General features: G+C 43.1%; 2 protein-coding genes, 1 long non-coding RNA gene and 1 other non-coding gene across 6 annotated transcripts; 3 read left to right on the plus strand and 1 right to left on the minus strand.

Annotated features, from left to right (window-relative positions):
- Nucleotides 1-6,942: 6,942 nt before the first annotated feature.
- Nucleotides 6,943-36,011, plus strand: TAF1A (TATA-box binding protein associated factor, RNA polymerase I subunit A). Of its 3 annotated transcripts, none has more exons than XM_014562167.2 (11): nt 6,943-7,084; nt 8,207-8,388; nt 12,186-12,355; nt 16,351-16,464; nt 19,329-19,527; nt 24,583-24,713; nt 25,980-26,138; nt 30,691-30,757; nt 31,481-31,604; nt 33,091-33,245; nt 35,474-36,011. In XM_014562167.2, the coding sequence occupies exons 2-11, from the start codon at nt 8,268-8,270 to the stop codon at nt 35,584-35,586; spliced, it is 1,353 nt and encodes a 450-aa protein (XP_014417653.1). In that variant the 5' UTR covers nt 6,943-7,084; nt 8,207-8,267; the 3' UTR covers nt 35,587-36,011. The 3 variants fall into 3 exon arrangements, with proteins under 3 accessions (XP_014417653.1, XP_014417654.1, XP_006188204.1); XM_014562168.2 differs by having other exon boundaries at nt 8,256-8,388; XM_006188142.3 differs by having other exon boundaries at nt 8,266-8,388.
- A 5,837-nt stretch (nt 36,012-41,848) lies between these two features.
- Nucleotides 41,849-61,235, plus strand: HHIPL2 (HHIP like 2). The gene is made up of 9 exons (XM_006188185.2): nt 41,849-42,245; nt 44,708-45,360; nt 46,239-46,382; nt 46,620-46,951; nt 47,899-48,025; nt 53,233-53,378; nt 56,923-57,004; nt 59,578-59,660; nt 60,353-61,235. The coding sequence occupies exons 1-9, from the start codon at nt 41,925-41,927 to the stop codon at nt 60,778-60,780; spliced, it is 2,316 nt and encodes a 771-aa protein (XP_006188247.1). The 5' UTR covers nt 41,849-41,924; the 3' UTR covers nt 60,781-61,235.
- Nucleotides 61,236-64,252: 3,017 nt separating this feature from the next.
- Nucleotides 64,253-64,325, minus strand: TRNAT-UGU. Its single transcript has one exon. It is a non-coding gene; the product is annotated as a tRNA-Thr (tRNA).
- A 15,886-nt stretch (nt 64,326-80,211) lies between these two features.
- LOC116659318 lies at nt 80,212-82,432 on the plus strand. Its single transcript, XR_004314634.1, has 2 exons — nt 80,212-80,361; nt 82,267-82,432. It is a non-coding gene; the product is annotated as an uncharacterized LOC116659318 (long non-coding RNA).
- The last annotated feature ends 61,747 nt before the right edge of the window (nt 82,433-144,179 follow it).

Here is a 144,179-nt window from a genome sequence, read left to right on the forward strand (position 1 = left end):
TATTTAAAAGAATACAAAATATCCAGCACCTAACAAGGTAAATTCACAATGTATGGAATACAGTAAAAAAAAAAAAATTAGAAACCATGCAAAGAAGCAGGAAAATACAATGCACAATGAAAGAAAAATCAATCAATAGGAATGTTCCAAAATGACACATATGATAGAATTATTACACAAGGACATCAATGCAGTTATATTTCATATGTTCAAGATACTGAGCGTGTAAAAGAGAAACACAGAGGGTATAAAAATGATCCAAATCAAACTTAGGAGAAATCAATGCCTGACATGAAAAATACACTGGACTGGATGGACAGCAGATGAGACACTGCAGAAGAAAACATTAGTGAACTTGAAATATAGCTATATGAACTCTCCAAAATGAAACACAGAAAACAGACTAAAAGAAATGAACAAAGTATCAGCATGGACACCTTGAATCAGCCCAATATATATGTAATGGGGGTCCCTGAAGGAGGTGGGAGGCAGAAAACATATTTGAAGAAACAATGAATGAAAACATTCCAAATATGATGAAAACTCACAGATCCAAGAAGCTTGACAAACCCCAACCACATGAAACATGAATAAAATGACATCAGTGCACATCAAATTGCTTAAAACTGATGGTAATGAAAAGAAAAATTGAAAATCACCTAGAAAAAACACACTATGTACATAGGAGTAAAGATAAATTTCTCATTGGAAACATGCAAGCCAGAAGACAGAAGATCAATATATTCAAAGTGCTGGGGGAAAATATGACATTCTGGAGTTGTAGACTAAGTGAAAATATTTTTCAAAGATCAAGTGAAGTCTTTTCAACACATGGTGCTGGGACAATTGGATAGCTATGTGCAAAGGAATGAAATTGAACCCCATCTTAGCCACATACAAAAATTAACTCAAAATGGGTCATAGTCCTAAATGTGAGGTCTAAAAGTACAAAAATCTTTGAAGAAAACAAGGAAAAATCTTGGAGTAGGCAATGATGTCTTAGGTATGACACTAAAAGCACAAGCAACCAAAGAAAAAACAGATGCACTGAACTTCATCAAATTTAAAATCTCTGTGCTTCAAAGAACCTAATCAAGATAATGAAAAGACAACCACACAAGGGGGAAGAAAATACTTACCATTCATATATCTGATAAGGAACTTGCACCTAGAGTCTACAATAAACTCTGTAAGTTCAATAATAAAAGACAAATAACCCAATTTAAAAACAATCTGGCAATTCCTCAAGAGATTAAACATAGAGTTACCATATAACCCAGCAATTCCACTCCTAGGAATATAACCAAGATTAATGAAAACATATATCCACACAAAACCTTGTACACAAATATGGATAGAATCATTATTCATAACAGCCAAAAATGGAAGCAACCCAAATGCAAATCTCCATCCAACTAATGAATTAGTAAGTAAAATATTGTATATCAATACATTGGCAAAAAAGAAAAAAAGGTGGGGAAATAAAGTACTGATACATGCTATGACAGGAATGATCCTTGAAAACTTCAGTGAAAAAAAAAGCTACAGAAGCCCACATACTGTATGGTTCCATTTATATGAAATAGCGAGGCTACACAAACCTAGAGAGACAGAAAGTAGATTATTTGTTGCTAGGACCGGCAGAGATGGGGAAGTTGAGGAAGGGGTGACAGATAAAGGGTACAAGATTTCTCTTTGAGGGTGGTGGAAATGTTCTAAAATTGATTGTGTGATGCACAACTCTGCAATTACACTAAAAACTTGAATTGTTCACTTCAAATGAGTGAATTGTATACTTACGTGAATTTTATGTTAATAATACTATAAAAAAAAAAAGATTCCCATACCAAAAAGCAAATTTCAAACTAAAAGGATTCATCATTACCATATCTACACTGCAAGAAATGGTGAAGCCTTTTGGCAGGGGGAAAAAAAAACATGAAAATCTGAATCTACACAAAAGAATGAAAAATACAAGAAATGTATGTATGTGGGCAAACATTTAAAAAAATACATAAAATATAAAATGATTTTTCTTTTTAAAAAAATCTCTTTAAAAGATAATTAACTGTTTAAAGCATAAATAATAAAACTGTACTGTGCTGTTTATAACATATGTACAAGTGAAATGTATGACTACAGTAACATAAAAGGAGGAGAATAATGGAAGTATACTGTTGTAAAGACCTAAAACCATAGGCAAGTGATAAAATATCACATGAAGGTATACTGTAATAGGTTAAAGATGCATATTGTGAACTCTATAACAACAACAACAACAACAACAAAGCCACAAAGAGTTACAGCTAGTAAGCCAACAAAGGAGATGACACATTCTCAATTAATCCAAAGGAAGGCAGGAAAAGAGGAAAGGACAACAAAGAACAGATGAGACAAATAGAAAGCAAATAGCAAGACCATAGATCTAAACCTAATCTTATCAATAATCACATTAAATTTAAATGGTCTAAACACCCACATTGAAAGGCATAGATTTTCAGATTCAATTTTTAAAAAGCAAGACTCAACTATACGCTTACCACAAGAAACCCACATTTAAATATAAAGGCATGAATAGGTTAAATGTAAAAAAAAAAAAGATGAATCAAACTAAGGCTAATCAAAAGGAAGCTGGAGTAGCCATATTATCAGACAAAGCAGATTTCACAACAAAGAATATTACCAGGAGTAAAGGAAGTGATTTTATAATCTTAAAGAAGTCCACTCATCAAGGGGATGTAACAATTTTCATTGTTTACCTGAATAAGAAAGCTTCAAAACAGAACTTAAGGGAGAACTGCACAAATCCACAATTTTAGTTGGAGATTTCAGTAAAGAGTAGTGGGAGATAAACTTGGGTGGCGAGGGTAGGTCAGATTATGAAAGATTATTGATCAGCACAAGAATTTAGACTTAAGAGTGAAAAACAGAAAGCCATCAGACTTTAAGGAATCAAACAGCTACAGTGGAATTTAAGCATGTATCCTGTTCTGAAAGCCAAGGAGAATGAAGATTTGTGTTGGGTGTGACCAGTAGAGTTAAATCCTTCCCTTACAATTAAAAAGCCATGTCAAAGTCATGTCAAAGTGTATGTTTTCTTCTGAGTGAGTCATACAAGGCAAGGTCTTCTATCAGCAGGTATTATTTGTCTAGTCCTGGCAAATATTATTCCAGTTTCTACTAAACAAGGAAACTCAAACATCTGAAATCGTCAGTAGTACATAGGCTTATATAGAAGTTCCTGTTTCCGGTTCTGCCTAATTTACCTTGGCACTATTTTTCACAGAAGTCAAATATTTGGTGCTTTGAACAAATACAGAACAAATTCCAGGGTGGGGCTTATACAACACAATTTCCACCATGTAGACTGTTTAGCTATATCTATTTACAGTTTTCAGATAGGAATTACTTCCTTACTAGAACAAGAGCAGAGGCAGATAATGTAGTCAAAAGCACTAAACTAGGTATCAGAAGTCTAATTGTGCGACCCTAGGCAAGTTGCTAACTTTTCTGAGTCTCAGATTCCTTGTCTGTAACATTGGGGCTAAAGGTAAACCTTCATACTGTTTCTATAAGAAGCAATGGGATAGCATATTAAAATGTTGCCCATTTATGTTGTTTAAATAAACAGCCAAATCCCAGACTCCTACAGACAATAGGGGTGGTTGATGGTACAAGAGTCTCAGCAAACCACTGACTTCATCACAAAGGAGATATTTTTTGATAGTACCTGCCCTGGAAACTGTTCCCTTCTTTTTTTGAAAAAATATTTCATTTATTTATTATTGCATTTAATTATTTTTCATTTTGGTGGGGGGAGGTTTTTATTTATTTTTATCTCGAAACATCCAATTTTTTGTTTGTAATCAGAAGTTGAGATTTTTATCACTTTGTTATTATTTATATCTTATAATTGTCTTAAACACATTTACTAGTCTTGACAAACATAAGGAAACCAAGAATGACATTTAAATGGGTAATAAAACAATTTGCACAAGAGCCCTTATCCTTTTAGGTTGAATTGTAGGGAAAAGTTGCAGTTAAGTAAGGAACCAGAGCATGTTACTTGTTTAGGCAAATGTTTCTCACTAGAGCTCTGTTGGCATTTGGGGGGGGGGGGGACATTCCTACCAGTTGCAGGATATACAACAACCCTAGCCCTGGCCATGAAATTTTAGTACCATCCTTAGTCATGATAAAATAAAAACTGCCCCCATGCATTTCCAAACTCTCCTGGGTAGAAATGGTACCAACTTCCCAGATGAGATGTACTGCTTGAGATCGTTTAACAAAGCACCTGTGACTATAAATATTCCTATTCCATAGTTTCTCTTATCAGCTAAAAGAGAAGAGTTTTAACATCAACCTTGAAAAAAAATCCCTGTAGATCCAAGTAACTTTGCTTTATAGGGTTTTTTTTTTTTTGTCATTAAAGCTAATACTAACTTACTAAGTACATCACACTTCTGAATTTGTATTTTCCCTCCTCTTAGAAGGGTCTTATATTGCTCTACTTCCACATTCCCACATTTGTTCTCTCTTTTGCACTATCTTATCTTAAATTTAGATCTGAATGAATTATATGGCTTTTTTTGGTGTTTAATAGTCAAACTGTGCATATATTTTGAAATTATTTGGAATGGATAGAGAGGGATTTTCCCCCCTTTATTCTTAACAAAAGACCATGTTTCTCAATTAAAACTTAGGGGACTATAGGTTGAGATGCAGTATGTAGAATCATTAGGATAATAATTATAATTAAATAAATATACATCATCTTTATGATGATTGATCCCATTTACCCATTCTAACCAGGCTTCTCCACAACAGAACAGCAAAAACTCTGCAGCATTAACACCTACCAGTTGTATGTTAAAGTACCCAGGATAAGCAATATAGAGTGAGTGACTATCATAGTGATTGAGACGTATGATGGTATCAGTAATTATTTTTTAGTAAATATCTTTTTAGACACAAAAATCATCACTAAAAAGATCACGTATCTTTAAAATTGTATGTATGTATGCATATATGTATCCAAACTAAATCTAAATCTCTGTTGTGAACATAAACATTAATTGGTACATTAAGTGGTACTCTAGAGAAACTGTTGGCCAATGATAGTCCACAGGTCAAATCCAGCCTGTGAAAACCTGGTGAAGTTCATCTTAATGAGATGTAAGAAATGACTTCTCTAGAGAATTTTCAGGTAGATCTGATCTTTCCAATTTTCTAGAGTGTCTGAAGCTTGTTCTTTATTAGATTGCAGGAACTCTAATAAAGCATTCATGGGAGCAACTGAAGCGTTGTGGGAATAATATTCTCTAAATAACAGTTTGCAGTTCTTAAAAAATGTAATTCATCATATTAAGTTGCTCTTTAGCACAATGCAATCTTTCTGTTCCTTAAGATGTTTTCTCCTAGATTGGAGTCTAGAAGCCTTCTGTATGCTTTGCTTTGTTTTACATTTGCATTTTTGTCATGCTTTCTTTTTTAAAATCTTATTTATGCTCTTGGGTGTGATATAGTATAGTTTTCTTTTTACTCTCTTCTCCCCAACACATTTTCTACCAGAATTACACCATGGAAAAGGGAAGAAGTAGGTAGAGCATATAAGGATATTAATTCTTAACTTTCTCTGTTTTATCTAATGTTGCCAAGTGTTGACTGAGAACATTAAGGTAAATCAGAAATTTCTTCCCCATTTTTGTGGGAGCATGAATTTCTAGCCAGATTATATCCAATCTAGGTTGGTTTGGGTGAAATTATACCTCACGGCAAAGGAAAAAATATAGCCAGACCAAAATCTTTACACTAGAAACGTGTGGCTGTGTTATTCTGTGTGTGCATTCCTCCTGGACCACAATGTCATTTTGGTCAACCTTACCTGCGGAGTTAGTGCACTGACTTGAGTGAGGCCAAGGATTTACGACCCAAAGAACAGCAGGAGAATTCTTCTCACAAGCCCATAGCTACTACGTAGTGTTTATGAAGACAACATAGTACTAAGTATTTCAGCATTTTAAGGAATCCCTCTACAAATTCTCCCTAGACCCTTTAATCACCTCTACAATACTGTGATTCTGCTCAAATGGTTCACTTTCAGGGCAGGGGCCACTCAAAAGATTCCTGTGGAAGCCTATGCCATTATTTGTGCAGCCTTAGTTATGAACAAAATACTTGTAATGACTTTAAAGCTGCCTCAGTTTAACTTTCACTACTTAGTCCTAGTTCTATTCTCTGATGCTACGAAAAGTCTGACCCTTCTTTCACACACATCAGCCCTCCAAATTTTGGAGATACTGTGTTCCCACGAGTCTCTGCTTTTCCAGGGTCATCACCCCTAGAGCCCCTCAATTTCCCCTCATTTCACATTTAACCATCTTACTTTCGGCCCTTATTTCGTAAGTTCGTCAACGTTCCCCATGAAAAGTGACCCCAGACAGGTCCACAGAACCACCCCGCTAAGGAGAAAAGTATTCTTGCCGAAATTTGGGCGGGACAGCCAGAGTCCCTTAAATTCAAAGCTAAACCTTTAATAAAAGAGAAAAGACTTCAAGGAAGCAATTAAAAGGCTAGACAAAGATTTATCTTGTCAGGACCGCGAGCCAAGCCTCTGAGGCTTGCGCCCTGCGCCCGCGAGCCAAGCAGTAAGGTAAAGGTCCTCTTACAGTGAATTACTAGGGCAAAGTGACATTCTGCTCTTTTGACTGCCACCCTAATCCAGCCTTCCTTCCCTTGCACTAGTCTCCCTTTGCAATTAAAGTCTCCCACTTTTCGGCTGAGACAGAATACGAGAGAAACCTGGGTCCAATTTGATGAGAAGGCGGCAGTCCGCGGCCACTTCCGGGTCACTTCCGGGGTCGAGGCGCCTCCACCACCCAATCGGGAGTTAGGGGCGGGGCCACGCCTGCGCGCCGGCTGAACGCCTGCGTCTGCGCGCCGGGGGAAAGCCAGAGGGAGGTTTTGCGCAAGTTCTCTCCAAGCGTTCGCTGGCGGACTCCGCTTCCGAGAGTTTGGTCACGCTGGTCTGGAGTCCGGAGAGTGGAGTTTAGTGTCACTGAAGAGCTCCGGCTTTTGGCGGGTAAGTCCAGCGTTTGTCGTCCATCAGTCATTGCCTGCGTCCCAGTGGAACGGGCAGGGCTGTGCTAGGATTCACCCGTGTTCTTCTCATATTTTCTGCTGATGCTCTGAAACCTCGAGTTCTGAGCGCGAGGCTGGAGAAGCAGCTTTGGTTACCGTGACAACTGCACGGCACCAGTTCAGTCTTGGGAGATTTGGGGAAGGAAGGTTGGGGGCTTCTTCTGGAATGACTCCTTTAAATACGTGTGAGTTGGGTTCAGATTCAGGTGTTATTTCAAACCCAGACTCCTAACCACAGAACTTGATTTTGAAAGGTTTACTCGGGCTGTAATGTGGAGAAGGCACATTTGAGGCAGGGTAACGAGTTAGAAAGCGAACGCAGTAATCCAGACACAGTTTGAAAGTGTCCCGAGCTAGGGGAGTGGTGTAGAGTGGCGGAGAGGAAGATGGGAGAATTACTAGCAGGCAGTACCAGCAGAACCTAATAATCAGTTGGATGTATGAAAGAAGAGAGAGGGGCCCTGAGCATCTTGATGATTAAGTCCAAACTCACCTTGGCACAGGGCTGTTTTTGTAGATTATTTTCCCTCTATCAGTTCTGCCTTGCGTCCCCCTCCTCCACACACACCCCAAACTCTGTTCATTCCAACCGTGTTTGCTGTTCTAGTTCCTAGAATATTTTCCTCACCTTTTCTGTGACATTGGGCCAGAATACATAATTGCACTGAGCCCTTCGGTTTTTTTCAGCATGAAAATGGATGAAAATAATAGTACTTACCTCTGGATTTCTGTAATGATTAAGTTAGATACTGTATAGGCCTGGTGTATGGAAAGGGCCCAATAAATGTTAACTACCGTTATTCTTATTATTGTACTTAACGCTGTTTTGGTATTATACATCATTTGCTGTTTATTCCTCTAGATGAGTTTTTTAAATTGAAGCATTAGTATTTTTATATCTTTTTGAAATATATTAGTCATTGTAGTTCTCTTTTTTAATGAGTCATTCATTTCAGCTACTGCTGACATAATTAAATTTGTTTTCTTTAAAGGAACTACTAGGTACAATTAATTTTGTTGATCTTTGATATTCATTGGATAAAAGATGACTTTTCCTTTATAGCTCGGAAGCCTGTGGATTAAGATGTACAGAAAGTAACTGATATTCTCAGTTTGGAATAGGTATGAGTGATTTCAGTGAAGAATTAGTAAGGCCCACGACAGAAGATGAACAGGGGGAAACGTGTGTGCTCTCTGGTACAGGAATGTGCTTTCCTTGGCTCCAAAAGCATATAGAAACTGTGGGTAAGTAAAATAACATGCAACCATTTCAGCTTTAATGAAAGGAGATGATAAGATTCAATATGGGTACAAAAATGGATAACCAAGCTGGTTTAAGTTTCAAGATAAGACTATATGAGGGTTTTTTTTTTTTAGACTGTTAATAAAAAAGAAATCACAAAACATAGATTCTTTTTTCCTTATAGAATTATTTTCCTTTTAATTAATAACAGTCGTATTATGGTAGATATACTTTTTTTTTTTTTACAGTAATCCTAAGTATTTACTGTATCCCTGACATTGGCTGAATATTGGGGATACACAGTTGAAGAAGTTATGGTCTCTGCCATTGAAGAGTACATACCAGAAGTTTCTGTTGAATTGCATTGAAATAATTTTTAATGGATCTATAATAGATTTCAAAAAAGGGTATTTTCTCCTATTTTCATGTAATATAGAAATAAGCAAGCTTTTCTATGGGATAAATTCCCCGTAAGAATATATAAAAGGAGCAGTTACCTGTATGCTGGCGTGTTGGGTGGAATAGGCCTGGGAATACATTGAACCAGCACTTTTCTAATTGACTGTAAATATATCTTTCTTAGCCTGGCCTCCCTTCCCCTTGACTGAGATTCCCTAACTCCTAGAATTTAGCTCCTGTTTCTTTATCTTTCAATCTAAATGTCATCTCATTTAATTATCTCAGTAAATTAATCCTTGGTAAATCTGTGTGCTAGGCATTTTAAAGATGAGGGAACTGAATTTTGAAGTTAAAACTCAAAATGCTGCTATCAGGAGTCAAACTCAGGTCTATCTGACCTCAAAGCCTACATTGAGATAGATACATATATGAAAAGGGATACTATATGTAAAGTGCCTAGCATAGAGCCTCATGCATAGTGAATGTTGAAAAAATAACAATTTATTTTCTCTTTCCTCGTTTTATTTTTGCTGGATCAGCGTACATAGTTTGAGCCAGGTTTGAATGGATGGCACTTCAGAGGGAGTGCTCCTTTACCCTTGTAGGGAACTAGTAATCTAGAGTTCCTGCTGGTTACAGCATAGCTGGGCATGTTTCTGTCACCAGTGTTCTATAGAGAGCTTGAGTCAGTCCACAGACAAGTAGATTTAAAACCAGAATTGACATGCTTAGAAATGTTTCGTATGTTACGGATAGCCTGTTAAACTCCAAATACTTTACGTCTGCAATGAGAATATTGTTGCAGGTAATATTGACATTATAATTGGTATAAGTGGTAATTAACCATAATAGGAAAACACAGTTGCCTAACAATTATTTATTTTTTATTCTCTTAGATTTCTTTTGGCATTTTGAAGGGTGTGCCCCCTAGAGCAGAAAATTTGAAGGCAGGCACCAATCTGGAATAAAGCTGTTATGTTGAATACCCAGAATAATGCTTGGAGCATGGTAGAGCTCAAAAAAGTATTTCATAGGTGGACAAGTTTCCAGATTCTTTCAAGAGCATTAGAAATTAAGTCGATGATAACTGGTTCATTATTGTAACTCATTCTATCAAAATTTATTTTCCTTGACAGTTGTTCTTAAAGTTGATCAGCAACCGGTAAAATTATCTTTTGCTCTCAAAAGAATGAAATGAGAGCTATTCCTGAGGTAATTAGGCTCAGTTGGAAGACAGGAGGGGAATTTTCTAAGGATTTATATATAGTAGTCTAAAGTCAATTTCCAGTCTGAGCTGTGAAAACTAGAAGGGTAGAAGGGAGTTTGGCCTTCAAGTGAATGAATGAGGTTTTAGGGAAGAGGTATTTTGTCAGTTTCCTGGACTAGCTGCCTGGTGCTGCTGATCCTGGGAACAGATCTTATCAAACGCAGCTTCTAATTCAGAGAGGTGGGTGGCGCGTAGTATTCTGCATTTCTAGTAAGTTCCTGGTGATACTAAGGATGCTGGCTATAGGACCGCAGTGAGTTGCAAGCACCAGGATCCCAGGTGATTTGTATGTATAATTAGAAAAATTTGAGAAGCAGCACTGGTCAATGCAATAGTCGTCCACCCTTTTTTTTTTACCCCTGAAAAATTAGGTATTATCATGCAGACTCTTAAGGTGCCATCTAAAAATGGTATCCTAAGTTTGTTAGTTGCAAAAGGCATAATTTTCAACATATATTGACACTTTTAATTGAAATTATTATGTGACTTTTAAAAATATATTTGGTGGAATCTAAATAGTGTAGTAATGTGATACCTTTCACTAGCCATTTAGTATTTATGGAAGAGCTTTTAATAGATAGGAATTTTACATTGTTCCTTTCTTTTATACGTTTATTCTTGCCATAAACTATGTATCTACATTTGATTATTTTTTAACCATAATATCCTGTAAGGTTAAAACCTTAAGTATTAAAAGTATTAAAATTTCTTCTGGATTGAGACATCTTTATTATTGATAGTTGTACACAGCTGTTCAAAATAACGTAAGTATTAAAGTTTTTGTTAAATTTTAAATACTAAAAGTAAATTTTTATTGCTTATTTGTCTTGGTAGATAAGGTTTCCACTTTTTTCCATTTCTTATATCTATGAATGATATTATGTATTTCTAAAATGAGAAAAGATTTAGCTTCAATTCTATTATATTTTTTGTTTGTTAGTTTTGTTTTTTAATGGAGGTACTGGGGATTGAACCTAGGACCTTGTGCATGCTAAACACCACTGAGCTATACCCTCCTCCCTATTGTATTTTGTTTTAATTGGTAGGAATTCTGAGAGACTTTAGTCACATAAGTAAGTAGCTGGCAATGGATGGAGTTTAATTATAGCAATGTATCATGTCTTTGAATTCCTTCTGAATTGTTTATGAAAAAATTACATAGTGGTCTGTTACAAAAGTTACTAGGTTCTTCTACAGTTTTGATAAGTGATGAATTGGAAATCACCTGACTTTCAAATGGATGTGTTAGATTCGTTCTCTTTCTCAACACTAAGTACCTGTATTTTCACCTTAAAGTAATGTAGAATGATTTTGTCATGAAGTCTTGACATAGGCACCATTTTCTAGCAGATCAGTTTTAGGAAAGAGTATGTCAGAAAGTTGAAGATCTGCTAGCTGATTGCTGTAAAACTGACTTTGTGTGGTACCTTTAGTCTCTGTGTACTCCCTAGGGTGAGGGTACCCAGCTGGAAGACTGCGGGCCTGGGCCTGTAGGGATCTCGTAGTGGTGTGGGAAGGGAAGAAGAGGTGGGAATACGCCACCTGTTACTCATAACGGGGTTTTAACTAAGCCCACATATTCTTAACATGAGGATTGTCAATACTTTGGAGATAAATAAATGCTAGTGTCTACAGTTGTTATAGTCTCATTTGCCTTTACTGTCATTGCCTTACTGGGAACTCTGTCCATAAAAAATAAAAGCTCACCTTTGGTGTTCTCAGAACATTGGTAGGTAAAAAAGACCAAGCTTCCCTAGGATGACCCTCGTGATTCTTACCCATTCTAAATACCCGGGACTGTGTTTGGGGGCGTCTTTGAGAGAGTCTTCCCAGATTGTTTAGTGCAAGGATGAAAAGACAGTTGAATCAGATTTGAAGGATCTGATGACCTTGGTAGCCCTAGAACATCCAATTAGACATCTCCTAATTAAACATTTGTTTCATTTGCTACAACTAGTTAAAATGGCATGGAAGAGTTTGTTTCAAGTGTTGCCAGCTTTGATAATTGGGCTGAGCTGGATTAAGTTATACCTCCTGCTCTGCTTGTGAAAACTATGCTTATCAGAAGTAAGCTTCTGGAATTGTTGAACTGGGGTCTCTGTGAGTCAAGACTCTTCTCTTTAACCTTTATAGCAACTGGAGGAAAGAGGGAGAAGGATTTTGCTCAGACAACAAGTGCTTGTTTAAGTTTTATCCAAGAAGCTCTGCTGAAGCACCAGTGGCAGCAAGCTGCGGAATACATGCACAGTTACTTGCAGATCTTGGAAGATTCAGATAGCAACAAAAGGCAGGGCGCGCCCGAGGTAAGTAAAGTGTGAGTCTGCTGGAAGAAGTGACAGAATCCTGGGAGATTCTGCCTCTTGAGCTCCACCCAGGATAGCTTTTGCTGTTCTCAAATTGATTTTACCAAAAGCTGCTAAAAGTAGTTTGGGGTGGAGAGTTGGTATCAGGACACTTTTTGCACATTTCTTTTTTCTATTATCATTTTAAAAGAGACTAAAAATAGTTTGGAGGGGAGGAAGGTATAGCTCAGTGGTAAACTGCCTGCTTAGCATGCACAAGGTCCTGGGTTCAATCCCCAGTACCTCTGTCAAATAAATAAACCTAATTACCTCCTCTCTCCAAAAAAAATAGTTTGAATTCTCAGATTTCCCAATATTTAATCATTCATTTAAATAATTCTTTCCCCTTGTCATAATTTTCCCCCACTGTAGAGTATTTCCCGTCTTCATACAAACATGTTGTTATTTCTTCCACTTTACACCATCTTTTTATTTTATTATTATTATTATTTTTATTTTTAATGGAGGTACTGAGAATTGAACCCAGGACCTCACGCATGCTAAGCATGTGCTCTACCACTGAGCTGTTACCCTCCCTCCCTTAATGACATCTCTTGACCCCCTACTTCTTCCACAGACTGATCCTCATTTTTCCACTCTCCCTTTCAGGAAAATTCCTAGAAAGTGTTGTATTCACCTGTTTGTTCCAAGCCCTCACCAGTTAGGCTCCCCCCACAACCACCACCATTTCTACTAAAGTGCTTTGTCAAGATCAGCAGTGATCTCTGCTGAATCCAGTGGCTGATGGTCAGTGCTCGGCTAACTTAGTCTGTCAGCAGTTTTAAACGTGGTAGGTCACTCCCTCCTGTGTGATCACCGCACTCTCTGTTTTTCCTCCTCCCTCACTGGCTATTTCTCGGCCGTCTTTGATGGCTCCTCTTCTGCTTGGCCCTTTGACGTGGGAAGACCTGAGAAATCCAGTGCTTAGTCGTTGTCTTTATCTGAACTCACTCTTGACGATCCCATTCAGTTTCATAGCCTTAAATTCAGTCTCTGTGCCGATGATCGCCAACTGTCTCTGTGGCCCTGACATCTCTCTTCAAGTCCTCATTCCTACGTCCAGCTCTGCTCAGCGTCACCTCTTGGTATTGCGTATCAACTAGTATGAAATGTGACGTCATACTGACATATCTAAAATGGGTCTTCTGATATTCCCTGTCCAGCCCAATTTCCCTCATCTCAGGTGGTGCTGCTTTATGTACTTAATCGTGAGAGCCAAACTCTGGAGTCATTTTTCTTTTCTATCCCATATCCAAGCCATCAGAAAATCCTGCTGGCTCTACTTTGAAAGTATGCTCCCTGCAGTCTGAGTATATCTCACCACCTCCATTGCTGTGCTTTGATTCAAGCCACTGTCATCTCACTTAGATGACTGCTTGCCCTTCTCTGCCCCTAAGTCTATTTTGAGCATAATAACCAGACTGATACCTTTAAAAAAAATAATTTTATTCAGATACAGTTGACACACCATACAACTCACCCATTTACATTGTACAATTCAGTGTTTTTTCATATATTCACAGGGATCGTGCCACCATTACCACAGTCTGAATTTAGAACATTTTTGTCCCCACCCAAAAAAAGAAACCCTGTACCCACTTGTAGTGACTCCTTTCCATCCCCTAGACTCTGGCAATCACCAGTTTCTATTCCAGACATTTCATAAAAGTGAAATGCAATAAACGGCCTTTTGTGAATGAATTCTTTCACTGAACATAATGTTTTCAAGGTTTATCCATTTTGTAACGTGTTAGTACTTCATTCTTTTTTATTCTGTATTTTCAAACTAATATTCCAGCGTATGGCTATCTCTCATTTTATGTATCCATTCATCAGCTTTTACACATGGTGTTGTTTTTACTTTTTGGTTATTATGAATAACGCTGCTATGAACATTCATGTATAAGTTTTTGTATGGGTGTTTGTAATTTCTTTTGGGTATATACCTAGGAGTGGAATTGCTGAGGCATATGGTAAATATATTTAATTTCTTAAGGAACTGCTAGACTGCTTTCCAAAGTGACTGCACCGTTTTGCATTCCCACCAGCAATGTGTGAGGGTTCCAGTTTCCCTACATCCTTGCCAGCATTGTTATTGTCTGTCTTTTTGATCATAGCCATCCTAGTGGTTGTGAAGTGGTGTCTCAATTGTGGTTTTGATTTGCATTTTCCTAATGATTAATGATGCAGCACAGTCCATTTAAAACATAAGTCACATCATGTCAGTCCTCTGCTGAAAACACTGCAGTGGCTTCCCATTTCATTCAGAGTAAGAGCCAAAGTCCTTGTCTTTCCCTGCAAGTTCTCCATGCTCTGCTCACTCCCTTTCCCCCTTTGACCTCATCTGCTATTACTCTCCAAGTTACTTTTTCTTCTCCAGCTTTATTGGTCTCCATGCTCTTTCTTAAACAGCCAGCCTTACTCCTTCCTGATTGCCTTTGCTATTTTACTGGAAAAGGTCTTTCTTCAGCTATCACTATGGCCACCCTCCTTCAAGTCACACTTTCATGACTGTTCAGAATCCCAACTGCACACCAGCCCCCCTTCACTTTCCGCGTGGCAGTCCTGATTCCCTTATCCTGCTTTATCCCCCCCCAATAATATTTGCCAATTTAATTATTCTTTTTCTTGGTTTATTGTCAGTCTCTCTACAACAGAACGTGAATTCCACAAGGGCAGGGATCTGGAGCAGTGCCTGGCATATATTGTTAAATTTGTTCTGTAAAAGACAGTTTATCCACACAGAACTTCACATGACTGTCTCAAGTAGCTTTGACTAATGGAGTAACCACTGTATCAGTTAGGCATCTTAATAGAGCCCAACAATATGAAAGAAAAAAATTAACCATTGATTAAATAGTTTACGGACTTTAAGTTATGTAGATCTGTAAAACACTGGACAAGTTGCAGTCTCTTTTTGTCCAGAGTTTGTTTTTTTAAAATGAAAGAATTAGATCACTGGTTCCCAGACACTTAATTTGGGCTCTGTTTGTATCACATAGGGGTTTTGTTGAAAATACAGATTCTTGTGCTCCACCCCAGATCTACTGAATCAATCAGAGTTGACATCCCTAGAATATTTATTTTTAACTGGTGTCCAAGGTAATTCTTACATACAACTAGATTTAAGAACTAGTATGATAGGATAATCTGCACATTTTTTTTTAAGCTTCCAAATAGTGCAGTTTGGTGTTCTATGTATGAAATCTTGTTCTCATTTCTGACTTGGAAAGATGAATATTATGATGATAGCAAACAACTAATGTGTACTTGATCGATTTTCAGAGAAAGAACTAATTTAAAATTCACTTAAATTTACTTGAAAGTCAATATTATTGAAGTACTTTAAATTGGAGTAAGAGAAATAAGAGATTCATTCCCATGAAAAAGAAGATCTCCAAATTCTGTCACCAAAGTTTTGGTGCTCTGGGAAGAAAATAGTTTTATTAAGCTTTGTCCATAGCTGACGAGAATTCTTAAATTGGAGTTCTGAATATAGACCAGCTACAGTCTGTAGTCATAGAGCTTGTTGGCATCTTGGGAAACATCGAGTCCGGAGCTCTCATTTGGTAGATAACAAAGATGAGGCCGAGAGTGGTGAAAAAGCCAATAATAATAGAATCTGAGTTTTCTGACTTGAATATTCTTCATCCTATGGCAGCTAAAATTCTATTCCTTAATATGTATCTTAACTGCCTACCTTCTTTAGAATACTAGCTTAAAAATGACACTATTATATTTACCTGGTATTTTAACTTAATCAACAGAAGGATCTTTTTTATCACATAAAACATTAGTTTCACTGGGTGAAGTACAGTACATTGTTGGCAGTTGTGGTATCCAGAAGAAGGAATTATAAGTTGTTTTTAATGTTGTAATCAGAAAAAAATTAACTTTCTTAGACAGTGGCTAAGGTGAAGATTTTACATTTTTGTTAGTAATTTCTGTTTTGACAGATTATTTGGAGGCTTGGAAGTGAAATTTTGTATTATCACCCCAAAAGCAGTCTGGAGACTTTCAATACCTTTGCAGACCGGATGAAAAATATTGGTGTCATGAATTACTTGAAGGTGAGATCGTAGGCTTTGTGAACTTACATTTGCAGTGCTCACTTTTTAAAATTGCGTGTCTCAGTGATAAGGCAGGTAAACAAGGGGGAAGGAGGTAAGACACTTGGATGAATGAGAGAAGCTGAAAGAAAGCAAAGCCTAAAATACTTATTTACCCTCTGGTTCCTGTTTTGTTTTATTTTTACTTTTCCTATTTTCCAAATATTTGAAAATTATTGTAAGATATATATAACATAGAACGTGGCATTATAACCATTTGTAAGTGTGTAATTCAATGATATTAATTACAATCACGGTGTTGTGCAACTATCACCAGTATTTCCAAAACTTTTCCATCACCCCAAACAGAAACTCTGGACCCATTAAGCAATAACTCCCCAGTCCCTCCTCCTCCCAGCCGCTGGGCACCTCTGGCCTGTTTTCTGTCTCTACAAGTTTGCCCATTCTAGATATTTCATAAAAGTGAAATCATAGTATCTGTCCTTTTTATGTTTTGGGTATTTCACTTAGCATAATGTTTTCAGGATGTATCCATGTTGTGGCATGTGTCAGACTTCATCTCTTTATGGCTGAATAATATTCTCTTGTACATATCTGTCACATTTTGTTTATCCTTTCATCTCTTGTTTGGTTGTTTCCACCTTTTGGCTATTGTGAATAAAAATGCAATGAACATTGATGTACAACTATCTGTTTGAGTCCCTGCTTTCATTTCTTTTGAATATATACCTGGGAATAGAATTGCTGGGTCATGTTTTATGTCACGTGTGTGTGTGTGTATATATATATATATATATATATATGTATATGCATATTGTATATATGTATGTAATATTTATAAGCATACAATTCTTTTTTTTTTTTTGGTGGGGTGAGGTAATTAGATTTATTTATTTATTTATTTTTTAGAGGAGGTACCAGGGGTCGAACCTAGGACCTTGTACATGCTAAGTGTGTGCTCTACCCCTGAGCTATACTTCATATAATTCTTTTTTATTGAAGTTTAGTTGATTTACAATGTTGTGTTAGTTTCTAGTGTACAGCATAGGGATTCAGTTATCCATGTATATTCTTTTTCATATTCTTTTCCATTATAGGTAATTGCAAGCTTTTGGCTGTAGTTCCCTGTGCTGGACAGCAGGACCTTGCTGTTAAACACAGATAATTCCATGTGTAACTTTTTTAGGACTCTCCAAACTGTTTTCCACAGTGGCTCTACTGTTTTACATTGCCACTGCTTTCTAATTATGAAAAAGGATTTTTCCTAGTTTAGGATTCTTTTCAGATTTTATTAATTAATTTAGGAGAAATCTTTTGTTTCTTCTTATGTGCCCGATTCTCCCTCATGTTCCCATTTCCTGGTAGACCACGTACGTGGTAAGTAGAAACGAAGTGGAAGCAGCATAAGGAAGAACTTTCTAAGTGAACAATCGGGAAAAGGAGTGGCCTGCCTTGGTGTTGTGGGCTCCCCCTTCTGTCCGTTCAGGGAGAAACTGGATAGCCATTTGATTGGGGGAGGGGAGGTAGAGTTTTTACTAAATTATTGGTTAGATCCTTTTAAGCTCATACAGTCTACTTAGTTGAAGTAAAGTAACCTGAGAGACACCTTATTTCGTACTCCAGAGTCTGAGGGTGGTGATTAGGATGGGCAATAAAACATTTTTTTTTTGTTAATAATTTTAAAAACACTGATTGCTGGTCTCCAGACAACGTGCTGGACATGGAACTTGTGGTAGAGGAAGACAGACGTGTTAATGGAATAAGTGGAGATGGGTGCCATGGAAGAAATGGGATGTGTAGGGAGAAGACCAAGTAGAAAACGGTCAGCTCTCTGGAACTGGTAAGGGCTGGGATTGAATGAGCAGGGGAGTCAGGAAAGGAAAAGAAATGATGCTTGAGATGAGTCTGGAATGGTGGTGGGTATTCACTCTGCTTACTGGGGGAGAGTGTAGTCTGGCGTGGCAGGGGATAATAAAGAACTTGATAGCTCTGTGCCTAATGCTTTAGGTACTCTAAGAATCACTTGGGTGGAAGCCAGGGGAAGGAAGCTGAGCTCTGTGTGCCATGTGTAAGGAGCTTAGATTTTTATTCTGTAGGCAGTGCAACTGTTGAAGGATTTACACAAATGACTAACAAGATCTCTTTGGCAATCACATGGAAGATGGGTTGTAGAGGGCAGGATTGGAGATAACAGTTGAGAAATGATTGCAATAGTTTAAGGTGAAAGCTTGAACTCCGACTCCCCTCGCGTGATTAACTGCACCTGCCGTTAGTATCCTTAATGCCCCGCCCCATAACGCTCGTTCTTTGTGTAATCTTACTGCTTCTCCTGTACCAGGGATACACTTTACATGTGAACCAGTGTCATTCTTCAGCACCCCTTACTAAGATGTCTTCTCTGAGTTTATATAACATGTATAAAATAATTTATTGGTTGCATACTGTAGGCCAAACGAGCCATTAGGTGATATGCAGATATTTCATTAATCCCTGTAATGCCCTTTAAAGGGGTTAATAATAATTATTCTGTATAAAAGATGAGACTCACAAAGGGTGAGAGCAACTTACTCAGGTTTATGTAGCTTTAAAGGTAGCATTTGAGCCTGGACTCTGTCGTCAAAGACCCTGATCTTTTCACACTGCTTTCTGTTTCAAGTTTATACAATTTAGCTCTCGTTTACATGATAATTTTTTCAAGTGTCTTTTTGCTAGATGGAAATTTTTGATAACAGGGACAATGTTGTTCCGTCATTTGTGTTTTCCCAAGGTCTTGGCCCCGCATATGTCATACATTTCCTGAGCTTTTTGACTAATGTTTCTCTAGTGACCTGTGTGACGGTGGGCTTTTCTCATCATTGTGGCAGATCTCCTTACAGCATGCATTATACCTTCTGCACCATGGGTTGCTTGAGGACGCGAACAGAAATCTCAGCCAGGCGGAGACGTGGAGATACGGTGAAAAGTCCTCTTCCAAGGAAGTGTTAATCAACCTTATTCAGGCCTATAAAGGGCTTTTGCAGTATTATACTTGGTCTAAAAAGAAGATGGAATTGTCTCAGCTTGGTGAGTGAATACGAGTGAACTTTTCTTATGGTGGTTAAGACTGAGTCAGAGGGACAAAAGGAATCTTAAGGAGTAATCTGATGCCCCTACCTCCATGCCTGGCTTTATCCAGACATTTCTGTTGCTGTAAAATTCTTGATCATCTTGTAGATTTCTGATATTTAAAAAAACTTTTCAGACATAAATTAGGTGGTTCACAGATTAAGTTCATGACCATTTTAGATTCATTGCTTTTTTTAAACATGATTTCCAGGAAAGGTTACATATTTTCTTCAGCAGGCATTATTACATATAATAAGCACTTCTTCCTGTGTGTTTAGAGTGGAGTTTAGTTTGTTTCATAACTTTGTCTCTTAGAAAAATATGTTTAAAGAATAGAGCAAGATTAAGTTGTTTCATTTCTGTACAAAGGTCATAACAGACAATTTTCTTGATTTACTGACCCCCCTCAAAATTGACCAGGTGTTCTTACTCCTCAAACTGACTTCCCCTTCTCTTACATTCTGTGGTGACGTCATCCTCACCTGTCCCTAAATGTGTGTTCCTTGGAGCTGTATGATTCTCTGCACTTTTCTTTCCCTCGTGTAGTTTTACAACTTCTCTAGGATCAAGTCCTTTCTATTTTCACGTCCTCTACCCAAATCTCAGTCTGACATTTATCACGTCATTTTTGTGAGGCAGTGTTTCCTTATTATTTCTTATGTGATAGTAGTATTTCCTTGGTCACTGGGCACATGGGTTCACTAATCTCGAAATTCCCTTCCTGCTTCCTGTCTGTGATCTCCCCCGAAACACTTCTGAAATGCTGTCTTCATCATGATACTCTTGTAAGACCTTTGTGCGCCCTCTTCCTCTAAAACGCCACCTGCCCTTCAAGACTCAGACCCCTCATTCTTTTACCTCCAACCTAACGTACCAGCTGCATATTCAGCCTGTGTCATTTGGCTCTTCACCTCTTGCTTTGTAATTTTTCTGAGTGTTCTCACATGTATTTTATGTTGTATCTCCTCGCCTAGACGCATTGGTTTTTTGAGGTCACACATCTGTCCTCTATTTCTTCTGTTAACTTTGCCGTAATGCCTGCTGTAATGTTTCTTTTTTAAAAGGCTTGCTGATACTGATTTAGGTAAGTTTTAACATCAATATTTACTTTTCTTCTTACATGTTGTTAAGTAGAACTCAAGCCGATATTTGAGATGAAAGCAGTTGGAACATGGCCTTTACACCATCACTCCTGTGAAGATGATTCAGTCGCTTCTGCAGCTGGCACTGTTCTGTAGCAGCGAGAGTGAAGGCGGGACAATACATTGAGCTCTTTAGATGATCTTTAACCTCATATGTCTATTTAAGGAGAAAAATAGCTCGGACCGGTTCTGTATAGCCAGATTCCTAAGAACATGACACATGACTGTATGCTCAGAGTTGTCTTGGGATTTTTTCCTTGCTGCCGTGGCCTGTGCTGGTTGGGCTTGATGCACTTGGTGACTAGAAACCCTCTTCCATGTAAATTCAAACCCAACTTAATATTTACTTAGGGATCTGCCTTTTTTTCCTTTAAAATTTATTTTCGATATTCATACCTACTTTCCTGTTACCACTTCATTTCCAAGTTCATATTGATCCTTATTCAGTTGATCCACTAGGAAGAGAATAAATACCAAGCCCTATTTTTCAGTGGGGGAGAGGGTGTGGTGAAAAAGCAGCATTGGTACCAAAAAGTGTTCTGTGCTTCTGTTAGCTGTTGCTTTTGAAAGACTGTGTAACTTTCCTATTAAACCTTTAAGATTGTGAAATATAACATATACTGAAAAAGTCTTATGAAACAAATGTATGACAGATTGAATATGTGAAACAAACATCCATATAACTGCCACCCAGGCTGAGGAGCACAGCATTGCTGTCCCCCTAAAAATTCCCCTGTGTTCCTTTCTGATCACACTTCCTCTCATTCTGTCTCAAGAAAACCACTGTCCAACTTCATTGGTAATTACCCCCTTGCTTTTAAAGGACTTTTACCACTCAAGTATGCATCTGTAAACAATGTAATTTATACCTGAGTGTCAGATTGGATTTATACAGTATATATCCTTTGGGGCCTTGCATATTTTGTTCAACATTTAATGTGTGTCTGTATAGTTGAATTAGCTCTCGTTCACTCTTATTGCTGTAAAACTTACTATATGATATTCATGCAAGTTATTCCTTTTATATATTAATGGCCATTTAAGTTGTTAATAGTTTTGGGCTATTATAAATAACGCTGCTTTGAAATTCTTGGGCATGTGTAACGGTACACATACGCGTGTATTTCTAGGACTAGAATTGTCATAGAGTATGTGTATCTTCAATTTAGCATATAGTAGGCTGACCTCTTTCCAAAGTGGTTACCAATTTATATTCCACTAGTTGTCTGATTAGGGCTTTCTTTTGTCTGTCTTCTCCTCATTGTTTGTTATTGTCAGATTTTTCATGTCACCCAGTTTATTGGGTGTGGTAATCTTTCATTTTTTTTATAAGAACTTTATTGAGAATTGAGATATGAGTCTTATTACAATTCACCCACTTAAAGTGTGCAATTCAGTGCTTTGTAGTATATTCACAGAGTTGTGCATCCATTGCCATAATCAATTTTAGAACATTTTCATCACCCCAAAAAGAAAGTCACCCTTGATTCTCCCCAGTCCCTCCAGTCCTAGGCAGCCACTAATCTACTTTCTGTCTTGAGAGAGCTGTCTATTCTAGGATAATCCATACAAATGGAGTCCTGAAATATGTGGTCTTTTGTTACTGACTTCTTTCACTTAGCCTAGTGTTCTAAAGGTTCACCTTGGTTGTAGCATGTAATGGCACTTCATTCCTTTTTGTTGCTGAATTACATTCCACTGTATGGATATACCACATTTGTGTATCCATTCATCAGTTGATGGACATTTGGGTGGTTTCGACTTTTTGGCTATTTTGAATAATGTTTCTGTGAACTTTTGAAGGACCACCAGACCGGTTTTCAAAGCAGCTGTGCCATTTTCCATTCCCACCAGCAGTGTATGAGGGTACTGATTTCTCCATATCCTTGCCAACACTTGCTGTTATCTATCTTTGATAACAGTGTCCTAGTGAGTGTGAAGTAGTATCTTACTGTGGTTTTGCTTTGCATTGTTGAGCTTCTTTTCATGTATTTAATGGACCATTTATGTATCTTCGTTGGAAAACTGCATTCAGATCCTTTTCTCTTATTTTAATTGAATTAGTTTTTATTATTGAGTTATAAGAGTTCTTTATAAATTCTAGGTGTGAGACCCTTATTAAATAGATGGGGGATTTACAAATATTTTCTTCTGTTCTGTAGGTTATCTTTTTCACTTTCTTAATGGTGTTTTTTGAGTCTCAAAAGTTTTTAATTTTGATGAAATTCAATTATCTGTTTTTTCTTTTGTTGCTTTTGCTTTTGGCAAAGGCAAGAAATCATTGCCTACTGCAAGATCACAAAGATATAGACTTATGTTTTCTTCTAAGAGTTATATAGCTTTACTCTTACATTTTGGTTTTTTGATTCATTTTGAGTTAGTTTTTGTATATCATGTGAGATAGGTAGGACTTGAGCTCAGCTTTGTTATTTTGTGGATATTCAGTTGTTCCAGCATGTTTCTTGAAAAGGCTATTATTTTCCCACTGAATTTTCCCACTGAATTGTTTTGATAAGGTACCCTTATCAAAAATCACTTGCTCATATATGAAGTTTTATTTATGGGCACTAAATTCTCTCCCATTGATCTATGTCTGTCTACAATTATGGCCATATCACGCAGTCTTGGTTACTGTAGTCTTGTAGTAACCTTTGAAGTCATAGTGTGAATCCTCCAAATTTGTTCTTTTTAGAGACTGTTTTGGGTATTCTTGGTCCCTTGCATTTCCATATGGATTATAGGATCAGCTGGTCAATTTATGCAAAAAAGCGAGCTGAGATTTTGGTAGGAAGTTCATTAAAGCTATAGATTAGTAAGTCTCCCAACCCAGGAACATGAGATGTCTTTCCATTTATTTAGGTCTGCTTTAATTTCTTTGAACAATATTGCTTTTCAGAGTACAATTTTATGTCTCTTTTGTTAAATTTGTACCCAAGTAGTTTATTGTTTTTGATGCTATTGTAAATGGCACTATTTTCCTAATTTCATTTTCGGATTGTTGATTGGAAATGTAGGCATAAAATCTGTTATTGTGTGTTGATTTTATATTCTGCAACTGTCAATTCATTTATTAGTTCTAATAAGTTTTTGGTGGATTCTTAGGATTTTTTATGTACAAGATCATCTAAAGATCTGTAAATAGAGATAGTTTTACTTACTCTTTTCCAGTCTGGACATTGTTTGAATTATTTTCTTGCCGATTGCCTGGCTAGAACCTCCGTGACAGTGTTGAATAGAAGTGGCCAGAGAGGGCCTCTCTCTTGCATTCAGTCTTTCACCATTAATTCTAATGTTAGTTGTGGGCTTTTCATAAGATTCCCTTTATCAGGCTGAAGAAGTTCCTCCCATTCCTAGATGTTGAGTGTTTTATCATAAAGGGTTGAATTTTGTCAGATGCTTTTTCTGCAGCAGTTGAGGTCGTTAAGAGGTTTTTGTCATTAATATTATTCTATTGATTTGGAGTATTAATTGATTTAAGGTGTTAAACAACCTTGCATTCCTGGAATAAACCCCACTTAGGCATGGTGTAAAATCCTTTTCATATGGTGCTAGATTCAATTTCAGAGTATTTTGTTGAGGATTTTTGCATCTATATTTATAAGGGATATTGGTCCACGATTTTCCTATGTTGTCTTTGTCTGGTTTTGGTATCAGGGTAATACCAACCTCATAGAATACGTTGAGAAGTGCTCTTTTCTGCTCTTTTTTGGGAGAGAGAGTTTGTAAAGAATTAGTACTATTCTTTAAATGTTTGTTAGAATTCACCAGTGAAACCATCAGGGTCTGAGCTTCTTTGTCGATAGTTTATCGATTACTGATTCAGAAGTCCTCAATACGGAATGACTTTGAAAAATCTTTTGTCTTTGGGCAGATGAAGATGATTATGCTTATAATACAGCATCCCAGAATATGCTCAACCACAGCTGGAAGACATCTATAAACCTTTGTGCACTGATTCAAATTCCTGGAGTTTGGGACCCTTTTGTGAAGAGTTATGTAGAGGTAAATAGACTTTTCATGAAGTTTTACTAGTTTCATTCTGTTGTAAGCTTAATCCTTACTGATTAGAAGGCAATTAATGGAGAAAATTGTTTAAAAAATAAAAAAGGAATATGATGCCTTTTTGATCTGAATAATTTTTGTTTTACCAATTTACAGTATATTTTATTTTACCAGTATACTATAAATATTTGTTTTTTTTTCACCTGGATAACATGTCTTGGCCAAATACAGTCGTCCCTCAGTATCTGTGGATGCTCAAGTCCCTTGTATAAAATGGTGTGGTATTTGCATATAACCTCTGCACATCCTCCTGTATACTTTAAATCATCTTTACAATGTAATACAGTGTAAATGCTATGTAAATAGTTGTCTGCACAGCAAGCATATTCAAATTTTGCATTTTGGAACTCACTGGAAATTTTTTTCCCAAATATTTTCAATTTGTGGTTGGTTGAACCCTAGGATGCGGCAACCAGGGATGCAGGGCCCACAGATGATGCAGGGCGCCTGACTGTATTTACAAAATTATTAACAAAATAGCTGTAAATGTCAATTTTATGTTCTTATTGAGCTTAAAAGAAAAAGATCTTTTATGATTTGGTGGAATATAGAGGCGAAAGGGACAAAAATCTGGAGCTAGGTCACAATATCTGAGATAAAGTATGGCTTTTGGAAGTTCTTAAAGATGTCCTGTTATCTCAGTCATTGTGAAAGGACAGAGGCCCTAGAACTGGGCACTAGGAATAAATCATCGAAATAATTTGCTTTTTGAAAGTATTATTAGTGCTAAAGTGATAATTGTGTTGTCAGAAGATAGTCTCTGAAACTATATGTCAGTGAATCTGGAAATTCCTGTGTCAGGATGAGAAGGAATGAAAAGGAAGGGGTTATAATTCCTGTGCACCCCTTGTGTGGCTGGAGTTATGTAGGGCACTGAGGTTAGTTGCATCATATAGTCTTTTTTCAGTCGTTAGTGTTCCCTACTTTAAAGGCTTTATTTCTTGTAGGAACAGTTCTTAACATTCAAGTTTTTGCATTTTTCAGGAACAAAATATGATAAGGAAAAAAATGGGAAACAGTGTAGGCCTTTGTTGTCTGTTCCATAGAGGTTGTGACATCTGCTGGTGAAAGCGACAGCCGGTGTCACTGTTGTTCCCCGTACAGTAAATACTGCTTCCCAGTTGTATGAGTTTTCTGTGCTCCTCAGGAAAGTTGTGCAGCTATCTTACAGAATTTAACTAAGATGCTATGACTTACTGTGTATAGATGCTGGAGTTCTACGGGGATCAAGATGGAGCCCGAGAGGTGCTCACCAATTACGCCTATGATGAGAAGTTCCCATCCAATCCAAATGCTCATATCTACTTGTATGGCTTCCTAAAGAGAGAGAGGGCACCAAGAGAGAAACTGATAAGTGTGCTTAAGGTATAGAATTTTTATTTCAGTGTTTCAACAGGGTTGGGATCTACTTTGGAACATTCTTAGGTCATTGCTTTCCAGCTTTCATGTTCTAGCACCCAGAGAAAATGACAGTGTAGGTGTGGTACTCTGAGGGGAGGAGAGGAGGCTGCAGGCTCCAGGTAGACTCCCTCCACTACCATGCCCCCATCCTCTGCCCAAGTGAGACATATTTCAGAAACCCTTTGCCTCCCTGGTTGGAAAGCTCTGCATTGCTATTTTTAGAAAATCACCTTTATTGAAATTTAATTTACATATAATAAAACACTTATTTTAAGTGCATACTTGGATACATTTTAACAAATATATACATCATGTAACCAGCGTAATAATCAAGATGCTGAACACTTCTATCACCCTAAAAAGTCCCTCGTTTCCCTTTACAGCCAACCTACCCACATGCTCCTGGCCCCGGCGGTCACTGATCTGCTTTCTGTCACTATAGATTAGTTTGATCTCTTCCAGAATTTCATATAAGTGAAATCCTACCGTGTGGACTTTTTTTGGTCTGGATTTTCTTGCTCAGCAGAATGTTTTTGAGATTCATCCATGTTATTGTATCAGTAATTTGTTCCCTATTACTGTATTCCATTTTTAAACATTCACTTCTGATGGTTATTTTCACTTTTTGGCTATTATGACTGCCACTGTAAACATTCATGTACAAGTCTTTGTGTGCACATATATTTTCATTTTTCTTGGGTAGCTACCTAAGAGAAGAATTGCTGGAAGATGTATGTTAAACTTAAGAAACTGCCCAGCTGTCTTCTGAGGTGACTGTACCGTTGACATGCCCACCATCAATGTATGTATCCACATCCTCAGTAACATTTGGTATTCAGTCCTTTGAATTATAGCCATTCTAGTGGGTGTGTAGTGGTGTCTCATGTGGTTTTAATTTCCATTTCCCTAATGACAAATGATGTTGAACATCTTTTAATATGCCTATTAGGCATATTAGGCACATAGGTTATTCCTATGTCTTCTTTTGTGAAGTGTCTGTTGAAATACTTTGTCTATTTTTTGAAGGCTTATTTGTCTTCTCATTAGTTTGGAAGTTTTCTGCATAGTCTGATTACAAGTCCTTTGTCAGGTATGTGGATTGTAAATACTTTCTCCCTGTCTGTGGCTTGCCTTTTTGTTTTCTTAACAGTATCTTCCAAAGAGCAGAAATTTCTAACTTTGATTTAAGTACAATTTTTTCATTTTTCTTTTACAGCTAGTACTTTTTGTCTAAGAAATTTTTGCCTACCCCAAGATAATGATGATTCTCTTCTGTGTTTTTTTCTAGAAGTGTTATAATTTTATGTTTAGGTCTGTTATAGATTTCAGCTAATTTTTTTTAATGTAGTATGAGGTAAAGATCAAGGTTCATTTTTTTCCCATGTGATTATTCCAACATCATTTACTGAAAAGATTATCCTTTCCTTGTTGAATTACATTGGTAACTTCATTGAAAGTCATCTGACCATAGGTATGGACTCTTTTATGCTCTAGTGATGTCTGTTTTCATCCGTATTAAATACCGCGTATCATGACTACTATAGCTTTATAGCAAGTCTTGGAATCATGTCATGAGAGTCATACAAATTTGTCCTTTTTCAAAATTGTTTTTAGCTTCCCTAGGTCCTTTGGCTTTTCATTTATTTGAAAATCAGCTTATGTAATGCTATAAATATATATATATATATATATAGAATGTATAGATCAATTTTGAAAGAATAGGCATCTAAACAGTGTTGAGGTTTCCAAACTGTGTACTTGGTATGCCTCTCCATTCATTTAGGTATTTTATTTCTCTCTGAAATGTTTTGTAGCTTTTAATATATATATTTCGTTGAATTTACCCCTAAGTGTTTCATATTTGGGATTATTATTGCATATGGTATTGCTTTAAAATTTTTTCTTACTGTGCTAAAATGTATGTAACATGAAATTTACCATTTTAACCATTTTTAAGTGCACACTTTATTGGCGTTAAGTACATTCATAATTTTGTGCAACCATCACCACTACCCATTTCCTGAAGTTTTTCATCATCCCAAGCATCAATTCTGTATCCATTAAACAGTAACTCCCCATTCCCTCAACTCTAGGTGACCTCTGTTTTACTTTCTGTCTCTGTAAATTTGCCTATTCGAGGAACCTCATCTAAGTAGATTCATACAATATTTGTCTTTTTATGTCTTATTTTGTAATGTTTTCAAGATTCATCCACATTATAGCATGTATCAGAGTTTCCTTCCTTTTTAAGCCTGAGTAACATTCCATTGTATATACACACAGTCCACATTTTGGGCATTCATCTGTTGATAGACATTTGGATTGTTGCCAGTTTTTGGCTATTGTGAAGAGTACTTTGGTGAGCATTGGTGTCGAGTTTGTGTCTGAGCCCCTGCTTTCAGTTGTTTTGAGTGTATACCTAGGAGTGGAATTGCTGATCTTACGGTAATTCTTTGTTTAACCTTCTGAAGAGCCATCAGGTTGTTTCCACAGCAGCTGTACTATTTCACATTCCTACCAGCAGTGCATGAGGGTTTAAATTTCTCCACATCTTCCTCACCACCATTTCGTTACTTTCCTCTTTTTTTTTTCTTTTAAAGAAATTGATAACAGCTATCCTGTTGTATGTGTGAAGTGGTATCTCATTTTTATTTTGATTTGCATTTTCCTAACAGCTGGTGATGTTGAGCATCTTTTCATGTGCTTATTGGTTATTTGTGCATCTTCTTTGGAGAAATGTCTGTATCATTTGCCCTTTTTGAACTGAGTGTTTTAATTTTGTGTTGTTGAATTTAGGAGTTCCTTATATATTTCATGGTTGGTTTCTAGTCATATTTTAGAGGAATAAGAAAAAGAAAGGTCCTTTTCGGTCTAAACAAATGACTGAGAAAAATCCTTTTCTATCAGTCTTCTTTTAAAAGGTCAGTTAGGTCTACTCTGTACTTGTCATCAAAATTGACATTATCAAACCTTCAGATATAGAAATTTTATGAAGTTTTCCACGGGCTTTGTTTTACTGCATAATACTTTTGAAGTTGCTATTTTAATTTTATTCCCCAAGATTTCTTTTTACCCATTTGTGCAAGAGGATACTAAGGCTAGTTACAACAAAAGCAAGATGGTGAACTTCATGCAGGTTGTCAATCATTACTGGTGCTTTTGAAAAGACTTTTAAGAATGTAGCAAAAGTACTGTGTTGAATACTTATGTATTTTCAAGACAGTAGATTTAGAGAAATTCTAAAAATGAAAATGAAAAATGCAGTATTTGAAATTAAGAACTCAATAAATGGGTTTAAGTAGCAGATTGACCACAGCAGAAGAGAGAATTAAGGAATTACATAGACCATCAGGCTAAAGAAGGAAGAGCAAAAAAGGATAAAAAGTGTGGAAAAGAGTGCACAGAGGACTTGTTGAAAGGTCTGACCTACTTGTAATTGGAGCCCAGGGAGAGGAGATAGAGAACAGGGCGAAAGCAAACAGACAAAGCCAATATTTGATGAGCTAATGGCTAAAAATTTTACAGAAGGGATGAAAGACTTCTAGAGTTCTGATAATACTCTGCTTTTTAATCTGGGTGCTGATTATGTGTATGTGTATGACTTGTGAAATTTATTGAATGGCAACTCATGATTCATATTCATTTCTAGTACATACGTTCTGTTTTGATAAAATATTTTTTAAAAAGTGAATTGAGCCATATACAGAATTTCATAAGTAATAAAACAAATGTGACTTCATAGGACTGAGTCTTAATAATACTCTGATACTGGTATATTGATCATGATTGATAGATCGCTAATTAAAAAAAATTAGAGAAATTAACAAAATTTACTTTTCGTTTGGTCAGAAATTATTTCAGTAGAAGATCAAAGTACTTCAGCAAGCAGATGAATAAACTTATTTCTAATATTAAATGTGTTTAGATGACAGATATAGTTTAAATCCTATTTTTGGCATATCCATAAAAATAGTCCCTCCTATTTTTGAAAAGAAAAATCTTTAACTTCTCCCTATTGTGTAAAAAGATTGTGAAAATATTGACTTGAATACTTCTTCGTGTACTGTGTTCCTGAACACAATCTTCCAAAATAACCACCCTTGCCCTTTTTTTGGTTTTTGTTTTATATATTCTGTGACCTTTTATGATCAATAAATATTAAATATCTTTTCTGCATAATATTGATTCTTTTGTCTTCTTTTTTTTCAAGTCCTGGCTACTGAAAAGAAACTAAATTTTTAAGTGTGGTAAACAGCATAAATATATACATGGAGAAAACAAGAAGTGTCTGTCTATCCTCCTCTCCCCTGGCCGCCCCAGCTATCTTGTTATTAGCAGGGATTTTTTTTTTTTTTAATAGCTTTACATAGAACACCTTTCTTTACCCAAATTGAAACTGGATAAAAGCAAAGTATCTTTTAAATCCTTAAATTTAATGAGGGCATATTGGACAGTAAGAGCTTTATTTGAAAGGAAGCTGAATGTATAAAAATCACAAGATTATTCTCTCTTCCAGATTTTGTATCAGATTGTACCATCTCATAAACTGATGTTAGAATTCCATAGATTACTGAGAAAATCAGGTAAGTCATTTTTGTTTTATCTCTCTCTGTGCAGATGAACCGTAGACCAGGGGTCAGCAGACTATGACCGTGGGCCAGAACCACCTCTCCCCTGTTTTTATAAATCAAGTTCTATTGGAGCACAGCCATGTCTGCTTATTTCCGTATTGTCTGTGGCCCTAACAGCGGAATTGTGCAGTTGTGATGGACTGTAAGGCTTGCAGAACTTAAACATTTAGCGTCTGGCTCTTAACAGGAAGAGTTTGCTATCCCTGCTTTAGAATGTTAGGCAAGAGTTGGCAAAAGAGAAATGGCTTCAGTTTATATAATTCACCTCATTTTAATGTTTCCTGGGTTTCAGCTTAGTATAGAAAAGAACATGATTCTTCATAGGAGTAGAGCTGCATATTAAGGCCAGTGGGTGCTGGGACTACCTCAGTTCCTCTCCTAATCGAGAAGGTGTATAAAATGCCCAAAGAGGGCAGGCATCTTAAATAATGATCTCAATAGTGCAAACCCACATAGAGATCAGACTCAGCACCCTGCCTTCGTTAGCATAGATTAGATTAAATTATTGAATTTTTCAGATCCATCACAGGAGAGTATGATCGTAATGAATTGTTTTCAACTGTTAATCAACATAGAAGGCTTATGCTTCAGTGATACTTAATCAGTGGAATGTAATCTTTTAGCTTTGTGCTCTCCAGTGCTTTATGTAAACTCTACTTGTTATGACCATTGCAGAGAAGGAAGAACACCATAAACTGGGGTTGGAGGTGTTATTTGGAGTCTTGGATTTTGCTGGATGCACTAAAAACATAACTGCTTGGAAGTATTTGGCAAAATATCTCAGACAGACTTTAATGGGGTAAGATGCACACAGCATTTATTACTGGATCAGCATGAATAATACTTTCCAGTATTTTAGCTAATATTTTAAAACAAAGTTCTTTATGTTTTTGGATTTCTTGAACTGTCTTCAGCTGTTTTCTTCTGAATACATCAGGAAATAGAAAGTCACAAGTAAAACGTACAAAAATTTTATCAAGCGTTTTTGTGCTTTCACAGTAAGTACCTTCCCTGACCACTGACTACACCGTGGAGGGGTAAGCATGTGCCTTCTAATCGGACTTGAGGATTGGAAGGGGTTGCCCGCACCCTTCACTAAACTCTTTGTCAAACTCTTTGTGATCTATGTCGTCAGCTTGTAAGGTCACACGAGAAGCAGCTTTTCTCCCAGCTGTTTTCCATCATTTTCAGTGGGGCTTTTAGGGCCTCATAAAATCATCATGGGTTATTCATTCAACAAATGCTTACTAAGTCCCTTGTGAGATGGAGATCTAAAACTATACATCTGATCGTAGACATCTGGGTACAAGAAAAGGAGTGGCCTCGTCATTTTTACTTTGTGTGTGAGAATAAAGAATATCACCAAGTTAAGTTTAATTGATTTATTATATCCATGTTAGTTGGTTAGGAAATTCATTATCAGCGGGAACTTGCTTCGGGCTTCAGACCTGACTTGACCTTAAAGGTTGAACAGTCTTGATTATAAAATGTTCTCAGGGTGCTAGGTTGATGTACTTATTGTAAACCGCTTTCTAAATCTAAAGCGCCATGCAAACCCTGACTAACCACAAAGTTCTTGAAGGCAGAAAAATGTGCTGTTCACTTTTTAAACCTCTAGAAGTTCTGCCACAGGGGGAAAATAGGTGCTAAATAAGCCTTTGCTCTATTAAATTATTGATGAACACTTAGCACTGCCTACGTTCAGCTGCCAAACCTATGTGTTCATGTCTTCGTGTAATAATGGCATCTTAATTTGGATAGTAATTTGTAGCATTTAATTTAAAGTAAGGTTTTAAAGTAACTTTTAAGTAATAAATTAATAATTTTGGGTAATATTTATTGAACATTTTCTTGGTACTAGACAGCATGCAGAGAGCTTTAAATGACACCTGCTGTACTGTGGACCAGTGAATCCTAGTAACAGTGCTATGAGATGGGCACCATTAGTCTCCTTAAGGAAGTTGAGGCTCAGAGAGATTTAAGCAGCTTCCCAGGAACACATAGATAGTAAATGGAAGAACTGAGATTTGAACCTGAGATTTTGACCTCAGAGTCTGCTGTTAACCACTGTCTGGTACGGAACTATTTCATTAAATGGAAAATGAGTCATGGAGATCGAAGAGGACTAGAAAGGATTTGCGTGTGCTATGCCATGGCCATCTTTGGAAGCTAGTTTGAGAACATCTTCCTTGTCATCTGTCCACAGACCCTACTTAAGTTCAGATTCTGATGATCTAGGTCTGTCTCCATCATTGACCTTCCCTTTTGACGTTTTTCTTTTCCAGGAGTCATCTTGCCTGGGTTCAAGAAGAGTGGAACTCCAGGAAAAACTGGTGGCCAAGGTTTCACTTCAGTTACTTTTGGGCAAAAAGTGATTGGAAGGATGATAAAACTTTGGCTTGTGAGAAAGCTTTGGTAGCTGGGATATTGTTAGGAAAAGGTATATGTTTTATTTTCTTTTTCTCTGGACATGGCTTTTAGGTGATTTTTGAAATGACAAATTATGACCATTCATTCATATTAGAGTTTACCTGGAATAGTGTCTAAGGATATTAGATGCTGGCAGAATGATTGAGTAAAAAAATGAGCACTGAGCTGGGCCAGGTGTTCTGCTTGTAAGGAATCTCCATGGATTAGAAACAGTGATTTCACACTGTTGATTGTCTTTGGTTTTTATGCTCTAATTTGAGTATCTTTAGGCGCTATTAAAATACAAGATGCAGACTGTTTTCACAACAAATGACCATTTGGTTGTGCTGTGGAGAAAGTTTACTGAAATTGTCTACTGTAGTAGAAATAGAAAAATATTCTTTATTGACCTCATTTTTTATGATAGCTTTATATTATATTTACTTACCCCTTCCTGTAAGGGTGAAACATTTTCTCTTGCTAAGAAAAGAAAAAAAAAAATACCTCCTATTAACTTATTTAAAAATCCCTCTTAAGGGGAAATCGAGCTTTTCTTTGGGTAATATCTTGGCTGTTAAAACTCTTACCTGCTTTGTACCACTGAAATATGAAAAGGTAGCCGGTACCGAAATGAGACAGCCACAGAACGTGTCCAGAGGTGAAGAGAGTGACCCTCACAGTGGCCACAACTACGCGGTGTGTGGCTGGGGAGTTTAAAGTCTCCTAAAGAGATTCTTCAGGTCAGGTTTAAATATGTTTGTATTAATCTGGAGTTAGTGTTCTCCGTGAGTATTCCAGATGGTTACTGAGATTAATAAAATGCTGATTTTGTGGGGGGAAAGGGATTGATAGATGTGTAAGTCATTTTAAAATTTCTCTACTGTACTGATGACAAGAAACAGATCTGTGATTTGGACTGTGGCTCTACTTTGTGAGTAGAGAGGTTTCTAGCACAGATACCAAAAGGCACCCGTCTGATCAGAGGCTGAAGCCCTGGGTGAATTTTCCCATCCTGTCCGTTACTTGCATGTCACTTAGGTCAAGCAGTGAACCTTCGGGAGCCCTCTGTGAGAGATGAGCATTGTAACATCTGTTCTCATTTGCTTATGGGATTGCTGTAAGCATCACGCGGACATCACATCAGCGTGCTTTATAAATTCTAAAGGATTCTGTGAACATCAGGCACAAAAGGCCTGGAAATGGTCTCACTTCTTCTGACTTCAGCTCTGGTGGGCTTGAAGCTAGGCGTTTGCAGTTTATTTGGCTTTTCCTCTGTGTTAGGGTGGGAGCAAAGTTCTTTCCAGCTTTCTCTTTTCTAGGTAGAAGCAGAAATCTCTGCATGAAGTGTTTTGATTTTGCTAAAGTGGTAGATGTGTTTAGAAACACACATTATTATATTTAATACCACACATACCACTGCCTCCCAGCTAATAAAATATTAGCAATTCTGGCATACTGTTTTCAGGGATAATGAAATTGTTACTGGAGGTACGGTATATGTCCTAGCCATTTCCCAGGGAAGGTGGACATATGCACACTGAGACTGGAATAAAATTAATTTTTCATATGTGATTTATGGTCTCATTTATCAAATATAAAAAGTTTCATAATATCCAGTATGATATTTTTCTTACAGGAATTTGGTTCATGTCTCTGAAATGTTTATCTCGTGATCCCCTTAGCATCATAAAACTCTGGAAAGCAGGTAGAACCTCTAATGAGCACCTTTGGCAGAGCTGCAGGCTCCCCGGCCAGATGCCGGCCAGATGGCAGGAGGGACTCGATAGCTCTTATCTCTTCTAACCTATGATTTGTTTATTCTAATTCTTCACATCAGGGTTTTCTACGGAGAACCTCCTTGTTGTTACAGATGTCTCTTTGGCTGTTGTACAAGTTACCGTTGAGAAGGAAGCGATAGCAATTTGCTTCTGGAGAAAACTCCTTTAACGTTTGGATGTACATAACAGGCACAGCACCTTAACTAAGGTTTGGGAGGGAAGGTGGAGAACCAGCCAAAGTACATGCCTTCATTATGATGGACTGGAAATATTTTCGTATGTAAGAAGCAGTACATTTCCTTGGTGACAGCTCTGCGAACGTGCTTAGACACATTGGTGTAGATGATACAGATCAGTCTATTTTCCCCATCATCAGTGTGCTGGACTTGAAGCAAAACTTTAAAAATGTAGAAATGTACTTGCAGAATTTGACAACAGGTATTAAAACTTTCTGTTTTTCTTGCTTTGTTTTGTTTTTTAGGTTGTAGATATTTTCGGTATGTTAAAAAACAAGATCACCAAGTCTTACAGAAGAAAATTAAGCAGATGAAGAAATCAGTGAAAAAGTACAGCATTGTCAATCCAGGCCTCTGATACTGAATTCTAGTTATTTCAGATTAGTAGCTACGGAGTACTACCTCAGTTGATAATTTTAAATATATTTATTTATTTGGTTTTTAGACAAGATCGGGCGGGTTCAGGGTGGTATGGCTGTAGACTATTTGGTGTTTTAGGAAGGGAGTTGATTTGGCTACAAAAAAGTTATTTTTACAATTTTTAATATATTTTTTTTTACTATCAGCTGTAACTAGAGAAACAACCTCACTGCCTTTGCTCTTTGTAAATATATATTTTTCCTTTTTTGTACTGTTAAATGTAATATTTATTAAAGAGGCAATAATCTTCCAATAGAAGTATATTTGTTCAATGAGAGAATACAGCTCTACAGCAGTTATTGTTGAGTGCAGGTAATTTGCCTCTGATAATTATATAATAAAATATAACTCATGGTACTCATATTTGAAGTTATATTCTTATAAAGTTTTTTGGTTTGTTTTTTTTTTTAATGGAGGTACTGGAGATTGAACCCAGGACCTCGCACATACTCATAAGCACACGCTCTACCACTGAGCTGTACCCCTAGCCCGCTTTTAGATTCTCAGTGGTCCATGTCAGGTGTACCACCATGAAGAATATATTGGTGATGAGTTCTGGTGAGGAATTTTGGACAGAGAGAAGGATTTAGAAAAGGACTCCTCCGCTTTCTGTTTTGGTAGTAAGACATGGCAGTTTGGAGTTAAGTGACCTCTGAGGGAGGTACCTTTGACTCTAGAGGGCTAATTTGGGTCTCAGAGAGGTTAGAGGGTTCTGGTTGCTTTCAGCTGGCGCTGGCCTAAGTTTAAAGGGCTCTAGGTTTGTGTGTGTGTGTGTGTGTGTGTGTGTTTGCCTGGCACAGCGATCGAAGACATGCTCTAGAGCCCCCGTGTCCCTCTCCTTTCTCTTGGAAACCAGGATGCAGCCGTAGGCAGCCGGACAGCGGAGAGGACTCTGCTGGTGCAACAGTGTCCCGGTCAGACAGGAAGCCCAGTGTGGAAACCTTCGCTCAGAGGCCGAGCGCAGCTTTCCTGGAATATGAGCTGAGCTTTCTGACATGTTGTGGTAACTGGTAGAGGAAGTGCTTCTTCAGAACTGTCTTGGCCCATATACATTTACTGTTCAGATAATTAGTACTTGTGTTCCATGAAAGCTCACTCACTTCAGAGCAAGTCCAATATTAAGGTGGCAAACCACACATTTTCCCCATTGGCTTATATTCCTACTAATTTCAAACCGTCTGTGAGAAAATTGGGGGACAAATTATGCTTTGTTAATGATTTCATTTGATATTTTATGCTTAGTAACAAAGACTATCAATAGATAATTGCCCAACCTTACGATCTATGCATGAAACAAGTAGGTGCCCCACAGAACCAAAGTAAAGCAAGTGAAAGCCACCAGTGAACAAGGCCGACCCTACACTGAGAGGCAGTGGTTGGGCGGTACAGGAGTTCCGTGTAAGAGCAACACCACGGGGATGAAATTCCCAGAGGATGTGGACAGGGTCTCAACGCCAAGATCGTCAGGGCATCTACTCCCTGGAACCTTTAGTCAAAAGCTGTAAAACTGGATTTAGGAATTCTCGTTATCCCTCGTAGAATGGAGGCGAGGATGAAAGAAATGAGTAGATACGGTTCTTGGTTTCCACCCAAAGCTTAGTTTCCTAGAGGTTTTCTATCAAATGTTCATACCTAATTATGCAATAAGAGCAGCGTGCATCGACCGAAATCCTTTTAAGCCACTGAAGTTAAAGCCAGCTTCGTGAATAATGGCTAAAGTTTATCAAGCGTCTGGGCGTTACATTTCATCCTGTCATCGCCGCAGTCCTATGTACCCGTCTTACCAAGAAAGAAAGCGGGGTCCTCAGTAAGTAACTTGCCCAAGGTCACAGCTGGTGGGCGCTGGCACCAGGACTAACCCAGTCAGTGTGGTTCCAAAGGTCGCACCCTGTCTGTGCTGTCTGTACTGCCTCCCAGTTTAGTCAGTGTTTATAGCCTGCAGAGCCCTGAGCTGGTAGCAGGGAAAAGAATGGAGGGGGTTCGTAGCCTGTCCCCTCTCCCAGGCGTGGAAGGTTCCCTCTCTGTGTCCTCGCTGATCTCTCCCCCTACAGCCTCTTGTTAGATCACTGCATTGCTTAATTAGATAATTAACCTTTGTACATGTCCTTCTCAGTAGTGTATTATCTAGGCTTAATAATCTCCATATCACCAACACCTAACAGAGTTTCTGGCTTATTAAATATCGACTAGAACTGAATGCAAATTTATAAATGTTACTGACTTGAGTATACTTGTCCCATAGGCAGTAATGCTTGGTGAATTTATGCCAAGCATAGGCCTCGGGAGACTTAGGTTTGAATCCTGGGTTTATCAGAAGCTCGTAATTTTTTTACTTGAATTTTATTGCCATCTTTTCCGTTCACCTAAAGCATGACCCTAAGTATTTCATGGAACCATTCTGAAACTTAAGTCACTTGTCTATATATTAGTAGTTAATAGCTGCCCTGCTTAGCTAATAGAATTATTGTGAAGGTCACGTGAGATGAAGTATGAGAAATACTTTGTAAACTATAGTGTGTAACACAAATGAACAACATTATTAATACCTTCCCTAAGCTCACACACGCCTGCTCATTTTCAGACTGAGAGGAGGCAGATAGACTGCCAGAGAAATCAGTAAACTATGTGATAGGCAACGTGTGTGTGTGTGTGTGTGTGTGTGTGTGTGTGTGTGTGTGTGTGTGTGTGTGTGTGTGTGTGTGTGTGTGTGTGTGTGTGTGTGTGTGTCTCTTCCAAAGATACATATATTCCTAACCCTCAGTACCTCAGAATATGACTGTTTGGAGATCGGGTCTTTACAGAGGTCATCAAGGTAAAATGAGATCATTAAGGTGAGCCCGAATCTGACTGAGGTCTTTATGAGAGGGAAGTTTGGACACAGACATGCACACAGGAAGAATGTCACGTGAACACGAAGACAGAAATTGGGGTGATGCATCTACAAGCTGAGTTATGCAAAACATTGCCAGAAAACCCTGAAAAACCTAGAGGGGTGGCGTGGACCAGAGTCTCCCTCCTGGTCCTCAGAAGGAACCCCCGCTGTCCACACCTGGATCTCAAGAGTTCCAACCTCCAGGACTGGGAGATAATAAATGTTTAAACCACCCAGTTTGTGATACTTTGTTATGGCAGCCCATGGAAACTAACAAAATGTTTTTAAAAATATACATATCATGTCTGCTTCAAAATTGGGAGCTAAAGTGATTTCAGGTACTCAGCCTGGTCCCACCTTGTGGTTCCAGATTCATCTCCTAAGCTCACCTAACAGTCAACTTGTCTTGCGCCTTATCTGCGTACCCTGCTCAATCTTCCCTGAGATTTTCTTTGTCCCCTCCAGCTTGATGTCATCTCTCCCTCCTTGGAATCCAATAGCAGTTTGTTCCTTCCTTATTATCTTAATACAATCTGCCTTGTATTATTTGGAAAGTTTTTTTTTGCATTTTTTATTGAAGTATAGTCAGTTTACAGTGTGTCAATTTCTGGGGTACAGCATAATATTTCAGTCATACATGTTGGACATTTATTTTAACCTTTCTTAGAGCATAAACTTCTTGAAAAAATTTGTGTATCAATTTTCTATTACACATTCCTCTGCCAGCATAATGCATTACATATGACAATACATACCTACTAAATTGACACAGAGACATCCATTATAAAACTGCGTCATTATTACACAATCACATGTATCATGTAATTATATCTAAAATAATATGCAGTCCTGTCTGAAATATTACGCATTTTAATCAGAAGTTCATGCTGTCATTACGTCTGAAGGGAACTGCTTGCTGATTTCTCCCTGTTAATTTTGTAATCAGTCTGTTGAAAACAGTAAGATCTGATGTCCTGGGTAGGTACTGGAAGATTTATGTTTTACTAAGGTCAAGTTTTGTTTGTTTGTTTGATTTTTTTTCAATGCTGTGCTACAATTCTGTAAACAGAATCATTTAGAATTATTTTCCAAAAAGGAGACATTCCTTTGGACTCAATTTTTTTCCATGGCAAAAGGGAAACAGACACAAATGTCAATTAAAAAAAATCAATAAGTTGTCTCAGGTCCTGCATGGATGAGAGAATGCTCTCATTTTTACAAATCACATCACAGGGTGGACGGTGACCTCTCAATTATGAGGCCTTGGTGCTGTGAATTCACTGGCTGAAGTTAGTCCAAGTGTGGCTCCTCCCGCCCAAGGCTTCCAGAGCAATGACATCATCTGACCTTTGCACAAACAACCCCGTGGAATCAGCATAGCCACGCGTGAATTACAGGTGTTGTACTGTATTTTAAAAAGTGACATTCACAAGGGTTTACCATATAGCTCAGTGAACTATGTATATGTGTGTGTGTGTGTGTATATATATATACTGAATCACTTCGCTGTACACCTGAAACTAACACAACATTGTAAATCAACTATACTTCAATTTAAAAAAAAAAGCAACGTTCAACAAGGTGTGATGTTGAACAGTGCCAACAGGAGAGCAGGCTGTGTTGGCAATCATTCTGGTTTCTCCTCTCGACTTCCCTCTCAGTTATAAAAATGTCTGTATTTTAGTGCTACTTTGGGCTTCCATAATCTAGAGCATGGTGAGCACAGACTTGGCTAGACTGAGGCTCAGTGTTGCTTCCTGGTGACAGTCTGGTAAAGGCTGTTGGTGGTGAGGGGAGAGCTGGGTGGGGAGCCCTCCTGGGAAGCCATCAGGACTGAGAAGAATCTCTGGCTTCGGCTGCATTTCAAAGGGCAGCTTTTGCAAGTATGGAAATTTCAGGGTGGAGAGAACCGTGGAAAATACCGAAAGGAAAGGGAGCTCAGGTACCGGATGTGCCCTGAGGGCCTGAGCCCCCCCCCCCCCCCCCCCCCCCCCCCCCCGCCCCGCGCGTGCCGCAGTTAGGGTTTGGGTTTGGGACCCTGTGAGTTTGGGATTTCCTGTCCTTCATCACTCATTCAAGAAATATTTATCAAAGGCCCATTATGTGCAAGGGGCATGTATAAGACAAAGCACATTCGAACAGATGCTAAGTGAGGAGGGGCGTCCCCAGGGTAGGCGTAGCTTTGGGAAAAATAAAGAACCCAGATGCTCTGTGCTTCCTGATGAAGCTGTCCCAAACAGCCTTGCTGACATCTTGTTTACACCAGGCCACACTCCCTCCCTTTCCTTTACCATCTTTTTTATTTTTCTGCCTTAGTTTTATTGAGTTACAGCACTGTATGACTCTAAGGTGTACAGCACAATGATTCGAGCTACATTCACCACGAAATGATTAGCACAGTAAGTTTAGTGATCATGAGATGAGAACTCTTAGGATTTACTTTCTTAACAACTTTCATATAGAATATGCTGCAGTGTTAATTATATTTATCATGTTGTACATTATATCCCTAGTACTTACTTATCTTGTAAGGAGGAAGTCTGTGCCTTTTGACCGCCTTCATCCAATTCCCCACTCAGCCACCTGTGGTAATCACAAGTCTGATCTCTTTTTCTATGACTTTGTTTTTCATGTATAATTGACATATAACACTGTGTTAGTTCCATTTACACAACAGTGATTCGAGATTTCCATACATTTCAAAATGATCGCCAGGATAAGTCTAGTTACTATTCACCATCTCCTCCTGATTTGTGAAACACCCTGTCTTTCTAACCCTCAGAATACACACCTTTTCGGATGGCAGGAATCGCACAGCCCCCCTTCCTCCACAGCCTCCCCTCTGTCTTCCCAGATCCACACCCGCGTCCCCCTGGTGCCATTCAGCACAGTGGAACCTGAAGGTGCTGGAACCTCACCTTTAGGTCTGCAGTCCGGGACTATATGATATGTGGTGTTCTCCTTGGAAGACTGGGCTGCTCAGCTTGTGAAGGGACTGTAAACAATGTGTGAATTTCCGGCCCCCATCCCCACCCCCACCCCACGCAGGAATCCTCTGCAGTTTGAATGAACCACAGCCTGTCTACTGTGGACATCACTGCCCCTTTCTGTCAGCAGCCATGCACCCCAGTAACTCAGCAGTCAGGGCAGGATTTGTGCCAGCTTCCTGTTTAGGGGATTGGAGGAGACGGGGACACCGTTCACTACTTTCACAAGAGACAGCTACCCAGCCCCCAGAAGGGACACGGCTCATAAACCACCTCCATGAATCTGGTGAGAGGAGGGAAGAGAAGGAGGGAAGGAAAAAGCAGCGGGGGAGGGAGGGAGGGAGAGAGGGAGGGCGCCAGCACAGAGCAGGAAGCCAACCTGAGCACACAGCCACTGCCGGAGTGCCCAGGGCCAAGATGCTCAGAAGGTCCATTCCTAGGAGTGGTGGGAGTCAGCGGGCCCCCTGGCTCCTTACCTCTTCTCGAATTTTCTACCTCTGCCTCACAGTCTTGTGGGGCCAGGTGGGCTTGCTGCAGGGACACCCCCAGTGCCTGGATTATGGACCCCCCTTCCGACCCCTCCTGCACCTGGAGTTTTGCTCTGACTATGAGTCCTTCGGCTGCTGTGACCAGCGTAAGGACCACCGCATCGCCGCCCGGTACTGGGACATCATGGAATACTTTGATCTGAAGGGCCATGAATTGTGTGGTGGTTACATTAAAGACATCCTTTGCCAGGTAGGCCTGAGCGTAATCCTGTGGGGAAGCGAAGGAACCAGCGGAGAAGAGTGCCTTCCAGTCCCAGCCATGGGGTGCTGGGCTGGCTGGCCTGGGTCCTCGGGGGAGGGCTCTTTGGGCGCCCAGCCCTTTAGGAGCTTGCCTGCTAGCTGCCTTGACCTGGCTTTGGGCTCTGCACGGGCATGCTGAGATGCAGTCTGGTTTCCAGAGCTCTCCCTCTGGGGTTGTATGGGCCCTGGTGCTTTCTCAGGCCCCGAAAGAATGAGACTGAGATACTTCATGGAGCTCTCTGGGCAGCTCTTGTCTGCATCCTCCCTGCAGGGCTCCGAGAGGGCACAGCACACACCTGTGGTGCTCACGGAGTGTGAGGAGGGAGTGGTGGCGTCTGCTGGGACGCAGTCCTAGACAAGGTCATTTGTGCCAGGGGGTCTCTGGTGTGATGGTGGGGGCTTTCCAGACCTGGACTAGGAGAGCTTCAAGCTGCTGACTGGCAGTGACTCAGAGGTTCTGCTTCTCTTGGCTTTCCAGCCACCAAAACCCACACCCCTGGCAGACATCACCTCAGTGGGGCTCAGCCTTAACCCATGCCGGATGCAGGCTGCACACACTGACTTTGTGGGAAGAGGGGTTCGGGGATGCAGCACTGGAGAATGGATGAAAGAGGTTGCCGTGAGGAGAGGTGCTCTAGTGATGTGTTGGGGGAGAGACACAGCAAATCCAGGCAGACCTTTGATCTGAGACCCTCCTGGGCATGTCAGTGCAGTTACTTGGCTCTCCTGCTGGCACGATTCCTGAGCCAACTGGCCACCCCAACTTCCTGTGCAGGGAACAGAACAGAGCCAGGCACAGAGCCTGGCACACAGGTGGCTGGCCACCTGGGAGGCATTGCCCCAGGCTGTCCTCTCTCACCTCGGGCACCACCCCTTGGCTGTTTCCTGGAGAATTAACTCTGGGATAACCATTTGGGCAGAAGCTGGGCTCTTAGGAGCAACACTGAGACTCAATTTCTGAGAGAGCCCCTGATAAAAATGTCTCCTCCCTCCCCCCTACCTCCCCCTCCCTATTGGGTGATGTTTCAGAAAGCCAAATTCAGCAGCTCTCCCATTTCAGGGATTTCAGAAAACAGAATAACCTACACATGTCTATTTATTAAAATTCACAATTTAAACTTCTTTGCCCACTTTCGTCCCCCGTTGTGTGTTCCCACTGATGACTCTGCAGGCAGCTACTATGACCCCCATTTTACTGATAAGGAATCAGGAGAATTTTTGTCTCCTGTCTGTCTTCTTTCCACTCCCCAGGAGTGAACAGGTCAGTCAGGTGAGACTCAGAGCAGTTCATCTGGCTTCTTGTCTGCAGCTCTGACAAGTATCCTAAACTGAAACAGACAACCCAGAGAGAAACGCTGCGAATCCCCAGGCTCTTTCCTCCCCTCTTCCTGATATCCAAGAGCTTGCTCTGCAGCCTGCAGTCAGGGTTGAAATAAGAGAGAAGGGGGACCTCAAATACATCTGAGAATTGCTGCTGGTCCCTCTGTGAAGTGATGAGAGACAGAGGTGAAGGAGATGTTCTCCAGGGCCGGCGGCTGCTGGGGGAGCTGTCAGTGATCAGAAGTTGGTTCAGCGGACACTGCTCAATTCCACGGCCCCAAACTATAGCCTTTAAACTGGCCTGTCTTACTTTCCTCGTCTCAGTTGCCTCTGTCTTTCATCACCACTCAGAGTTGGATGGCTTCCCACAATATCCTATTTTCCTCCTAGAAAATGTAGTTTAGGGAAGCCCAAGTAGCAGATACGCCTTTGGTTCACAGTCCTTGTATGTCTGTAAAGAGGAGTCGTACAGACCATGAGCCACGATTCAGATTTGTGCAGCTCCCAGCATGGTGCTCTGTATATATGAAACACTTCAATGCCTTTAATAAATAAGGGAAGGTACGACTAGATGCCCGATCTCTGGGAGGAGTACCCTTGCATATTCATTTTGAGCATACTATTTTTAAATTATAAAATATTTTGAACCTATGGAAAAGCACGGAAAATTAAATAATTAACACCACGTAGCCAACATTGAGATTCAATAAATGTAAAACTCTTGCCTCGCTGCTTCAGATTTGCATAAAGAAGTAAAATCTTACAGATACAGCATTTATGATAAAAGATGGAGACATCTGGTATTCTCTTTTTTAAAAAAGTTATCATTTCATAAAACTTTATATGACAAAAACTAAGTTAAAGTGCTAGAGGTAGTGTAGTGCATATGAGAGTTTTTTTTTTTTCCCTTTCTGCCTTTTAGGAGCATGAACTGGGTAGAAAATTTGAGTCCAGAGAATAGCGTTACCAGTAGTTGGTAATAGAGGTTCTGATTCTTTCCCAGACCGTTTTCCCTTCTGTTTGCTCAACAACTGGGGCCAGCCCCACCGCGGCCAGCCTGAAAGCCAGGCTGAGCTGCTGCTGCTTTTCTAGGAGTGCTCGCCCTACGCAGCCCACCTCTACGATGCTGAGAACCCGCAGACGCCACTCCGGAACCTTCCCGGCCTCTGCTCTGACTACTGCTCTGCGTTCCACTCCAGCTGCCACTCTGCCATCTCCCTGCTGACCAATGACCACCGCCTCCAGAAACCCCACCAAAAGGATGGTGCGCACTTCTGCCACCTCCTCAACCTTCCTGACAAAGACTACTGCTTCCCTAAAGTCCTGAGGAGTGACCATCTCAACCGCAACCTGGGGGTGGTGGCCGAGGACCATCGGGGCTGCCTGCAGCTCTGCCTGACTGAGGTGGCCAATGGGCTGAGGAACCCGGTCTCCATGGTCCACGCAGGGGATGGCACCCATCGCTTCTTCGTGGCCGAGCAGATTGGGGTGGTGTGGGTCTATCTGCCTGATAGGAGTCGCCTGGAACAACCCTTCTTGGACCTCAAGAGCATCGTGCTGACCACGCCATGGGTTGGGGATGAGAGAGGCTTCCTGGGGTTGGCGTTTCACCCCAAATTCCGCCGCAACCGCAAGTTCTATATTTATTATTCATGCCTGGGCAAGAAGAGGGTAGAAAAGATCCGGATTAGTGAGATGAAGGTTTCTCGGGCTGATCCCAACAAAGCTGATCCCAAGTCAGAGAGGTGAGGCACATCTGTGAGAATCTGCTGCTGTGAACCATGTTCCAAAAGAATGCCAGTCAGTCCCCTGAGATGACATTGAGGAACTTTCCTGGTTTTAGAGCCACCAGCTTATAATGCTGACAAAGGAGTCATTGCTGATTGATGAGGTTAACCTGAGTTTGACTCTGGGTCCATGGTCTTCATAGGGTAGAGCCATCCACCTTACAGTTACTGGAGCCATGCTTTCTTGATTTAATAGAGGGTGAGCAAGGGCCAGCAGCCATGAGTTTGAGAAATTACTTTAGATAATATCGATATATTAAATATAACAGCAACACCTGGTTATCGTGTGGCCGTTGGATCCCAGGCCCTTTACCTTTCTCATGGGAGTTCTCATCCTCATGGGAAGCTATGATTCAAGGTCATAAAGCTACTCATGTGTGGTCAGATGAAGGGCTCAGTTCTAACTGACCCCAAGCTCATGCTCTTTTACTCTACCTTGCTGTCTTTTTCCCTTGTCCCTTCTGCCCCATCTCTCTCTCCCCACATAGTCAGGTTGGGGGGCTGAAAAGAGCATGAAGAAGCGATAGACTAACCCCTGCTAGGTTGCCCAACTGAGAGTTCTGGTAGAGCGGAGAATAAGGCCAAGCCCCAGAAAAGGAGGATGGTTACCCTGCTGTGTCTACAGCTCATGAAGTCATGATACGAAAGAAAAATGACCCATGAAGGAGTCATTATAGGAAGCAAGGGGTGGCCCAGAGCCCCTGTGCTACCTGCTTTGTGATCCTTGGAAACTCCGAAGCAGGTCTTGGCGGGCTCACACCATCCAGCCGTTTCTGGATGTCTCAGGAGGATGCTGTTCCAGCTTGCATCAAAGCATGGTTTCTCTTTCCTTCCAGGGTCATCTTGGAGATAGAAGAACCAGCCTCAAATCACAATGGTGGACAACTTCTTTTTGGCCTGGATGGTTACATGTACATATTCACTGGGGATGGGGGACAGACTGGGGATCCCTTTGGCAAGTTTGGAAACGCTCAGAACAAGTAAGCTAGAATGATTATTATAAAAAAACAAACAAACAAACAAAAGACAAGTGTTGGCAGGATGTGGAGAAATTTGAACCTTTGTATACTGTTGGTGGGAATGCAAAATCTAGAGAGCAGCTGCTAAGGAAGACACTGGAGAGTCTTCAAAATATTAGAAATAGAACTAGCATAGATCCAGCAATCCCACATCCGAGGACTTATCCTGTGCCTGTGTCTTGGCCTTCTTCCTTTCAGGAGTTCCCTGCTGGGAAAAGTGTTAAGGATCGATGTGGATGGGGCAAGCTCAGGTGGCAGGCGGTATCGAATTCCCCTGGACAATCCGTTTGTTTCTGAGCCAGGGGCCCATCCCGCCATCTACGCCTACGGGATCAGAAACATGTGGCGCTGTGCCGTGGACCGAGGGGACCCCACCACGCGTCAGGGCCGAGGCCGGATGTTCTGTGGGGATGTGGGACAGAACCGGTTCGAAGAAGTTGACATCATTGTTAAAGGCGGGAACTACGGCTGGAGGGCAAAGGAAGGGTTTGAATGTTATGACAAAAAACTTTGTCACAACGCCTCCTTGGGTAAGTGAGAAGCCTGATTTCTTGGATGAGTTGAGTGAGTTGCAGGTGGAGATTGGGACTGTCTTGCCCAGTGGGTCATTATAGTGCCTTTAAACATTTTTTTTATTATTACTATTATGTTTTAATGGAGGTACTGGGAATTGAGCCCAGGACCCTGTGCATGCTAAGCATGTGCTCTACCACTGAGCTATCCCCCCATCCCCTGTTACAGTGCCTTTGTTTGTGTCCTGTGGGACAGGGTGGTCCTCCAGCCACTGGCGCCTGAAACGCCTTGGGCAGTGCTCGCTAACCTAGTAAATGTGGATCGTGGGTGGACTGGGGGAGTGTACTGACCTAGGAATCTATATTTTATCTAAGTTACTCATGTGATTTTCAGGCACACAATTTTGAACCAATGGCAGAAGAAAATAGGTGGCTGTATGTTTTTACTTATTTCCCATTTGGGATGGCCCACTGAAAATTCCACACACAGTCAAGTAACAGTACAACCCCTAAGCATCAATACTCAAGGTGTGCTTTAGAAACTCCCTTTGGCTTAAAATTCCATTTTTCTGACTTTATCACCACTGCTTAGTCTTTTTTGTCCTCTAAGTTGTGGAGCCGTCTTCCAGACCTTCCAAACACTCCAAATCCTTAAGCCTGAGTATTGGCCGTATCAACCCAGGGGAAAAAATTTAGGTGTGTGGATTTCCAGGTCACTGCCTCACAGACGGGGGAATCTGAGGCTTCCTCTCTGCCTGCAGAAGCCAGTCGAGTGGGAAATTCACAAATCTCAAGGCTGGTCTGTTGGGAAAAATAAACATGATTCACGTGGCTGCCTGTCCTCCCAAAGACCAAGAGATGAAATGTCCTCCACTCAATCAGGCAACTACATTAAAAACCCCCCTCCTTCCTCTTTGAAGCTTCCAGTTTTTATGCATAACACTCTTCCCCTTGTTCCCGGACAGATGACGTTCTGCCAATCTACGCTTATGGCCATGCAGTGGGGAAGTCAGTCACTGGAGGTTATGTCTACCGTGGATGTGAATCCCCAAACCTCAATGGCCTCTACATCTTTGGGGACTTCATGAGTGGGTAAGGAAGGACTGGTGTCCCGTCCCTCTTTTTTTAAACATTTTTACGGAAGTCTAAATTACATATGATGAAATGCAGCCTCTTAAGAGCATGGTTGGATAGTTTTACAAATGTTTATACTCATATTGCTACCAACCATGTCAAGATACAGGACATTTCCATCACTATAGAAGGTTCCTTCTTGCCTACTGCCTGTCAGTACCACCCCTCTCTCTCTATCAAACACACACACACACACTAGCCAGAGATAACTGTGCTCATCGCAGATTAGTTCTGGAATTTCACACAAACAGAATTATATAGTGTGTGCTCTTTTTTTGTATATGCTTCTTTCATTCAGTCATGTCTGGGAAATTCATCAATATTGTTGCAGGTATCAGTCGTTTGTCTTTTATTGCTTTGTAATATTCAGTTGCATGAATATACCACAGTTTGTCCATCTGTTTTCCTGTTGATGGTTGCTTTGGTTATCCCCAGTTTACTGTGAATAAAACTGCTACAAAGTTTTGTAGTTTTCAGTGTAAAGGTCTTGCACATCTAAGTATTTCATAGTGTCTGAACTCCTCATTAGATCTAGTGACTTTTTTTGACGATTCTATTGGATTTTCTATGTAGCAGATCATTTTGCTGTGAATGTAGGTATTTTAATTTTTTCTTTTCCTGAATTGGAAGCTTTCTGTTACTATTTTATTGACTTGTTTCTTCAGTACAGTGTTGGACAGAAGCGGTGGGGAGCGTTCAGTTTTTCACCAATGAGTATGAGATCAGCTGTTGGTGTTTTTGTACACGCCCTTCATCAGACTGAGGATGTTTCCTTCAATTCCTAGCTTGCTGAGAGTTTGCATTAGGTATGGCTGTTGTGTTTTGTCATATACATCTTTGCGTCTAGTAAGAGAATCATGACTTTTTCATTTTTAGTTTGTCAATATGGTGAATTGCAGTGACTTTTTTTTTTAAATCACGGAAGCAATCTTGTATTCTTAGGATAAACACCACTGGGTCATGTTGTGTTTGATTAACATACTGTTTTATTGTTGAATTCGATTTGCTAACATGTTTGGAATTTTTGGATCTATGCTCATGAAGAAATAGTGAGCTGTAGTGTTTCTTTCTTGTAATATCTTTATCAGACTTTGGCATCAAATTAACGCAAGTTTTGCAAGGTGAGTTGAAGAGTATTTCCTTCTCTTTAATTATCTGGACTAGTTTCAGTAAAGTGTGTGTTTCTTTCTTCCAAGTGGAGCCATCAAGGCCTGAAGCTTTCTTACAGACAACATATAGTTGAGTTTTATTTTTTGATCCATTCTAATAATCTCTGTCTTTTAATTGGTACATTTATACCATTGACATTCAAAGTGATTATTGACAGAGTTTGATTAATATCTGCCATATTCATTTGTGTTTTCTGTTTGTTGACCTTGTTCTTTGTTCCTGTTTTTCCTTCCACTCTTTCTCCTCCTTTTGCAGATTTAACTGAACATTGCATATGATTCCATTTTCTCTCCTTCCTTAGCATATCAGTTATACTATTTTTTAACAGCATTTTTTTAATGGTTGCCTTAGAATCTGCAATATATATTTACAACTAACGTAAGTCCACTTTCAAGTAACGTTATACCATTTCATGGGTAGTGTGGGTCTTAAAATAATCTTCCTTCTTTCCTCTTGTCCCTCTTATCACTGTTGTCATTTATTTCACTTATAAATCATACATAAATATATAATATATTATGTATATGATCATATATAGTATATACTATAATACTATTATTTTATTATATACATGAGCATACATAATCAAATACATTGTTGCTATTAGTATATTGAACACACTGTTATCTGTTAGATCAATGAAGAATAAGAAAAATAAATGTTTTGATTTTACCTTCACTTATTCCTTCCTTAATGCCCTTCCTTTCTTTATATAGATTTGAGTTTCTGACCTATATCATTTTTCTTCTCTCTGAAGAACTTCTTTTAACATTTCTGGCAAGGCAGAGCTACTGGTAACAGATACCTTCAACTTTTGTTTGTCTGAGGAAGTCTTTATTTCTCCTTCAGTTTTGAAGTATAATTTCACCAGGCAGAGGATTCTAGGTTGGTGGCATTTTTCTCTCAACACTTTAAATCTTTCACTGCACGCTCTTCTTGCTTGCATGGTTTCTGAGAAGTTTAACGTAATTTTTATCTTTGCTCCTCTGTAGGTAAGGTTTTTTCCCTCTGTCTTCTTTTGAGGTTTTTTTCCCTTTATTTTTGATTTCTTGTATTTTGAATATGATATGCCTACTTGTAGTTTTAAAGCATTTATCCTGCTTGGTGTCCTCTGAGCTTCCTAGATATGGGGTTTGGTATCTGACATTAATTAGGGGACATTCTCAATAATCGTTGTTTAAAATATTTCTTCTGTTCCTTTCTCTCTTCTCCTTTTGATATTCCTGTTATGCTTATGTTACACCTTTTATAGTTGTCTCACTTTTCTTGGATATTTTGTTCTTTTTCAGTCTTTTTACTCTTTGCTTTTTAGTTTTGGAGGTTTCTGTTGAGATATTCTCAAGCTTAGAGATTCTTTCTTCAGCCACGTCCAGTCTACTAATAAACCCGTCAAATGCATTCTTCCTTTATGTTACAATGTTTTTTGATCTCTGGCATTTCTTTTTGGTTCATTCTTAGACTTTCCATTTCTCTGCTTACATTGCCCATCTGTTCTTGGATGCTGTCTACTTTACCCATTAGAGCCCTTAGCATATTAATCATAATTGTTTTAGATATTTACTTATTTATTTATTATTTATTTATTTTAACGGAGGCGCTGGGGATTGAACCCAGGACCGCCTGCTTGCTAAGCATGTGCTCCACCACTGAGTTATACCCTGCCCCCATCATAGTCGTTTTAAATTACTAGTCCGATAATTCCAGCATCTCTGCCATGTCTGAGTCTGGCTGTGATACTTGCTCTGTCTTTTTGAACTATTTTTTTTTTTTTGCCTTTCAGTATGCCTTGCAATTTTTTTCCTGATTGCCAGATATGATGTACTGAGTAAAAGGAACTGCTGTAAATAGGTCTTCAGCAAAGCGGGCAATGAGGTGCTGGGGGAAGGGAATTGTCCTGGTTGTTTGATTAGGTCTCCGATTTTTACTGAGCCTGTGCCTCTGGACTAAGAATTTCATAAGTGTTGTCTGTTGTTCTACCCCCTCCAGGCACACTTAAGTGAGACAGGATGGCTAGAGAGTTAGCTACTTCCCTTCCCTCAAGTCTGTGAGGCTTCTGATAAAAATCCCAGCAGGTTAGTCTCTGCCTAAATCATTTCTCCTGAGGGCAGACATTTGTTAAGAAGAACAGAAAGCATATTTCAAAATGATTCCTTTCCCCCTCCCCCTGCTGGAAGCACAAGGGGATTTTTCCCTATTTACTGTTGGAAACTGGTCCAGCTCCTGGAGGTAAAAGTCACAAAAATGTGGGGATCCTCTGATGACGGGGCACCCCTGCAGTTTTTAACTCTCATACTTTCTCTCACTGAGCGTCTAGCAACTTGTTAATTGCGTGTTAGGTTTTCCAACCCTGGAGCTGATTCCTGCGAAGGTTTCTGCTTGTGGTTTTCTGTAAGTTGTGATTCTCTGCATCCTCCTGTTTTTCTCTCCAATTTAGGGGGTAGTGGTTTACCCTGAGACCTCATTTCTCTTACAGATCTAAGAAGAGTTGTTGATTTTTCAGTTTGTTCAGGCTTTTATTTATTGTTAGGATGGACTGATGACTTCCAAGCTTCTTACTTACTGGACCAGAAAACAGAAGTCCTCAAATTCAATTTCTTTAATAGATACAGCATATTTAGTTTCTTTCCTTCTTTTAAGGAATTCATCCAGTTCAGGTAAGTTTTCAAATGTATTGGCATAATGTTTCCTTATTATCCTTTTAACAATGTGGAAACTATAGTAATGGCACTTATCTTATTCCAAATATTGGTAATTTGTATCTTTGCTCTCTCTCTTTTTTTTTTCTCTGATCAGTCTGACTAGAGGTTTACCACATTTATCGATCTTTTCAAAAACCAGCTTTTGAGTTCATTGATTTTTGTCCTATTATTTTCCTGTTTTCTATTTCACTAATTTATGCTCCTTTTCCTTCCTTCCTCTTGCTTTGAGTTTGATTTGATCTTCTATTTCTAGTTTCTCAAGATGGAAGCTGAGGGCATTGATCTGAGACCCACCATCTTTTCTAACAGATGTTTAGTGATATAAATCACCTCTCAAATACTGCTTTGACAATATCCCATACATTTTAATATATTTGTTTTCAGTTTCATTTGGTTAAAAAAGATTTTCTGATTCCTCTTTTCATTTCTTTGTCCCATGATTTATTTTGAAGTGTGTTATTTAGTTTCCAAATATCTGAAGGTTTCCAAACATTTCTTTTTGCTCTTGATCTCTAATTTAGTTTGATTATGGTCACAAAACATACTGCATATGATTTGGGAGATTATCCTGTAATAGCTGGGTGGGTCCTAAATGTACTCACAAGTGTCTTCAGAAGAAGGAGGTTTGAAGACAGCAGAGATAGAAGGTGATGACAGTGGAAGCAGTGGGAGAAAAGGCAGTGTGATGTAGGACCATGAGACAAGGAATGAGGAAGGACAGCATCCTGAAGCTGGGCTTCTCCCCCCCAAGCCACTGGTGGGAGCACAGCCCTGCCAATACCTTGATTTTGACCTAGTGGAACCCATTTTAGAATTTTGAGCCTCCAAAAGTCTAAGAGGATAAATGTGTGTGTTTTTTTTAAGCTACAAGTTGTGGTGATGTGTTACAGTGGCTGTAAAAATGAATACAGTTACTGTTCCTAATACTCATCATTCCTACGTATAGATGTATATCTCTTTCTGATTTCATTTTTATTCTGCTTGAATAACTGCCTTTAACATTTTTTGAAAAATGGGTCTAGTGGTGATGATTCTTTCTACTTTTGCATCTTTATTTTCCCTTCATTTTTGAAAGATACTTTTGCTGGGTATAGGAGTCTATGTTGACATATTCTTTCTTTAACTCTTTAAAAATGTCCACTATCAGAAATTCTGCTTTGCAAGAAGATAGTTATGGATCTCCTATGGGAGACTCAGTTATCAGTGCTCAATGATTCCCTGATTCTAGGAGTAAAAAAATACCTTGCAGGGTGGCAATATGGATTCCTAAAATATAAGGTTTTATTTTTCATCTAGTCGACTTATGGCTTTGCAGGAAGATAGAAGAACCAAGAAGTGGAAGAAACAGGACATTTGCCTGGGCAGCCCTGAGTCCTGTGCCTTCCCAGGGCTAATTAGCACATACAGCAAGTTTATCATCTCCTTTGCTGAAGATGAAGCAGGTAACAGTTGTACAAGGTTATTCTATTTCTGCCTACAGGAACTTAGATAATCATGGGCATTGTGAACTGCACGTTTATTATAGTAATTACTATTATTACTATTGTTGTTGTTATTATTGTTATTTAAATAGCAACTACCACTTCTCCTATTTTCACTGTCATTTTATAATGTTCTGGATACTGTTCTAAGCACTTTATATTTATTTTTTGTCCTTTTACTACTCACAACACCCCCATGATGTAATTATTATGCTTGTTTCACCAAGGGGGAAACAGATTGACTGTGCCAACTACTTACCTCCTCTTGGTTGAGCTGCACACCTCACTGTGCAGGACAGACCAAGGTCTAACACTTCGGTATTTTCAGCCCTTTGACTGTGAAGGAGGTGCATGTGTTCCTTCCTCCCTGATTTTATTCTAATCTGCAATTATACGAATGTGAACAGGGCCAACAGTGGGGCAGACAGTGGCTATTCATCATACTGATGTTGCCTGGGAGAAAGGAGCTCTGATGGCCAGCCACCGGCTGGGCTGGGCTCTTTCCGGATGCTGCCAAGAGTTTGTTAGGCAACTTCTGTGAATGAACAAGGGAGAATTTCTTTCTGGAGAGATTTGAGAAAAGGGTAGACAGCTAGGTAGGAGGCTATTCACTAGAGAGATTAGGTGTATGTTAAGAGCATCAGCAAAGCAAGACGTGTGCACATATAGGGTGGTGGGGGGGAGGAAGGGAGAGACAGAGGGAGAGGGGCTCAGCTTTAATAAATAACCTCAGATTTTGTAATCAGAAAATGAAGTTTTGATTTCAGCTTGATGTAAGTTCTGTTTCATTCTGGGAGTTAAAATTTTATTTTGTTTTATGTAAGTGGCGACAGGGCCTGCGTTCTTTCTAGTTTTTGGCACTGCGTCTAGCCATGCTTGGAGGCAAGCAGGAGAACAGAATGATCTCGTAGGGGTCCCTCCCAGACAGTGGATGCTCTGCAAGTGGACGCCAGAGCCTTGAAGGTTTCTTCAGTGTTTGGTTTGTTTCCACTCTGAGCCACGGGTCCCTGTACAGGAGATTCATTGGAGTGGGACATAAAGAAAGTCAGTCAGTGGAGTCTCTCCTCTCAGGTAGCTATGAATAGATAGTTTGAGATGAATATTTTACAGGAGCAGAAGATATTTTGGAAAATTCAAGCTGTAAGTTCCAAATTGGAAGTCCAAACATACAAAAAAGGAGAGAAACCACAGGCCGTGGTGGGGCCTCTCCCCTGCTGGAGCCCCAAGGAGGCTGGAGCCCCCTAGGAGCAGCCTGTGCAGGGATCCCAGGATGCCACAGGACCCCAGCTTTTGGTGGTTCGGTTTGTTGTGCTGGTAGAAGTCTCACAGGAGAAAACAGGCAGCTTTTGAATACCACTCAGTACGTCTGGCAAACGAAGTGTCCTTGGCTGAATTTTATCGAGTGGACTTGCCAAGGTGTTCCCAAGCCAGACCCTGCCCAAGGGCAGCCCTAAAGCCAGGGAGGCTGTTCCCAGGGCAGATTGCTTTCTTCCAGAGTTGCTTGTTTGTGTGTTTTGGCACAGAGTGATTCAGATTTTCTGCATGTGGCATGGTCCTTCCCATTACAGGCGTATTTAGAAGTGAGTATTATTTCATGATTTTTACCATCAGTCACCAGTGTTAGACAAGTCATTGTAGTTGCTCCAGAGCTCTGCCTCCACTGTTACTATTTATTTCCCGAGTTCTCCTAGCTAGCAACTGGCACGAATACACAAGTGAGCAAACAAACGAGCGAGCAGCGGGCGTGGGGCTGCCCGCGGCTGGGTTCCGATGGGTGCGGTTTCTGAATGTCAGCCACTGAGGCACATTCTCGAGGGGGCTTGCTGAGGTCAGAGCGCTTGCAGGAAGTTCATGTTGCCTGCATTTTGCTTTACATGGCATATTATAATATTTTGGTGTTTTGTTTTTTTTTTTTGCCCTAAAATATATTTGTAAAATGTCAGTTGGTCATTACTGATGAAATTTACTTAAGGCATTGTCTTCTAAAAATACAGTGGGAAGTCTAAGGCATGGTTAAGACTTATAATTTACACAAACTCTAGTCATATATAGGGAATAGGCAGCAAGGCAGGGTCTCCAATTCTCCTTAGACCGGAAATTATTTGCATGGTTTGGAGGAACCCCTGCCTCCGGGCGCCTTGTGTCCTGACACAGGGCAGATACTTGGTAGACACCTCGCTTATCGAATGTCAGCATCACCCCGGATGGTGCATGGGATTTGTAATCAGAGGGGCAAACTGGCTCTAAGGGAAGGGTTTGTCCTAACTCCTCAGACCCCCTTACGAGGGGAAGATTCTGGTCTGTCAGCACACAGAACCAGTCAGTTAGGCACTGTTACCTGTGTAGGGGCCTCTGCGAGGAATATCAGTCTTACACTCAGCAGGAGATAAACTTTGGTCACTGTTCTCCATGAATTTAAGTAGCTCAGGGCTGTCTAAAGCTCTAGGCTTTTCCAATTTGCAACTCAGTAAGACGTTTCCTTCCATAATGTTGAGACAGCGCGTGTGTCAAGCACGCAACAGCAAGTGGATTCAGTTCAGCAAGACGGCACAGGCACGAATGTCGTGCCAGGCTCCCCAAACTGTCACCGCACCGGCCCTTGGGGAGCAGACAGACAGGAAGGTACGAGGAGCTGCTGGCTAGCGAACACTTCCTGATTTAACCCCTAATAATCACGGGAGGGGTTATTACCCCTGTTCTACAAATGACTAAATAACAAGAGGGCCTCCCAGGGGGAGAGGTTGCCCAGGACAACACTGAGGGGAACTGGTGTTATCAGAAGTCGAACTCAGATTTACCCAACTGAAGTTGGGCTGCAAACCCAATCCTGCACTGTCCTCACCGGGAACTGTGAAACGAGGTGGAATGAGGTACTTTCTGGGAGAAAGGGATGGCGTTTAGGAAACAGGAGCCCCTTGTAAAGATGATGAAGGAGACAGCGGGAGGAGGCTATTTCTGCGGGGTGTGAGATGGCACGGGGGGCTTTGGGGAGTGGGGGAATGGTCACGGGAGATAAGGGACCAAGGACTGGGGAAGGTGGAGCTGGAGGAAAAGAGTGAGGTGGGGCGAGGAGGGGGAACTAACGGATTAATGAAGGGGAATGTCAGGTGTCTGATAAGTGGTCCTCAGCCTGGAAATCACCTATTTCTGCCTTCACAGAGAATCCATATCAGTGGTGAGGAGGTGGGGGCCGGGGAGATGGAGACTCACTGAGGTGAAGTGTCTGAAAGCAAAGAGATGACCAAGGGGATGAGAAGCTCTCTGGCTCAGGGAACACGAGCACACAGGTGCCTCTGCTGGGTGACACCCCGAGCTGGTCTGGAGGCTGAGATGGACGTTTTCCTCGGGGGGCTCACAGATCTAGCTGCCAGTCAGGATGCTGGGGTCCCCTTCCTGGGGCTCACGCATTTCGGGGCCACACCCCCTGATGATGATCTCCTGTGCGTCCAGAGGTCCCGGCCCGGCCTCGGGTCCTGTCCTTGATGGCCTGCTCTTGTTTTCTCAGGGGAGCTCTACTTCCTGGCCACCTCCTACCCAAGTGCCTACACACCGCGTGGATCCATTTACAAGTTTGTTGACCCGTCAAGGTGAGATCTGGGCTCTTTTTCTTTCCAGGTGTTTTGTATTAGTCCTTATCTCCACGGCAGATCAGAACAACAATCCTTACTCCTCAAGAATTACCAGAAATGAACAGGGAAGCAAATCTTTGCTTTAGATGCAAAGCAGGTTGGGCAAACAAATGTGTAGGACAATGCGTCTACAGGAACTATGGAATATCTGGGAAACGGTCTCTTTGTGGTTGGAAATGAGGATCTTGAGCCTTTTCGGGATGACTAGCCTAGACCTGTGGCTCCTGTTTTGTTTCTGTTTTTTAAATATGCTTCTGGAAACGTCTCTCTTGGATCATCTGACAGTGGGTGTACACTTCCTGAGTAAATATTGCTGCCCTAACCTGGATTGGTCTTTGGCAAATACAGTTGGCCTCCGTATCTGTGGGTTCCACATCCCAACTAGCCGTGGATCGAAAAAAAAAAATCCCAGAAAGTTACAAAAAGCAAACCTTGAATTTGCCATGCCCCAGCAACTATTTATGTAATATTTACATTGTATTTACAACTATTTATATAACATTTACATTTCTTTATAATTATTTACATAGCATCTGCACTGTGTTAGGTATTGTAAGTACTCTAGAGATGGTTTAAAGTCTATGGAGGATGTGTGTAGGTTATTTGCAGATACTATACCATTTTATATAAGGGACCTGAGCATCTGTAGGTTTTGGTACCTATGGGGTCCTGGAACCAATCCTGGGCAGACACCGAGGCACAACCGTATCTTAAACTGTCAAGTTTCTCAGTGTCTCCACCTGATCCCGTCTGGAATTCAGCAGCAGTGTTTACTCACTTGGTGGACTCTGTGATGTTTACCTCTGCTTCTCCACCAACCTCTCTCTCAGAGAGACTAACCAACTCATCGGGCGGAAGCCACACTACGGCTCCCTGTCGTGAGGTTGTCACGGGTGTGTCCGTACCTGTCCCTGGTGGGGGTGTTGCAGTGTATCCATCCTGAGAGCTCTGGGAAGTGTGCTGGATTGATCTCAGGATTCTTACCCAAAGCAGGAAAGTCTCCCCACGAATCAGCTTGAAGACAGACCACAGAGAAAGGCTTCCTTGTGAGGCTTTGTTGCCATCTTTTGAGAGGACGCTTGGCAAATAGGTTCAGTTGCTGGTGAGGGCTCAAAGGCCCAGCATGGCTTAGCTCCACTTGGCAACAGGGCTCAGTTCAGGTGCTCTCAGAAGTTCCCAGAAGAGGCTCAGTCCCGGAGGCTATGCCTATGGGCTCTCCTGATGGAGTGCAGTGTTGCCAAGGGGTGAATTAGGTACTGAGCTGTCTCCAGGCCTGAGTCTGCTCCATGCAGATCTCCTGTGCTTGGGGGACAGAGCAAACCCAGGGTCTTTAAAGTGCTTCAGGTGGCTGACAATGCCTGGATGGGGAGCTCTGCCCTTTCCACCAACAGGTTTCCTGTGTGAATCCCTTTTTCTTTCCTTTGACAGTTTCCTGATTCAGTTGGGGGATAATTTAGGTCCCCTCCGTCATAAGAGCAGCGTGAGAGGTCAGTCATAAAGCAACTGTAAAGGCTGTCCCACACTGAAGACATCCTTACTCATTAACCTTTCTCTCGGCTGACATCGGTCGGGTCATTACTGTGTCCCAGGCAATGTGACTTATTTATAAAGCATCAGTACAGTGCCTCAGCACTACTGAAGTGTTTGTTAAATAAATACAATTATCATTATTTTTTCCCACCTGGGGTGGGGGTGATGGCAATGAGAGACAGAATTGGAGCAAGACAGAGAAGGCGGCAGTGGGACTGGCTGGAAAGTTCCATCTCTGCTCTGAATAACAGGAGTGCTCCTAGTCTGCAAGGTCCCTTTTATTTCAGAAGATGCACCCTGGGGACAGCAGTTTAAGAATCATAATACTAGGAGGCAGAGGGGCTGGCATTACCTAAGGGACTGTACCATGAGTTTTAAAGGAGATTTTATGTAAAGGGAATCACCACCACCATCAGAAACAGAGGCAGAATCATCACCATCATCATCCTCATCCTCCTCATCCTCATCCTCCTTCTCATCCTCCTCAGCACCATCATCCTCATCCTCAGCACCATCATCATCTACAGAGCATCTGTTACGTGCTGAGCACTGCTCCAAGTGTTTTTAAAATCTCATTTAAAGAAATTTAAAAAGTTATATATCAATCACTGATGGTGTGCCAAGTGCACAGTTCTCATTTCATCTTCTCCATCTCCCTGAAAGGATGGCTACGATTAATTTTCCTATTTTATAGATGTGGAAATTGAAACTCAGCAAGGTTTACTTGTCCATGGTCCCCAGGATCTGAACTCTATTCTCTCTGTCACCACGCCCATGCCCCAATCCTCTCACTGCGCTGTCCCCTAAGGGCGTGTGGTGTCCCTGTGATGTCCATGTCCTTTATTCTCTCCATTTGAGCAGATTTCCCACTACATCTCTCCCATCCCTATGGGTCAGGGAGGGCTGAACCCAGTTCTTGTGAATGTTTGCCTTCTGGTGACCTTGACTTCCTGGTCCCATCTTCAGAGTCTTGTGTCCTCACTTTTTCTGTCTGTTTTCAGGCGAGCACCTCCAGGCAAGTGCAAATACAAGCCAGTGCCAGTGAAAACCAAGAGTAAACGGGTCCAGTTCAGGCCACTCGCCAGTGAGTCCCTCTTTGTCTCAGGCTCAGGGCTCGGCATCAAGGTGTCAGCACAGCGCCCTCTGCAAACAGCTGCAGTCCCGGGCTGGGAGGTCTTATTTTCTCACTGGAGGCTTAGCCCCTGGATGAGGACTGTGACCTGTGGCTTAGTCTCCTCTGTGTACCAGAGTGAGAGGGGGCAGCGCCTGCTGCCCTCCATTCATTCACTCAGTCGGTCATGTATCCATTCATTTGTTTAGTACTTACTTTGTGGCAGTCTCTGTGCTAACCCCTGGGGATACGGCAGTGAACCCTACCTGCAGGAGGTCAGAATCAAACGAGAGGTGGGGCATGCAGTGGAAGCAAGTGAAGAAATGAGTACAGCACTGAGGCTCTGGCTGGAAGGATGTCCACGGAGCTGAGAGCGGCCCCCGTGAGAGGACCTCCTCTCTGGGGAATGGCAGGGGGTCGGGGAAGACTTACAGAGTGGGGATACTGTCTTAAGGGAACTGTTCCAGAGCCACGTATCACTGGAGTGAGCCCAATAAAAAATTATTATTTTTAGATCAAGGCCAGTTAAGGGAATTAAAAACTATTATTTTCAAAAGAATTTATATTTAAGAACACTCAAGCAGTCATAGGTTTCCTGGGTGGCACTTGCCTTAGAGCTACTTTGCAGGACTTATATTTCTCCTAAATAAATGCTTGTTTCCCAGAGACAGCCTTGGACTTGCTGAAGGAGCAATCCTTGAAGGAAGCTGCGAGAAGATTTCCTGATAGGACTTTGGCTTCCAGGCCAGACCGGGCCTCATCTCGGAAAGGCCCCTCCAAGAAGCCGATTTCTGCCACAAGCGGCAGGAAGACGTTCCCGGGACCCAGGGCAAAGAAGGGAGCCAGAGTGTGGTCCCCGGGCCCGCAGGGGAAGCGGAGGAAGAGCCCGAAAGCGCCCCGTGGCAGAGGCAGCCCGTCCGCGAGGCGGGGGCGAGCGACCAGGAGTCTCCCCGCGCCTCTGCTGTCCGGGGGGCCGGTCAGGGGACGGGCTTGGGGACAGCCGCCTCGCCACGCGGAAGCTGCCGCTGCTGCACGGGACCTCAGACGTAGGAGAAGCTGGGGGCGCAGGTGGGGCCTGGCGCAGAGAGCCTGACTTAGGGCGCCGCGGTTGTCCTCTCCCGCTGAATCTTGCCATCTGAGCAGATGCTCCTTGTCCGCTTCTGCGGGGAGACCAAACCCCCAAGTTGCCAGGGCACCTGGCTAATCGTAGTCTGTAAGCCTGCTTGGAATCCCACCGCGTGCCTCTGCTTTGTAAATGCCTGTGACCCAAGGTAATGATCCGCACTTGCTCAAACGAACAGATACCCTTTGATCTGCTTGATGGTTGTCTGGCATGAAAAAATCTGACTGCCCCACCAGCTTGCCCGAGAACTCTGAGAGGAGGCCTGCAGTGACAGCTTTCCAGGGAGAGCCCCTCTGAAATGGCCCTCTCATTTGCCCTCACTGAAGCTCAGAGTGTGAGTGAGGGCAGGTCCTGTTCTGGACCTCCAGTGCCTACTTTTCTGCCTTGGCAAATAGCATAATAAACATGACTACGTTTTGCATACCTGTTACGTGCTAGTTTATGCACATCATCTGAAACCTCAAAACCTTGCTTCTTGTGTGTTGGGGTATAACCTCTGGTGCAGATGAGGAACGTGAGGCTTGCTGAGGTTAAGTGACTTGCCCTAGACCTCAGCAGTGAGGGAACAGGAAATTGTTCAGCTGGACTTGAACCAGTGCCCCTGTCAACCTCCTGTGAACTTGCCTCCCCGGAGGGCCCCCAGTGAGGGTTGGTGGCTTTTAACCAGGTATTTGAGGAATGAAAGAGCTAAGAAAGGAAATGATCTCCGTCTTCAAGAAGTTCTCCAAATTCTGCAAAGCATCCAGAACATTATTGGCAATTTGACTTCAGCAGAACAGAGACAAAAATGCCAGGGTTGCTAAGGACTTTTGGAGGTGACGTGGTCCCTGCTTTAGCTGGGGTAGGGCATACTCTGGGCAGATTACTTTCACTTCCAAAGACGCAGATACCATTTTTTTTTCCTTTAGGAATCTCCATTTGCAGGGTAGCCTAACCTAACGTGGCTGAAGTACACCAAGACTCTCTTTGATTCTTTTCCTCTTGTTTTGTCTTTATTAAAGACACAAAACAGTGGTCTTCATTTTCTGAAGATCATCTTTAGATCATCTCTTAGCCATCTTCCTTGCCCCGTCTCATGCTTTTGCTTTTATTTACTTTTGCCTGCCTTTGTCGCTCTTATGAACAGTCTTGTTGACAAAAAATTTGCACAACCTGAAAGTTATTTTGCAGACTAACTGAGGGCTGTAGCCTAGGTGGCAGCCTCTCAGATAGCTCTGAGGGGCTGTTCCAAAGAGTAAAGGAGGAGCCAGGATATATAGTAGTTTTTGATGGAAAACCAAACCAAACCATGGGGTTCAATTAATCAAAAGATTAACGTTAATCACAGAAAAAAGACATCTCAAGTTAAAGAACTTAGTGACTTTCTATATATGGGAAGATGCAAGAGTCTGGACTCATTGAAATTATTCCTTAGGTATGCATCTTAACCATCTAGGGCCAGTATCTTGTTTTTCTCCATCCTCAATTACCCTCATGGTGCACTGTCATGGCTAGCTGCCATGGCTGATGGCTTTATGGCCTCAACATTCTTTGTTTACTGAAATGGCAGGTGACATTCTTTGTCCACACTCTCTAGGATACCAATAAACTTCAGGGTCTGACCAACCTTGACATTTTACACTTTTAGTGTCTTCTCCGATGAAGACATCAACAGAAATGTGGGAGGACTTACAACTTGTATCATTTTGTTGAAAGATGACTGAAAATCCTGGGTCAGTTCAGGGAGGTTGAATCTGACCTCTGGAACAAATACATGAGCTCACTGCCTCATTTTTCCTGTACAACCTTTCTTCAAAGACGTGTGGCAAAGATAAGTTCTGGCCCTATTTGATGAATAGAGATGCAAACACCCTCAACAAAATATTAGCAAACTGAATCCAACAATACATAAAAAGGACCACACAACAAGATCAAGTTGGATTCATTCCAAGGTCATAATGACAGTTCAACATATGCAAATCAATGTGATACACTACATTAACTGCGCTCCTAGCAGCAAATACCAAGACCACCAACACAATACCCACCAAAAGTATGAGTGTGTTTTTCCAGATCTGAAATCTTGCAAGCCAAGACACAAATTCTTAGTGTTGCATCTCTCTCAGAACTAACCCGGTTTAAAAAGTTATTCTTTTGCTCTTTGTGGAGTTTGAGACTATGTTGGAGAGAGATTTGATTTCATCTCAACCAATGCTGTGTTTACTGCTTTCCAGGCACAGGACTGGCTCCCGGAGACCCAAAGATGAAAGAGTTTACTTGGTGTGAGCACAGGTTAAGAATTAACTTGAACTCAAGGTCACAGGACTCTGGCTCCTCAAACCTGCACCATCCAACACAAATATGAGAGTTGCAAATGGGAGCCACACACTTAATCAAAAATTTTCTAGTAGCCATGATAAAAAAAATAGGTAAAATTAATGTAACCATGTATTTTTATTTAATCCAATATGTTATGATATTATCGTTTCAGTATGTAATCAACTAAAAATTCCAATTGAGATCGTTCACGTTCTTTTTTTTTTTTTTTTTTTTGCACTAAATTTTCTTAATCTGATGTGTGTTTTATTCTTTCAGCACATCTTAGTCTGGAATAGCCACATTTCAGGCACTCAATGGCCAGGTGTGGCTAGTGGCTACTTTACGGACAGTCCTTTATCAAGAAATCTTGGGTGAGGAGAAATCATGTATTCAGGACAGACTCTCGTGACTCTGTAGCCACAAAGCATTCCGGAATTCAGGGGGAAAAAAAAAGAAATGAAACCGGCTGCAAACCTTGGCTTCCCAGGCAGCTGGGCTGTTTATTTTTGGGAATCGCTCCCCTCTCCTCTCGAAGGGGGCAGGACCTTGGAGTCAGGCTGGGCTCTGAAGTCCGGGCTGCCACGTGTCATCATAGCGCGGGCTTCCGTCCAGGCCACGCTGGCCAAGCTCTGAGCCCGGGGAGGAGCGTTGGGTTGGACGCGCGCTCGTCGGCGGTGGACAGGCGAGTGGGAGCCGGCCCACAGCGCCGCCTGCCGGCCACGCGGCGTAACTGCAGGATCCCCGCCCCGCCCCGCCCCGCCCGTCGGCCTCCTGTAACTCAGAGCTGGGTCTGTGTTTGCAGGGCGTTGAAAACGAGCGGGTGGAACCGCGCGCCTCCCTTTCCGGTGCTCTGCCCCGCAGGTCCGGGTACCGCTGGCTCTCCAAGGACTGCTTTGCTTTGCTTTGCTTTGCTTTGCTTTGCTTTGCTTTGCTTTTCTTTTCTTTTTCCTGCTCTTTGTTGCGTTCCAGAATTTTTTCTTCCGGTTCGTTTCTAAAGCGCAGTTATGATGCTCATGATTTGCATTTCAGGAGGAGTTAACTTTTATTTTTGCTAGAAGTAACGTTTTCGGAAATCACTTTTCCGTTTTGGAATCCCTAGTCAGTATTTGTAACGGATGATTTAAAAAAAACCGTAGCGGACAAGAGGCCCCAGCGAGGATCGAACTCGCGACCCCTGGTTTACAAGACCAGTGCTCTAACCACTGAGCTATGGAGCCCGCCTGCCACCGAGCGCAGTCTAATTCAGGGACATTGGGAGCAACATTACTTTCTGGCAGTCAGAATGACCCTTTACATCCACTATTAAGGATAATATGAAGACAACAGAATAAGCAAAAAAAAAAAAAAAAAAAAAGCCGAATCTCAAAACCATATGTTTGTGATTACAGAACACCAACTCATACCTACGATAAGTTATGCATACAGATAAATGCTGGAAGGGAAAAGGCAAAAACGAAATAACGTTCTGATGATGTTCTAAGTAGTACCTTTAAGTCTTAAAAAATTCTCCAAACTATTGTTGATGTGAAAAATTGCATCAAGTTTCGTACTTACAGGGAAGTTGTATCGTTGGTTCTTATAAATTAAATAAATTAGTGAGTATGGATGAATTAATTGATTCAACACATATTCATTGAGTACTTACAGACATTAGACATTAAACATTAGGGGTAGAGCAAATAAGTAAAGCTCTGTCTCTGCTCTTTTTTTTTTTTTTTAATGATTGGGGTCATGAAATGATGCCTATTCCCTTTTGCTTAGTGAACTATTTACTGAAGGAATGAAGTTATGGCCGCAACATAATCCATCACTGCAAGGAGGGGATGACGATCACGAGGTCCCAGTGGTCCTCGGGCTCCTCTTCCTTACCTCCTTCAGGTGTCTCCTGAAGGTGAAAGAGGTGTCTTTCTCTTTCTCGACTAGCCCCTTCCTGATCCCCTATTTAAAGCTGCACCATCCTCCTTATCCTGACCGTTTACCCCATGCTACTCAGCCTTCTTCCCTCCTAGATAATGTGCTCATTATTATGTTTATTATTCTCTCCAGTTTAGAATGTCGGGTTCTTTGAGGCTGAGGCTTTTGTTTTATTCCCTGCCGTAGTCCCAACACCTAGAATAGTGTCTCGCACACAGCAGGTGCTCAATAAATGCTGAATGAATGACATCTATGGTGACATTCATTTTGTGAGCCAGGAGAAGTCAGGGAAGTGCTCTGGGACACGTCTTCTTATCATTCTCCTTTACTTCCACTCCCACTGCCTCTGCATCCAAGTTGGAATTATCCAACACATTTTAATTTCCTTGGTCCTTCTGGTTTTCTACTGTCCTGCTTCCTCTGTCCTTTGCGCTGAGATCAGCTGTCCTAATGTGTAGCTGTCCTTCCTCTGCTCCTGGAGCCTCCAGGGGCTCCTTGTTCTCAGGATAAAGCCCCACTCCTCAGTCAGTTTCACTTTTTGTGTACAAATTTTTCCTCCCCCTTTTGTACTTCTTGTGTACAAACCTGACACCCACTTCCATGTCTCACTTTACATGGCTTCTTCTGGCTCCACCGTCGGAGCCTGATTTTAATGTCTCCTGACATCAAAAGGGTCAAGAGCTGGCATATTTTCCGTCTTAGAGGTGATTCTGAGGAAGTCATCAGTTTTCTGGGGCTGTCCGAGCAAAGTACCATGCCCTGGGGGCTTAAACAATAGAATTGTGTTCTCTCACGGTCTGGACGCTACAAGCCAAGTTCAAGGTGTCAGCAGGGTTGTTTCCTTCCGAGGAAGGTTCTGAGGGAAACATTCCCCCAGACTGCTCTCCTTGGCTTGTAGATGGCCGTCTTCTTCCTGGTCTCTCTGCACTGTCTTCACTCTACATGTGTCCACTTCTATGTTCAAATTGCCCCTTTTTTATGGGGACACCAGTTAGGCTGGATTAGGACCCACCCCAGCGATCGCACTTTAACGTGATTACCCCTATGAAGATTCTGTCTCCATGTGGGTCACTGTCACATTCTGCGGTACTGCGGTTAAGACCTCCATATGAGAATTTTGAGGGGACAATTGAACTGGTAACAAGGAGGTCGGGCATGGAACTGAGGGAGAAGCAAGGCCTCCCTCCATTCTCTTGATCTTGTGGTGCCTCTGTCTGGTGGGGGATTCACCAGCAAGGTTCACTGCACCAACCTCCCCCCAGCAATGGTGGGCAGGCTCTGCAGGCCGCTGCTGGTGGGATGTGACAGAAAAACAACCTCTCTTCTCAACTCTAACTTCTGAGCTGTAGGATAAAGGACTTAAAGGTGAAGGATGAGGTGGAAGAGAGATCAAGAGGGGAGTGCATCCTGTGAAGACTTTAATTTGCTCTTGAGTCACATGGCATTAGAAGAACAAGTCTGGGAGGGTTTTATGTTTAATTTTACACGCCTCCCTCCTTCTGACTCCCTCCTTCAAGCCCGAGCTCAGGCCATTTCCCCACCTGTGAAATGGAGATGATCATTTCGGCTGTAGCTCAGAGCAGTTTAGGGGATGCAGCGCAACAGTGAACTTGGCAGTGGCAGGAGACTTGGAAGCCAGATACAAACATGACAGGCGTTGCCCTTCGTGGGCTGATCATTTCCTTTGTTGACAAGAATAATCAATAAACGATCAATAATAAGAACAGAAAAGAGTTTTATTGGAGCCAAACTGAGGACTAGCCCGGAAGCCCACTTCCCAGATTCCTCAGAGGCACTGCTCTGGAGAAGCATGGTTTCCAGTACAGTTTTATATCTTGTCAGAACAAAGAAATAGTAACAAGTCGGAGATACATTTCTTCAAGGTTTAAAGAAAAATGGACACACTAGCATGTATGTCGTGAGCCATGGCAGCTGGGAAGGGAGTCTTACCATCAAGCGAGGACTAGAACTGGCGTCCCGCAAAGAGAGGGATTTAATCTTTACTTTTAATGTGGACATTCTTTACTTCTGTTCAATGTGCCTGTGCCCTTTTCTTTAATTATTAAAGCAGATGTACAATGCATGTTCAATAGGCCACAAACAGGCTGTTTTTGTTGGCTTGAAATTCAAGTTAACTCATGGATAAGCCAGAATGAATTCCCTACATCTCAATATGTGAAAATTTCCTTTATCAACTTCTAGTCTGTGGCTGACCTGGAGCAGATAATTTCCGGGAGAAATTCCAGCTTGAGGCAGCGCGAGGAGGGACGGTGTCCTGGGTGTAGTTTGCGTGGAGGGAGAGGAGGAGACGGAAACCAGAAGTCCCCCGGCGGCGCGGCGTGTCCCTTTGCTGTAAGGCTGCAGTTTGCTTTGCTCGCCCGCCGCCCTCACGCCCTCCTTCCTCCCCAGCTGCGCGGGGCTGGGGCCCCTGCAGCCCGGAGGCCGGGGAAGCAGCCGACCCACCCGCCTGGGGCCTCCCGCGTCCGCTCTCCCGGGTGCAGGCTTTGTTCAGCCCCGTCCAAAGTCAGACTCAAGGTCAGAAGTTACGAGGGGTAAGGTCCAGGAGGGACTTTCAAACTCATCCAGCCCGCGCTGCGGTGTGAAGGCGACAAAGCTTAGCCCCAGGGAGGGGAAGGGGCTGGCGACCTCGTGTCCAAGATGAAAGGTGGGCTCTGCAGTGGCGGACGCAGGACGCGGAGGGAGGGAGGAAGTCGAGGGGTCTTCCCTGGGGTCTGGTCCTTCCCTACTCACCACCCAGCCGGGGGTGGGCGGCGGGAATAGGACTTCTTAGCTGGAGCCTCAGAGTCCGGACGCGGAGGGAGGGAGGAGCATTACTAAAGAAGGGGAGGGGCCAGGAAGTCGAGGATGCCGTCCACTGTTGCTTTAGAAACCTAACATAAATTCACAGGCAGAAGTGACGGCAATCGGGGAATGTGACCCTGTGGCTCAGGAAACTGTGTCCGTTTGTTTAGGTACAGGAGATTCAAAATGAGTAAGAAGGTGTAACCCCTGTCCTCTGGGTTGCTGTTTAGTGTTACAGAGGAGGGACCGACACCAGAGTGCACAGGTGTCCGATGGCGCGGGCCGCCTGTCCCAGGTGTCTGACTCCGCCTCGGCTCCGCCCCCTCCCCTCCCCCTCCCCCCAGAGGTCGAGGCCGGTGGGAACTCGGGACACAGGGGTACAGGAGGGGCTCAGAATCTGGGACTCTGGGGTCAGGGGCCCTGGACTCTCTCCTCTGCCCAGAGTGGCTTGGCGGGAGCGCGTGTAGCATCTTTCAGAGTGACTCAAGGCACACAGCCCTTCTCACCACCCAGACCCTCCAGCCTTAGGGCTGTCCAGAGTTCAGAAAAGAACAGAATTAAAGCCAATGAATCACTGAAGTAGTAAATAGTGAAAGTTCATTGTGCACACACCAAAAAGATGGTTTGCCCATGGGGAGAACTCAAACTGAAACGTGGAATGAGTCTCCTTGAGGAATATCGTTATAAAGCAGCTCATATTGTGTGGACGCAGTGACTATTGATTCTTCCCGGAGACTGGTGACAATATTGCGCTTTTCTAAATGAAAGGGAATTGATTTAGCGGTTACCTCATATCCACTATGGGAACAATGTAAGTTTTGCTTCTGATTTTCAGAAGCATAAGCAAGAAGCGATCCAGGTCGAGCGAACCTCGCTTGTCTGGCAAAATCAACTAAATTAAGCTTTGCTTGTGTAATGAAACTGGTCTTGTCTGCTCAGAGAAATTTTAAGTATGGTCTCTGTTTGTGTTTAACAGGCCAGGTGTGACTGCACGTGGGTGAGCAGAGTCTGACCTCTGCCCCCAGGCAGCTCAGTAGTGAATGCCCAATGGAATCCTCCATTAAATGTTACGTATTAAAATTATTGGAACAAAAATCCACCTCCTGGATTTTGGTCCCATCCCACACCAAACAGCCCTCTCTCAGATAGGATTTTAATCAGACTGCTGGATTTTGGATGGGATTGATGGAAGAAGGGCTTCGACTCTGAGTCTGGGGACAGTCGTGCACCAGGCGTGCAGGGCTGTTGTTGGGTCAGGTACACGGCCAGTTAGCAGTGGGCCTGGGGCTGCTGGTGTTTAGGTTATTCTGAGAGGGAGGAGTCTGGAGGAGTGAGGAGTAAAGAGGATGGCGAAATGCAGCCCTAGCCCCATGGCTGTGATCAATTAACTTTCAGGGCTAATTTACCAGCTGAGACAAGGTCTCGCTTCCTGGGCTCCCCTGAGCCTTGCGTCTGTTCGGGAGATGCTGCACCAACAAGGACTAGTTCGCCCTGGGGAGGGGAGGGCTGATCACTTCTGGATCAGAATGCAGGGGGAGGGCAGGGCAGGGGAAGGATCATGTGCTTTGGGGTTGGGTAGTCTCAGTTCAAATTCTGTGACACCTGGTCCTCAGCCTCTCACTCTCCACTGGACCCTCCATCAGCTTTTAACACGTTTGAGTCTCTCTCACAGAAAGCATAATAAAACAAAACAAAATTAAATAAAAATTTAAAACCCCTCTCTCCACTCCAGGAAGTTGTCTTCATTCATTCTGTAATAGGGGAGAAACTATTCTATTACAAGTTAATCACTAAAGGGATGTTGCCAATAAGCTTAAATTATACATAATGGCCCATCCCTGGAAACTCTGCCTTCCAGGGAATGAGTGCTAAGCTAAAATAACTTCGTTTAGCTCACAGGGAACCACCTGACCAGGCCCACTTGTGAATGGCCACAGGAAAGGAGAAATGAACACACTCCCCTCTGGAGTCTGGCTGGAACCAGGACTTTACCCCCTCCCTCTTTAGCATAAAAGAAGCCTGAATTCTAACTCAGGGAAAGATGGTTGTTTGGGACACTAGCCCACCATCTTCTCAGCCTGCTGGCTTTCTGACTAAAGTTGCTATTCTTTCCCCCAACAGCTCATCTCTTGATTAACTGGCCTGTGGTGTGGCGAGCAGTATGAGCCTGAACTAGGTAACAGTTCTCTCTGGTTGTCAGCTCCCACTAACTCAGCTCACCAGCTCTTCTACCCCGCACCCCCCCCCCCCCCGAAATGACCCTTCTGGGCCTGGGCATGGATACAACCTTGCTGTCTTGGCAACACTTGACCTCCGCCCCCCACCACGACCACTTCTTCAATACTCCCTTCCGCGTCCTTCCCCTACTCTCGAGAACGCCACCCCCCACTCCTTCCTGGAACCCGTTTCTCAGCCTTCTTTACAGAGTTTTCAGGCACATGGGGCCCAGTCTGAGTCTGAATTCTGGTTCTTCTCCTGCCAGTCTGGGAGCCAGTGGTGAACCAAACCAGATGTGATCCCTGCCCTTGCAGAGACCGTGGGCCAGTGGGGACACTGCCATTATTTGGATGGTTGGTGGAATCCTGGCGACCAAGGCTGAGAGCAGGAGCAGTGCATGCTGACAACTCTGTTTTCTCATTCGTAAAACAGGAATAGTGGTGATGATAATAGCAGTAACAATAATACCTTCTGACGTGGGTACTTGGGGACAAGAAATGAAGGACTGCATGTAAATACTGTACCCAGAGCCTGGCATCTGGCAGCGCTTAATTGATGTAAATTACTTCTATGACTCATTCGTATCTAAAAGTACTGTCCGAAGCCCTCTTATTGTGTGTGTGTGTGTGTGTGTGTGTGTGTGTGTGTGTGTGTGTGTGTGGTCGCTCACAGAAACAGAGGTGGCAGGAGGCAGAGGAAGTGTTGAAGGGTGTGGGGTTCATTGGGTCCAAAGCCTCATGTCTGCAGCCAGAGCTCCTCTCAGGCACCTGCTGAGTGAGATGTTATCACTCTCCTTTGGGCTGAAATAGGAGTCAGTGAGTCATGTTCAGAAAGGGGAGATTCTCTCACCTCCTGAAAGACCATGGATTAGAATTAACCTTATTAAAGTCAGACAGGGCAGAGCTCAACAAGGCCAGGCAGGGGATCGTTTTTCAGTCGATGCAGCTGTCTTCTGTCATGTCCCCTGCTCTTTGCAGCCTTTTGTAGAAGGAGTTTTCAACCCCTAGCTACCACAGACGATGGGGTGGTGTGTCCATCCTTTGGGTTGGTAGGATGAGATGCTAGAAATGGTTAGTTTAGGGACAGGAGGGTGTTGAGATACTGAGGGAGTCCCAGAAAGGCTTTTGGAACAGTCTTAGGAGACAGAGAAACCAGCCACCCCCAAAACAGCTTTGTGTGTCCTATGATTCTAGTGGGCCATGGAAGGGAGAAAAGATCTCTGGTCTAAAGGGAGTTGGGTCCCAAGGTAGAAACACAGGACTGAAGGGTCTCAGTCCCATGGGTCTCTGTTCTAACTGCACCTTAGAATTACCTGGGGACCTAAAAGTGTCATTGCCCAGGACCTAGAAATTCTAGTTTAATTGGTTTGGGCTGAATCAGGCATTCTTTATAAAATGCTCCCCATGTGTTTTTAGTGTGCAGCAGGGTTGAAAACCTGATCTAACCAATCCTTCTTATCTTGTAGATGAATAAATGGACTTTGAGAGCTTCAATAATTGACCCCAAATGAAGGCCACATAATTATTGGCCACAGGGTCTGAACCCAGACCCAGGGCTCTCCCCGGTGGCAAAATCTCCTCTGCACTAACACTTGGATTGATCTTACAGGGAATAGCTACAGTGTTTATGTCTTTAAGCCTAAACCTGAATACATTATTTGAATAGTGCCAGCATACTCTAGAATGACTGCAGAGAATCAGCACTGTTCCAGAAACATATGTGATCTGTGGTCTTAGGATCTGCAGGTGGTGACAAGTTCAGATTTTGGAGTCAGGAAAGCCTGGTTTTATTTTTCATTTTTATTTATTTATTTTTAGTTGAAGTACAGTCAGTTACAATGTGTCAGTTTCTGGTGTACAGCATAATATTTCAGTCATACATATACATGCATACATTCACGTTCATATTCTTTGTCATTATAAGCTACTGCCAGATATTGAATATAATTCCCTGGGCTATACAAAAAAAAGTTTGTTTTTTAAATCTATTTTATATATAGTAATTAATATTTGCAAATCTAAAACGTCCAATTTATCCCTTCCCACCCTCTTCCCCACCTGGTAACCATAATTTTGTTTACTATGTCTGTGAGTCTGTTTGTTTTGTAGATAAATTCATTAATACTTCATTTTTCTTTTCTTTTCTTTTTTTTTTAGATTCCACATATGAGTGATATCATATGGTATTTTTCTTTCTCTTTCTTGCTTACTTCACTTAGAATGATGATCTCCAGATCCATCCATGTTGCTGCAAATGGCATTATTTTATTCTTTTTCACAGCTCAGTAGTATTCCATTGTATACATATACCACAGCTTCTTTATCCAGTCTTCTGTTGATGGACATTTAGGTTGTTTCCATGTCTTGGCTATTGTATATAGTGACGAAAGACTGATTTTAAATGGTAACTCTGCCACTACCAGCTGTGTGACCTTGGCCGTGTTACTCAACATCTCTGGTCTTCAGTGTCTTTATCTGTAGTGGAAGTATTTCCTGAGAGTCAGCACAGGCTGGTTTCTTGGGTGTGATGGTTAAATAAGATAATGTCCTAAAGCTCCTAGCATGCGATCTGTGCCTTTAAACGGCAGCAGCCGTGGTGGTAGTTGTTATTTGTATTCTTATTTTTATATTTCTGTGTCCTTGCCTTCTAGAAGAGTAGTTCCCAATAGGGGTGATTTTGCATTGCCGGGGAACATTTGGCAATGTCTAGAGGTATTTTGATTGTCATAACGGGGGGAGGATGTGACTAGCATCTTGTGGGTAGAAACCAGGGATGCTGCTAAACATTCACGGTGCACAGGACAGGCCCCCCACCCCACAAACAAACTGTTATCCAACCCAGCCGTGCGAAGGTTGAGAAACCCTGCTCTAAATATCTGAGAAGAATTGGGAGCTTGAAGGCGAGAACTACTGAGTGGTAATAGATGCCAGAGATTTGTTCTTGTACTGGTGAGTTTAGGGGGCCGTGAACAGCCCAATCTCTATTCTCAGCCGCCCCAGAGGAAGGACTTTACACCTCTTCACATATGAGTGCCTGCAGGAACCTGCAGGTAATAATAACACTGAGATTTATACTCCGTAGGGGTGCTGTGAGGATAATCCTGCACCGAGAGCTGAGAAACGCTGGTATGAAAAGCTAAATAAAGCCAAGACGATTGCATCAGGTCCTGCGGGAGGGCCGCCTTTCTCCACGGTTGTGCTTTGGGCACCTGGGGGTTGTGTTAGCCCTCCTCTCTCATGAGCTCATCATTTATAAATGACAGCCACCCAAGTTGGAAAATATGACCCCAAATTGGCAAGTGGAGACCTACTCAGCTTTCTTGCTGGAGCCTTGTGTCTTAGCTTATTTATTTAAAAAATAAGACAAATATAATACAAGCAAGCTCTGTTCTGCGAAAAGAGAAGAACGCGTGTAGAAAGTTGCGTTGAGAGCACAAAACTTTCTTGCTTGCCAAGGTTAATTGGAGTTTAAGCGCGGTTATTAATTTTGGCTTCGGTTGAGCGAGTGGACACTAGGTGGCGCTGCGTTCTCACACGAGAGGAGGCGCTGCCCGCCGTTTAAGTTATTAATGTCAGTCTTGGAGTACATACACCCCAGAGTGAAAAATATAGTAACAGGAAAGATTTAGTTCTTAAAATAAGTCAGCAGCCCAGTGAAGCAAATACTTCCATGGCAGGTACATTTTCTTGCTTGAACTGATGGAAAAGGGCATTTATGGCCCATAGGCATCGGGGCTGCAGATATCAAATGGTGAAAACACACAATTAAATGAAACCACGCAGCAGGCCTGGCCTCAGAAGAGAATGAGAAGCAGTTGGGCGCAGCCACGGGACTGGGATCTGGCACCGGTGTTCCTCTGTCATGACTGTTGCGTAAACGTGCAGTTGTCATGCGTAGACCCCTCTGGTTGCCTGGCTGACTCTTCCTGAATTATGAGAGGCCTGACTGCCTTAGGCAGCCACCTTGCTGAGCTCCGTTTTCCACCAGTTAGCATAGGGATCACTTTCCTTGCCCACCTTAGAAGGTTAGCAGAGCGAAGAGCCCAGTGGCAATGAATGGGACCGGAAAAGAGGACGTGGTGTCTGCATGTTGCCATGGTGATGGGGCCAAACTGCCCACCGGCCCCTCTGGCCTCTGCGAGCTGTCTCCACAGGGCCTCTCTAACCCAACTGTAAGGGGATTTGGGCTCACTGGTTCTGATGCAAGTTCACAACCATCTTGCCACTTGTCCCCACAGTCTGTAGCCACCACTGCGAAGTCCCAGGTGGGCCAGGGCTTTAGAAAGGGAGGGAGGTACAGGGGTGAGAGGGTGCCTTCGGATCCTATAGTCCCGCATTCCAGCTCTGCCTCCAGCTAGCTCTTTGACCTTGGAAATGTCATTTCACTGAAGCCTTAAGTGTTCTGCTTGCATCTGTAAAATACAGACAGAACAGGCAGGATGGTTGCAAGAGGGCCTGAACATCTCCAACCCAATGCACGTATTCAGAACCTGAGAAGGTTTGCAAATCAAGTGGCCAGAGGGCCACATGTGATGTCAGGAGAAGGGTTAAACCCAGCAGAGGGTCCTCAAATGGAGATGGTCTAATGCTGTTCCCACCGATTCAGTGCCTTTGCATTTTTGCTTGTATCTGCCCAGACTTGGTCCCCACCCATCCTTAATAACCTGTTACACTGTACTCTTTGTTCTTCGGTTTACTGGCTGGTAATGATGTACTGATAGCTATCAAGGATGGAGGGGCGGGGGTAGCGCTCGGACCGTAGGAACATTACCTTCCTCAGTTAATGCTCACAGCACCTGAGAGATCAGTACCTTAAAGGAAACAAAGGCGGATCCCTGCGGAAAGCCCTGGGGCAGGTGGGCGGTAGGGTTGGGAGGCCAACTCAGGTCTCTCTGAGAAAGCAGGAGGGCAGAAGGCTCGGCTGCCCCAGATTGAGAGTGTCTAGAGGATGCCCTGGGAAGAATATGCAACGAGTTCTTGTTCAGTCATTGATGACAATTTGAAGGACACAGAGACAGACACATACTCCATGTAGGTGCAGGGCTTTATTTTTATCCCAAGCTGCACACATTCATCATGTTATTTATAAACAGCCATGAACTCAGCTGGGTGTCCTGGAGGGTGGCTCTCCTAATGGCCAGTTTAAGAAATTTGTCAACACAGAAGGGGGGTGTGAGCCTGCTGGTCCAGGCCTGACGGAGTGAGCCTCCATTTTCCCGCATTTGTCGTGGGACAGGCCAGTTCCCTCACTACTGGGCAAGTAAACCAGGGCGGTCTGGGCCAGTTACCCTGCAGGGCTGAACGTTCACCTTCCTGCCAAAGTGACAAAGCGGTAGATGGTTTCCCGTTCCCTGCTGAGGTCGGACCTTTGGGATGGAAATGATTCTTGAAGTAACTGATTTCCAATTGGCTAGCATCTCACCATCTCTCAAACCTTGTTTCACGTCCCCTTAGGGTCAAAGAGCATCTTGTCTTTCACATGTTGTCAAGAGTGCTGAGCCCCTGGGCCAGGATCTTTGCACTGTGGAAGGTAAAGGGCAGTTGTCAGCTTTGCCTGCCTCCTTTTAGGTCATTCTATGTTGTCAGTTTCAGGTAGGGTGGCAGGGCAAGGGAAGTAACCTTTGTTGAGGGCACACTGTGTTTTAGGTACTCATTAGGTATGTTATCTGCATTAACTCACTACTCAAAACCACCCTGTCTGGCAGCAGGAATTAGCAGTGATTTAGAGATGTCTTCAAGGATGACCTTGTCTCTAATTACACAGCTTGAAAATCTTGTAACTGGAGTTGAAGCTCAGATCCAAACTCTTCCTAGTGCATTGTACTACTGAAGTTTATACCTCAATCAATGCGCATTTATTTAAGTAGCTTTTCCACAGAAAGTACTGCCCTAGGTAACCTAGAGAGATGCAAAGAAGTATAGGCCGTGGTTCTTGCCCTCAGGGAATTAGAACAGAGTTGTGGGAGGAAGACCTTCACAGAGGGAAGTTCGTGAATAATATAAAGAAGTTATCACAAATGCCCAGCTTGGAAAAATAATTTGCTGAGTCTGAGGGAGAGACACTGGGGTGGTCAGTAGAGGTTCATGGGAAAATGGGAAATGAGTTAGTTCTTGAAAGACGAGGAAGATTTGGGTGGGCCAGAGATTGGACAGAATCTAACTGAAGCAATAAGAACATACATACTGATAATTACCTTAAATGTAAATAAATTAAATGCTCCAACCAAAAGACAAAGACTAGCTGAATGGATACAAAAACAAGACCCATATATATGATCTCTAATAAGAAAATGTGGTATATATATATATATAATGTATATATATGTGTACATATATATGTGTGTGTGTACACACACACACACACACAATGGAATACTACTTAGTCATAAAAAGAATGAAATAATGCCATTTGCAGCAACATGGATGGACCCGGAGATTGTCATTCTAAGTGAAGTAAGCCAGAAAGAAAAAGAAAAGTACCATATGATATTACTTATATGTGAAATCTAAAAAAATGATACAAATGAACTTATTTACAAAACAGAAATAGACTCACAGACATAGAAAACAAACGTATGGTTACCAAAGGGGAAAGGTTTGGGAGGTAGAGGGATAAATTGGGAGTTTGGGATTAGCAGATACAAACTACTATATATAAAATAGAAAAATAACAAGGACCTACTGTGTAGCACAGGGAACTAACTACATTCAGTATTGTGTAATAGCCTACAGTGAAAAATAATATGAATATATATATATATATATACACACACGTGTGATTGTGTTTGTATTAATCTGTATGTCTGTATTAATTAGAGTCATCCCGGTGATGAATGCTTCACGGTGCCTCTGTGGGTCAGGGACCTGGGGATGAGTGGGCTGACACGGTGGGAATAACGCTGAAGTGTGTCAGTAGATTTGTTCTGGGAAAGGAAAGGTGGTCTAAGAGGGGTACGTCCTATTTTGATGTATATTTTAACAGCTTACGCTGAGCCCGTGTAAAAGCATGAGGGCCTTCTGACATCTAAGGCCTGGGGAACATTGCTCAGTTTGGCTTGCTGGTTGGGCTTTAACCATGACCACCAGTGTGAGGACCAATCACGTGCCAGGAGCAGGGTAAGATGTTGGAGACCTACTGATGCCTAAGACCTGGACCCTGCCCGGAGGGGATCCCAGCTTAGCAGAAGAGACAGATAAATAAACGAATGATTCATCTGCCATGTGCATGGGCTGTTCCAGAGATGAGTGGGTACTGGGTGCTCAGGACCACAGGTGAGGGGGCATGCAGAGGGAGGGAGGAGGGGAAGGAAGAAAAAGCTGACAACTGCAGAATGGGGGAATGTGAGCCTTCTATTGATCTTGTGTCAGTGGACCTACTGTTTAGTTTGAAAGGTCTGCTTGGGATATTATGATGTTCGACCCCTGAGTGATTGGGGGAGGTATGAATATTTATACTGAGGTTGATTCCAGCTGCTGTAGTCTGGATCATGCCACAGTTCCCTTCATGACATGTGCCATTTGCCTCCACCCCAACCTCCAAGGACCAAGTTCCAGGTGGTCTCCATGGAGGTCTTCTACTGTGATGAGGGCAGCTGACAGGTAGGACAGACCTGAGGAAGGTGGGGACCCTTCTTTCTAGAGTCTTGCTTAGATCTTGGTTCCCACCTCCCTGGAATGGCTATCGGGCTTCCCCAGAGAGGAGGAATCGGCTGGCTGGCCTCACTGGCTCCATCTTGGTGTCCTGAATCTGCGAGGATGGTAGGATTTACAAGCATCTCCTTGAAACCACGGCAAGGTCATGTTGTTGCTCTCAACTCCCTGACCCTGGGGTGGGGTGGAGAGTGGTGAGGATCTGGTCTGTGGTCGTCCACGCTGCCTTTCTCCCTGTGGCCGTGAGTCTCTAATCCAGAGTATTCCATACCTTGCCATGGGGGAGTGGCGGGGGAAAGGGCCCAGACACGGCAGGGAGCCCCCCGATTTACTCACTGCTCCACCTTGGCCGAGCTACTTTAAAAGCTGCAGTTTCCTCATCTGTAGAATTCAAGTTGAGTTAATACCAGTTTCTCCCTTTTTGGACTTACTCTGAAGCTTACGTTAGATTGTGGGTAAACACCTATTTATACAAAGCTGGGCACATGCCTGGACTTTATGTAAAATATCTGAAATCATAAAAATATAAAATTGTTTTAGTTTTTAGTTGCTCTGATGAAAGGCTTGTTGGTTGAAACCGGTGATCATGAGCGCTTTGGGACCATCTGTGGCGCTAGTCATCTGAGTGATTCTCCCGCACAGACTTTTTGAGAATTTGTTGACCGCCCTGCCTGTGGTGTTTCCAGTGTCATTACTCATTTGACAAATGTTTATTGAGAGCCTGAGACGACCTGCCAGGCACTGTTCCAGGCACTGGGTGTCCAGGGTGGACGATTCAGACACGGTTCCTGTCTTCTGAGCACCCCCTGGGGTTCCCACTGTGGGCTGTGCTGGGTGGGCTGTTACCGGTGTTTTGGGTTGGGGCTAGGGGCAGCATCCGTTTCCACGTGGTGGGCTGGTGAGTACTGGGTTGAGCCCATAGCTGGCGAGTTGGTGATTTTTAGAGTCTTCACTTGCCAATGACTTGTCTCTACCATAGACTTAACTCTCTGCCTTCTCTGGGCAGAGGTCAGCCACCTGCCAATACTCCTGTTCATGAGAGTATTCTGAGAAACTGGATGAAAACACAACGCCGTTCCAACGTGAGGACCTATCCTTTGGGCTGTGTTAGTAGGAATACTCTTTGAGGCTCTCCGCTGAAAAAGTCATCCTGCTCTGAGTGCAGTATATTGAGGCTCGACCCTGGCTGCACTTAGAACCACATGGGAGCTTTTACAAGAGGCTGATGCGCTGGAGCCCCTGCTGGACCAACAGAATTGGAGTCTGGGGTGGGGCCTGGGCGTCATTTATTGTAAGTTTCCCAGGTGGTTCTAGTGACAGTTAGGGCTGGAACAGTTCTTGTCTAAACCTTGCAGAGAGGTGCTCCTAGACTTTCTTTGGCTTTCAGGGGACAGTTTGTCGGTGATCACTGGTGAGACTGAGCCTAACTCATAGCCCAGATTGTTTCCCTAAACTCCTCCTGAGAGTTTGGGGTGTTCAGTTAGGAAGGCCTTCTTCTCAGATGCAGCTTCTGAGGTGCTGTTCCAAGTGGACTTCCTTTTTGTTTTTTGCTGAGTTTTGAAAAGCTGTTTGGAAAGAGATAAGACAGCCTCGTGCCTATAGAACGGGACAAGAGTCAGATGTTATTTCTCCTCTATAAAATCTGAGCATAAGAGAAGTTAGTTGTGTGGGGTTAATTAAGGCAAGAATTAAACATGTACTAGGTACTTTTGATCTGCCATGGGTTGTTCCAAGGGTGTGTGTGCATTTATACACACATACGCACGTATATACAAGATGAATAAAATTTGGTCGCTACACAGGATCTAATGGGGGAAGGAGTCCTCCCGTCATGGGAGCAGAGGCAGGAGTGTGGTCAGACTCAGGGCTTAGAGTTTGTGTGACCTCTGGAGCCAGGCTGCCTCGTCTGGCTTTGAATTCTGGCTCTTGACCTTTTGAAAAGGCACTTGACCTTTAATGGACCTCGGTTTTCTCCTCTGCAAAATAAGGGACAAGAATCACACCTAGTGAGGATTAAATGTCTGTGAATTATGCAGAATAACGCCTGGCAAGGAGGAAGCACTTGATGAATGAGGGAAATGATTGTTGCAAGGTGACAATGGGCTTGCTGCCAAGTTTCCCATTTTAATGGTATTCAGAGACCCTGGGATGGCCACCCATCAGTGACTGGGGCAGATGTCCTCTGCGTTAGACAAAGGAGGTAGGCTGTCCATGTCTTTAGTCCTCTCTAGCCTCGCCTGGAATATAGATGCTGCGAGATCATCCTTGGGTTTGTTTTTTAACGTGTCTGAGCCTTGATTTTATCATCTGTTAGATGAGAAGGCTGTCTATTGAGCAGAACCAGTGTGAGAATAATATCCCCACAATGGCTTCCTGGCATGAAAGCTCAACTGATGTTTCTTCATCCTGCAAAAACGAGCGTGTGTTTTGTCGGAGCCAGGCACTACTCTAGGCACGGGGATATCACTGAGAGGAACGCAGATGGAGGGAGCTGGGAGGGGGTGGGCGGGGAAAGGGGGACGTTGAGGTTGCATCTTGGTAACATTAACCCTTATTTTCAAAGCTCTCGCCTCCAGTCCATCCACCTGTCCCGAGTCGATACCACTGTGCTCTGTGTTTGATTCAGCGGCGGGATTAAGTGTGCTCCTGGATGCAGGGGACAGTGGTGAAGGTGAGCTGTCTGACATTCTCATCTGCAAGAAGGGATAAACTGTCCTGGACTCTAATCCATGACCTACAGTGTGAAGCTTGTAGGCAGGTCCTCTAGGCAGAGTTTGATTGGACCCAAGTGTCTAGAGTGGATCTTGACAGAGAGCTTTTGGGACAGAGAGTTTTGGAAAGATGAAGTGTGCCTATCAGTTCCCTTCCTCGGCAATGAAATCCACCTACAAGCAGTACTGGCATGTTTCATGACATGCTCCACCCGTAACTGATGAGTAGAAGGAGCAATGACAATAGAAGACTAGGGCCTCAGGGAGGCTGTGCCCCCTTCGCATGGCCATTTGCTCTCTGGCTGAACTGTCTGGCTGTCTGCTTCTAACTCTGCCAGCTGGGTGTGCGAGTCTTTAACCTGCTTCCTTTATAAGGGTGTGAAAACTTAATAAAATGGCTGAAAATTTCTCTGCTGCTACAAGTTGGCCCAGAAATTCCTATTTAGAGTAAATTCATAGATGAGGCATAAAATCAGACAAAAACTTAAAAAATGCTTAATCATCCCCTCCTCTACTTTTATTTTTGGCCTCTGATTTTTCCAGAGAAGCAAGTGCATCGACAGAGGCATTAGCAGTGAAGGCCAAGGCTGCAGGTGCTGCTGGATGGTCTGTGTCTAGAAGAATATTAGGGCCGGGATGAGCACTCACTTTATGCAGTAGTTTTGGGAAAGAAAGCTGAGTTTGGCTTCTCTTCTTGACGATATTTTCCCTAAAGGGAAACGGTGGCCATTTACATATTTAAGAAGAAGAGGTCATCTGAGTAGGGTGACGTTTAGTTGCTACATTCTCTTTATTTTTTATTTATTTTTTTGGAGGGGTAGTTTAGGCTTATTTATTTCTTTACTTATTTTTTAAAGTTTTTGTTTGTTTTTTTGGGGGGGATGTAATTAGGTCTATTTATTTATTTCTTCTTTTTCTTTTTATGGAGGTACTGGGGATTGAACCCATGACCTTGCTCATGTAAGCGCACACTCTACCACTGAGCTATACCCTCCTCGCTTCTTTCCATTCTCTTTAATTAATTATTCTTTTTTCCTTTTTAAAATACAACTGATACTATTTTTAAAATTTTTAAATTTAATTTAATTTGATTTTTTTGGGGGGGTAGGTAATTATGTTTACTTATTTATTTATTTTTAAAAAGATGTACTGGGGATTGAACCCAGGACTTCGTGCATGCTAACCATTCACTCTACCATTTGAACTACTCCTCCTCTAATTCTCTTTAATTTAAAGCATCATTTCCTAAATGACAAGTCACAGAGAACTGCCCCTCAGTGGTGTCCGTGAGGAAGGTTTTGTGGTCACAGTGACCTGGGAAGCCTGAAGACTACAGTACTTCCTGGAGATTCACAGCTCATACCTGGTGGGTTAAAGGCTCTGAGAAGTCCTGCAGAGAAGACAGTGGGTTTCAATTGGTCCAACCAAACATGTCCCAAACTTATTTGACTACAAAGCCCATTTTACACATAAAACATCTACCTTTTAGGAACCTGGATTAAAGTGAAGGGAGTAGCATTTACTGGGGGTCTTCTATTGTAGGAAACCTAGATGCTTTCCAGACATTACCTTGCTTATTTTTTACATTAGCTTTGTAAAGGGTGTATTTTCACTCCCATTTTACAGATGAAGAAACTGAGGCTTGGCAAGATCAAGGAGCTCACTCACGTTTGCACATCTATCAAGAGTGCTGAGGTTGGACCCCTGGTCTGTGTAACTCCAGATCACATTAGCTTTTTATTTTAGCCACTTCATGGTTTCCCGTTTTTAATCAAGGAAGCAGAAAGGGGGTGGGCGGGAAACACAAAAGGACTTAATTTGAGGGTCCCTCAGGTGCAAGCTTGATATTTTTTTCTTCCTTACAGAGGCAGTCAAGATCTTCCACCTTGTGGGAACCTATCTCTGCTAAGAGAAATGTTTGCGAGGTGGCCGGGCCCCATGAATCAAGGGATTATTGTGATGAAGAGGCAGCTGCCATTGGGCCTGAGTCCACTGATGTTTAGATGGTTTAACAAGACCCTCAGCCTCTATTATGAGCCTCCTATTTCAAGTGATTCTTCCATCAAGTCGTCCCCATCAAGTTCTCCGTTTGCTGAAGATCTGGTGGGTTATGAAATGAACCCTCAAGTTCTGGGAAAGAATAGTTGCCCCACAGAAGCCAGCAGGGCAAATGTGTCTGATGAAGCATCCAGCTCCCCAGGGGGCTGCCACCCACCCTCAGATGCCTTGCACAGGGGGGCTTCTGCCTAAGGGCCCTCTGGGGAGCTGGCTCCAGGGCTGGCATCCTCAGGACATCACTGCTGCTAAGCCAGCATCTGGGGACCTTCTGCTGTGCTGAGAGGTTTCCACGCCTCTGATTCTCTGCTAGTGTGTTGTGGTCTGTCCTGGCGTGAACAAGGGGCTTTGCCAGCAAACCAGGCTTTACAGCACAATTGAAGAAAGTTTCCTTTAGGTGACCTGTCCTAGGAGGTTATCCAGGGTGAGAGGGGTGATTTTCCTTGGTCTGAAAAGCAGGGCGGGAACGCAGCTCCAGCTGAATAATGCTGGTCTCGGGAGAGATTTGGAGAATTTAGTAGAGAGACCATAGTCTTGGTTAATGTATTCAGTTCATCTAAAATGCTGGCTGTGCTGGCTGGGAACACGGAGATGAAGGAAATAAAGATGACCAAAATAAGATACTCCTGGGAGGGTACGTGTAAACGTGAACTTGCAGAACAGTGTAGTCAAGGCTTTAGGAGGGGAACTTACAAGGCGGGGAGGTAGCAAGTGGTCAGCACAGCCTGGAATCGGGGTCCAGGCTGAGCTTGGAAGTTGGAATTTCTTGTTGGACAAAAAGGCCAGGAGGGAGAGAAGGACATTCCAGGCAGAGGTAACAGTGCGTGAAAAAGAATAAGGAGGTTTCCGTCGGCAGTGATGGTGGGGGAGAAGCTTCCCTGGATGGAAAGCACCAGCTCCTGGAGATGCAGGCGTAGAGGCTGGAGCAGGGAGGGGAAAGCGGAAAGGAGGACCACAGGTTAAGGATCCAGGGTAGGAAGGAGCGGGTTCACACACCTTTAGTACAGAGGTGCTACGCTGAGTCTCTGTGTGGAGAACCAGATTGCCTTTGGGAGAGAATCATGGGCTTGGCTTGGGGGGTGGGGCGGGGGCACGGGATTGAGCAGCTCGTCCCCCATCTCCTTCCCTGGAATGACAGTGGGAGAGGGGATGACGCTGCCTCCGGAGAGCCTTCTGCAAAGCCAGGTGCTAGCGTCTAAAGCCGAGGCTGAATGTGGTTGTCCGTCATCCCGGTCAGGCAGCGTGGAGGGGAGGGAAGGGTCCTTACTTCCCCCCGAACCTTCGGAGCAGACGGGTGAGCCCTTCTCCCAGCAGTGGCTGTGTGGCCTTCCTGCCGCGGCCTGAGTGCCAGCTCTGCCCCAGTTCCAGGCTGTAGGCTTGATGGAGAATGCCCGCATTGTGTGGGGGAAGGATTCTGCGGATCTGTCAGGGCCTGAATGTATCCAGTGACCGGGCTGCAGTCAGTGCAGGGTTACCGTGGAAAAGAGAATGAGGGGGGTCTCCACGTCTGCCCCGATGTCGCAGCTGGACCAAGTGACTCACTGACCTCCACACTACTCCCAGGGTCCACACCTGTCTTCCCCTTCCATCGTCCCGAGTCTCGCACTGGTGCTGCAGCTGGCTGAGCCCGGGGGCACTCCAGCAGCTCTGCCTGGGGACGAGGCCCACATGTCCCCAGAGTGGGAAGCATGAGGGTTTTGCTTTCTCCTGTTCCTCTTCATCACCCTCAGTGACCTTCACCAGAGTTTCTAGGGAATGGTAGCAGTGGGAAGGTGATATGGAAGAGAACCAGGGGACGATGGTGACAAACACCAGCTCTGTGGCCTCATGGGTTTCTTCTTGTGCTCTGAACAGAGGCCGTTTCAAGGTCCCTCTGCAGGACCAGCTGGGTCAGGAGGTGTTTCTGACGGACGGGACGGGAAGGGCCACAGACTGAGAGATGGCTGGATGAGCAGAGCCAATGAGCCTACGGGCCTATGGGTGAAAGGTGGGAGAGAGGGAAGCCTGGGTACCCAGGGGCCTCGGAGAGCGGCAAGGAGGAGTGGACACATACGTCACAGCGAGGCCGAGGCCAGGCTGTGTGGACCTGGGGGCTGAGATGAAGAGAGGGCTTCCGAAGAGGCAAGTGCCGGCAAGGAGGATGGTCGGGCTCTTTCTCAAAGCCCTTAGAAGTCTGGCCGTGGTGGAGGAGGATGGTCACTAACTTGTGGAAAGAAGACTTGTCTTGACCCAAAACTGCGGGGTCTTGACCCGATACAGCAGGGTCTTATGAACTAATCTTTCTCTTTTTCTCCTACTCCCTCCCCCTCTTTTTCCAGGCTGCCGCACACTTTCTGGGGCCCCCTGGCACAACTCCAGGTTGGAGGGAAAATCTCCACCAAACACGAGGTTTCATAAGTTCAAAGGCTGAGGTTCTAATGTGGGTGCTCCAAGAGGCTGCCCTCCGGGTGGGAGAGGCAGGGAGGCTGCCTGCGCTCTCTTGCAAGCTTTCTTTCTCTCTTTGAGGGGAGTTGGGTGGGTCCAGGAGCTGAGGGGCAGCCCCAGCCATCAGTGGGGGTTGTGAAGGTCGTGGACAGGTTGCAGGAGGGCAGGCGTGTCACATGGGTGGAGCCAGCTGGCAACACTGACTCAAACTTTGGTCCCACTTCCTGTGAGAAGGGTGAAAAATTTCGAGGTAAAAGCAGAATTCCAGGTTACAGAGGCTCTGGGTGGTTGACAACTGTCTCCACTTGGAGGAATAGCAGTGGTGGGGGCCGCCTGAAAGGCGGGAAGGGACCCAGGTGCCTCCAACGACTTGCTCCCTGTGATGGTTTGGTGAAGCCAAGTGCTTCCACAGCCTGGAATTAGAATAATTTAGTTCTCTCCTGGCACCATTGAATCATGAGGCCAGGGTGTTTATTGGGTGGAGTAATCAATCACACAAATCCTTTCTCCTCTGCCTTGTCCCGCTGACTTTTTCAAACACACAGTCAGATAAGCAAACTGGGAAATCAAACAAATGACAAGCAAAAAAGAAAACAGCCTGGATGCAAATCATAAGCACTTAAATATAAATTGTCTTCTTCATAGGAGCCCCCGTTTGCACTGCCATCCCCACCCCCCAACTTTCCACATGAAAGGCCTTATGTTGAAAGCTGGAATTTTCATTGTAGGAGGCCAGCGTCTGCTGTGGGATGGTCTCATGAGAAGGTAGGAAGGGGGTATTGCCAGGGAATACCAGCTAGGGTTGATGGAGACCATCCGTTGGCTCCCGCTGGGCGTAGTGGGGAAGAGGGTGGGATGTGAATGTGGGGTGTTGGTCCCTGAGCTCAGAAAGGGGCCCCCGGGCAAATGGGGGTCTCTGCCTTGACTTCGGCTCTCTGGTTCCACTCATTTCTGTCATTTTGTAAAACACTTTCGAAAACACAATGTATGATCGTGAGGTTCTCTAGGCCTTTTAATGCTGGGTCAACCCTGGTGTCCTTGTCCTTGTCGTAGCTCTGGGTGCAGGAGGGGACGGTCTATGCACAGGAGTAATATTATTTAAAACAACAACTGAAAAACAGTCAAGAAACATTTTATATTAATATCAAATGCTTTAAGTATGTCTCAAGTCCCAAAAAAGTCCTACGTGGAGTCACAAACTTCTAGGAATGACACATCTTTGTCCATCACTCGAGAGTCAGTTTTAATGGTTTTGACACTTGCAAATCTAATCTCTCCCCTCTGACCTGGTACCCTTGGGGGCCGGAGGAATGAATAGTTGTTAGTTTCTGCCATGCCCGGGGGCTTTGTATTCGTTATCTTACTAGTCCCTCTGCCCTGTTCCCTCACCCGCGACACAGGTAGGTGTTCCTATTGTGCAGGTGAGGACAGTGAGGCTCAGAGTCTGGGTAACCTTTTCGGTTTAATCAGAGCTAAAGGGCAGGAGTTAAGAAGGGTCAGTGCTGGGATTTGAGCCCCAGCCAGCCTGGCTTGGAAGGCTTTGCTCTTCCCATCACACCATGCCATCTTTCTGTGGCTTTGGCTCCTGTTTAAAAGGTCACAGATGCAAAATATTCCATCTTTTCAGGTCAGGTGTGCCAAAATTCCAGGTTTGGCATTGGGCCCTTGGACTTTGTGAATGCCTTGGTGGGGGTGCTAGGATTTGAATACATGCCCCCTATCCCCCACAGCTAAGTTGGGTTGGGAGGGCAGGTGGAACATAAGGTTGGATAATTGATTTTCTTCTTATGAATATTTATTCAAGGTTACTTCTCCATCTGCTCTCCTTCTGTAATTTCGGAATGGCCACTGAGCCTTGCCCAGGAGCCTGTCCCTCTCCTTCTGGGTCACTCCTCCCACCACTGGAGGAACAGGGCTGAGCTGGTTATCACTATAAGGTCCGAATGGAGCGCATTGGGTAAAATGTCTAGGGCTTGGGGCTTTTCCAGATTGCACATCCTTAATTGTGCTGAGCTCTTTAGAGCTATCTGATGAATTGATTCTCAGCGTGGCCATCTGCACAAAAGTGCAGGACTGCTTGCAAGACTGGGAGGCAGTTATGCCTGAGTTTTGTGGCTGAGCCCTTGGGCAGTTCTTGGAAGGGGAGGACTCATAGGTGGCCGGTAATAGTCTATGATGGAGAGGAAGGACCCATAAAGTACAGAGGGCTCATTAGTTTTGATGGATCGGGCTCAAATGAGATGACATTTTAGTCCCTTGTGTAAAATCTAGGCTAAGTATCAAGTAGAAATGTCTCTTCAGGCCCATGGTAACTGCTTCTTGGGGGAGAGGAAAATTGGTGACCCTCTCACTGTGGTTTTGAGGTGGGAAACCCCATGAAAAAGACTGGCAGGGCCACTACTCTCCTGCCAGTACCATCCGGTTCCCTGGCCCAGCGGCATTATCTCTCTTTTTGCCTCTGAAAAGGCTTACTTCTAGGAAAGTGGAACTTACCTCTAAGATTCTATTGGTTCCCTTAGCTAACTCCTGATTGGTCCATTTGTAGCACCTCATTTGCATGGAGCTCACTCCTGGTTGATCTATTTCTATCACTCTTGATTGGTCCATTTCTAACCTTCTGATTGGTTCATCTCTACAAAGCTTGTTCCTAATTAGTCAACTTTGTTACACCTAATTTACATACAATGTTGCAAAGTATAGACTGGCAGCCTATAAAACCTATGTAAACCTACAGACAGGGTGCAGAGCTTGGAGTATTAACTCCTCTGGGCCTGCTGGCATAATAAACCTGAGTTCTCCAGCCCTCTGAGTGCTGCTTGGTCTCCCGTCAGGATCCAGGATGCTGTCATAACTGAGCTGTAACACTAAGCTGTAACACACTTTGCTGCAACAGTTTAGGGATTCAAAAGTGACTAAGTTTATGTAGAAACTATGTCTTTGTCTCAGAAAAGGCTGTTTATTTGATGTTCTAGCAACAAGAACTGAATACCAAGCAACTCTTCCCCCATCAATGAAATGTGATCATTGATATTCCTAATAATGGCTCCTAAGGCTGGAAATACCTTAAATGCCACCTGCCCGTATCATTATGGATGGACAAGTTACATCCATGAAAGTTTTAATGGAAGATGTATTTCATAGGTTCAGTTCTGGGACCAATTACAACATCAAGCAATTTTCAGGCACCAGCTGAGTGTCCTACAGTTCAACTCAACTCTGACACTATCTGCCTGGAGATAGCATCAGATTCCCCCAGGTTCAGGGCTCAGTCCCAGGGGACTGACCTCCACTTCAGATGCCAACTGCAAGTCCAGATTGTCACTTGTGCTTCTGGCTGCCTGGCTATAGATCAGAGGTCCCCATAACCCCTTCGCTGGTTTCAATTAATTTGATAGAGTGGCTCATAGAACTCAGGAAACCAGTTGGCTCACTAGATTTTTGGTTTATTACCAAAGATATTAAAGGATAGGAATCAACAGCCAGGTGAAGAGATACATGGGGTAAGGTCCCGAGCAAAGGAGCTTCTGTTCTAATGGAATTTGGGTCCAGGCATTGTGGCATGTGGAAGCATTCTGGTTCACCAACCTGGAAGCTCTTCAAAACTTGTTTTTTGTTTCAGTTTTTTTATGGAGGCTTCGTTACATAGGCATGATTGATCAAATCATTGGTCATTGGTGATTGATTCAAGCTCCAGCTCTCTTCCCTCCCCAGAAATGTTTGAGAGTCTGTTTCTGTTTCATAAATAAGTTTATTTGTGTCGCTTTTTTTTTTTTAAGATTCTACAAACAAGTGATATCATATGATATTTTTCTTTCTCTCTGGCTTACCTCATTTAGTATGATAATCTCCAGGTCCATCCATGTTGCTGCAAATTGTATTATTTTATTCTTTTTTATGTGGTATATATATTTATATATATATACGACATCTTCTTTATCCAATCATCTGTCAATGGACATTTAGGTTGTTCCCATGTCTTGACTGTCACCTATTTTGGGTTGATTGTGTTGTAGCCCACACTCTTTCTCTTAGGTGTCATCTGTGTGAACTTTTTGTCTACACCAGTTGTTCTCAAATGCATTTTGCTGTCCCTCTCCCTCCCATCCGCAGGGACTTTGGGCACCATCTGGAGACATTTTTGGTTGTCACAACAAGAGGGAGGGAGGTGCTATTGGCAAGCTAGTGGGTAGAGGCCAAGGATGCTGCTAAGCATCCTGTCCATACACAGGACAGACCCCCCCCACTCCCGCCCCTCGACTCTGCAACCAAGAATTCTCCAGCCCCAAATGTCAGTAATGCTGCAACCAAGAGATTTTGTTCTGTCTAAATCTCTTCACTAAGCCTTTGGTCCTCAAAGTCCCTTGGTGAATGGTTCCAGGAAGAAGTGGGATGTGCACCCCCTGCCTGGATGGTGGATGGGGTATGGGGGCACCAATCTGGAGCCTTTTCTCAAGTTCTCTGCTAGATGCTGGGGGAGGAATTTCCTCTCCACCGTCCATGTTTCCCTCTGGGCTTATATAGAGCAGTTGGCTGGTCAGCCTAAAATGCATCAAAGTACAAGCTGCTGCCTTCCAAAGGCATTTTCACCAACCATCATCCCGAAGAGCTTGTGTAAAATAAGCGAGTAAATATCACATCGGGTGGTTGTGACAAGTGAAGGAGATGACAGAACTGAAGTGTTTAGCATGGGATGACCCACAAGTGCATCTTCTTCTCACTGTTTTTGTTATGGCTTCTTTGATGTGTCAAAGGCTACAGTCCCCAGTTATTCCTTCAAATGCTAACCCAGGTCTTGCTGTGATGGCATTTTGCAGATATAGCTGTCTAGCATGTTGTCCCCAAGGAGGTGACATTATGTAAGAGAGATTATGCTGTGTCACCTGGGCGGGCCTGTAGGAATTATGTGGAAGGCCTTACAAGCAGGGCTGAGGCTTCCCCAAGGGAAAGAAGGAAAGCTGCCCTTGAGCCTGTGCCTGTGGGCTCCGGCCCTGCCGAGGTCTTTCTTTCCTGACTCTCTGCTTCAAGGATATCCGTGTGCTCAGCCAGTGCCCGCGATTGCATAGGTAATTCCTTGTAATAAATCTCTTAATATATGTTAGCTCCTCCTGGGTCTGCTTCTCTGATTGAAACTTGGTTAGTATTCAAAGTATTTTATGTCCACTTGGTAAGAGATATTTCAAAGTTCTAGAAGCATATTTAAAAGATTCTGCTGAAACCCCTGTCCCCTCCCACTTCTAGTCAAATCTTTCTGTAGTTGAGGCCAAGCAGGTAAATAGGATGTGGAATCGGTCTGGCTGGTTAAGTAGACATGAGTGATCTGTACGCACTATAAACTAGCAATCTGAAAATAAGTTTCAGGATAAGAAAGGTGGGGAAAAAATATATATACACAGGCACATATGAAATCAATAAAATATTCATTTTTATTAATGAATTATGAATTTTGATCAATTTCTGGAGTGTATTACAATGCTGAGCCCTGCTGTAAGGGGAACGTATAGAGTGGCAGAGGCTTCATATAGGACTTGGACACATATGGCTTATAAATTGTTAAGGATGCACATTATACAGTTCTGTTACAGCAGTTAAAAAGTCTTATTAATGATCAAGTGGCTGATCCCTGCATTCCTCATATATTTATTGCACTGTCCAGGGCTCTGTGCTAGGCACTGGAATTAATGTCTGAGACCAAGACTGCCATGTGAGTTATGAACTGGTTTGGGGAACATGGTCCGGATAAATAAAAGTCAATTACAACATAACAATGAAATGGCAAGTGAGAAGGTGCTCTGGGGACCTGGAGAGCTTACAACCTGGACCTGGTGGTTCATGGACACTTTGTAGGGGAAATGACACTGCATCTTAAATCAGAGGACAGGTGGGCATGAAGATAAAGAGCTGGAGGCAGGTGTTTAATGCTGTTAGTCTAGCAAACAGTGTGTTGAACAGGTGCGGTGTTTCTTGTTACTGCTCTTCTGTTTAGATTCTTTCTTGGATGTTCCATATGAACCTCATACCTTGATATAAACTGGGGACTGCATGCGAGGCTAAGACTCACAGCTTTTTTTCTGGTAGAAAATCATCCACTGTGAAAACCTTCTGGGTAGAAATAATAAGGACAGTCCAGTTTGGCTGTTTTTCTGGCCATCCTGTATGTACAGGTTGAGGGTGGTACACTAGAAGTTAAGAAAATTATGAAGGGAACACATGTAGCACAAACATAGACTTGATGGTAAATTTCAGAGTAACAGAATTTAGAGGCAACCCTGAAAGCCTGATAGTATAAAGACAAACACAAACAAAGCCTTCATGGAATCTATTATAGAACTTGTTTTATTTTCCAAAATATAGCACAGACGACTGAGATTATAGAAAAGTTCAAGTCCTTGGACAAATTAGTGTGCGATGGATTTGTAATGGGCTATTTGGAATAAATCACATTATCGTCAAGTTTTGACATCATGAAAGTCTTAAAATGCCTCAGATACGACCAGAGGGAGACACTGGAAGTGATGATCATGAGACATCAAGTGACAATGATAATGCTCTTTCCCTAAGCAATATATGTCTAGTATGTTTTTATTTGCTCTCTTTCTTTAAATATAGTTGACATACAATATTATGTTAGTTCAGGTGTACTACGTACATGGTGATTTGACATTTGCATACATTATGAAATGATCACTATGGTAAGTTTGGTAACCACCTGTTCCTGTACAAAGTTATTATAATATTATTGACCGTATTCTTTATGCTATGTATTACATCTCTGTGGCTTATTTATTTTATAACTAGAGATGTGTACCTCTTAATCCCCTCACCTATTTTCTCCTCCCCCCGTCATACCCCTCTCCCCTCTGGCAACCATATATTTGTTCTATTATCTATGAATCTGTTTTCATTGTGTTTTGTTTGATTTTAGATTCTGCATATAAGTGAGATCATGCAGTATTTACTTTCTCTGTCTGACTTATTTCACTTAGCATGACACCTTTTGGATCCATCCATGTTGTCACAAGTGGTAAGATTTCATTTTTTTCAATGGCTGAATAACATCCCATGCCACATCTTCTTTATCCACTCATCTATCGATGGAAGCAACACTTAGGTTGCTTCCACATCTTGGGTATTGAGAATAAAACTGCAATGAACATAGGGGTGCATTTATTTTTTTAAATTAGTGTTTTTGTTTTCTCTGGATAAATGCCCAGGAGTGGAGTTGCTGGATCATATGGCAGTTCTATTTTTAATTTCTTGAGGAACCTCTATACTGCTTTCCATAGAGGCTGCACCAGTTTACATTCCCACCAACAGTGCATGACAGTTCCCTTTTCCCCACATCCTCACCTGCACTTGTTATTTGTTGTCTTTTTGAGAATAGCCATTTTGACTGGTGTGAGGTGATATCTCGTGGCTTTAATTTGCATTTTTCTGATGATTAGTGCATTATTCATCTGTATGTTTTCTTTGGAAAAATGTCTATTCAGGTCCTCTACCCATTTTTTAATCAGTTTTTTTTTTTAATGTTGAGTTGTATGTGCTGTTTATATATATATTGGATATTAACCCCCTTATCAGATATGCTTTTTGCAAGTATCTTCTCCCATTCAGTAAGCTGCCTTTTTGTTTTGCTGATGGTTTCCTTTGTTGTGCAAAAGCTTTTTAGTTTGATGTGGTCCCATTTGTTTATTTTTGCTTTTATTTCCTTTGCTTTAGGACACAGATCCAAAGCAATATTGCTATGATTTGTGTCAGAGTGTTCTGCTTATGTTTTCTTCCAGGAGTTTTATGGTTTCAGGTCTTATATTTAGATCTTTAAACCATTTTGAGGTTTTTTTTTGTATATGATGTTAGAGAATGCTCTAATTTCATTCTTTTACATGTGGTTGTCCAGTTTTCCCTGTATCACTTGCTGAAGAGACTGTCTTTTCTCCATTGTATTTTCTTGCCTCCTTTGTCATAGATGAATTGACCACAAGTGCATGGGTTTATTTCTGGGCTTTCTATCCTGTTCCATTGATTTATGTGTCTGTTTTTGTGCCAGTACCATGCTGTTTTAATTACTGTAGCTTACATTATGATCTGAAGTCAGGGAGCATGATTCCTCTAGCTCCATTCTTCTTTCTCAAGATTGTTTTGGCTATTCAGGGCCTTTTGTGTTTCCATACAATTAAAAAAATGATTTTTTCTAGTTCTGTAAAAAATGCATTTGGTATGTTGATAGGTTGTATTGAATCTGTAGGTTGCCTTGGGTCGTATGGTCACTTTAACAATATTAATTCTTCCAGTCCAAAAACATGGTATATCTTTCCATCTGTTTGTGTCACGTTCAGTTTCTTTAATCAACATCTTGTAGTTTTCCAAGTACAGGTCTTTTACCTTCTTAGGTAAGTTTATTCCTAGATATTTTATCTTTTCTGATGCAATTGTAAAGGGGATTGTTTCCTTAATCTTTCTTTCTGATAGTTAGTGTATAGAAATGCAGCAGATTTCTGTATGTTAATTTTGTATCCTGCAACTTTACCAAATTCATTGATGAGCTCTAGTCATTTTTCTAGTGGTGTCTTTGGGATTTTGTATGTAGAGTATCATGTCATCTACAAACAGTAATGTTTTAGTTTTAGTTCTTCCTTTTCAATTTGGATTCCTTTTATTTCTTTTTCTTGTTTGATTGCTTTGGCTAGAACTTCCAATACTAGATTGAATAAAAATGGATAGAGTGGGCATCCTTGTCGTGTTCTTCATCTTAAAGGAAATGCTTTCAGCTTTTCACCATTAAGTATCATGTTAGCTGTGGGCTTGTCATATATGACCTTTTTATATTGAGGTATGCTTCCTCTATGCTCACTTTGTTAAGAGTTTTTGTCATGAATTGATGTTGAATTTTGTCAAAAGCTTTACCTGCATTTATTGAGATGATCATATAATCAATTTGTTAATGTGGTTTATGACACTGATTTGTGGGTATTGAAAAATTCTTGCATCCCCGGGATAAATCCCACTTGATCATGGTGTATGATCCTTTTAATGTATTCGTTGGATTTGGTGTGCTAATATTTTGTTGAGGACTTTTGCATCTGTGTTCATCAGCAATATTGGCTTGTAATTTTCTTGTTTTGTGATATCTTTGTCTGGTTTTGATATCAAGGTGATGCTGGCCTCATAGAGTAAGTTTGGAAGTGTTCCTTCCTCTTAAATTTTTAAAAATAGTTTGACAAGGATAGAAATTAGTCTTCTTTAAGTACATGGTAGAATTCAATTGTGAAGTCTGGCCCTGGACTTCTGTTTGTTGGGAGATTTTTAAAAATTACTCATTCAATTTAATTACTGGTAATTGGACTCTTCATATTTTCCATTTCATCCTGATTCAGGTTTGGGAGATTGTACATTTCTAGGAACTGAGCCTTTCTTCTAGGCTGTCCATTTTATTGGTGAACAATTGTTTGTAATCATCTTTTGTAATTCTGTGGTGTTGGCTGTAACTTCTCTTTCATTTTTGATTTTATTGATTTAGTCCCTTTTTCATTTTTTCTTGATAATCTGACTAAAGGTTTATCAACTTTGTTTATCTTGTCAAAGAATCTGCTCTTAGTTTTATTTATCTTTTTTATTGCTTATTTAGTCTCCATTTTATTTATTTCTTCTCTGATTTTGTGATTTCTTTCCTTTTAGTAACTTTTGGTTTTCTTTATTCTTTTTCTATTTTCTTTAAGTGTAAATTTAGGTTGTTTGAGATTTTTCTTGTTTCTGGTGGTAGGCTTGTAATACTATGAACTTCCCTCTTAGAACTGCTTTTAATGTGTCTCATAGATTTTGGATGATTGTGTTTCCATTTTCATTTGTCTCCAGGGATTTTTTGATTTCCTCAGTGACCCGTTAGTTGTTTAGTAGCATGTTGCTTGGACTCCACATGTTTGTGCTTTTTGTTTGTTTTTGCTTTTCTTGTAGTTGATTTTAATCTCATAGCATTGTGTTTGGAAAAGATGCTTGATATGATTTCAATCTTCTTAAATTTATTAGGATTTTTTTTGCAGCTAAGCATGTGCTCTCTCCTGGAGAATGTTTCATGTGCACTTGAAAAGAATATGTATTCCTTTGCTTTTGGATGAAACATTCTGTATATATCTACTAATTTCAGCTTGCTTAATCTGTCATTTAAGACCAGTTTTTAAAATTGATTTTCTTCTTGAATGATTGATCCATTGATGTAAGTGGTGTATTAAAATCACCTACCATTACTGTATTCCTGTGTTTATTTATTCCTTTATGTTTGTTAATATTTGTTTTATGCATTTAGGTACTCCTAGGTTGTGTGTACATATATTTATAGTTGTATCTTTTTGTTGGATTGATCTTTTAATCATTATGTAACGACTTTCTTTGTCTCTTGTTACAGCCTTTATTTTGGAGTCTATTTTATTTGATATGAGTATTGTTAGCTAGCTTTCTTTTAATTTCCATTTGCATGGAATACCTTTTTCCATCCCCCCACTTTCCGTCTGTATGTGTCTTTAGATCTGAAGTGAATCTCTTGTAGACAGCATATATATGGGTCTGTTTTTTTTTTTTTTAATCCATTTAGCCACTCTATATATTTTGATTGGCACATTTAGTCCATTTATATTTATATTAATTATTGATAGATATGTACTTATCACCACATGTTAATTGTCTTCGGGTTGTTTTGTCTTTTTGTTTCCATCTTCTTCTTTTGTTCTCTTCCCTTGTGATTTGATGACTGTCTTTAGTGTTATGTTTGGATTCAATCTCTCTCTCCCTCTATCTCTCTCTAGTATCTATTATAGTTTCTTGGTTTATGGTTACCACAAGGTTCGTATGTAACAACTCTAGACAGGCAATAAGTGGTGAGTCTCAGTAATAAGTTGTGCAGAACCTGCAGCATTTTCCTTTTATAGAGAATTAACCATATTTTGGTCAGAAGGCCTGGGTTGGAATTTGGACTTGGCTGTTTAAGAGCTGTGAGATCTTGGATAAGTCACCTAACTTCTCTGGACCTTGGATTTCTCATTGGTGAAATGAATTTAAATGATTCCCCATATAGTACTCTTTTCTTTCATATAATGATGTCTCTTAAAGTTGATGGGACAAGCTGATGATTAGAGATGAATAAAGTCATTAAATTATTTAGTTCCTTTTATTAAGAGTAAAGTCCATTATATAAATATGCAGCAATAAGAATGTCATATGTATGTGTATATATATTCTTTACTTCTAGTTACCTACACTGTATTCCTAGTTCTATAATTTTTCTCTATTTTGTGGTCATGGGCACAGAGGACTCCAACTTGGTCATTATTGTATGTACATTAGTGGTGGAGACAGGCCCAGGTTCTCAGCCCCATCCTTGATTTGTTTCCGTGTTCTTTAAAATACACCACCACACTGTTTTCCAATACCTTCAAGCCTTCTTTGGGCATTTCAGTGACTAAATTCTTCCAAGAAGGAAAACTATTTTAGGAGTGGAAAATCTGAAGGCTATATATCTTGGCCATAATGTTTGGCTATATCATAGGGAAATATTTATAAGCAGGAACTTTCAAACATGGCTTTCCTCTACTAATGACTGTCACAGATGGTTTCACGTTTATTGGCAGGAACCTTCTTTGGGGGATTCTGGCTGCCCCTGTGCAGTGGTCCTTGCTGTTAGGCTCCAGTATCTAGCTGTGCCTGGCATCTTGATGCTGTAGGTTAGAGGAGAAGTGGAATTGCTCCATGGCTAACGGAGAACATCAGCCTTGTGATTCCTGCATTGGGTTTGGCTGACTGTCAAGGGTTAATGACCTTGTTGCAAAGTTTCTATTGGTCACTGCACAGGGTTGGATGACTTCCATCAACAGGCCAGGCAAATTTCAGAGCTTCAGACTGAGTCTCCCAGGGAGAAATGAAAAAGCGGAGGAAGGGAGAGAGGGACATCAGACATTCTGGTTGGGGCAAGAAGCTTGTGTGTGTGTGTGTTGTTTCTCACTCTCCAGAAATGGTTATTCTTGGTTACCAGGCAAAGATAGACTACTCTTTCAAGTTATCTCCCAAAGGCCATCAAGTCCTCCAAGAAGAAGCTGATCTGCTGTAGCTCTGACAGTCCCGGGGCTGGCTGTACTTTCCCAGAATTTCACATTATTCATTTCCAGAAAGCAATTTTAGTTGATTGCTTTGTGGTCTTTCTGAATGAGGCATTTTAAGGAAAAGGAGAAAACTGAAAGGTTTGGCTCACCATCAAAATATTTCCCTTCTGAATGCTCCTAAGGGAAGTACAACTGTCAGTCTGGGATGGAAGCTTGTTGGAATTTCCATCTCTGGAGGATCTTAATGGGAGATGACACAAGTTATCTTTCTTGGTCCATTTATTTGGATGCCTGCCTGGACGAGGGGTACCAGAAGACCTTGTAAGCCTTTTCAGTATTGGCTTCTTATGGTTGGATGGTAGATTCATGAGAGTATAGGCTGAAGATTTTACCTATCTGCTTTATTACCTGGCCAGATAGCTTTTAATCTTGTCTCTCTCAGCAGATTTTAAATTATTTTAAGGCTGGCATGCTGTCTTGTGTTTCTCTCATATTCTTCACAGAAGAGAGAGAGAGAGAGGATGGGGGTAACCTATGGAGAAAGTTTCTAGAGGAGATAGTGTCCAGGGAGATAGGAGCAAGGTCCCAGGTGGAAAGATAGCACATCATCTGAGGTTGGAGGGAAGGAATCAAAACTGATATATATGGATATAAGTAAATTAACAGATAATTGTAAGAAAAGTTGAGGGAGATCACACTTCATAAACTCAGCTTCACTGATAAGAATGAGGCAAGTTCATCCACTGAAAGGGGTAGAAACAGAATGATAAGCATTTGGAATAATTATTGCAGAGAATGGAAGAGGACGCTGACCAACGACAAGTCAAAGTTTTGCTGGGTGGTGCTAGAGGCTCAGATGAATTCTGAAGCCATGAATGTGTAGTGGAGACAACTCTGAGAGCTGCCTGGTTTTTGTCAGCAGGTGCAGCTCTTGGGTTCAGGGATGGAGAAGGAGGATTGGAGTGTTGACTCAGGGTTGGAATTTTCCTAAGCAATGTAGTAGAAAGATAACGATGCAGGTAATCAAGGTTAGCTGACAGGATCGTTCAGGTAACCCATCCAGGGATGTAGGCTTGGCTAGGAAGGAAAAGTATTGCTGATTACAAAAAACTGAGAAGTCATCGAGACTGAAATGCTCTGTGAGACCAGGGAGCAAGTGTAGTAGGAATAAGAAAATATGTGGACTGAGAGGATAGAAGAATGATCAGGGAGTAAAATATTAGAGTTTCAGATTTTTGGGTGATTACAAAACCCAGGGTGTGGCCATGAGGATGGGTGGTCCAGATGCAGTGGAGTGAATGAGTAGTGTCAGGGAGATCCATGAACGTCAAGATCACATTGTTGGATGGCTCATCACAGGGGTGGTTTATCTTGTGGACACGCGTATCCCCTAGGATTCTGTTAGGAGTAAGACTGGAAAGATGGACTGTTAGTGAGGACTTAAAGAGCTGTAATGGGGACAGTGTACTGTGCTTTGGGGCCCCATAGGCAGATCTCCTAACCCAGACTTGGGGTGTCTACAGCTCTCAGGGGAAAGTGATAGCTAACATGAGCCCCAAAGAATGAGTGAAATTAGCCAGAGGATGGAAAAGTAGGGCAGGGAAGAGGGTAGAATTGTTTCAGGTAGAGGGAATGAGAATGTTAAACAGATCAGTGTTTTACAAAGTGCCCAGATACATAAAATTAATGATAATCTGGAGATGTAGAGCCTATTATTAAATAACATAGTCTATAACTTGACGATCTTTTCCACTTACAGTAGCCCTTACTTTGTTTTTTTTAATTAAAAAAAATTTAACATTAACTCAGACTTCTGAGGCCTACAGTTTACATCCTCACATTCATAACATCTGGTGAAACATTTAACGTAAGGAAAGAGATGAAATGTTCCCTAGGACCTGTCCTCCTCACATGCTGTATGACTTTTCTCTCTGTTTCCAGATTAATTTTCAATCATAGAACAACTGCATTATTTATTCTGCACGGCTGAATTGTAAAAAGGAACAAAAAAGAAATAGAAAGACATGAAACTGGCAAAGCAGAGAACATACAACAGAAGATGCATAATACACCCAAAAGCGTTTTGACTTGCGCCTTGGTAAGATGCAAACGAGGGGGCATTATTTACATGTGCAAACATTCACACGCTAAATGGAGATTAGGAAAAGACAAAAGCACTCAGAGAAGAGAGCCAAAATGTCTGCAAGGAAAAAAAATTTTAAAAGAAGTCAATTCTATTTCAACCAAGTACAGGGTTCATAAATTGCATCCAAGGAGATTTAGCCAACAGACACACTGGACTTGGAAACCACATTCCTTTTTCCACCTTGTTCTCACTGGGAGAAGGGGCTGGATGTGGCATGAGTGTGAGGAGCCCGGGCTTTGGATCAAAATGGAGCTGGACCTGCATCCTGGCTCTGTCACACTGCTGGCGAGCAGTGCGCCCTTGAGCATGTGTCTGCGCTTCTCTGAGCCTCCATCTCAGCACCTGAAGAAGAAGCAGCAAAAACTTAAGTCAAAGGGTGACTTAAGTACTACTGTACTTAGAGCGATATGTAACACATAGGGGGCAGCCAGTGGATGGTAGCTAAGAGCCATCACTGCTGTTGCCACTACTACTTCTATTACTAAGGCTAGTGGCGCTCTGTGTGATAAATGAATCAAGGAATGCCTTCAAGGGATATTTGACATGAGAATGCTACCCTTTTAATAAATTCTTGCCCTAATACAATCATTAAAAATGCAAATGGAACCTTTGCAGTGCTGCAGACAGAGTCATCCTTCCTCCAGGAGGTCAATAGATGTTTGTCAGTGACCTTATATGTGTGTGTGTTTGTAGGGAGAGGATGTTGGGGACACAGGAAGGTGATTGGGAAGCTAGAAGCAGCTTCCTTCCTCTAAACACATAGTCTAGAAGTCTAGTATCAGAGGACTTTCCTTAAGCTGACCTAGAGACCTAATCCAACCCTGGTAGGAGGGCACAAATGCCACTGGGATTCATTTTTCAGACAGAAGATGTGACTCTTGGCAGTACCCCCAGCTCCTTCTTCAAGGAAGGACTCAGAGGAGTGTCCCTGGAATGGTTGGTGTAAGGACTGTGACCTGGTAGAAGGGTAGCCTAGTGTTGAACCTCTTTGTAAGAGCCTGTGTGTTTCAGGTCTTGATGGGGCTCCGGTGTGCACCTTCTTGGCTTAAGCCATGACACGTGTCCAGCTGGACAGAACGTGGTGCGCATTTTTATTCTAATTGTGCATCTGGCCTGGGTTAGGTGCCAGGGACCTCCTGTCTTCCTGCCTGATAAACAAATTAAGTTAAGTTTAGAATTAACTGTTTACATAACTTCTGGCAAACACATTTTAAAGTGTATAATACCTATTTCAATGCCACTGGAAATAAAAAAAAGCAAAGTGTACTAGAAAAGCTACATGAAGAAGGGCTAATAGGAAAATATAGCACAGTTCAAGGGAAAATGGAGGAAGTAAGGTGAATACGGGCTTGGTGATTTTAGAACTGGAGCGCATAATCCCAGGAGGAGAAGTTTCTTTTGGTAAACATGATTAAATGTATAGGAAAATTACCTGGGAAAGCTGTGAGCTTGTCTTCTTCAGATGCCTTGAGGATAGAACTTTGCTTGGAATAAAGGAAGGAAACCTGCCTGCAGGGAGACCGATTAGATAGTTGCTAATCCCACACTGTACCTTTTTGATTCCATATTAAAGAGTAGAGATGCACATTTTAAACAAAGTATTTAAAAATATTTAGAGGAGCAGATTTCTGGAGTTACGCAACTCACACAGTATTATATTGTCTGAATTCACTTAGGTGAATTTGGCTTACGCTGGCAAATGTATGCTGGCAATCGACAAGATGCTCCCGCAGGTAGCGACGCTGGGATGTATCCTCATTGCTTGACCTCCCTTTTTGGCCCATTGCCTTTATTCTATCTCTGGCTAGAGCCTCAGGGTTGGCAGCCTAGTTTGATGTCCATTTTTGACTTGGCCCCAGCTCTCCTGCAGGACATGGCACATGAATCTCCTCACTAGCCTCACACCACTGTGACTCCCTCCCACCCTGCGTGGGCTCCACCCTGGGCACCAAGGAACTGAACAGCCAGAACCAGCCAGCATCTGTGTCCCCTAAAGATTTACTCTGTCAGAGGAGTGATAAAGAGTTGCATCAGTCTTTTGGGTTGATAATATATTCCTGTTAAGGGAAGAACAATCAAGTACTTCATATAAAATAAGTAAGTGGAAACATATAAAATGTAACATACAGCAGGGTGACTAGAGTTAACAACACTCTATTGCAGATCTGAAAGTTGCTAAAAGAGTAAATCTTAAAAGTTTTCGTTTACAAGAAAAAAATTTTTGTAACTACAGTTGAGCCTTGGATTTGAACTGTGAAGTTCCACGTGTATGATTTTTTCCACTAAATACGTACTACAGTACTTGATGGTCCGTGGTTGGTTGAACCTGAGGATATTGAACCATGGATACGGAAGGGAAGACCAACTGTAAAGTTATACAAGGATTTTCAACTGTGTGGAGGGTCAGCGTCCCTAACCCTGTGGTTTTCAAGGGTCTGCTGTGTGTCAGGTGACAGATGTTGACTAGAGTTACTGCCATGATCATTTCACAATATATACAACTATTGAATTGCTATGTTGTATACCTGAAACTAACACACTGTTATATGTTAATTATACCTCAAAAAAAGGAAAAAAATGGTAAATCTTAGATTCGTTATAGTATCTTATTTAAAAACCCACAAGTTTCATAGAAAACAAATTTATGGTTACCAGAGGGAAAAGGGAGGAGAGGGATAAATTAGAAGTCTGGGATTTGCAGATCCAAACTGCTGTGTACAGAATAGATAAACAACAAGTTTCTACTATTTAACACAGGGGGCTATATTCAATACCTTGTAATAACCTATAATTATAAAGAATATATATATATATATATATATATATATATATATATATATATGAGTGAATCAGTATGCTGCACACCAGCAACTAACAGAACATTGTGAATCAATTATACTTCAAAAAAAAAAAAAAAAAAAAAGACAAGGAAGTACTCAGTCTTGTCCCTACTGGTTAGTAATGTCTTTATCTTAATGAGTATTATTAAAGGACCCCTGTTATTAAACAACATAAAAACCCACAAGTTCATACTGATAGTTTCAACTTAATTTTAATAGTAAAATATACAGTATATTACTTTCTTTGATTTTTATAATTGTACCTCTTTCCTAGTACCCTGGAAATACTGATTGCTAACATTATCGTATGAGTTTCCTGTGCTGTAACAAGTTACCACAGCTTGGTAAGAACAGAAGTTTAATCTCTCACAGTTTCAGGAGCCAGAGGTCCAAAATCAGCACTGTTGGACTGAAAGCAAGGTGTTGGCCGAGCTGGACCCTCTCAGGAGGTTCTAGGGGAGGGTCCATTCCTTCCTCCAGTTGGGTGGCTGGGGCTTTCCTTGGCTCATGGCTGCATCCTTCCAATCTCTGCCTCCATGTGTGGTCACACCGTCTTCTACTTTGTATGTCTGAGTCAGATTTCTTGCCTCACTCTTGTATGGACACATGTGATTACATTTAGGGCCCACTTGGATAATACTGGCAAGCTGCTTAATTGATCACCTCTGCAAAGTAATTTTCTTTTCCTTGTAAGGTAACAGTTACAGATTCCAGGGATTAAGTTGTTTATTATTTATGCATCTGTCTGTCTATCTATCAATCATACTTCTATTTTATTGAGATATAATTGACTTATAGCTGTGTAAGTTTGGGGTGGGCAACACATTGATCTGATAAATTTATATATTGCAATATGATTGCCACCATAGGGTTAGCTAGGTATCTCTGCTGTGACACATAATTATCATTTCTTTTTTGTGGTGAAAATAAGCAAGGAAAAAAAAAAGGAACTTCATAGTGCCTATGACTCTTTCCTAGAATAAGGACAATCGTTTTCTTTACAGATTTCAGGAAATAAAATATACTTGCAATTCTGCCAATTAAGTTTAAATTTGCAAAATATTGCCTATCAAGCCAGGGAGTTGAGCTCAGCAAACCTACTTTCAAAGATAATGGTTCTAATGACAAGTCCTTTTAATTGAAAATTCAGCGTGGGAAAGAGAGGTACACATATGCCTAAACTTGTTAGTTGCTCACAGACATTGACCTTTAGCTGAGAGAACACGGTGTCAAACTTCTCATTGCCTCTTAATTGGGCCTTGAAAAAGTGGGAAATCTGGAATCTAGTCTCTTCCTACTATGAAAATTCATTGCAGGAATATTACTGCAAACTTTTATAGAAAGAACATCCTATGAAGAGTAAATTTATAGAAAGAACATCCTATGAGGAGTAAATCTGTCTTACAAAGGTCTAATGATGCTTATCCTGTTCACTGAAGATGAATACAGTAATAAGAGCTGTGCTAGGTCTGGGAAGGGCTCCTTCAAACAATCATATCTCCGAGTTCACAAAACACTGTCATGTGAGTGATCTTGCTTGATTCTTGTAACAATCTCAGAGGTAGACAAGCCATGTAAAAGGAAAGAACAAATCTGATTCCATATTAGTTATTGTTCCTTTAGCTCTAACCCTGGGCTCTGTTTCCTGGGCTTAGTCATGCTGGTTCTGCACTTTTTGTAAAAGAATGTTGCCTGGAGCCCATTCTCAAGGCTCTCACTTTAAGGGTATAATACTTTCCATTCATACGAGACAAAAAGTTGCAAAACAGAGAATAAGATTTGTCTTATTGGAAGTTTACAGGAACATCATGACCTGACCTACCTGGATGGTTGCAAGAACAAATGATTCCCCAACACCAAGAAGTCTGCAACAACCAACCACACCCCCTTCCCTTTTTAGTATAAAGGGAGCCTGAATTCTGACTTGGGTAAGATGGTTCTCAGGACATTAGTCTGCCATCTTCTCAGTCTGCTGGCTTTCTAAATAAAGCCGTTATTCCTTGCCCAACCACTTCATCTCCCAACTTACTGGCCTGTCGCGCGGTGAGCAGAACAAGTTTAAATTCGGTAAGAGTCAGGCACCACTTGTTGCCATTTTGCAGGTAGTGAACTGTGGCCCAGAGAGGTAAGAGACTTGCCTGAGGTCTCACAGCTAGAAAGTGGCAGGACTTGGACTAGAAACCAGCTCTTTGAAGTCTGAGTCTATGCTTTTGTCGCTGTACCATTCTCCATTGCATATAGTAACACTGCGAGGATCCCCGTAAGTGCTTTGTAAGGCTGATCGATCATCATACTAAGTGTCTGGGAAACATTCAGCATGATTAATCCTTTCACCTCTGATCCCTGTCTTTAGACTTTCCAGAGAGGGAATCCAGCCTATTAACACTCAGCATCCCTTGGTCATGCCCTGAATTATGGTGATGGGTGTTCATTTGTTCTTATGTGGAGCCTGCTGCTCCAGGGTGTGGTTCTGGCAAGCCATGAGCTGCCCTGGCCGGGAGAGGCAAGAACACAAGACCACCATCTATCACGCAGCTTAACTGTGGCTCTATAATCCTTGGAACTTATGTCTGCAGCTAATGACTGTAGAATGAAAATGGTGCATCCAGGGGAATTACGCCACCACAGGAAATAGGTGAAAATAGATTCACAAATGATGGATACATAATGATGATAATGATACACTTTGCTACATCTTTTACTCCAGACCAGAAATGATAGAACTTGGCATTATATTGTATGCTAATGCCTACGGCAAAAAACAAGGATGCAAATGGTTAGAAAGAGCCCTGAGCTGGCAGCCAGCAGCAATCTGGTTTTTCTTATCAAGGGTCTTCAGCTATAGCTATATCCACCCGTCCCTTATATCCTTCTCCTATTCGCCGTGCTTTCTCCAGACATAAAATGGGGCTGCTTTTGCCTGACGTCATCCTGTATTGCAGGATGAACCAGACTGATAATGTGAAGTGCCTGACTGAAGCGTTGCACAGACAAGATGATAACAAACATCTCTGTCTACTTGGGCAAATGCGAGGGAATATTTGGAAGATACCATTAGCTGGTCTTTCACAGTATTTTATGTAACAATTTCATATAAATTTTTTCTTTGTATGCCTCAATTATTATTCCTTTTTGCCTTTTAGACATCAGGAAGTGGGGCTGATGCTCAGGTCACATCACCGGTAAAGGCAGACTTGCATGGCTTCTGACTCTGAAAGGCTGCCCCTGTCTCTGCAGGATGCTCCTCCCCTCAAGGAACGTCCAGGTTAGGTTTTGGGCTTTACTCCAGTGTAAGTATTCTGTGTTTTGGCCAACAGGATTGGGTGTTTTATTTCTGTGTTCTCTGTTGTCCTGCAGTATTGGGAAAGTTTATCTCCTACTGTGTTTTGGTGGGAGGGACAACTGCCTGACGGGGGGCTGTGTCCCTGCACTGGGCAGAAACACAGACCCAAGATGCTTCTTGCATAGCTTTGTGAACACTGCTGGGGCACAGGCTCTGATGTTCTCTCAGGGCCAGTATTGGGTACCAATGATCCTGCCACGTCCTCGGGTGAGAGATGAAGAATAAATGGGGTGCCGGTTTGTGATAATCAAACCTTGATGTTTACCCTTATCTTTCATGGGAATATTGCTTTATTAAGAAAACAAATTGGAGACAATCTAAATGTCCATCAAGAAGGGATGAGTGAAAAAAATTATGATACATCATTGAAGAGAATAAGGTAAATATGTATGTGCTAATATGGAGAAATAGCCAATTAATAGCCTTATGTAAAAAAGAGATACATATTTTACTGTGATTCCATTTTTATAAAGAAAAGGGGTATCTACCACAAACTGCTGCTTGTGACTTGTCTGCTAACACACCATTGACCCAGGAAGTCACATAACCAGGGCCAAAGTCAGCAGGGCCAGGAAATATTCCCTTCTTCCAGGGTTAAAAAAAAAAATATACGGATGCATAAAGAATTGTGACCAATTCAATCTAGCAGAGCCAAGGTGAGAAGCTTGTAGACTCAAGGAACAGAAGAGTATTTTATTCATTTTATTTGTACCTCTAGTATCAAGCACAGTGCCTGGAACATAGTAGGTACTCCATGTTTACTGAATGCATGACTGAATGAAGGCCAACCACCGTGCATTCAGCACCGTGGTAAACACTGTAAATTGAGTTGGGAGCCTACCTCCTCAGCACTTTCTCCAGATTGGGCTTCAAGACAAAATTCATTTCCAGTTAGATCAAAGCACTTATTTCAAGATGATCTTCCCCAAACTTTGCTTTTCTATGTCCTGTCCTTAATCAAGAAATAACTATAGCCTCTTTTTGATGACCTTGTCAAGCCTGTGTTCTGCGCCTGCCTTCCTGAGTCTGACTCCGTTTCCCATCTTTCCCAGCACAGGCTGTCCATGCCGGTCATGCCCAGTCTTTGATGCTCCTCCCCGGCCCCTGATGCCCGTTATGGCCACTGTCGCCTCAGCGCCTCTACCCAGACTGCTGTCTTTGAAAAGAATGTCTTCTCCACGCTCAGGTCTGTCCATATACTATTTACCTTTCTGGTTTGGCTAAATGTCTCTTTTCCCATGAAAATTCTTCTGGGACTGTTCCAGACCTCACCGAGCTGCTCCTTTTTCTGAACACCTGTTCACAGCTGTGAAACAATTTAACTCTTTATTGCTCAATAAATGTCACATGTGGGTGAGTCCCATTTGCCCAACCAGTTTGTGAACATTTCCAAGTCAGGTCCCAAATCTTTTGCTTCTTCGAGTCTTTCGTTGTGTCTAGCGTGGTGCTTGATACAAAGTCGATGAGTAATGAACAACTATTGATGGACTGACCCTATATGCACTATGTACATATTTAATAAACTTGGCTGTTGACCATCTTGCATACATTAGAAAGTAGACCCTTTGAGGGCAGCAATAAAGCCTTCTGCATATCTGTGTGGCTTCCACCCAGTTGCCCTGACCTAACCTTTGGATCAATAATTGGTGTACTTTTGATAGGTAATCAGCCCATCTCATCATAGTGCCTTATCATTTAGACGCCCCATGATTTGGAGGCTGATGGGGGCCAATAAAATTATTGTCAACAAAGCAAGCTAAGGTCTTGGTGCCCACTGTGTGTGAACCTGTGGGGATGTGTCTGCCCTCTGCTGGGCTTCAAGGATGTAGCAGATTCCATCATCCCAAGGGCCTGAAGAGGATGCCCATTGTCATCTGGGCTATGTGTTCTCTCTTGTCCATTATGCAAACGAGGTATGAAAATAATAGGCTGTTTTTTATTTCTCCCTCTGAAACCATGAAAACAGTGAACATATGGTTCTAACTCTGCCTGGGATAAAAGGAGAGGCTGACATTGCCTTTATTGGGGAGGAAGAGTCAGTGTTTCTCCTGCCACCTCCTAATGTGGTATCCTTGCTTAGGGCACTGCTGTCTCAGGGGCTATTTTTGAAGCTGTCATTTCAAAATTGCCTGGCTTTTGGGTTACTCTGCTAAGAAGTCTGAATAAAAGCATGAGCTCTGCCTCCTCCCTATATTATGTGCTATTTACTACCAGCAGCTGTTTTGTTGGTCTGGAGGATGACATCCAAATCGTGAATAATCTAACTTCGTCCTTTGTGTACATCTGCTGCTCCCTTCTTTCTCCTCTCTCCATGCCTTCTTAGTGCCTTCTGTTCCCTGGACATCCATTGCTCCAGGAGCTTTTCCTGCACAACTTCTAGGATGCCATTAAGACACCCATTTGGAATGTGAGGGTTGTTTGTTCCCACTCTTCTTCTCTGCCTTCTTCCCGACTTCAAAACTTACCTAACTTGTGCTTCCCTCAAGGCCTGCTCTCTGCTAGGTCTGACTTGATTATATGTTGAGTCATGATTTTAATGGCTTCGCAATATACTTCTTAAATGGAATATTCTGGTGAAAGGCAAGGGGACACTCTAAGTCATGAAATAATCCTGACATGTCCTCTTCCAGCATCAGTTGTACTCCATGGCAGGTGATTTAAAATATTTTAGAAAACTGAGATGAATGTTGACAAACTGCAACAGAATGCAAAGTTCGAATGAAAGTTTAAATTAAAGCTTGAGATGATAAATTTGTGCTATTTGTGGGGTACTGTGGACTACAACCTGTACTCTCACAGGTTTTAACCTCTGAGAGTTTTGGAGGGAAAAGCCCCAAAAAGCATCTAGTAAACACTCCCTGGAATATGGGGAGCTTGTGCAGAAATGCAAACCCAAAGGGTCAGGTGAGTTCAGGGAGTTAGTGAATCAAAGACTGAGTCGGTCTATATCCCAGAAGCAAAATAACCAAAGCTTGTACTGAAGTTGCTGGAAGAAACCTGGGGTCCAGCAAGGTGGATGCTAGAAGTAAATCAGAAAGGCTGAAAGATTGGCAATTGGAAAACAAAGTCTGGGGGACTCTCAGCTGGTTCTGTTGAATTCAACTGCCTTACATGGGGTGGCTTTTCTCCCATGTGACTTAAAGGAGTGGTCTTCACACTGGACACATATGTTTGTGGAGGGCCACAAAGACTTTCCATGGAACTTTTAAGGAAATCAACATCCATAGCCTCCATTCACAAACATAGTCTCTTCTAAAATTTCTCTCTTGAAGTAAGTCTGCGGTGCTTCTCTCCTGCCTTCCTATTTACAATAACCCTTCTTCAACTCTACAAAATCAATGAGGGGGGAAGGGTATAGCTCAGTGGTAGAGTGCCGGCTTAGCATGCACCTGCGTTCAATCCCCAGTACCTCCATTAATACACAAACAAACAAAACCAATTAGTTCCCCCCAAATACATTTTAAAAAATTAAAGAAAAATGAATACCTTTCACCCTTTCTGAGTCTACCCTGGGGCCCAAAACTGAAGGAGGACTAAATTGAGTTTTCAGTTCTAAGACCATTAAAATACCTTTTGATTATAGGTTACCATATAATTTTTGACCTATGACTCAGAACTTCGAATGGAATCACATTGCTGTAACTAAACTCCTTCCATTCCCATCACCACATGTATGTGAACAGAATGCCTTAGTGCTTTGGTCTATAAAAGCAAAAAGTAGAAATATAATTGATTTTCTACAAGATAATATTCAAAAAGAAAAAATCCTGAATCATACATATATATAGGCAATTATAAATGCTGAAATGAATCTGCTAATAGATGCAAAGTTGGTTACAGGGCAGTGAAATCTAATGCTTGGAATTATGTTTTCTAAAAAGCAGAAATCAATTGTATCTCTATTGGACAGAATTAGTGTACATTTTCTATGGACTGGAATAATTTTTATTACTTTCAATGTGTTACAATTTACAGAGTTGTTAAATAAACTGCCAAAGACAACCCAAAGCCTTGTTTTCTATGTCTGTGAGTCTCTCTCTGTTTTGTAAATAAGTTCATTTGTATCATTTTTTTAGATTCCACATACAACTGATATCATATGATATTTGTCTTTCTCTGTCTGACTTCACTTAATATGATAATCTCTAGGACCATCCATATTGCTGCAAATGACATTATTTCATTCTTTTTAATGGCTTAGCAATGTTCCATTTTATGTTATATATACAACCACTTCTTTATACAGTCATCTGTCAATAGACATTTAGGTTGTTTCCATATCTTAGCTATTGTAAATAGTGCTGCTGTGAGCATTGGGGTGCATGTGTCTTTTCAAATTATATTTTTCTCTGGATATATGTCCAGGAGTGGGATTGCTGGATCATATGGTAAGTCTCTTTTCAGTTTTTTAAGGAATCCCTATACTGTTTTCCATAACAGCTGCACCAAATTATATTCCCACCAGCAGTGTTGGAGGTTCCTTTTTCTCCACATTCTCTCCAGCACAAAATGCGAATTTTTAATTGAGTGGAGAAACTATGGGTGTTTGTTGTGTAGTTTAGCTTTTTTTTTTCACTTTCTGTGTTTTTCATACTTCTTCAAATACAAATTATAAAAAAACCCCTCTCAATTTGGAGTGAAGCTGTGCTTCTAAAACCCATTATGTTTTGTTTTGTTCAACCTGTTGCCTGCTGCTGTCATCTTCTTAGTGTCTACCTGACTCCATACCTTGACTTCCTCGTCTTGTTTTCAGTACCCCATTGGGCCACCTGATATTCTTTCTCTTGTAGAAAAATTGCAACCATCAGTAAGATTGAGACTCCGTAAGACCGAGCTGCTGGGAATAGCTTGTGCATAGCTTCCTTGGCAGTGGATGGAGAGGCTCAGAAGCAGGTGGCTGCCTCAGGTTTGAGCAGTTAAGTTTCCGGGGTCTGAGGAACGGGGCTCTGCTGATGTGAGTGTAGACATGTGAGTCACTCCCTCCGGCACAGAGCTGGGGCCGCGTCTGGGGAATGAGACGCTCTTGTCTTTTTAATGTCTAAAGGGCTAGTCCGGCTGTTTGAAGTTAATGTTGCTTGGACTTTACAGAGTTTAAATAAGGAGTTTTAGAGTTGGAAGGGGCCTTAATGGAAGGTGAATTCTCCAATCCAATCTCTTCATTATACAAATGAGGGAACTTCAGCCTGGAAAGATTGAAGCGACTTTCCCGAGGTCACACTGCTAGCCTGTGGCCAGCCAGGGCCCTGGGCATAAATATGCCACTAAGACGACCAGACTGGTGAATCCATCCATTACCACTGCATCTTTTTTATTTAGCAGAATCCATTGTGTCCACATTAGCAAAGTGATATTAATGTAGACTGTTAACTAGGATGTGGAAACAACCTCATTAGCGAGAAGTGCACATTATAATGATACCTGTTAAAACGTTTTCTCATCTGTAAAATGAGAGCATTGCAGCTGAGAAACTTTAAGCTCCTTCCTCCTTGAAAGTCTCTGAGGTCCTTCTCACGTGACTGAGGATTGCGTTGCCAGGTTAAGACACATCTTAGGCACTGATGTGAGTGCTTTTGGGAGCACTTGATTTGGAGTTTGGAGACCAAGTTCTCCCTCTGACACTTGTTTGTCTTGTCACTGTGGGTGAGTCCTGTCTCTAAACTCAGTTTGCTCCTTGGCAAGAATAATGATGTCTTCCTTATTTACCTTCTGGGTTTCTCATCCTAACTAAGAAACACAGAAAATGACTTGAGTGATGCTTTTCTCAATTCTCTTAATGATGGTACGTAGACAGCACCGTGAGGAGGAGAGAAGTCAGTTCATTATGTATGATGTGTACACGCTTGTCTGTATGAAGGTGTCTGCCCTTTACCCTTAGAGCATGACTCTCTCCAGGAACCCTAGCTGCGAAGGGCTGCTTACAACAAACGGTATGACATGGTCAACATGCTAAAAATGTAAAAGATTCTTTTCCTTTGTATCCAACTCATATCTTTGTTAATTCCATATTCAAACCCCTTGCCTGAAGAGTAGGCGTGAGAGTCTCCTGGTTCCCCTGCTCTGGGGGTAAGGCGGCACGACCCCGTCCTGTCGGGGCAGGTTAGGGGAGGGTGGTGTGGCGGTCTTGGCTCCTCATCACCCTCATCAGTGCTTCAGCTGTCCCATAGTGACTTTGTCTTCCTCGATGTCACTCCTTTCCACGAAGAACGCAGGCAGTAAAAAGCTACCTGGATTTGAGATTGGCTGGCAAACTAAGCAGAGTGAAGAGGTAGGGATGGGAAGCTTTTGGCTTGTAGACTTCCTTCCATGAAGCTCTTAAAGCAAGGCCCTCTGATAATCCTCGTGTGGGGATGATCCTGGATTAAGCAACCATAAAAATAATAAGTTGGAGATGTTGACACTAAAGTCATCACTTTATAAACAAAGAAAACTGAAGAACAGGGTCATTAAGCACTTGCTCAAAAAGCACTACTAGCTCACTGCTAGTTAGTAGGTAGGTTCATGGCCAGCCTCCACTCTGGAGACGTCGTTCACATTGCAGGTTGCGAATAGCGCCCCCTGGAGGTGGCAATGTGATGGTGCTCTCCGGAGGAGTGCCATGGACTGAGTGGGAGTAGGAAGATGTAAATCCAACTCCGTGTGACCCTAAGTTCTGATCTGAGCCACTTTGGCATGTGCAGTCCCTTCCCCAGGAAGGGTTGGTGCTAAATGGTTGATGAGGTGGGAGTGGGTGGCACTTACATTCTGGATCAATCCGTGTGTGCTCTGTGTGTGGAGCCTTGAGCTCGGCCACTGAGGCCAGTTCTGACCACAGTAGGGGGCTCTGAAAGACAGATGAGTGGCTGAGAACTCGGGGAAGGGGTTTGTGTTGGTGTGTCTGTGTGTCCGTGTGTCCGTGTGTATGTGTAATTGTGGTTCCATTTACTAGGGCTATGATTTTTAAGGAGAGAGATCAGAGAACCCTGGGATATGGCATCAGCCAGAACTGCGAGTCTCCCAGTGAACTCAGGTCCTAGCTCCATGTCTCATTGTAATTAGTGTGTGTGTGTGTTGAAATCAAAGTTCTCCTCACACAGTGGATGTCCTGTGGGGAAAAAAAGAGGTGCAGGGGAGCGTGCAAGAGGCACCTGTCCATGTCACTCACTCTGGCAGGCCAGGGGCTGCCTCTCCGTGAGGTGCGGGCAGACCCGCGGAGACGACACCTTCCATTTCTGAGTGACCACGTGGAGCTCCAACGAAGATCAGGCTTGGGAGTCAGAAGACTTCAGGGCTGGCTGAGTCACCTTGGGAGATATGCTGACTGTGTGTAAATTCTAGGCCCCTTGAGAAATAGAGGAGGAAGCTGCTTCTCCTTTATCAGGATAGACATGGAGCACCAGCCTTCCCACAGTCGGCCTGTGGCCAAGAAGTCCACAAGCCAGGCTTTGGAAAGGGGGATGGCCTGGGTCCTTTTGATCAGTGTGGTTATTTGAAATAAATTTTTCTAGGTAGAGGCCCCTTTCTCCTCGAATCTCCCCTGTCATTCAAGACCCCTAAACTGACATAGTGCCTGAGGCTACCTCCTCTCCTGGAAATTAACCTGCAATTATGCATGGTTCTAATGGCGCACTGCGATTTAATGCAGTTCAATAAGAGACCGTGTTTTGCCATTCAATCTGCATGCTCAGGAAAGATCTCTCTCCTCTATCACCTCACATTTAGATTAGAATTGATTTTGGAGATTTTGGAAGCAAAGACACCTTGAATAGCATGGCTGTTGCCTTGGTACGCTGGGTGCATTGCCAGGGCTGTGATATCACATGCTGGGCACACTGCTCTGTGCTCTGTATGCAGGGCTGGCTCCTTGCTGGCTTTTCGGAGGTGTTAGTTTTAATCCACAAAGTCCCTTTGCTCTCCTGCCATCGGAATTAGTTAAAGTTGTTTCATAGTGGATGGGAGCATGAGTGAACATCCTTCTGTTTAAGCTGAATTTCGCAAAGTGTAGCTAGGCCATTCCCATCTCCCCATCTGAAAAAACACAAAAGATCCTCATGGTCTCCCCCTCCCTGAGTTCATGGGCAAACACCTGGTTGCCCTCTGGGTGGCTGCTATTTTCCTGAAGGTAGTTCGTAGGTGGACCTGTTACTCTTCTGGACTGATGGGGCTGCTGGTTGAGGGATGGATTGTCTGACCCGTTGGCTTGCTCATTCTGTTGTGAGATGCTCTATGGAGAGGCCCACAGAGCAAAGAACAGAGCAGGGTTTTCACCAATGGTCTGTGATGAACTAAGGCTTCCGGCTAATAGCCCAGGAGAAACTGAATCCAGGTGACAATCACAAGGATGGGCTTGGAAGCAGATCCTCCCTGGCCAAGCCTTAATGCCAAAGGGTAAGAGAGGGTTCCAGCAAGAGACACGGAGAGGGAGAGCTAACAATCTAGAGTCAGAGTCTTTGGTAAGTCTGTTGCAGACGTGCCAGCCCCTCACTCTGCCACAGCCTGTAGGAGCAGTCATTCGAGGAGGCGGAATCCATACGGCCGTGAACAGCAGGTGGTGGTGACCGCAGGGCTACGCTAGGTTGGGCTGAGATGGTCAGGCCTTCGGATTCATGTATGGACTAGTCACTGGGTGTGGGCCGCGTGGATAAGGGTGCGGCCCTGGGTGAGGTGGCTCTCTGCAGCTGAGGCACTGCCCGAAGGCTGACGGCATTTCCAGCCCCTGGGGCAGGGGGTCCTTCCGTGCAGGGGGATTGGAGAGGCTCATTCCCGCATCCACCACAACCCCGCTGTTCCACGCTCAGACAGCTGGCAACCACACCCATCGAGTCTGGCTTAGTGGGGAATTCTGTTGATCTGTGGGTGGCAGGAAGAAAGGGGAAGAGGAACCATTTTTTTTTAGTGTCTGTATTTACAAGGAATGATTCTGCTTAATTGTATTCCTCTCTTTACTTTCCTCTTTTTTGATCCCTGGGTTGGAACTTGTTTTGAATGCTAAATTGAAACTCTACCCGGAAATCAAATCGTGCGATTACCGCATATCACCTAGGTCACGAGGCGAGGCCCAGGGCAGGGGGCTCATTCAGCCACACTGCTGTCCGGGGAACATTTGGGATTGCATCTCTGGAGGGCAAGACCAATGCTGGACCCCGAGTTCCCCCTTCTCATCCTCTTCTCCCTCTCATCCATCTCCCATCCCTTCTTTTCATTCTTCATTCCAAACTCACACCCTTTGAACACCTTGAATTGCGGAATCTAAGAAGCCAGTGATGTAAGGCACCTTTAGAGTTTCTCTAGAAGCACAGCCCGAAGTGGGGATTCTTCTGCAGGTGGGGGAGTGCACTCAGGAGAGCGGATCGGGCCGGGGACAACGCTAGCACTAATTTCGTCTCTGCTGGCCACCAGCTGCAGTCTGGCCCCCCAGGATGCTCTGAAGCACAAGCACACCACAGAACTGATGCCAATGGGAGGCCAGGAGTGCAGACTTTCATATCTCTGTGTGAGCCCGTCGGTCACTGGCTTGGAGGAGTTTGGGGTGGGGCAAGGGGCTGGCATTTTGTGTGCTAGAGGACAATGCCCCCAAGAAGGGGGCAGATAGAGTTTACTAGTCAACACTCTTCCCCACCTGGGGAGATGGATGCACCACCAGGAAAGACCTTGGGATACGGGGCTGGGATGAGGCTCTGAGAGCATCCAGTACAGTCCTTTCTTATGCTGAATGGCTATCTTTCCTCTAAATTTTGCTCCTAGGGCAAATGTTCTTTTATGGAGTAATGGAAAGAAGAGGGCAAGGAATCACACATAGATGTAGACTGGAATCTAATTCTCATCCATCAGGAACTGGCTGCCTTGGACAAATTATTTAACTTTTTGAACCTCACCTTGCTTGTCTGGAAAATGGGTACGATAACACTTACCTCAAGGAGCTGTGGTAAGGACTGAACGGGGATATTTGTGGAATGCTTATTGGAGTGCCTTCCCCTTCATTCCTCTCTCTTGTCCCTCTTGTAGCTGCACAGGACAACCTCTTCTCTTCCCGGCACAGCCCTTCAGAGCTCGGAAGGCTGTTGTACCGCTCTCCTCAGCCTGTGCTTTCCCTACTAGTGAACCGTTCTTCCTGCTCATGTTATGGCCCTCCAGTACCTGATGTGTGCTCACCGCTGTCCTCTGGTTGATTTCTGGTTTATCTCCTTCCCTCTTACAAAGTGGTACCCAGCACTGAAAACAATCTCCTTCCCTGGTTGGTCTGAAGGGCGGAGGGCAGCAAATCTGTGCTACCTTTTTGGTCATATCCTAAGCTCTTATTAGAGATGCTATCCTGGATTGCATTTGTTTTTGACAACTTGAGAAGCTGCTTTTATAAGCAGCAAGAAGATTTAGAGCTCTTAGGGCTATGTTAGCTTATTGTCTACGGAGATCTCTGGTCTCCTCCTCCTTCAAGTTTCCTACCCTAGGCAGCTGGGCTCCCACGTCAACCTGATATTGCACACTTCACAGCCATTTCCCATCCTTCCTGTATGTGTGTGTGGCAGCCCAGGCTGCGGAGTTAAAAATAGGTATCAGGAAGACCTTACAGTCATGACTTAATGGAATCACTGGGAGCTGTTAAAGTTAGGCAAGCTGACCCTGGAGATGTGATGTCCCTGTTAGAATCTCAGGGATGGACACGCGTGGTTTATACAAACTCCCCAAGTAACTCACGCAGCTGTTGAACCTGCTCTGCAGCTTCTGCTTCTGGAAATGAGCGCTCTCCTACCTAGGTGCTTATCTACCTGCAGACGGACCAGATATTGTGATAAAGCCCTAGAGCATCTGAATCTCTGCAATGACTCTAAAGCCTTAGATCTCTCAAAGGACAAGTGCATTTCCCGTCGGCCAATCTTTGTGATTTATGTCGGCTCCTTCCACTTCCCTTAGCCACCACCTCCCACCAGATGCCTGGAGCCTGAGTGGGCTGCCTGAATATGCAGGCCTTTCTCTCTCTCCCCACCAATGCCCTCTACGTCCATCCCTGGAGGGGCATCTCTCACTTTCCAAAGAATAAATCTGTAAGGGAGGCAACATTTCCATAGTGGCGAATCTTTGCTTTGTGTGTGTGGGCACGCGCGCGCGCATGTATGTGTCTGAAATCTGTGCTCTGTGTGTATATCTGTGTGTCTGCAGAGAGAACAGACCAGAGCATCAAAGGGCCTTTTAATTTCTGAAAAGTCAGGACCACAAGAGGGAAGAAGGCATTCAGGAAAGCAAGGTGTCAAACTGCTTGGAGAAATATGATGGAGCTAAGGGAAGGGACATTCTAGGCAGAAAGTGTTCCCAGTGTGATCTCCCGTCCTGGTATATCTGTGCACAATGTGCAGGGGCCACGGAAGTTTGGAAAAAGCTGCCCTCCCCCTTACTTGCTACAGCCCCTCAGCTGCTTTTGTGGAGGTGGTAGGGACTCCTGGCCATCCTTGTGTGCTGAGTCCCCCATGTCCTGGCTTTGTTTTCTTAGACACTAATGTTGTCCAGAGGAGATGAGGGAACACTGGAGGAGACTCTGAATCAAGTTTAACCCTCCAAACAGTTTTCTGAAAAGTTGTGAATGAAAAGAAAGCTCTTCACCAACCAAGGAGCTCACTCATCAGCCCCAAACCAAACCCAGATGTGTGGGGATGGCAAAATGACTGGGCGGAGATCCAGTTTATAGGCTCTTGTTCTCTTGGGTGGGAACAAGATTGGGGTAGAGGCCAGCCAGGGGACAAAGTTATTTATGATGGGGGGTGCTTTGGAAACCAGGGGACTCTCACTGGGCCACAGGATCACTCATAATGGAGCATGGACCACCCTTGACTCCTCACAACCGAGGGGAGAGGAATAATATGGGTAACTGAAATCCACTGAGAGTTCTTCAACCTTATTTTAGCCTCCCCTCCCCCACAAATGAATATGATGACAGAAAGGCACCAAAGGATCGCCCTAGAAATATGGGTCTAGTTGTTTCGTTGGGTCCAGGGGCGACACTGAGGTCCTATTAATGTGCAGCGTCTGCAAAAAGCCTGTATCCTTCTACCAACAAGTGGGATGCTCTTGCTAAATCAATGATGTCAGGCAGAGGTGGGGTGGAGAGAAGGATGGTGGGCTGGTTGGAGGGAAGAATACGGAGGTATTTTGGGCTTTATTGCCAAAGAGAAGATGTGGGTTCAGAGGCAGAACAAGACCACAGAGGGGAAGCAGATCTCACTGACTGAGCCAGGAAGAGGCCAAGAGGCTCAATCTGTGGTGTCCAGAAACGGGGAATTCTGTCCAAGCCAACCAGATGGGCCACTACCTGTGAGAATGGTTTCAACCTGGAGGCGAGGGTGAGCAGACTGAGGCTCTGCAGCACAAGTCCTCACTTCCCTGGGCACGGAAGAGGCTGGTACAGCACCGAGGGCTCAGCCTAGGCTGGGAGGGAGGTTGGGTGGGTGGACAGTGTCTCCCCCAAACTGCAGCCTGAGAAGAGCTCATGGGCTGGAAAAGAGGTGACACAGAAAACTCCTGAAAAGGTTTGCTCAAAGTCTTAAACCTGTGCGATGGTGGCGAAGTCACGTGGTATCAGACATATTGTGACTCTGATTGAACAGAATTTTGGCCTTCGATTCTGAGCATGTCATGTTGAGAATGTAGGTGGGAAAAGTTGTGAGAGGGCTCACCCCAAGCACCTTGTCTATGAAGGGTCACTGCACCCAACCTTCATTCGTCCTTCCCACTTCTGTCCACTTTGAGTCCTTGGTTGATGGCAAAATGGTATCTAAGGCAGAGGTCAGAGGAAACGTGTTTGCAGGAGTCTTCTGGCTCAGAGAGGCTTTTGTCCCAGCTTTTATTCAACCGAGGCTTTTGTAGAGCTAGTGTGACCCTGCTAGCTTGGTTGCTTTGAGTCTCATCCCTTGTTACTTCTTTCCACAGGCAGCACCCAGGGGGCTCACTTATTACAAGGCCTGGCATGTGCCAGGCACTGCACCAGGCTCACAGGGACCAACTGAAGATGAACCAGACGAACAGATGCCAGGCAGGCCCGAAAAACTGACCGAAGTTGGCTGGGTTGACCCTCAATGGAACTAAACCACGTTAATTACCTCATAAATGGGGGAGCTGCCGCTTAGCCCCATGCGATGGTGGCCCCATGAGAATGGTGGCCCAGTGTCGCCAAATCTTCCAATTTTCCATGAGAAACTGGAACAGTGTCCACAAGTTGGAAATCGTCTCTGGTTCGTTCACTTGTTCAGCAAATGTTTATCAAACACCTGGCCTGTGCCAGTTATTGGGGTACAGAGGTAAACAAGACCTCAAGGTCCTCCCTTTATGGAACTCATTCTAGAGAGGGAAGTTGATATATTTACGGAGACATAGATAAAGACATAACTGAATGCACTCTTTTGGATATGAATACATGCTGTGAAGGAGCTACAGGAGGGTGATGGGGGAGTGGGACATGGAGGGGTGGCCTCTCTGGAAAGGTGAGTGACCTGCCTGATGAGAAGGAAGCTGTGGTGTGGAAATATGAAGACAAAAGCAGTTCAGGCAGTGGGAAAAGATAAGTAAGCCCCAAGGCTTGGTGCGTTCAGGAACTGAAAGGTGGTGGGGTGGGTGGGGCGTACAAGCCGGGGTTGGAAACGTGAGAAGGTTTCTGAGTTGGAAAAGCCAACCTTGCCAAGCATTTCTTGTGTTACTTTAGGGTGTGTTCTGGTCTCCTTTAAGGCTCCTGGAGGCCGCGGGTAGAGCTCTGGTGCTTCCATGCTGCAGTGTGGCAGAGCCCCAGAAGAGGGAGCTGGGGTAAGCCTGCTTAGGTCTGGACCCACCTTCCCTCAAGCAAGTGAGGACTTTCTTCCCATGGCCCGTGTCACCACCGTAGGCTCGGTGGGCTTAGGAAGACAGAGACAGAAAGGCATGCCGTGAGTGGACTCACTCTTCTGCACTGGCTTCAGTGAGATTGGCATTTAGGTTCAGATGTGTGAGCAGCTGGCTATGCAGATTCCCACGGCCGCCACGTTGTTCGAGGGGACGATGCCGCCCGCAGGCCTCAGGGACAGCTCTGTTGTGTGGGCACACGTCTCGGGCTGCTATTTTAGGGAGGTGATTTTTCCTGAGATGCTCATTATTTATGGATTCCAGGTCACCACCCCGCCTGAAAACGTGAAGCTGGTTGGTACGTGGGGACAGCAGCCTGGGAGAGGCGAGTCGGCCAGGGAGAAGTGCGTAAAAGTCACCTCGCCCAGCACGGGGGCGGGGGGCTCACTCAGGGCCGCAAATCAAGCCCCCTCTATAAAAAACTGTTATAGAAACCATATGTGTGTGCAAATACATATGGCCTTTTTCTTTCCCCCTCCTGTGGCTTGTAAAATTTGTTGCGCCCTTCCTTGGAGCCTTTCTGAATTGGAAACAATGTGGTCCTCAGAGGGAGAGGATTACTTTTCAGCCGCACAAATCCAGTCAAAGTGGGGATTCATTGCCGGAATGAATTGTGCACTTTCCTAACAACAGTTCCTTTTAAACTGAAGGCATTCAGGGACCAATTGGTCACTGTAATGAGCTAGGTGATATACTTCTGTAAGTTTTACGGCCTGAAAAAGAAAACTGCCTTAACATTTTATTTATCAAGTTCGTTTTTCTTCCCTTAAGTATGATTGTAAGTCTGAGCTCTCAAGGTCCCAGGTTCAAAACCAGCCCTCTTAACTTTTGTTGACTTCAACCTCAGCACCAGACAGATGCCCTCTTCCTCCCGACTCTTTCCTGGGCTTTTGGGAGACACTATCTGTCTATACTCTTACTCTCGATGGACTTTGAGATACATGAGCCGATACACCCCTTTTGCCTGCTTGAGCCAGGCTGATTTTTGTCTTTCCTTTGTCATTTGCAACTCAGGGAGTCCTTAAAGTCAGAAGACTTATCACCGAAACAATGATGAGTAAGATTTGCCTCCAGTTAGATGATTCAGAAGGCCCATTAGGAACTTGCAGTGTCAGTGCTTATATTAATAATATTTCCTTATTTTCTGTATTCCTGACACTGGCATCATCGCCTGGGGAGGGACTGCCCCTCCCAGGGCCAGCCAGTGCTTGGAGTTAGCAAAGGATTTACCTAGGCACATGTCTTTCATGTGCAAACTGACCAACCCAGGGCCCATACTTTAAACCACCTCCTCTCTCTGGCTCTTAAACTCTAGGAGGCAAAATTCCTCTGTCCTGCTCTCCCAGGGCCAGGCACCACCCAGACAGCTAGAGACAGCCCCAATACCCCAGCACCCACTGAAATGATTCGAATCCAGTCAGCCAGTCCTAAGCCTGCTTGCCCTGTCCTGCCTTGTTTTTCTGGTGGAGGACACAGTAAAGGATCTTGCCCACCCTTTCCCCTTGCTCCTTCTGCTCCCCAGCTGACCCTGGTGCTTCCCTGCATGGCCCTACATGATGTGGCCTGCTCCTTCCTCTTGGGAATTGTACGTGACAAACTATTTTTTCAGTGACGGTCATCTCCTGATCTGTTGGCCTCACCATCCCTGAAAAATAGTAAAATCTTCATTTTAAAACATTGCCGTGAGTTTCATATATTGCAGTAGGTATACTGTAGTTTCCAGAAAAGGCCATTTTCATGAATATTCTGGGGTGGGGGGGCGGGAGCAGAGAATGCCTGTTGTTAAATTCCCTTGTGCTTTTGTTTCAAGGGTGTTAATGAGCGTCAAAGCCAATCATTCTTCAAAGATTACACAGCAATAGGTTACGACGGCTGGGATCCTGTGCTTTTTGTTAAATTTATTTGATTTGTTGTATTTTGTCTTCTATTTTTAGTGGAGGTGGAGGGGAGGTGGAAAAAGTTCTAAGTAAGTGCAAAAGGTGATGCACAAGTTTTATATTTTTTATGGCAGCAGCGCTCTGAGGGTGCAAGCATAATAGAAAGACATGGTATCAGTTTGTATCACAAAATTTTAAAATACCAGTTTTCATCTAAGAATTTTTTTATAATCAGTAAATGGTTTAGGAACTAGAATTATGCCATCATTTATCTGCTTCCTGCCCCGTGAAAGGAAACAAACAAAAAAACCCCCCAGTATATCCACATCTCCTACTTTGCTCTGCTGATTAGTTGTAGGGCTGGCAAGACGCACAGATCAAGCAGAGTAGGGAAATAAGGAGACTGGTCTACCATTCAGAATTCTAAACACGTGGTCACCTACTCTGAAAAGTTGACATCTGGAGTTCATTCATCTCACATTCATTCATTTGTTGTGGGATACCTGTATTGAAGACTGAATGTTATTTATTTTATTTTTTAAGCTGGAAAACTACCATTTTGGGGATTGCAAGAAGTTTCTGAATTATCTTTGTATAAAGCCTCTGCAATAGTCTGGGTGATTGATTTTAAGAAAAAGAAACCAGGGCTGAATAGCTTAGGCTGAAAATGAACTTATTTTTGGAGAAATAATGGAAGGATATCAGCTCACAGAACTGACAGGGAACACTGAAGAGCTCAGCTTGGAGAATGGGCAGAAACCGGTCAGTCCAGGATGTGGGGCCATCGCTTCAGGACGTGGCTGCCATTGCTAGACGTGGCTGCTCCTGGACACAGATGCCACAGCTGAACAGAGCCCCCTTTGGTGGACCCCTTCCACTCCTTGATTCATTGCCTTGTGTATTTGGCTACAGTGGACATAGGATGTGTGATATTGTGATTTATACTAAGGTATATTCAGTTTTGTCTTGTTCTTGGCACAGAGCTCCTAAAACTTTTGGTATTTCCTAAATGGTGAGAGTGATAAAGATATCTTTTGCTATGTTAATGCGGTAACATTTGGAAAGCCCCTAGGTAACCTAAGGATGGGGGCTGTTGCCAGGGGAACCAAACGTGTGATTCATTAGAGGGTTGGAATTTTCAGTCCTACCGTGAATTCCAGGGAGGAGAAAGGGACTAGACCATAAAATCCAAAAGAACTGGGTTCAGAGAGCTTCCAGGTTGGTGAACAGTTGGAGGTGCCGGGAGACTGACTCATCCAGAGAGCATGGAAACGGTGCCCTTTCCCACATACCTTGCCCTGGGCGTGTCTTCTCTCTGGCTGTTTCTGAGTTGTATCCATTTTATAATAAACCAGTAATCTAGTAAGTAAAATGTTTCTCAGAGTTCTGTGAGTCAGTGTAGCAAATTCATCAAACCCAAGCAGTGAGCTGTGGGAACCTCTGACATACAGCCAGAGTCAGAAGCATAGGTGACAACTTGGACATGCTGTTGGTGTCTGACAGGAGGAGGAGGCAGTCTTGTAGGACCAAGCCCTTAACCTGTGGGATCTGCCACTTTCTGTAGGTGTGTAGGGCTAGAGTTGAGGTAATTGCTTGGTGGTGTTTAGAAAACCACATATTGGAGGGCTATATATTGATTGCTGGTTCAGAGCACATACAACATTCTGCAGGGCAGAGCGTTGTTTCCAGCTAGCGCCATAGCTGAGGATTCAAGAGGCCGCTGCGCAATTCCATGACTGTCTGGATGATGCGGTGCATTCTAGTATCATCGAACTCCACGGGTATCTACTAGATTGCCTTATTGCTTTTCTTATAAAGTGAATCCCTTGGTCAGAAAAAAATTCTATGGGGCATAAATGTGTATACATTAAGGCATACAGTAAGTTCACTAATGGATTTATTGACAGAATCATGACGGATTACGAAAAGAAAGCAAATTCACATTGAAAAACCAGAGACTATTCTGGTGAGAATAAATTGATTCCCCTCCATGATGGGAGGGGTCCAATATAAATGACAGTCTTGTCTCCTGGCGGTAACAGTGCCCTGTCAGGATACTGAGTAGGATGCTGTCGAGAAGCTGAAGGAGCTTATCTTTCTGGTTTTTCATTAATGGGAGCCTTTGTCTCCTTCAGCAGGTTATGATGATGCTGAGAGAATGGGAGATAACTGTGTAGACCGGGAGAATTGACAATACGGGAGAGAGAGGTTATGACTGTAGCAGCGGAGTCTTGCGAGGAGGTAAGTAGGGATGAACTCCAGCCGACAAATGATGGGTTGGCTAAGATAGGACCAGGCTGGGATGGTCCATTCATTTCAACAGGAGGGAAGAGAGAGCAGATGGGTACAGATGTTTCTCATTTGCTCCCATTTTTGCAGTGAAATGAAGCATGAAGTTACCAGCTAAAAATGGTGATGGGGAGAGGAGCTATTGGAGGAGATAATAGAGTTGTTGAAGAGAGAGAAAGGTGTAAAATAGCATCTTGAAAAGCCGGGAAGTGAATTTCCCATGGAAACGTATGACTGCCTGGAGGTTTGCATGACCGTGACTTTTTTTCCAGGTATATCTGGCTGCGCAGTGCTGGCATAGAGCTGGAAGAATCCTGGCTAACTCACAGAGTCAGTGGGAAAACCAGACGTGGAAAACAGGCAGTAACCAACAGAGGCTCAGTGGAATGAACATTTGGGTCAGGGTGTGGCCACAGCCGCTGACGTACAACGCTGCCACTACACACAGCCGCCAGTGGACACAGTTACCATTAGTTACTCCAGCCACTGCGCCTGGGTTCCAGGGCTATACAACTCTGACAGCCACCACAGAGCGAGTCTCTCTGATCTTTGGTCTTTGTACCACTTGCTTGTGATGTAAAGTATTGGCTGGGGCTGGACCAGAATCACCACTAGCCCAACTAGAACCTTCATGTAAATTCTTCTGCCAGAGTTTTGTTATAATAAACATACTAATCAAGGGTGACTGCAGCATGCATGGCACACCCTGGAGCTGAGCAGCCTGAAAACAAACGGCAGCAGCCCCAGACTCGTGTGTGTCCTTGGTTTGGTTGCCAAGGTGTGGCAAGAACAAGAATCACTCTGGATTAGCTTTCGTGGACCTGCACAGGGGGTTCCCTCAAATTGTGAAGGAGCTTTGGATCCTGGTCTGCAGTCAAATGAAAATGTCAAAGATGCTTCCATGGTTTAGAGAAGTCCTTTTAATCAGGCAAACATAACTCACAAATCTACCCTAAGGTATTGACAGGCACCTGAGGTAACAAGGTAATTTAAATGGCTTTAGACTGAGATGTTGTCTTTTGTTTAGTAATGCCAGTGGACTATGTCTTTGGCAGTTAGATGTTTCCCATTTAATCTTTGTTTTTTTAAATTTTGTTTTTATTGAAGTATAGTTGATTTACAGTGTTGTGTTAATTTCCGGTCTCACGTAATCTTGGATTTGTCCTGTCTTATGTCGGAAAATTTTTATCTCTTCTTGGGAGATAGGGGCGTCCTTCTGACCCAGATTTGTTCACAGGGGACTGGGCTGCGCCAGGAGGGGTGCTACACTTGACCTTGCCTTTCTCTTACTCCAGAGGAATGACTTAGCCCCGCGTTTCCTGGGCTTTAGTCAAGCCCCTCAGTGGTCCTATTTAAGGCCGAATAAACCCACATTTGAGGATTTATTGATAAATACACTGATTGCTTTGGGGAGCAGTAGGGGCCACACTGCGCCATGTTCCTGAAGAACATGATGTTTCCACTGTCACTTGTCCCGGGTGGGAAATGAGACGGGAGGGAGGGCTTTGCTGTCATTCTCTGGTCTGAGCCTGGAATGGGGCCAGGTCCTTGGGCAGAGAAAGGCCTGGAGATTCTTATGTGGAGATTGAGCTCCCACCTCCCCCTTATCTCACCAAACGGAAGCATCAAATGTGGGGAAATAGGCAGCGATATGAAGTCAGATATAGGCCAGGGGAGCCTGGGAGTATCCACGTGAACTGGCAGATGTGCGGTCACTTGGTCTCTCAAGTTAAATGCTACAAACCAGTGCACTGGGCAGGGGTGGGAGGTGGGGGTTCACACTTGAGTTGAAACTATATGGAATGAGCAATGATAAGCCAATGAAAAGACGGCAAAAAGTAACCTGGAGGATGATTGATGGAAGAGTTAGGTGTCCACCAGGACAGATTTGTAGAACTTGTTATCCTTCTTTGGAAATGCCCAGAAATTACTTGACAGAAGGAAATCTGGAAAAATAAGGCATTTCCCAAAAATCCATGGGATGTGGGCTTGGGTTATTTGTATTTAAAGCTTTAAAGAAAATTGCCGTCTTGAAGGTGAGAGAACTTGGGGACACGGGTGGCACATTGAATAATTCACTTTTACTGAACTTCTACCATGTGACATGCACTGTTTTTGAGTGCATTAGAATAAACAATTGAATAAGATAGAGTTCTAATGTTTCCCTAACTCTGGGGAGGAAACTAAGCTAGTTCCTCACCAATCACAGTTCGTTGCCATGTGTTTTATAGTAAATGCTTAGCGTGGGATCTCAGATTATCTTGTCATGGCAAAGGAGGTAAGGGCTCTAAAGTTGGTCATATCCAACATCTAAGAGTTAGAATTTATTTTCGTTTTCCCCATCCGTGTCTCCTCCAGCGGATTCCCTGCAGCATTCACTTGGGCTGATGCTGGCCATGGTGCAATGCAGCCACATCAACATTCTGCTCATGCTTCCCCTTCCTTGGCTGTGATCCGTGGCTATCTGCAGCCTTAGTGTTTCATCCACAGCTGCACTCATAGGGAGGGCATCGCTGGGCTGGAAGGGGACTTTCTGCCCTGAGAAGAAAATGTAGAACAGACCTGGAAATCTCCTTCACTTTCTGGAGATCTTAGGGACAAAGGCCAGTGTTCAATATCCCTGTAGTCAAGATTCAGACTTGTGGAGAATCCTGCAAAGGAAACTTCCCTAATTGATGTGAGATAACAGCTGTCATTTATGGAGTCCCATTAGGCGAAAATGCCTTTCCTATGCTATCTCATTTAACTCTCAGCAACATTGCAACTCCATGAGATGGGCGAGAAAAGTAAAGACCAAAGAGTTTAACTGAACTGTTCAAGGTCACAACACAAGTAATTAAAACAGAATCAGAATTTAAACTTTTATATTTCTGACTCTGAGCCTTAAGACTGTTTCTCAACCAGAGGTGATTTTGTCCCCAGGAGACATTTGATGATGTCCGGAGACATTTTTGGTTGTTAAGACAGGGAGGATGCTAATGACATCTAGTGGGTAGAAGACAGGGGTCCTGGTAAACATCCTCCAATGTCCAGAACGGTCCCCTGCGATGGGCTGAATTATGCCCCTCCCAAAAAATTATGTTGAAGGTCTAACCCTCAGTCCATTAGAAGATGACTTCATTTGGAAATCGGGTTGTTGAATACGTAATTAGTTAAGATGATGTCATAATGGAGTAGGTGGACCCCTAATCCAATGAGACTGGTACCCTTATTAAGAAGATGGCCATGTGAAAACACGGAGATACAGGGAGACCTGTGGGAAGGTGGAAGCAGGGATTGGAGTGCTGTATTTCTCCATGCATCAACAAATCAAAGAATGCCAAGGAATGCCAGTTGTCAGAAGGATCTAGGAGAGAGCCATGGAACAGATTCTCCCTCCCCTCAAAGCCCGTGAAGGAACCAACCCTGCTGACACCTTGATTTTGGATTTCTGGCCTCCAGAACTATGAGAGAATAAATCTCCATTGTTTACGCCACCCGGTGTGTGGGAGTTTGTTATGGCACCTCTAGCAAACTAATACACTCTCACAACAAAGAATTATCCAGTCTGAAATGTCGGTATCACCACCGCTAAGAAACCCTGCCTTAAGAGAGCACTGCGCTTCCCTGCTCTTAACAAGTGACAAGCATTCCTGCCTCCTTCTTTCTCTTGCCAGGAGCCACGAACAGCCCAGGGCAGGTTGGGAGCCCTTAGGCCTATATCCAGAACAGGGGGAGAGAAGCTGTTTCAGAGAATACAAACCGATCTCTTGAAATGTTTAACACAGTTAGTCCATCTGGCAACTTAATTAGCCTTGATCCATGTTAGGAGTGAGTGGTCCTGGCCGGAGCTACGCTGATGGATTGCGATATTGTTTTCATAGAGCAAGACCCTGGGTCTCTTCCCAGCCCGGGCTGAAAAATCTCTGGCTTTCAGTACTTGGCTGGGTGGTCTGGAGTTTCCTTTACAAGGTCACATTCTATTTTATTAGTCTCCATTTTCCTTACAAGGCTTAGGGCTGTGTTTCACTCCGAACCAAGAGTGGTATTTCTTGGGAATTGGAAAAGAAAACATTCGCCCAAATTGTAACCAGAAAAATGGTGTGATCGTCCTCGAAGCAAATGAAACAAGCCATCAGTGCGGTTTGCAGATTCATTATCTAGTAAAGTGTTATTACCACCGAAAAGTGTTGTCTCAGAGCCGAGATAGCTCATTCGTCTCTTGGTGTCAAACCCATTTCATTAGTGAGCCTGGCATTTGCTTTGGTTTCCTCATATGCTGGGATAATAAGCTGAATAATAAAGGTGATGTTTCTCGCTTGCGCTTAGTAGGGTCTACTTCCCTCTGTGAGCATGAAGGTTCTAATGACATTGTGCATCTAGGCAAAGACACAAAATGCAAAACACAGCACCTGCCCCAGACGGCAGGTAGCTTGCATGGATTTGGAAGCTAGTAACTCTCAAAATTGGTACAGAGATTTTAAAAATCGATCCTTTTCATCTACGGAGGATACTTCAATGTAGGTTCCAAAATGAGTTATGACTCATAAGAAAGAGAGCAATGGTCAGTGAGAAGTGGACTTTCCAGGAATGGCACTCCCAGATTCTTAGAAGAAAGTGAAGATGACCTTGATCCTGTTAACATACACTGTTTGCACTGGGAGAGCTGTTTCAACTGGCTTGCTCAGTCAGGACCATGTCTTCTGCTCCTCTTGTGCATCATGTCCCCGTCTTCCCAAGGCCCTGGTGTCTAGTGGGCACTCAGTGATGCTGTTCATTGGCACTGAAGCTGGTCATGGGAAGACCGTGAAATAGTTTACTCTGGGCCCATCTTCCAGCATCTCTATGGCCCAGTGTGTTTATTGAAAAAAGTAAGTGAGAAGGGGACTCTAGGTGGATTTGCAACATAGACGCTAAGGAAGTGCCCTCTAGTGTCATGACACGCCATTCCTTGACTGGGGCCATTTTTCCCCTGATGTGTCATTTCAAGAAGCTTGACAACGTAATGCGTCCTGTAAGATACTTATTTGCTTTTACTTCGCTCTCACAATAGCAGGTTACACATAGCAGGAACCACTGAGATTAAAGCCTGCAGACCTGGGGTTTAGGCCCAGCTCTGTCACTTACCAGCTGTGTGACCGTGGGGAAGTCACAGAACCTCTCTGGACTTCAGTTTGCCCATCAGCCAAATGGGAGTGGGGTCTGTGTTGCCTATTTCCAAGGGTTCTGTGAGCATCAGCTTTGATAATGCATCTGAAAGGGCTTTGAAAATGACAAGGCAGTAGTTAAAGGTCAAGGATAATTGTGAGTACATTCTGATTCATTTCTAAATTATCATGATATCACAAGACCATTTCCCTAGTCAGTTCTGTTTTTTTACACAAAAGACAACAGAGAACTTTCTTGTAGTCTAATTTATTTTACTATATTTTAATTTAATTTAATTTAATTTAATTTAATTTAATTTAATAATTTTTATCCTGCTTGCTCTTCAGTGATCTGGTTCCAATTTTACAATCTCGAGATTCGTTCTTTCAGTGAAGATGTTTAGCTCTCATCGTCGTTAATTAAGATGAGGACAGTGATTTCTAAGATACGCAGTGGCCCGAGGCACAGGGTTTAGAAGTGCCATGTGTACTTCCCCACTTTAAGGGAATGCCTTGAATTTGTGCCTGTGGTTAATTTATGGTTTAAAACCCTTCGACTTGTGTGCCGCATTTGGTGGCATCTTCACAGTAAAATCTGCGGCAACTGTGGAGCATTAAGGCACACCTGTGAACAAGGGTGCTGGGGTTTCTGGCGCTTAGGAAATTGTCGAGAGGTGTGAGGGGGCGTTGCTGCAGCTTTGGTATTTGCAGCCTGACTTTGAGTCCAGATCACGGCTGTTCTGGTGTTTGCATATATAAGAACTATGTATGGATCTTTCCCTCCTTGTGAAAATTTACCAAGATGGTGTTTTCGTTCTCGCCTTTCCTACCCTAGTTGAAATCACCTGTCTGTTTTCCTTCTGGAGCCTCGTGGTGGCCAGTTATCCCATCATAGTCATTGGGCTGTCCTGCCTTCCATCTCCATCATCTCTTCTTTCCTTGGATCTGTCAAGGGGTGGGGTTGTGAGCCAGAATGAAAGTGGGGGGGCCACCTTTGGGGACCCTCAGTGACCCTGCAGCATATACTTGGAGCAGAGTGACAAGAAGCAGCAAGGGTGTGGCAGGGTGGCTGCTGCATCTTGTGGTCAGTGATGAGCAGGTCCCCTGGCCAGGTCCCCCCTCAGAGGGCAGCTGGGGGCTCCTTTTCTAATTCAGACTGATGCTGTCTTCAGCCCACCCATAGGGCCAGTGGGAGACTGAGGAATTCACATGGGGCCATGGCATCCACACTGGGTAGAATCCCAAATTCTTTCTCCCATGACTTACCTAGAATTTACTTCACAAACTTGAGTCTAGATCATTCACCCACCTCTTCCTGTCTGCCGGTGCAGAAGTCTTGGTTGATCTGAATAAGTGATTCGTGATATGTACTGGAAAACACAAAAGTGCGGCAAGATATGCAGAGATAACACACAGATTTACACAACGCTGTGTCCCAGGAAAAAGTTCTTCCACATAAATTATCTCCACAACCCTGTGAGGTAGGGAGGATGTGAATCATGACAACCTTTGTCAGCTGAGAAATCAGAGACTCGGAGGTGATTAGTGCAGGTGGCATCTCCAGTGAACAAAAGAACTAAATCTCTACCTCGTGTCTTGCATTCCTTCAAGGCGCTTTCCTTCCTGCCACAGGATCTCGGGATTGTTAAACCACAGGAAAGAAGGGAGCGGGTAAATCATACAGAAGCTGGCAGTTTTAATTCCAGTTATGCTTGGGTCAATTTATATAATTGGATATGCTGGAGGCCAAGAGATTTATATTAGGAATTCCTACTTCTCATCCTTTCTAGAATAGTGGCATTTGCTTTTTTCTTTTTAAAGATAGGAGACTTCCCTCTTTGGCCAAATGAAATCTGGCGTAAACCCCAATGTATAATACTTAAATTGAATGGCTGTAATTGGAGCAAGTGTAGACACTTGCCTGTTCCACCTCCTCTTGACCCTCAAAGTGGCCTTGAGACACTTGAAAGCTTGAAGAAGTGAGGATGGAGCCTTCAGGTCAGAGGGCTTTAATCTCTCTCTCTTTCCTTCTTTCCTCCTTAGTTTTGTCACTTGCCTATGCTTTACCTGCCCTCCTCAAAAGATTTCCTAAAGACCTCACGGCATTCTCCCACCTTGCCGCGTGGAACGTGTGAGGACTGTGCTGTCATGATCCCGATCAAGACACGAGAAGGAAGGTGGTAGAGACTAGCCTTTGTGTTGCTCAACTCTTTACTTCTCTTACGCCCAGAACACAGAGGGCACAGCTTGTGGGCCAAGGACACCCCCATTCTCAGGCAGCTGGTCAACGAGCCAAGCCTTTGAACCTATTCTGAACAGTCAGCATCTCTCTGGGCATCAAATTCTCCTGAGTCAGTGGCACAAAGCACTGAGCCATGGCCCAAGGTTCTCCAACTCCACATGGACTACGTGCACGTTAAACTCTTCCTGCCCCATCCACGCTGGGGGAGGCTGCCAAGCCCTGATGTTAGTGCCCCACTGCTAAGGGATCTAGACAGACATAGCATTTCTCTGCAGAATTATGACATCCCCTAAAGATCAGCGTGGGTCCTGTGGTAGCAAGGAATCCCAGCAAGTCCCTGTATTCATGGGTTGTTACCCTACCTTGAACTGGGTAGTTCTCTGAGGAATTGAGAAGGAATCTCATGCTTTATTGGCCTTTAGGTAGGCATTTGGGCTCCCTACTTCTCCCTGGAATGGAACTTCTCAGTAAAGCAACCATCGGATATAGAGATATTCTGGAAAACTCATGTTGACATGACTGTGTTTTCTCCTCATTTCAACCTCACATGATAGAGGGCAGTGAATCCAGCCAACTCTGATAGGGAAAGTGCCCTTGAACTCTCTCTTCACCCCCTTTCTAACTCTGCACCTCATCTCTCCCCTGCCAAGAAAGGCTTGTCTGGGTGCAAGGCATTGATTGAGTCTGTTGAGACAGATTGGCCAATCTCTTTTAAGCAAACCCCAGACCCTTTATGAAATTCTACTGTATTTCTCACTCCTGGAGTGCATGCTCAAACAGGTTGGGGCCGAGCTCTGCTCTGGGAGGGGTGGGTGGCTCCATCCAGGTCTTCTGTCCTGAGCCAAGTGCTCTAATTCGGTTTTACCCAAGAAGTCTTGTATTGCTGGGCCCTTAGGCTCTTACACATTCATAAATTGAACTGTGCTTTGTTCTCCATTGAGCTGTTGGTTCCTTCTGAGTATTCTCTCTTTTTGTTGAGAATTCTAGGGGGAAAGGGTGAGAAGTGGGATTCAGGCACGCAAAAATCAAACCCTAACAGTGCAAATAACCTGAGCAGATTCTAAAATTCCTCACCCTCTGGGAAGCATTCTCTTTTTTGTTGAATTTTGGAGTTCAGATTGCGTTCAGTTATTCACTTCCAATTACTTTTTAATATGGCAAGGAATGACCAGAGACAGCCTGCGTGGTGTGTTTCAGACTATCTCAGTATCCCCCAAACTCTCTCTCTGATGCTGAACAACTAAATTTTCCCAACCAAAGTTTCTTAAGGCCACGTGGTAACCTCTCAGCCATCAGACCTACCTTCCACTGTTCTTTGTCTCACTAGGTTTGGAAGACATAGGTATTTACAGAATGGTTACCCTGCCCAAGTTTATGAATAAAAGAGAAACACTGAGGCAAAATGATCTAGTAGCCTCAACCAGTGTAGGCAGATAATCAAGGTCCTTTGGAATAAGCATGCAACATCCCTTTCTGTGCTGTTGTTTTTTCTTTGATGGATTTGTCATCCTTCCTTGAAAAATATCATTAGCACTCTTTACTCGAGCAGTAAATACAATAAGTAGTGACACTGGAATCTCATTAAGCCGTGGTAAGAGAAGCAGGCATGGCCATTGCTGGGTCACAATTATTTCATCAGAATGAATTCATGGCAGAATGAATTTATGATGGGGAGGGGAATATGCTTTGAACTCCTTCTAATCTTTAATTTCTGACCTCTTCCAACCTCTAAAGGAAGCCTCCATCCAAGGACTCCCCCAGTTCTGTAATTAGTAGGGGCAGTTTTCCCCTGGTTGTGAAGTAGTGAGGTGTCTGTGGTCCCTCCTTCCAAAGTCCCTTGTCCCCTTCTGTGTTGTCACCCTCTTCCCCTCTCATCAGGTTCCCCCTGACACCTTTCCCTCTCCTTTCCCATCTGTCCAAAGAGGCTCCTGTATCGATCATTTACCCAAATGATGAGATGCCTCTCTTAGGGACAATGGCATTTGAATTTTGGTTCTAATTGTGGATGAGTAACCTCGGGCCCTGTTAAAGAAGTTCTGTTTTCTATAAGTGGACTTATCTGGGGGGAGATGGGGGGTACTTTCTTGGAGTCCCCAGCATTACAGTAGCGTGTCATCTGCTGAGGGGGAAAGCATCTCCCTGACATCTCCTCACTTCTCCCACGAAGATGATCTGCTCATCGGTGACCTTTCCCTACAGCATCTCCAGACACACTGCGAACTTCTGGACCACAGAGTGGTCCAGGGATTTTCACTCTTTGAGGCTGTGTGTGCTTCATCAGGATATTGTTGATGTCAATCCCGTGGCAGCCCCAAGTGGGCTTTAGGATGCCCACGTTGCTGGGGGAGCAGCCCAAAGGCGCTTGGGTGAGGCAGTAACTGATGTAATCCACACCTGTCTTTCCATCCTCGGGGCTCTGTGGCCATAATGCTTCCCTTGTGGAGCCCTGCCAGCTGCCTCTGCCTGTGGGAAGCAGCTGTGAGATTCCTGACCGAATCAAATTCCTGGGAGACCAGACTGATAGGCAAGAGGAAAGCAAGTCAGAGCTCATTAGCTCTGTGCGAATGGTCCCTCAGGCCACATTTCTCTGGCCTCAGATGGAGGCATGCGTGTGCTGGCTGGGGTTGCCAAATGGGTACTCCACTTTAGCTGATGGATGAGCGATGCTTAGGTAGATAGTGACGCATTTTGGGATTTGTCCAGATGCAGCAGCCCTGGGTAAATGGAAGGATTGGTCGTTACTGTGATTCGAACAGTGAATGCATCACTGAAGCCCCAGCTCCATCAGCCCTCTAAGCTGCTGATCGCAGCTGGGGTAATGCATCACCTCCAGGAGCATCTACTGGTGTGCGGCAGTGGAATTAACTTTGACATAATGGAATTTTGTTTTCACCACCACTCATAAAAAAACAACTGCCTTGAGCAAATGAAAATGTGTGTGGCAATTTGTGTGTTTCCAGTAATGACTGTGGATGGACAGAGGGTTCTTGCTGAAGGAAACAGCATCCCTGCAGACCAGGGCTGGCTAATGAATGATTGATGAAAAGCAGTGCTACCAAGATGCTGGCTCTAGAGAGATAAGAGAGAATGATGGTGCAGGCTGGAGGGGGCAGGGAGGTGCCTGAAAAGGTGTGTTTCACTCTTGGGCAAGATGCCAAGGAGTCTAGCTGGTGCCAATGACTTAGAACCATCTCAGGGGAGAATGGCCAGGGTCAGTCAGGAGATGCTTACTCAGAATCTTCCCTCCCCCTGCCTCTTCTTGGAGACCTTGACTGTCCCTCGTGGGACAAGTTATGATGTTTTCCCGCAACAGCCCTACTCCAATGACCCTGTGCGTTCCCCTGTCCACCACTTCTTCTTTCAGAGATTAATTCTTTTGGCTCTATTTCCCTGCAACCCCATCCTCCATTTCCCCAATTCTCTACTAACAAAATCCTTAGGACTACTTCCGGTTTGATCATTACTACTTACCCGTCTCTGGGTAACAGAACGTCCCCTGGAGAGCCCCATGAGGGACCCCAGATTCTAACTCCATTCACCGCAACCCCCAGTGTTGTTCAGGTAAGGCTTCAGATGATTTCGGTACTTGGCCTGGTCTGGAATGTGGTCTCATAATAAAATTCTGTGGTTGCCCTTTTCGTTTCCATCTGTCTCACCCTTGGCGTAGTCAAGTGTTCAGAGAAGGAATCTGGGTTACTTTTGGATATCTTTTACAAGGTCAGGGTTCTCTGTGCCAGAGTCAGAGTAATTCTGAACCCCAGGGGCGGAGCCTTTGGTTCCCATACTCAGAGACAGGGGCCAACAGCTGCACTGGGACTCAGTGAAGGGCTAAGCTCCTGAGGGAGCCGGTGTTCTCAGTTACACTCCTCCCTGAGCTGGGAGGAGTCTTGCGCGGGCTCACTTCTTCTGCTCTCACCTTGGCAGCTTAATGGAAGTGCCTTTCACTGGGAGAAGAGAGTGGCTGGTTAAGACCATGGGCTTTGGTGTCAGACTGAACTGGTTTGAACGCCAGCTTGGACACTTATTTGCTGTGTGACTTTGGGTAAGTTGCTTACCCTCTCTGTGGCAGAATAAAGATGGCTGGAAATTCTTTTATCCTCTCCTATCAAAGGATGGAGTCTATTTCTCCTCTTGAATCTGGGCTGGTCAAAGTGCACTACGCAGGCCAGCACGAAGCGATGCATTTGACCTCAGTCCCTTTCATACTTCAAAGTAGTTTTGGGTCTTCCTTCCATGTAAATATCCTTCCTCTCTATAATGATAGTGGTTAAGAAGAAAAATAGGCTTATCACAAAGCAAAAGAGGTCAAGTTAAATATGACCAGAATGTACTTTTTTCTTTCTTCTCTCATTGAAAAAAGAGCTTTTGCAGTAATGGGAGGAAGAGAATGGCATTTGCTGTGTGCCCTTGCCACCTTAACTCTTATTTGAAGGAACCATGGAAACTTTTTTTTCTCATACTCATTGCAATGCTGTCACAAACTCCAGTCCATGTGCCTGCCCTCATGAGAGGATTAAAGACCTATTAATGCCACTTGTTTTGCTTCTAAGCAGTAGGGGACAGGAGAGTTAAATATTCTGAGCCGATGTGGTGGTTCACAAGGCACACGAACCAAATGGCTGCAGTGACCTTGCTTTTTATGTTCAATTAAATGGACCAGAGATAAAATTTATATTGTTTCTGAAGTGCTGCAATCCACAGACAGGGGATGAGAAATTTCTTTGCCTGTGCCACTGGGAAAAACAAGTGAAACATGTTGGGAATTCAAATGTGTCCTCTCAAGGTCTCGTTTCTTCACTCAACCACTGCAGTGCTCTTAGTTGACAGCAAGGCTTGGTTTGGGGAGCTGGCGGTACAAGGGCAGGCTTATATTTTGCTTGGGGATAATATTGTTCATGAGTAGTCTATTGAATACCAATTAACCCGTATGTGGTGGGTGCTGGAGGGGTTATAAAGAGGCATAAGATGTTTCTGCCTTCAAAGATGGTAAAGTCTTGTTTGGAAGCCAGACATCTGTGCACTGAAAGAGATCAACACTTGAAAGCCGATGCCGAGTGTGGGAGGACTGAGTTGCCTCTCACCTCTCCTTCTCTAGGATTCCAGGGGCTAGAGAAATCATTCAAGTGACAGTAGCTAAATGACAAAGGAGGTATTTATTCATTACTCTGGGCAATAACCCCAAACACTGCTTCTGAGGAATTGTGTTGGGGAGTATGAATGAGGTCTGGGATCATGGTGGAGACACGTTTCTCCCACCTCAGTATGACTGCACCTGCACAAGGGATTCTAAAACCGTCTTACCAGGAACCTGAATGACTCATGTGTGCATACTGCGTGGAGATAGGAGATGGAGGAGAAACTGTCACCAACCACAGGGGTCAAGTAACAACAATGACAGCATCAACAGTTGACCTGATTCCTGACTTTGAGCCACAGTTAACACGGCTCCTAGTAAAACACGGGCCACTGGATGTCAGGCTTCAGTCGGATTGCAACTCTTCTTCTTTTTTGGATTAGCCATCAGAGATAAAGTTTGGAATTGCTTCTTCCAACAATCCTTCATGTAGGGGCACTGGCCCTTGAGTGGAAATCCCTTAGAAACGTGAGAAGATGTGTCAAAGGTGTCATAATAGTCTGGTGGTGTGGGGGTGGGGGGACAGCTCTAGGCTGGCGCAGGGGTTGAGACAGTCTGGGGAGGTCCTATGGAAAGGTTGGTTTGGAATTGACTTGAAGGTGGGGGCAGGGCAAGAAGGGAGCAGACCTTCTAGGCTGGGGATGAGGACAATGAATGGCGTGTGGAAGAAGTGGGGAGAGCACTGTGCCTGGAGGACAGAGGAAGAAAACAATGGAGACCAAGCTGATGTGTCTGGATTTGATACTCGACCTTCACGCTCTGTTATTTGGTGGAGCTCCCGGGACTAGGTTACCTGTAGAAACTCCTTAGGGGGATGCTTGCAGAACTTCTGGGGCCCCATCATCACAAAGATAGAAAGGACTTAGCGGGGATGGCTGCTGCCACCAGCAAGGATGTCCACACTATTGTAAAGTTCCCCTTATATGGCTTACAATAAGGCAAAACGTTTTTTTTAGGAAAAAGAAAGAACTTTCCAGCAAGATGAACCCTGCGTGGTTTTCTAATATGATAGATTTACTACTGCAGGAATCTCCCCCCTTATGTCTCTCATGAGAGGCTGGGTGGTTATCTAGCTTCTGTTTGAACAGTTCTAGAAGTCTCACTACTTTGGTAGGCATCTTTGTTCTGTCTCTCCTTTTGTAGGCTGCTCTTCTTGTTCTGAAATTGTTCTTCCTATAATTTCCAAACACTAGTCCTAAAGAAATACAGAAAAAGCCCATTTCCATAATGCAGCTCAGCTTTTCAAATACTTCAGGGTGCTGCTTCTCAAACACTCATTGCCGTGGTCCACAACCTCAGCTTCATGCTTCTCAATTTTTGTTAACGCCGTCTCATCTTTCCATCTTTTCCACCAGAAAGCATGACCTTCAGCAAGTCTTCAGTTCCATGACGACCTCCAACAAACTGATCTTACCCTTTTTCTACTGCCCCTCATCCTTTTGATGCCCTCTCTCCACTTCTTACCCAGTTTAAACTCTATGATCATTCCTTATGATCCCTCCTTTATATGTACCTTCTGTTCCATTGCCCCTCTCCCATTTCACGGTTTTAGTAAAACTACAACCCTGTTTAAATCTTTCTCCGCCTCCTCTGTGGCTACACCTGTAGAGTTGAATGCTGGAGAAAATCACAACCTTGATGCCTGGTTTGACTTCTAGTCGTGACCATGAACTTCAGCTGAGAACTTAATGCTGCCCAACATCGTTTTCATAACATAGCTCCCTGGTCCATTTACCCTCCCACTTTCCTAGGTACCCATTTTGCCATTTCAGACCTCCCCTAACTCCGCCATCCTCACACTCACCTGCTGATCTTCATTCCTATTTCACTAAGAAACCGAAGCAGTTAGAAGAGAACGTTGGCAGATTCTTCCCTCCACTGACCAGCATCTGCATTCACACCTCTGCCTTCTCGCTGCCTGGTTGCTTTGGGTGATCCTCTCCAAAGCTGACTGAGTCCTACCCCCTCTCTCTCCTCAGGGACATTGTTCCAGCAATTCTCTTCTTCTCTATCGTCTACTTCCCTTCCTCTGCTGGATACAAACATGCTGTTATTTCTCCCAATAAAAAATTTTTTCCTCTTAATCCCACTTCTCCTACCAACTACTTCCCTAATTTTTACTCCCCGTTGCAACAAATTTCCCTACAGAATTCAAAGTCAAGTTCAGAGTGTAAATTCACTGTCTCTTATTCCTCTTATCACATTTTCTTAAGCTCACTCAAATCCAGTATTCCCCCACCTTAAGAGGCTACGTCCAATGGTCTACGTTCAGACCTTATCTCACTTGACAGCCAAGAGCACCTGACACTATTGATTATTTTCTCCTTCCCCCACCCAGCTTTATTGAGATTTAATTGCCACATAACATTGCATATGTCCAAAGTGTACAACGTGTTGACTTAATACATTTATATGTTGCAAAATGATTACCAACATAGCACTGGCTAACACCTTCAGCCCATCACATAATTACCATTTCTTTTGTGTGATGAGACCATTTAAGATCTAACTCTTACAACATTCAAGAATATAATACAGTAGTATTAGCTATAATCACCATGCTGTGCATTAGATCCCCAGAACCTGTTAATCTGTAAGTGGAAGTTTGTACTCTTTGACCAAATCTCCCCATTTCCTCCACCATCCAGCCCCTAGTAACCACTACTCTCCTCTCTGTTACTATGAGTTCTGCCTTTTCAGTTTCCACGTACAAGTGATATACAGTATTTGTCTTTCTCTCTCTGACTTGTTTCACTTAGCCTAATGCCCTCAAGTTTCATCTAAGTTGTTGCAAACATTAAAATGTCCTTCTTTTTCATGACTGGATAATATTCATTATCTATCTATCTATGGCATCTTCGTTCATCTGTTGATGGGCACTTAGGTTTTTTCCGTATCTTGGTTGTGAATAATGCTGCATGAACATGGGAGGAAATCGATCTGTATGGGACCCTAATTTCAATTCCTTTGGAACATATACCCAGAAGTGTGATTGGTGGCTCATATGGTGGTTCTGCTTTTAATTTTTTGAGGAACCGCCATACTATATTCCATAGTGGATATGTTTTCCTTTTCTTAACTTTTTTATTATTAGATATTGTATGATCAGAATTTCATTTCTGACTATTTCCCATTTTTGGAAATTAACTTAAAGACATATTAAATGATAAAATCATATCCACTTATTTCTCTCAGATTTCCTTTCTGGAGTCTAGGACACTTCTAGGCCCATCAGTAACTAAATACTTCTAAGTGCCTATTGTATGTCAGGTATTGCGTGAGGAGCTGGAGAGAAAGCAATAAACCAGACTGTTTGCTGCCTTGGGTTCCCTTGGGGGTAGATACTGATTTGTCTGAGTTTCTTGTCTTTTCCTATTTTGTACTCTCAGGTGATGTGGTTTATTTTTCCCGAGTTACTTGCCACTCCCACGTTTTGTACCTGTTTGTCCCTTTGATCAGAATGAAGACAGTTTCCGTTGTTGCTACGTCTGCTTCCAGAGAGATGAACGATCAGTATAACAGACGTGAAATTTGTCTGCTGGGCCCCATCTCCGTTCTCAGTGGGGCAGAAAGGCGCACACGGCTGTGGCCACGACCTTGCCCATCAGCACCGTTTCCCCCAGTTTCCTTCACGAGGGAAATTCGGATCAGAGGAGGCCTTTGCCAGGCTAGGAATCTATTTGGTTTGTTATCTTTGATGACTTGGATTGCTTTCTCCCAGAGAAACCAGACTTTCTTGTTTAAAGAAAAAAAAACAAAAAAGACCAAAAAACCTTAAATTGGCACATTCGAATGTTCATGAAGTTATCTGGATGGCAGCCGCATCTCTACAGCAGTGCTGTGGCTGCAGAGTTGACAAGGCAGAAACAGATGGCTGGGATTTCCCTTGAAGTATACTGATGAAGAGAAAAAAGTGACTTGGCCCCTTGTCATTTCGATTATGCCAAATCCACACAAGCAAAGGACTCTGGATGTTTGGTCTCAGCTCCAAAATGTACAGAACAGACTCTTCCTGGCCCGTGAGCTCTGGCCCTTGCGGAGTGGAGTGTTTTCCAGAACACGTGGTTAACGGCCCACCCCGTGTCCGCCACGCCAGTCTGCCACGTGCCCCTGTTCACCCATCTCTCCCGCGAACCCCTTCCCAAAGGGCTACATCACAGGGGTGGTGGGTGTTCTCACGGGTCCCTCTCTCTCGCTTCTTGTTTTCCTCTTGTCTCCCTTTGTTCTTCCTTTCTGGAACTTCTTAAGATATAGAAATACTTTTCAGGCTACGTAACCAAGTGGACTCTTCTCAACTTTTCACTGATTAATCAGAAACTCCTGCAGCTCGAAGGGTCTGGAAAGGTCCCTCCCGCCTCCCCCTCTCCTCAGGCAGCACCTCAGCCAGATTGTAGAGATGGGGACCTCACAGCTTTTTCTATAAACATAACCTGGTGCATAACAATGTCTCCTACTGGGAAACATGTCCTGACACTTAACCTCAAATTTTCACTAGACACATTTTCCCGAGTCTATCCTCAGTGAAGTTGTCTCTGTATTTAGCCTTTATATACTTGAAGGACATTTAAAAAATTTGATAGCAGTGGTCCTCAACTGGAGGTAATTTTGTCCCCCAGCAGGCATTTGGCAACGTCTGGAGATATTTTTGGTGGTTACATGGGGGTGGTAGTGCTGTTGGCATCTTGTGAGTAGAGGCCAGGGATGCTGATAACCATCCTACAAGGCAAAACAGACCCACACAACAAAGACTTCTCCGACTCAAAATGCCTACAGGGCTGAGGTTGAGAAATCTTACTCTGTAGTAAACAAAGCTTAAATTCTTTTGAAAGGAAATACAAGCCATCATTAAAGTTGAAATAAGACTCAATCACCTAGTGGCTATGTAATTATAAACTCTCTGAGCTCAGATCCTTCTTCTATAAATGGAGACATTATTACTGAATTCACGTGTATGATCTGCACGTAGCAGTGTCTGTTAGTGGACCTTCAAAAAGTAGAGTAGATGTTACCGTAAGAAAAAAATCTACTTCTTAATTTGCTAGAGGCAGTCAACATCAAGGGCCTCTGAGCACAACGATGACCTCAGCAATCCCTCTGGGCATTTAAAACGTTGTATTGTTTTCCCTGGTAACAGGGAGTCAGTTAACGAGTCCAGCTTGGGTTGTGCTCTGTGTAGAATGTTCGGATTACCCTAAATCTTGCCCTTCCCTCAACTATTTTGGCTTCCCGAGGACATTCGCATCCTCGGGTCCCCTGTTGTCTCACTTTAGATTATTCAGTGAATCTGTCTGCTCAGAGGGGGGAAGATGGTAAATGCTGATGCTTGAGAGTAAGGACTAATGCTGTTCACCTTCTCCTGGTAGACAGAAGAGAGAGGTGTGTTTCCTTGGCAGCATCACAAAATGTTCTCAGGATTCTGGAGACCACCTGAGTGCTTTCTGATCTTTAGCCTACAATTTCCTGTTTAGCAGTAATAATAAGGACACAAATGAACTACCTATTATTTATAACTAAGATGACTGATTTCTTGAATATGTGTAAGCACATTTGACTGTCCTTTATGATTGGATTACCGCATTCTGTTGATTCATATTTTGTGGTTGGCTTTATTCCTTTGATAACTATGTAAGTTTAAAAAGCTAAAGGTCTGATTGGTTCTTAGAAACAATGATCAGTACATATATGTAAACTAAAAAAAGTTCAGTATACTGTATCTATGTATTTACAACATAATGTATATGTGCAGTTGAATTGTAATAATTCTACTTAAAAAAAACTGAGAAAGGAAAAAAAAAGACAGAGAAAAATTCATGACAGAAAAAAAAATTGTCCTGTTTAGCAGCTCAGAGATCTAGGAGGCTTGTTCTTATTGCAACTACTTAGTAAGAACAATAGTCCCAAGAAGGGAGGGATCCAGAAAGTGGTCCCTGAGATGCCTGAAGTTCCCCGTCCCACTAGTGGGGTAAATGGTGCTTTGCCTTAGGCAGGCTCAATGGTATTTCTGCCTCATCTAGGGTTCCTCCCTTGGAGAAATTCAGTTTCCTCTGGGGGAGATCCATGGTGCTGGTGAGGACTGTAGATGGGAACAGCTTGGCGGAGTGGCAGCTGGTATGTCTTTGTACCAGGAAAGCAGCGTGGTGTGCCCACAGGACAGATGTGAAATATGGTTATGAGGTATCTGGGAGGAAATGACTTGAAATGGTCCTGAGCAGACCTGCTGATGGCAACATGGGGCAAACGCTCGCTGATGGGTAGACTGTTCTGTTTCTAGAAGATACTTCCCTGTGCTGAGGCAGGAACAACAGAAGAACGGGCATCTCAAGGAGGACAACCCACTAAAGGAAACTGGAAAGGAGCAGGAGGGACAGAGGGGTGAAGGGAAGGAGAAGCAGAGTGATTTGGTGTCATGGAAACCAAGAGAGGACAGCGTTTTGAGAAGGAGAGAGGGGTCAGCAGTGCCAGATACGGCAGAAAAGCCACCAAGAAAGGCCTCAGTCATGGCCCTTGGTGTTTCTGTTCAAGCTTAAACTGAATATCTGAACTCTTGGAGCAAAGAAACATTTTTCGGTGGGTGAATTTTGAAACAGACAAAAGGTGGTGCAGGAGGGAAGAAAGGTCAAAGCGGCCTGGGCAACAGGCACCATCCAAAGTCTTCTTGCTCTTGGCCACCTCTCTTTCTCTCTCTCTCGCCTTTGAGACAGCCCGCACTCTGTCTATGGAGTGTGTGTCTCCCTGAATAAATCTACTTTCACTCCAAAAAAAAAAAAAAAAAAACCCACACCAAACAACCAACCAACCAACCAACTAACCAAACAAACAAAAAACCCCCCAAGTCTTCCTGCCTTTGCTCTGCTGCCCACCCTTGGGAACTGTGACTTTTCAGTTTCAGTCCCTAGGAAACTGAAAATGGAGGCAGATTAAAGATGAGCCTATGAAAGGCAAGGCTTATTATTATTATTATTACTTTAAAAATTTTAATAAAAGGAAGTAGGATCTAAGACCAATTACGTTAGAAGTTTTCTGACACTGCTTCAGAATACAAGCATCAGAAAAAAATGTTTTCCCATCTATTTTTAGGAAGATACTGGAGAATTTTCTTTAAGAGAGACCATCCCACTCCACCTCTGTATGGGCGACTATCTGATTCCATATTTGTGAAAATTAGCTCTGCAAAGAAGAGGAAGGTGTGTGTGCGTGTGTGTGTGCACATGTGTTCATGTTCATGCATTTGTGTGTGTGCATGTCTGTGTGTGTGCAGGTCTGTGTGTTGGGGGGGAGATACTTCAGAGCTTGGGTCTCTGTACCCCAGGCTTATTTTGAAGATGTACATTCATTTAACCTTATAGAAATCTTTTCATTTTCTTTCATGAGCTTATTCAGTTGGCCTAATAATGTGTTTCAGCAAAATAAGAGCCCCATCTCCTTCCCTTTCTTATTTCAGCAAAGGGGTGTCTGCGGTGGTCGTGGGAGTGGTGATGCCCCTTCCCTGGAAGTCAGAGTCCTAGACTAAATTTACTCTCAGTGTTAAATGTGTGCCTCCCTCATGGGTGGAGCCAAAGCTGAGTAGAAGGAAACAGAGGAGCAATTCTATAAAACCACTGGGGACAGCCGCTGGGGAAGGGGTTCTGCATGTTCAATTCAGATTTGCAAAGAATTTTATAGTTTATGCAGCCCTGTTACATACAAAGTCATCTGACCTTCACAACAGCCCTGAGAATTATGTTTGATTATTGCAGGAGGAAATCAAGACCTTGAGAGACCTTGGAACCTGCGGGTGGAAAGTCAGTCATGAACCTGCGTCTTAGGCCCCAGGCCAGCATCCCATCCCACCTTCCTGTCCTTGCATTCACACATTTACTCTCCACTGCTTCAGGCACAGTTATTCACTGTCTTCCACACACAACTCACCCTCTTTGACTCACAGACGTGTTCATGTCACTCCCCAGTGCTCCTTCTAACCTCCAGTTAAACTGTCTCCCTTCTGCTCTCTGCCCTTCTTTGAGTGGGAGTGTCTCCAAGCCTGGGACGCAATCTCTGTGATTAATTTATTCATTCATTAAACATTTCATTCAGGCTTCAGGGAACCAATAAATCTCATCTCTCTTCCTCCTTTGAGTTTGGAACCCATTGAGAGGTTGACAGGGGAATTGATATGAAGATAAAAATATCCCTTTTATTATTGAAAAACAACTGATGGGAGAACAAAGCTTTGGGTCTACAGCCAAGTGACTTCCTCTTAATTAGAAGGACTTACCCAGTCCTCACAGCTGGACCATCACAGGTCTCCCTTACAGGGCAGGCTCTCGACTGCAAGGTGGATTGTGGGCTGGAAGGCAAGCTTGCTGAGGGCAGACTCACTCAGAGAAGAAGGCCCAGGGGGCTC

The sequence above is a fragment of the Camelus ferus genome, chromosome 23 (assembly GCF_009834535.1).
Source record: "Camelus ferus isolate YT-003-E chromosome 23, BCGSAC_Cfer_1.0, whole genome shotgun sequence".
Classification (NCBI taxonomy): domain Eukaryota; kingdom Metazoa; phylum Chordata; class Mammalia; order Artiodactyla; family Camelidae; genus Camelus; species Camelus ferus.

Bases quoted from the DNA above. Each gene is read 5' to 3' on its own strand.
- TAF1A (XM_014562167.2), top strand. From the start codon at position 8,268: ATGAGTGATTTCAGTGAAGAATTAGTAAGGCCCACGACAGAAGATGAA. The intron at 12,356-16,350 runs GTAAGTAAAGTG...CTGTTTTGACAG, and splicing joins AAAGGCAGGGCGCGCCCGAG to ATTATTTGGAGGCTTGGAAG. The intron at 16,465-19,328 runs GTGAGATCGTAG...TCATTGTGGCAG, and splicing joins GTGTCATGAATTACTTGAAG to ATCTCCTTACAGCATGCATT.
- HHIPL2 (XM_006188185.2), top strand. From the start codon at position 41,925: ATGCTCAGAAGGTCCATTCCTAGGAGTGGTGGGAGTCAGCGGGCCCCC. The intron at 42,246-44,707 runs GTAGGCCTGAGC...CTGCTTTTCTAG, and splicing joins TTAAAGACATCCTTTGCCAG to GAGTGCTCGCCCTACGCAGC. The intron at 59,661-60,352 runs GTGAGTCCCTCT...CTTGTTTCCCAG, and splicing joins CCAGTTCAGGCCACTCGCCA to AGACAGCCTTGGACTTGCTG.